Source organism: Ascaphus truei, chromosome 1 (assembly GCF_040206685.1).
Source record: "Ascaphus truei isolate aAscTru1 chromosome 1, aAscTru1.hap1, whole genome shotgun sequence".
NCBI classification, from domain to species: domain Eukaryota; kingdom Metazoa; phylum Chordata; class Amphibia; order Anura; family Ascaphidae; genus Ascaphus; species Ascaphus truei.
Window position 1 is genome coordinate 234,673,897 of NC_134483.1, and position 144,179 is coordinate 234,818,075.

Here is a 144,179-nt window from a genome sequence, read left to right on the forward strand (position 1 = left end):
AGAACTATAGTTATTTTATTATGCTAGTTAATGTATTTAATAATGGGCAAATAATCTATTATCCCTACAGTATCTGGATAATAGTTATTTTACACATTATTGTACTGTATGTGTTGTGGGGTTGGGGGATTGATGTATTTAATGTATAGGTCAGGTTTATTTTTTTACATACAGGGTTGGTTCCTAATGGTCTGCGAGAGACCTCTGAAGACCACCTGCGGTATCCTCGGGCTTCTCACGGGTACCAGGCTGCCGGGTCTACGGGGGAAACCTGCGGGGAAGAACCGGTGGCCCCACATCTGTGGCCCCAAGGGTATGTGGGTAGGCCTCTTGGCTGGGTATTGGGTGAGGGTGGTTAGGCCTCATGGGGTGGGGGGGTAGTGGGGGAGGGTTTGTAGGCCTCCCGAGTGGTGGGTGAGGGTGGGTTAACCCCTTAATGACTGTAGCGGTTAATAACCGCTATGGTGATTAAGGGGTTAGGTGACATTACATTGGCTGTTTTTATTCTTGTTTATGTTTTGCAGCATCGGAGGGGGTATGGCAGCTGGACAAGGGTGAGTGCAATATGTATTTAATGTATTTATTGTTCTTTATGCATTTAAAATGGACAAATGCACTATTATACATATGTGTATAATAGTAATTTTGCCCATTACTGTATTGTATGTTTTAGGGGGGTGTATTTATTGTAAAGTATTTGTGTTGTTGTATTTTTTGGGTGGGGCAGAGAATTGGTAATGCAGGCCTGCGGGGAACACCCGAGGGCCACCGCCGGCCTCTAGTATCATTGCTGTGCATCCCAAAAATGGGATATATGTAATGGGGGTATAGGGGTTGTTGGGGGCACAGGGGGTGTATGTTGTTTATTGCAATGTTTATTGGGGGCAATTGTCCCCAATAAACATGCTATTATGCCTTAACCCCTTCATTGCCTTAGCGGATAGCCGCTATGGTAATGAAGCAGCATTAATATATTTTAATAATATTGTGTGGGAGCAGGGTGTCTTCAGGGATTCCCCTGAGCTGAACCGCATTGATTTGTCCCTCAGTGACCCCCTGCTTCCCGAGTTGCAGGCCCCGGTATGGGGCATCGGAGGCCAATGTCGCCGCCATCTTTATAGCATCCAAGACATGACGTGGCCTCTATAAAGATGGCTGCGACACTGACACCCGATGCCCTATACCGGGGCCTGTAACTCGGGAAGCAGGGGGTCCCTGAGCCACAAATCAATGCGGTTCAGCTCAGGGGAACCCCTGCTCCCGCACACTATTATTAAAAATACATTAATGCTGCTTAATTACCATAGCGGATAACCGCTAAGGTAAGAAATGATTGTTTATTTATACAGTGGCGGCCGCCTTTAACCTCCTGCGGCCTCCACCGTGGGATTTTTAAAACGCGGCTCTTTTTTTTTAGTTTATCCGCGCCGCTTTCAATGATAAGCACCATTAGCGCTTATCTGATGAATGCGGCCGCCACGCGGGAAACTCCGCTAGAAACGGAGATATCGCCTGGATAAATGCGGGCAAGTAGGGGGTTAAAGGCGGGCGCAGCAGTATGTGTGTTTTAATCATAGTGTAGATGTGCAGAGGGTCTCCAGAGCTGAACCGCTTTGGTTTTAGGTCCGGGGACCCCCTGCTTCCCGAGATACAGGTCCCTTTATGGGGTTCCGGTATCCCTCTGCTTTGTTTACATTCTGTGGTCACGTGATCGGGATATTTAAATGCAGGGGGGCCTGTATCTCGGGAAGCAGGGGGTCCCCGGACCTGAAACCAATGCGTTTCAGCTCCGGAGACCCCCTGCACATGTACACTATGAGTAAAAATTGTTTTGATATATTTTTATTTTGCCGATGTTTGCACAGAGAGAGTGGCGGATCTCTCTCTGCTGCAGACACATATCGGCAGAAACGGCGTATCGCCAGGTTATCGGGAGCCAGGCTTTTTTATCACCGGTTCATCGGCGTTTTGCTTTCGCAGTGATTCGCCAGGGATTCGGCCCTTCATGAATACTGTGAGGGCAAATCGCCAAAATCATGCCGATAGGGAACACTTGCCGAGAGCACTTTTTCGGCGCTTACTGCATAGAGCCCTAAGTTCCCAAAGTCCCATAAATAAATTAGCACATGAAGGAGCAAAATAAGTCCCCGTAGCTGTGCCCTTTTTCTGAATAAAATATTGTGAATCAAAAAGAAAATAATTGTGTGTAAGTAAAAACAAAACGCAGACCTGAATAAAAGTTCTCTGTGCAACAGAAAGTGTGTATAAGTGCAAAAAGTGTTCAACGCCATTATGTGAAATAATAGTGTAAAGAGATGTGACGTCCATAGTGACCCAACGATAGTTTGAACTCCAGACTATTCCCTCCATCGCCAGGAGAAGGTCCGTGGTGTCACGAGTATAAGAAGGCAGTAAATGCACTAATAGTTGTAGGAATTTGTCGACGTACCGAGACACACCATCCCCCAAAGATCCAATACTAGATACAATGGGCCTCCCTGGTGGATTATCGAGGCCCTTGTGGATCTTTGGGAGATGGTGAAATATCGGCACGACAGGATGTATACAGTTCAAGAATTGAAATTCCTTGGGGGTGAAATAAAGCACTTACAAACCACGCATTTGTAGACTTTCATTATAGACCCTTCAAGTACTGGACATATGTCTTTATATTACAGCATTTTATTCCAGCGTGACACCACTATTACTGTTTTTAGAGCTCCGGACGTTTTGGTCTTTCTTTAGACCAATTTCTTCTATTATAGTAATAAATGTTTGTAAAGTGAATAATTGCCTGAAAGCAGTGTGAAGTCTCATTCCCTCTGTGTGTCTGCTGCTGACTGGACACTGTGAGGACAGTGCTTGCTCCTGGGGTGTCCGCCGGACTGCTCAGCTGTTCAGCTGTTTTGGGCAGTACTCCGTTTGAAGACCTGTTACCTCCGATGATTGGTGGAGGCTGCTGATCTTTTCCACGGTGCCATCTGTTTGCCGTCCTCCCGTCCTCCTCAGCATGTTGTTTCCCCCAATTCCTTCCTTCTGTGATGTCAGCAGGCTGGGCATCCTCTGTCCTCGTTTGCCTTTCCAGCTGATAATGCAGCTCACGGAGTGAGGCTGCAATCTGTGCAGTTTGTGCTCTGTGCTTAGCTCCTCCTACGTGTTTCTCCGCGTAATGCAGCTTCGTCAGGGATCCCTGGAGTACCGTTTATGCCCCTGAGGAAAAGAGTTAATCTCAAAACGCATAGGGTTGTCCTGGTAATTTGACAAGAGTAGCGAATCTGCATTTAGCTGTGGTTGCAAGCGCTAAGGAAAGAGACACTTCCGTGTTTGCGTGAGCAACTCGCGATATACATGTACTGCACCGACACACTTTATTCGAGCAAATGCCCAGTTTGTACCTGGCAGATACCTGGAATGCGCCACTCCTCACCTCTGACAAGCCCCGTTGTGTTTGCCTTCCCAGCCTGGGTTCATGCCTGGCTGACGGGCGGCTGATCTGTTAAATTGTAATGATTAGGATTTAATAGGCTGCAATGCTTCGTGTGTCTACCAGATGGCATAAATTAATGAATTGTAATGCAGTATATATATATATTCTGTGCAGTATTGCAGCCAGTGGGAATAAAATGCTTCAATCCCTGCCTAGAAAATACCTCAATGCACTCGGGCAGAAAACAGTCACAAACCTCAATACACCCAGGTATACCCGAATTCGTGGGACTAGCCGAGCTCGAATAAAGTGTGTCGCCAGTGTAGCCGATGTTGGGACTTTGTGTGAAGCAGTGACGGTGTGGAGTCTGTTTCTGAACGGTGCATACAACGGAGGCGGCGCCCGAATAATGAGACTTGCGACGGCAGTCTCATTTGGGGGAAGTAGCATCTACAGCCCGTTCCTGCATTCTGGCCTGCTTGGATGAGACATTTACTACCACACCTAATTTATACCTACTTGCTGTAAGTAGGTTTTCAATTTTTCCCCCACCGGAGCAGAGTGTAAGGAATCCGCTCCTGGCTTTGATTATAGCCTTGCAGACCTCTGCAGTTGCAAAAGCTTCTTCTGGCAATCAATGGCACATGTGCTGCCTTTCATTGCAGGTTCCTGCCCTGTGCTCCATCATTGGAGGAATGCTCACACACCCTCCCCCTGTGATTGGATCCCCGCCCTTTATATGTTGGGCTTTGGCTCTGAATCAGAGCCGAGCATAAATCCTTCCCTGGACCTTACTGTCTCTGCCACAAGCCGCCAAGGCTTGTCTCTTTTGTACTAACCTCTCTAGTTCTCATCTCTAGTTCCTGAGTTCCTGAGGCCTGCTACTCATCTTCACGTAGAGGCCTGTGTTTCCTGCTTCCTGAGGCCTGCTGCTAGTTCCACGCAGAGGCCGTTCCTGACTCCTGTGCTGAAGCATTGTTTAGCCAGCACTGGTACCTGCTGCATTCTCCCCTTCGTTACCCTTCGTTCCAGAGGCCTGCTGCTAATCTCCATGCAGAGGCCTGCCTTGGACTTCTGTGCTGAAGCATTGGATTCCCAACGCTGCCTGGCGGTGTACTTTGGCCAGCCTGCTGTCTCCCCCTGCTGAGACCGGCATCATGGGCCGAGCCCACTCCTCATGCAGAGGCCACTCCCGCGCTCACGCTCCTAAGCTGAAGCGGGGAACTTCTGACTACCTGTTGCCGAACTGCTGCTTGAATAACGACGATGCTGCCTTCTCCAATCCTGCCCCTGCTATGTATGACTACGAACTGCGCACTTCGGATCAGTCTGCGCGGACTAAGGTCGGTGATTATATAACCCCACCTCAGCCCCACGGTCCGGTCCCGGTTTGTGGCGAGCATAATCGTAACAGTATGCTCGGCCCCACAAAACCGGACCGCGCTGTGGCGGGGGTTGGTAAATGTGTAACTGAACCTATGTCCCAGGCTGCGGACCAGTCCCTGTTTGGAAAACCATACCTGTTTGAGAGACTGCCTTCACCTGAAACTGCAGGCATGTGTGAAGGTTTAACCCTCCCGGAAAGTCTGATTCGTAATGAACTCCTTACTAAATCTCAGCGCCTTAGAGAAATGAAACAGCTCCTTGTTCCCCAACTGTACCCTTCTACTTCCACTATAGACTGGGAGGCAGTGGAACTTAGGGTACTGGCCCAGACTCGTGATGCGTTTCATACGCTGTGCCTAGATTTCAAACACTCCATTATTCTACGGGACCCCCTCCTCGCTGCCTACGCACATTCTAATTATACCCATTTTCCCTCAAGCCCTTTTGCTGGACCCTTGGGCTATCCTGAGGAGCTGGAAGAACCTCCAACTGTCTTGATACCTCTACAGCCTAAAGAGAAATTTGCCACGGTCCCTGCTGCTGTCTCCTCCCACTTTAACACTGACCCACTACCACTTTCTATTCACAAACTCCTTTTTGCCAGTCCTGTTGCTATACATGTAGGGTTGCCTCCCTCTCCTAAGAATGGCCAAACCATCTCCCCAACGCTGCTCGCTATGGAAGAAGCTGCCACGGTTCCTACTCCCGTGTTAACCCCCTTGTGTTCAGACCCCAAGGTTATTCCTTTTCTTACCCCTGCTAGTCAGGCCTATGAGTCCCCCACTGTAAATCCCTGCATTCCCCAGGTCAGTGTGTGTCTCCTAGCACCAGAGAATGAACCCTGTTTGCCCTCTCTTTCTAACCCAGAATTTCTAAGCTCTGTCCCCGAGGTTATTTCTGTTTTAACCCCTGCTAGTCTGCTCTGTGAGGTCCCCATTGCTAACCCTTGTATTCCGCAGACTAATGTTAGGTCCCTAGGGCAAGAGGCTGAACCCCCTATGACCCCACTTTCGGAGGCTATCTTCTCCTTTTCTGATTCTCAGGCACAGCCTGACTTAACCCTTGAGGTTTTTTCTGTATTAATCCCTGCGGTTCAGTCGTATGAGTTCCCCTTGGTTAATCCCTGTAATCCGCCAGTCAAGGACACCTCCTTAGCTTCAGAGGAGGAACTCCTTGGTTCCCCAATTACAGAGGCAAATCTCCCTCTTTTTGACTCTCGGGTACTATCTGCATTAACCCCTGTAAATCCTTGCTGCTCCCAGGCTTATGCGTCCTTCCTAGCATCAGAGAATGAATCCCCAAGTCTGACAGCAGAGGTTGCACTGAATGACTCCCCGAAGGTTGCGGAGACCTTGGATATTCTTTGCTATAATTCCCCTGCTTCAGCTCAAGTTTCCGCTGCCATGTCCCCTGAAACTTCTGCTAAAGTACTGATTCCAGTAAAATGTATTCAGGAACCGTTTGTTTCCCTAAACCTGTTCGCAGAATCCCCACTCCTAGGTATTTCGCTGACCCAGTCTGTAACTCAGAGAGCTGAAATCCCTGCTTCTGAGCATAGACCCCTTTTCTTGGAATCTATAGTGGTTTCTGATGTCCCAGACACTCCTTCCCAAATACCCACTTCAGAGACCGGTACAGTTGTGGTTGCCCCCCTTGTACTGTCTGTGTTCTCTTCTCTAATCCTAGGGTTAAAGGCGAACAGTGCACATTATGCCCCTTTCCAAGTGACGCCTTCTGAGATCAGCGTATCTGTTGTTCTCCCTTAGTACAATTACAGTCAGGCCCCCCCTTTTTGAAGGATCAGGTTTTCAAATTTAAAACTCCCTTTACCCCTGATTTTGTAAACCTGCAGTCCCTTCTCACTTTAGTTAAAAGTTCTCCAGCAGCCGCTGAGTTAAGCTCTGCCGCTACTAAATCTTCTGTTGTAGATGCAACCTTCCCTAGCTCACTTCCATTTGTCCTATCTGTTATGCCTGTTCCCAATGATTTTCCTCCTCTGTCTCAGAGTGTTGCTATTTCTGTCCTTGACTCGAAGTCTGTCTCCTTGGAACCGGTGACAGCTATTAGCCTCCCTTCGACCCCTCAGGCTATCACTTCAGAGTTCAGCTTATCTGCCCCTGATCCCTTACTATGCTCTGAGTCTCCCCTTATGGCTTCTAGAGTCTCCCCAGCACTTCCTGTGTTAACCCTTGGCTTCTCTCTGACTCCTGAGGTAGAGCCTGACTGCCTGCTCTCCACCTCTGCGGTAGTCTGTGAGATGCCTATCACCTTTACTAAAATTCCTGTTTTGCAAGGTATTTCTCCTATTAAGTCTGTGATACCTGCAATTCCTTTAATTGGTTTCAAGACCCCTGTCACTGAGTCTCCCATGGAGTCTGATGCCTCACTAGGGATTCTCAGGGATCCAATTCTGAAACAAGCACAATGTTCTCTGATTTTATTACAGTAGCTAGCTCAGTTCCTGCTGGTTCTCAATCACCCACTTCAGTGACAAGCAAGATGTCCTTTGTTTCTATTGGAAAGCCTACCCCAGTTTCTTTCACAGATCATGCCACAGCCTCCGGGATGATTAAAATGACTTTAAGTCTGGGATGTCCACTCCTTTAATAAGGGATAGGATAGATGTGATGCATCCAAATTGGTTAGAATTCCTCCACAACATGTGCAAATAATACTGGATGACAATAGATGTGATATGACGTCACACCCAGCAGCGCGGGACAGAGTCTAGGTGAGTATAAATCAAGCAGCATTACATGTATTTGTCACCCTGATAAAGTGGCTTGTGCACGAAACGCGTAGGTGCGTTCGTGTAGTCCTATTTTGCTGCACCACCATGCAATAAACCTGACCTGTTGCTAGATTGGAGCGTTCACCTTTGTCATTTTTTCCGGTCTCATGGAGAGTTGGAACTCGTGGCTGTGCTATACATCAACACTACCCTTCTTGCACTCCTTTAATAATACTGTTTCACGCTGATTCGCCCACAGTATTCGGGGTATCCACTACTGACTGCATGTCTACTACCACGATCTCAGGGTTATCGCATTTGGAACTTTCAGTAATACCCGCTGTGTCCCTTTTTTCGAAAAACCCCGTCTTTAAGATTGACTTATATTTCCCTGTGTCTTCCACAATACCTTGAGTACTTACTATTGACTATCCTGTCGCAAAACTAGGGTTACCTCTCAGGAAGGTGCCTGGAGCTACCGATGTTAAGAACCCTATGTTTAAAACAGTAATATTTCGCATTGCTTCTCCCACAGTATCATGCGAGACCTTGGGTACCTGGGACTTCCACTCCTAAGCCAAGCTCTAGTGCTCTGTTTTCTTTCTCTGTGTTGGAGGTACCCATCTTTAACCCCAAGACTTTAATTCCTAAGGCTGATGCACCGCTTACCCGCCTTCCTGTTGTTTTGGATAAGATCTGTTTTCTCACCTTTCAAACAGACTCCTTACTCGCAGGTCTCTGTGCGGTGCCTAAAGTGCCCTTTCTGGATGGCATTTGGCCTTTCTCTAAAACGAAGACACCCTTACTGGACCTCGTCACTTTACCTGAAGCCTCCGTCCCTGTTCTCTATGGGTCCACAATGGGTATAGACATGCTGTCCCCTACTGTCTCCTTGATGCTTACTATGCCTTTCGCAAAGGCCACAACTTCGGATTTGATTCTCTCTAAAGATCATAGACCAAAGGAGGCGGATCCTTCTTCAATTGCCAGTACCATGACCAAGAATTGCGTATACACTGCTACAGACTCTCGCAAATTGCTTCGGATAGCAACACTGTTTTGTATCACAAGTACTGCGTCAATAGTTTGCAGTGAACCCTCCCGCCCCATTCCCTCGCTAATCACCACCCGGAATTCCTGGGAAGCTAAAGACTCTTGCAATTTCCTTCGTGCTGTTTCCACCAAAGCCTTTGCCTTCTCTGAAGATCCCTCTGCCATTTATGTCCGACAATCAGTGTCCTGTGTCCCGTACTCTTGGACTATTACTATGCAATGGACACCTGGCTGCTGCCCTTCTGATGTCCCTATTCCGGAGTCCCCTGGTCCCATTGCCCTTGTACCAAGAACCGCTGTGCCACTGCTGTCCTTTGCGGCACTCGCCAATGTACACCTGGATTTTGGACCTAATTCTCGCCTGAGATACATCAGGAACAACTCAATGTCTCCCAGACATATGAATGGTCTTGTCCACCCAGGCTTCTCACCCAGTAGTGGTGGTACTGTAAGGAATCCCAACAAACCGTGGGCTTTCAACGCCACCTCTCGCCTAAGGAGGTTTAGGAACAACTCCATGTCCCCCAGATATGTGAATGACATTGTTCGTCCGGAGGTCTCACCTGAAGGGGGGAGGGGGTACTGTAAGGAATCCACTCCTGGCTTTGATTATAGCCTTAATACAAATGTGGGTAGGGGAGGGGAAGGTGACTCTCGCATCAACCTATAATATAATATATGAAATGTACTGAACAACAGTGCAAAAGGGGAAAAGGGAAAATTGGAATCTAGGAGACAAGAACACCCTATCTACAGCACTCGTTGTGATTGCAATGTAATGATGAATTAATTAATACCCAATGTTTTATTATTCTCAAATAAAATAAATGGTGAAATGTTAAAGTAAAAAACAACTAACATGGGTGACGCAACACATAGGACAGACTAAGTGCTTTAATACTAAAACTGAAACATAGGGGGAAGGATGAAACCAAACTGCTTAATAGCAGAAGAAAAGACTCACATATAATGAGAAATCAGCCCCCTAGTACAGCAATGAAATGGTTAAAAAGCCTGTATAATCAAAACAGGTAGCAAAGGACTGACCAAGCATAAATAAACCAATGTATGGCATACAGTATGTGAGTAAACTCAAATAAATGTTACCACAGTATCAGAACCCATATAGGAATATCCAACATACCACAAAATAACTAGCAGCCAAATAAATAAATCACCAGTTAAATGTGAATACAGGGATACTTCAAGTGAATAACATGCATAAGAGCCCACAAAGTGTGTTGAATGACTCTGGGGCACGGATCTAGTCTAGTTAATATTCAATCTTAACACACAGAAATGGATAAATAGCATTAAAGATACTATGGTGAGGATACAAACATATGCTCGCAGAGGGAGGGTTCGCAAAAGTAGCCGACACACCAAATGCAATCAGCTGTTATTTACACTGGCGACACACTTTATTCGAGCACGGCTAGTCCCGCGAATTCGGGTATACTCGGGTGTATTCAGGTTTCTGATATTTTTCAGCCAGAGTGCATTGCGTTATTTTCCGGCAGGAATTTAAGCTTTTTATTCCGGATGGTTACAATACTGCAATGCCGTCAAAATACACATGGTGGCGCTTGCGAGCTATTCTCTGTGAAGCCGTCCCCTATAATGAATTGTAATGCAGTATACAGTATATATATATATATACAGTACTGTATAACAACAACCCCTGTAAGCCCTAACATACAGTACTGTACAGTACTGTACTGTACTGTATATGCACATACATAAATGATACTACTGTATGGGCGGCGGGGGCGAGATGTGTTTGCAGCAGAGAGAGATCCGCTGCTCTCTCTCTGCGCAAACATCCACACATTAAAAATTATTTGAAATACATTTTTATTGATAGTGTAGATGTGCAGGGGGTCTCCGGAGCTGAACCGCGTTGGTTTTAGGTCTGGGGACCCCGTGCCCCCCGAGATACAGGCCCCTTTAGGGGGTGCCGGTATCCAGCTCTGCGTTAAAAGCCCCGATCACGTGACCGCGGCCTGTAAACCAAGCAGAGCAGAGGGATACCGGCACCCCCTAAAGGGGCCTGTATCTCGGGGGGCACGGGGTCCCCAGACCTGAAACCTGTGCGCTTCTGCTCTGGAGACCCTCTGCACATGTACACTATCAATAAAACACATACAATATACAGTATAAATAAACACTCGTTCTTTACCTTAGCGTCTATGCGCTATGGTAAAGAAGCATTATTTTAATAATATTGTAAAGTGAGCAGGGGGTTCCCTGAGCCAGAAATTAATGATTAATGCTCAGGGAACCCCCCCCCCCCCCCCCTGCTCCTGATCAATATTATTAAAAATACGGAAAATGCTGCGTCATTACCATAGCGGATAGCCGCTAAGGCAATGAAGGGGTTAACCCACCGTGCCCGCTTTATTGTGTGTAGTGGGGATGGGTGAGGGGGGTATTTGGCCCTTGGTGTGAGTTTAGGACTTGCGGGAGGGGGGGGGGGTTGCGGGTGCACTTAACCCCTTCACGATCGTAGCAGTTAATACCGCTACGGTCATGAAGGGGTTAAGCCCTCCCGCTACCCCACCCCCCCCCCCCCCGCAAGCCCTCCCCAACCATCGTTGGGGCGAATACCCCATTCACCCACCCTCCCGCTACCCACAATAAAAAAATACACACACACAGCAGCCGCCAAAAAATAAATAAATAAATGACAATAAATACATTTGAAATACATTTTTATTGATAGTGTAGATGTGCAGGGGGTCTCCGGAGCTGAACCGCGTTGGTTTTAGGTCTGGGGACCCCGTGCCCCCCGAGATACAGGCCCCTTTAGGGGGTGCCGGTAGCCCTCTGCTTGGTTTAAAGGTCCGATCACGTGATCGCGGCCTGTAAACCAAGCAGAGCAGAGGGATACCGGCACCCCCTAAAGGGGCCTGTATCTCGGGGGGCACGGGGTCCCCAGACCTGAAACCTGTGCGCTTCTGCTCCGGAGAACATCTACACTGTGAATAAAACACACACATCATTAAAGAATCATTCTTTAGCTTAGCGGCTATGCGCTATGGTAAAGAAGCAGCATTTCTGTCTTTTTAATAATATTGTAGAGTGAGCAGGGGGTTCCCTGAGACAGAAATCTAATCTCAGGGGACCCCCTGCTCCTGCACAATATTATTAAAAGTTCAGAAACGAGGCTTCATTAGCATAGCGTATAGCCGCTAAGGTAATGAAGGGGTTAACGCATAATAACCAATAAATACATTCAATACACTACCCACTACCCATGGCAACCTCCGCTGCTGTACAGTAAAACAGAGGAAAAAAATAACACTTTCAAAGTAATGTCCCCTAACCCCTTAATCACCATAGCGGTTATTAACCGCTACAGTCATGAAGGGGTTAACCCGCCCTCACCCACCACTTGGGACGCCTACTGTACATACCCTCCCACTCTAACCCCCCACCCCGTGAGGCCTAACCACCCTCAACCCTCACCCACTAACTACCCACAAGGGAGGCCTACCCACATACCGTTGGGGAAACACCCCACCCCCACCCCAGTACCCACAATAAAAACAGTACAATCACCCACAATAAACAGCATTCTATTTATTAAATACATTACCCACCCCCTGTGCCCCCCCCCCCCATAAATACAAGATTTATTCTTTTACATTCAGGGTCCATAACGTAGCCCCACGCTAGTCCCCGGTGGGCTGGCAGGGCACCTGGACAGACCTACAGTTTACCAGCAGCATTCCACAGGTTCTGGAGGCCTGCTGGTGGATCCTGCCAGCACCATGGCGCCCAGGTGGTCTCCTTGGGTCACCGTGAGCCTCAATTGGGTCCACACGGTAGGCCCAAGGATGTCTGGGAGCCCCGGGTCAAACCCACAGGTGTCTGCGGGGCCTCGGGTGGTTCCCATGGGGGTCTGGGGAACTCACGGGTGCTCACTACGGGTCCGCGGTGCCCCCACAGAAGTGGGACCACACATCATCATCCCCGCACCTACGGCTCGGAGGTGCCCCCACAGAAGTGGGACCACACATCGTCATGCCCGCAGACTACGGGTCCGCGGTGCCCCCACAGAAGTGGGACCACACATCATCATCCCCGCATGTGTCACCCGTGGAACCACCAGCCTGCTACCCTTTAGGATACCCGAGGATTCCCCGCGGGTGGTCTCCAGAGGTCCCACGCAAAACCACGGAAGTAACCCTGAATGTAAAAAAAATAAACCTGGCCAATACATTCAATACATACACCCTCCCCCCCAACACCTACAGTACAATAATGTGCAAAATAACTATTATCCAGATATGGATAATAGATTAATTGCCCATTATTAAAAACATTAACTAGCATATACAAATAAATAAAGTACTACTGACCTCATCAATACGAAGTGTCCGACGCCAGCGCCTTCCTTCTCTTGCCCACACAAAACATAGCCAAAACCAAGCCAATACATTGCAATTACATTCAGATATCAATTAACCCCTTAAACACCTTATCGGATAATAACCGCAAAGGTAATTAAGGGGTTAAGCCACACAGGCACGATACCCACCCTTCACCCATGAATTTGTACTGTGGCTTCATCATGCAACTGTATATATATACTGTATATATATACATACAGAGAGACAGAGAGAAAGAGAGAGAGAGAGATATATACAGTATATATATATACACACGTTATATACACACCCATGATAAACCAAATATACAGTACAAATAAATGTAGAAGGGTTATCAAAACCATACTGTTCTACAACCAAACACTTCTCCATACAGACACTACATTAAAAATCAATTTCCTTTAAAAATCCTAACTGATCTCACAATCTACTGTACTGTATATGATCACAAACCAATGAAAAAAGTCACATTCCAAAATGCATAAAATCTATGCACCATACTGTATACATTCTGCAAATTAATCAACGTAAACAAAAATCAATTAGCAATCATTATTTAGATCTCTAAACATTTCACACTCAATCATGAACAATGAAACCATTAACAGATTCACGCCTAGAGCAGAACAATTAAGCCTTTGAAAAAATATAAGTACCGACAAAAATACAACCTTTCCAAACCAAGCCTACAGTACCTACAGTATCCCTGACCTTCCTCAAACACACAATACAATACCAAGGAATACATCTACAGTACAGTATCTAATTTTAAAATACTTTAAACTCACAAAATAATTAAAAACACATCTAATCCAGCTTTTAAAACATCATCATTTCTTACCCTGAATGTATACTGTACAGTATATCTCTCTAGACATATATATTGTACATACATACATACAGTGGCAAGAAATGATATACCACAAAAAAAAAAAAATACACAGGTTAAAAAACCTTTTGAAAAAATTAACAAGTTAAATAAAATACATTTCTTTACTGTAGTTCACTTACCATTACTTGCCCCCACCGACTCCCGTTGCCCAGCTTACTCACGAACCAATCCACGATCAGGAACCCATAAAATAATAAACCATTGAAAATAATAAACATTAAACTAAAAATCCAAACCAATCCACAGGTCTTCTACTTGTAATACACCTTCATCTGTATTCTTCTTTCTTCTATCTCCTTCCGGGCGGGGCAGGGCGTGGTCTTCTTTCCATCATCGGCCACGCCCTTGTCTTTTTCCTTCTCCGGAGGTCCTTCCTCCGCGGCGTCTGGCTGCAAAATGAGACGACATAGGCTTTTAAAGGCCTATGACGTCACATTTTGCGTCATGGTTCCCACGGTCCTGATTGGACCGTGAAAACCATGTGTGTTGGCCGATAATAAAAAAATGATGACGTCACTTAAAGGGAATGAAAGCACAGCCAATCAGAATGGCTTTGCTTCAATTGCCTTTAAGTTGACGTCATGAAAAGGCACATGGCCGTGCACACATGGTACTAGAGCCAATCAGAGCGTGGGAACTTTATCCCTACTCTGATTGGCTCTGGTATACCATGTGTCAGGGGCTTGGGGGAGAAAGGATGTGACGTCAATAAGGATAAAGTTCCCACGCTCTGATTGGCTACCGTACCACGTGACAGGTTTTCATTGACGTCACATCCTTTCTCCCCCAAGCCCCTGACACATGGTATACCAGAGCCAATCAGAGTAGGGATAAAGTTCCCACGCTCTGATTGGCTCTAGTACCATGTGTGCACGGCCATGTGCCTTTTCATGACGTCATCTTAAAGGCAATTGAAGCAAAGCCATTCTGATTGGCTGTGCTTTCATTCCCTTTAAGTGACGTCATCATTTTTTTATTATCGGCCAAAACACATGGTTTTCACGGTCCAATCAGGACCGTGGGAACCATGACGCAAAATGTGACGTCATAGGTCTTTAAAAGCCTATGTCGTCTCATTTTGCAGCCAGACGCCGCGGAGGAAGGACCTCCGGAGAAGAAAAAAGACAAGGGCGTGGCCGATGATGGAAAGAAGACCACGCCCTGCCCCGCCCGGAAGGAGATAGAAGAAAGAAGAATACAGATGAAGGTGTATTACAAGTAGAAGACCCGTGGATTGGTTTGGATTTTTAGTTTAATGTTTATTATTTTCAATGGTTTATTATTTTATGGGTTCCTGATCGTGGATTGGTTCGTGAGTAAGCTGGGCAACGGGAGTCGGTGGGGGCAAGTAATGGTAAGTGAACTACAGTAAAGAAATGTATTTTATTTAACTTGTTAATTTTTTCAAAAGGTTTTTTAACCTGTGTATTTTTTTTTTTTTGTGGTATATCATTTCTTGCCACTGTATGTATGTATGTACAATATATATGTCTAGAGAGATATACTGTACAGTATACATTCAGGGTAAGAAATGATGATGTTTTAAAAGCTGGATTAGATGTGTTTTTAATTATTTTGTGAGTTTAAAGTATTTTAAAATTAGATAGATGTATTATTCCTTGGTATTGTATTGTGTGTTTGAGGAAGGTCAGGGATAGATAGCCTTGGTTGTACTGTAAAGGTTGTATTTTTGTCGGTACTTATATTTTTTTCAAAGGCTTAATTGTTCTGCTCTAGGCGTGAATCTGTTAATGGTTTCATTGTTCATGATTGAGTGTGAAATGTTTAGGGATGTAAATAATGATTGCTAATTGATTTTTGTTTACGTTGATTAATTTGCAGAATGTATACAGTATGGTGCATAGATTTTATGCATTTTGGAATGTGACTTTTTTCATTGGTTTGTGATCATATACAGTACAGTAGATTGTGAGATCAGTTAGGATTTTTAAAGGAAATTGATTTTTAATGTAGTGTCTGTATGGAGAAGTGTTTGGTTGTAGAACAGTATGGTTTTGATAACCCTTCTACATTTATTTGTACTGTATATTTGGTTTATCATGGGTGTGTATGTAACGTGTGTATATATATATACTGTATATATCTCTCTCTCTCTCTTTCTCTCTGTCTCTCTGTATGTATATATATACAGTATATATATACAGTTGCATGATGAAGCCACAGTACAAATTCATGGGTGAAGGGTGGGTATCGTGCCTGTGTGGCTTAACCCCTTAATTACCTTTGCGGTTATTATCCGATAAGGTGTTTAAGGGGTTAATTGATATCTGAATGTAATTGCAATGTATTGGCTTGGTTTTGGCTATGTTTTGTGTGGGCAAGAGAAGGAAGGCGCTGGCGTCGGACACTTCGTATTGATGAGGTCAGTAGTACTTTATTTATTTGTATATGCTAGTTAATGTTTTTAATAATGGGCAATTAATCTATTATCCATATCTGGATAATAGTTATTTTGCACATTATTGTACTGTAGGTGTTGGGGGGGAGGGTGTATGTATTGAATGTATTGGCCAGGTTTATTTTTTTTACATTCAGGGTTACTTCCGTGGTTTTGCGTGGGACCTCTGGAGACCACCCGCGGGGAATCCTCGGGTATCCTAAAGGGTAGCAGGCTGGTGGTTCCACGGGTGACACATGCGGGGATGATGATGTGTGGTCCCACTTCTGTGGGGGCACCGCGGACCCGTAGTCTGCGGGCATGACGATGTGTGGTCCCACTTCTGTGGGGGCACCTCCGAGCCGTAGGTGCGGGGATGATGATGTGTGGTCCCACTTCTGTGGGGGCACCGCGGACCCGTAGTGAGCACCCGTGAGTTCCCCAGACCCCCATGGGAACCACCCGAGGCCCCGCAGACACCTGTGGGTTTGACCCGGGGCTCCCAGACATCCTTGGGCCTACCGTGTGGACCCAATTGAGGCTCACGGTGACCCAAGGAGACCACCTGGGCGCCATGGTGCTGGCAGGATCCACCAGCAGGCCTCCAGAACCTGTGGAATGCTGCTGGTAAACTGTAGGTCTGTCCAGGTGCCCTGCCAGCCCACCGGGGACTAGCGTGGGGCTACGTTATGGACCCTGAATGTAAAAGAATAAATCTTGTATTTATGGGGGGGGGGGCACAGGGGGTGGGTAATGTATTTAATAAATAGAATGCTGTTTATTGTGGGTGATTGTACTGTTTTTATTGTGGGTACTGGGGTGGGGGTGGGGTGTTTCCCCAACGGTATGTGGGTAGGCCTCCCTTGTGGGTACTGACTGGGTGGTTAGGCCTCACGGGTGGGGGGGTGGGTTAGTGTGGGAGGGTATGTAGGCATCCCGAGTGGTGGGTGGGTGAGGGTGGGTTAACCCCTTCATGACTGTAGCGGTTAATAACCGCTATGGTGATTAAGGGGTTAGGGGACATTACTTTGTATGTTTTAATTTTTGTGTCTGTTTTGCAGAAGCGGAGGGGCCATGGCCAGGATGGGGGGGGGGGGTTAACGGTATGTGGGTAGGGGGTGAGGGTGGTTAGCAATGCAGGGAGGGAGATTTACTGGTAACAGAAACATCTCTCTCCCTTCAATGTAATCTGTTTAAAGCCCCCTCCCCCCTAATGTGTGTTTCTGTAAAATCTCTCTCCCTTCAATGTACTGTAATCTGTTTAACAGAAACATTAGGGGGGGAAGGGGCTTTAGGCCTTTATATCTCTCTCCCTTCAGTGTAATCTGCTTAACAGAAACATTAGGGGGGAAGGGGCTTTAGGCCTTTATATCTCTCTCCCTTCAGTGTAATCTGCTTAACACAAACATTAGGGGGGAAGGGGTTTTTAAACAATGCTGCTGTGTATAATGTATAAGGTTTTTTACAATTAGATAGATGTAATCCTTGGTATTGTAAGGGTTAGTTTGTTTTTAAATTGTCTTTTCTGGTTGTTACTTACAGTATATATTGATTTTGGTTTACTTGCTTGGATAAAATACTGTAGTTAAGTTGACTTGTTTGGAAGTGTTTGTACAGTATTTACTGGTAGAGTAGCTTGCAATTATATTGTTAACATTCATTTGCAGAATGTACAGTACTGTATATGGTGCATAGATTTAATGCTATGCATCATTTACAGTATACAATGTACTGTAAATGCAATGTACTGTGTGGATTGTAATGTTATGTTTTATACTGTACAGTATGCTATTCATTAACTTCATTGCTCTACACATCTAGGGATTTCATTCCACCTTACCACCTTTCCTACACATGATTTGTGCTTTAGGCATTGGTTATATTACTGTATGCTAATGCAGATGTGTGATGCTTTGAGACTGTCATTTATACTTTGACAAGTCTACCTTTTGGTGTGTAGTGTGCATTATCCTTAGCGTTGTATACTGTAGGTGCCTTTAAACCCAGTAACCTATTGTGATTCACTTTGATTCTCCCTAGTGTTTTTTGAGTCACTATCCTTTTCATGTTTAGGGTTGACAGTGTGTGTCGTTCCCTAGTGCTGTTCATTAGTGTTTAAGGGTCCATGCCTCTTTTTTAAGTGTTTTTAAATCATGTACTGTACTGTTTATTCATCCCTTTTTGCACTGTGTCAAATAAATAAACAAATATATCAATTGCATACCTGAGTGCTCCCATACGGGTTACTTTTTTCTCTTTTCACTCACATACAGTATGTATATATATATATATATATATATATATATATATATATATATATATATATATATATATATATATATATAGCTGTATGATATATATATATACACAGTGTATATATGTATACTGTATATATATATATATATATATATATATATATATATATATATACAGTGTATATATATATACAAAGTATATACTGTACAGTATATATTTATTTCTCTTCATGTCTTTATTTATTTATTTAGATTTATTTATTAATTGTGGGGCTGCTGTGCGTGAATTTTTTTTATTGGGGGTGAGGGGGGTGTTTGGCCCTTGGTGTGAGTTTACGACTTGCAGCAGCAGCACAATGAATAAATAAATATAAATAAATAAATAAATAAATAAATGACAATAAATACATTTGAAATACATTTTTATTGATAGTGTACATGTGCAGGGGGTCTCCGGAGCTGAAGCACACAGGTTTCAGGTCTGGGGACCCCGTGCCCCCCGAGATACAGGCCCCTTTAGGGGGTGCCGGTATCCCTCTGCTCTGCTTGGTTTACAGGCCGCGATCACGTGATCGGGACCTTTAAACGCAGAGCACTCAGCACTCAGAAACACAGGCCAGACAGATTTAAACACACACACAATAGGGGGAGGTTTTTTTACATAGCTTGCAGGGAAGCTTAACGCACACACACAATAGGGGGATAGGGGGAGGGTTTTTTACATAGATTAGAGAGAAGGCAGGGCGTTTTAAAAGCGAGAATAGGGGAGGGGGTTTTACATAGATTTTATTTATTTTTTTAGATTTATTTATTAATTGTGGGGCTGCTGTGCGTGAATTTTTTTTATTGGGGGTGAGGGGGGTGTTTGGCCCTTGGTGTGAGTTTACGACTTGCAGCAGCAGCACAATGAATAAATAAATATAAATACAGTAAATAAATAAATAAATGACAATAAATACATTTGAAATACATTTTTATTGATAGTGTACATGTGCAGAGGGTCTCCAGAGCAGAAGCGCACAGGTTTCAGGTCTGGGGACCCCGTGCCCCCCGAGATACAGGCCCCTTTAGGGGGTGCCGGTATCCCTCTGCTCTGCTTGGTTTACAGGCCGCGATCACGTGATCGGACCTTTAAACCAAGCAGAGGGCTACCGGCACCCCCTAAAGGGGCCTGTATCTCGGGGGGCATGGGGTCCCCAGACCTAAAACCAACGCGGTTCAGCTCCGGAGACCCCCTGCACATCTACACTATCAATAAAAATGTATTTCAAATGTATTTATTGTCATTTATTTATTTATTTTTTGGCGGCTGCTGTGTGTGTGTATTTTTTTATTGTGGGTAGCGGGAGGGTGGGTGAATGGGGTATTCGCCCCAACGATGGTTGGGGAGGGCTTGCGGGGGGGGGGGGTGGGGTAGCGGGAGGGCTTAACCCCTTCATGACTGTAGCGGTATTAACTGCTACGATCGTGAAGGGGTTAAGTGCACCCGCAACCCCCCCCCCCCCTCCCGCAAGTCCTAAACTCACACCAAGGGCCAAATACCCCCCTCACCCATCCCCACTACACACAATAAAGCGGGCACGGTGGGTTAACCCCTTCATTGCCTTAGCGGCTATCCGCTATGGTAATGACGCAGCATTTTCCGTATTTTTAATAATATTGATCAGGAGCAGGGGGGGGGGGTTCCCTGAGCATTAATCATTAATTTCTGGCTCAGGGAACCCCCTGCTCACTTTACAATATTATTAAAATAATGCTTCTTTACCATAGCGCATAGACGCTAAGGTAAAGAACGAGTGTTTATTTATACTGTATATTGTATGTGTTTTATTGATAGTGTACATGTGCAGAGGGTCTCCAGAGCAGAAGCGCACAGGTTTCAGGTCTGGGGACCCCGTGCCCCCCGAGATACAGGCCCCTTTAGGGGGTGCCGGTATCCCTCTGCTCTGCTTGGTTTACAGGCCGCGATCACGTGATCGGACCTTTAAACCAAGCAGAGGGCTACCGGCACCCCCTAAAGGGGCCTGTATCTCGGGGGGCACGGGGTCCCCAGACCTAAAACCAACGCGGTTCAGCTCCGGAGACCCCCTGCACATCTACACTATCAATAAAAATGTATTTCAAATGTATTTATTGTCATTTATTTATTTTTTGGCGGCTGCTGTGTGTGTGTATTTTTTTATTGTGGGTAGCGGGAGGGTGGGTGAATGGGGTATTCGCCCCAACGATGGTTGGGGAGGGCTTGCGGGGGGGGGGGGGGGTGGGGTAGCGGGAGGGCTTAACCCCTTCATGACCGTAGCGGTATTAACTGCTACGATCGTGAAGGGGTTAAGTGCACCCGCAACCCCCCCCCCCCTCCCGCAAGTCCTAAACTCACACCAAGGGCCAAATACCCCCCTCACCCATCCCCACTACACACAATAAAGCGGGCACGATGGGTTAACCCCTTCATTGCCTTAGCGGCTATCCGCTATGGTAATGACGCAGCATTTTCCGTATTTTTAATAATATTGATCAGGAGCAGGGGGGGGGGGGGGTTCCCTGAGCATTAATTTCTGGCTCAGGGAACCCCCTGCTCACTGTACAATATTATTAAATCTCTCTCTGCTGCAAACACATCTCGCCCCCAGTATGTGCAGTAATTTACTGAACATGTACTGTAGAATAAATGCATAGTTTTATTTATTCGGGTTTATTACACAGTATACTGTATGGCCGGAAAACATCAGCATACAATACAATATAATCCATCGAAATCCCCCCATTAGCCGTTTTCTTTTCTGAGGAAAAACAAAATGAAAAGTTTTAATGTACAGTAATGGTCAGCCCCCTAAAGAAGTTCCCAGCCAGCCCCACCAAAATAATACGGCAAAAATACAGTACTCACCATACTGTACAGTATTACTAAATTTCCCATTCAGCTTGCGCTGGCGCCGGCCCACTTCCAGTCCAGCTTTCATCATTTTGCAGAGGGACTAGCCCACCTGTAGTCAGCGGGAAATCGCTTAGGTACATGCAAGCTTCATCAAAACTGGCTGCGAAATCCATCTCAGAGTTGTCACCGACGGCGGGACCATGATGATAAGCTGGTGCTGCTGCTGGTTCTGGTTCTGGTTCTGGCGCATTGCTTGGCAGGGACTGTCGCTTCTTATTTCGTTTTAACACGACCCTTCGCCTTTTGCCGCCTCCATTATCATAGATACGGGAAAAACCCTGTGACACACACCAATACCCTCCAACAAATTGGGGCTCAATACGGTGAAAACAGGGGTCACTACATAACCTTTTCCTTATTGCATGCTTCCACAAATGAGGAGTTGGCGAAAATCTGTAAAAGTCATAATTTTCGATAAAATACTGATAAATTTGAACAACTGTTGCCATCTTATCCTCTGTTGCATTTATAGCGGCCCATATCAAATAAGCATAACTTCTGTCAGGTTTTTGGAACACGGGCTCCACTTGAACACTCATGTCTCTGTAGAATAGTGTAAGTGAAAATGATCTTTGTCTTTATTTAATACATTACTGTATGTAAAGCCTAAATTGATACATTTTTTGCAACTCTTCCTTCAGTCTCAAGGACAAGTTACACAATAGCATACTGTACTGGGATAAAGTAACTTTTTTTTGGAAACGAAACAACTTGCAAAGGCCACACATTACTTAAGTCATGAGTTTATGCCATCTGGTGGACAATCGAAACATCGCAGCCTAGTAAATCATTCTCATTATCATTTAACAGATCAGGCCCCCGTCAGCCAGGCATGAACCGTGGCTGGGAAGGCAAACGCAACGAAGCATGCAAGAGGTGAGCAGCGGCGGATTCCAGGTTTCTGCCAGGTACAAACCAGGCATTTGCTCGAATAAAGTGTGTCGGTGCAGTAGATACAATGTAGTGCTCAAGGAAGAGTGCTCATACATACTCTGTAGCAATAAATCCTTGTAGCAATGATTGCTAAGTTTCTAATGCCATCGTCATGGCTAGAGAAGTAGTCTTAGCTGTGGCTGACTTAATAAAGGTTAAATAGTATAAATTACAGCCACTAGTACACTATATAGCGTTCGGATACACATAATAGCAACTTGCAGACACAACGGCACTCAGCAGTGCCTCTCACCCTCTGCCCGAAATGTGAACGTCATGACGTCATGACGTCAGTCCTGTCGCCGCCTCCCACCTGACGTACGTTTCGCTGAGGAGCTTTTTCAAAGGTGATGTCAGACCTCTGCAGTTGCAAAAGCTTCTTCTGGCAATCAATGGCACATGTGCTGCCTTTCATTGCAGGTTCCTGCCCTGTGCTCCATCATTGGAGGAATGCTCACACACCCTCCCCCTGTGATTGGATCTCCGCCCTTTATATGTTGGGCTTTGGCTCCAAATCAGAGCAGAGCATAAATCCTTCCCTGGACCTTACTGTCTCTGCCACAAGCCGCCCAGGCTTGTCTCCTTTTGTTCTAACCTCTCTAGTTCTCATCTCTAGTTCCTGAGTTCCTGAGGCCTGCTACTCGTCTTCACGTAGAGGCCTGTGTTTCCTGCTTCCTGAGGCCTGCTGCTAGTTCGACGCAGAGGCCCGTTCCTGACTCCTGTGCTGAAGCGTTGTTTAGCCAGCACTGGTACCTGCTGCATTCTCCCCTTTGTTACCCTTCGTTCCAGAGGCCTGCTGCTAATCTCCATGCAGAGACCTGTCTTGGATTTCTGTGCTGAAGCATTGGTTTCCCGACACTGCCCAGCGGTGTACTTCAGCCAGCCTGCTGTCTCCCCCTGCTGAGACCGGCGTCATGGGCCGAGCCCACTCCTCGCGCAGAGGCCACTCCCACGCTCACGCTCCTAAGCGTAAGCGGGGAACTTCTGACTACCTGTTGCCGAACTGCTGCTTGAATAACGACGATGCTGCCTTCTCCAATCCTGACCCTGCTATGTATGACTATGAACTGAGCACTCCGGATCAGTCTGCGCGGACTAAAGTCGGTGATTATATAACCCCACCTCAGCCCCGCGGTCCGGTCCCGGTTTGTGGCGAGCACAATCGTAACACAGAGTCTGCAAGTCATTACCCCTTTTATACGCTATATTTTATTGTGTATGCTTATATATTTTATTTAATTAAATTTGTCATGTCTTGTTCATAAGATGTTATTTTGTATTGTAGTATTTGTTGTTTTTGTTTGTTTGAGTTTGTTAAGTGTTTGTCCTATCAACAGTCGACCTGGTATACGCTATGATTGGTTGTTCTCTTCTCATTCACATATTGTGACCACCTACAAGATACGTCTGAAGGACTTCAGGTTTACAAGATTGGACTGTGTATATGGTCAGATAATTATCTGCACTTTATTTAGATTTGTTTAAGGCGCCAGATTATTTGTTTGTATTTGTCTATTTATGACCTGATTGGTCAGTTATTCCTGGCAGCCTTTCTTATAGATATAAGTCACAAGGTTATTAACCACGAGTGTGTTAGGTACACTTATGTTTTATGAGCATTAGCGCTATCAAACACATCACTTTTTTTCACTTCTCACTCTCAAGCTTTGAGCTACTTTTCACTCTCGTTATTTACCATTTATAGCTTGACCTATTTTTTAATTATTGTTCAGACCTGTTTACAGTGATATATTTTTTAACATTTATTAGTAAATGCTATTTTTTAACTTGTGGGTGTGCAACAAGTGAATTCTTGTCAAGAGCATACCTCATATGCCCTTCCTCTTTTCTGTTGAAATCCAAAATCATGTTATGTTGGCGTCACATTAGAATCATCAATAATGATTGATTACATTGGATAAAAAAAATCTGAATCTCTTTCTCTCTAACTCTCTCTGACCGTATCCGCTCAAATCAGACTGAATCCTACTCCGAGTCCTGTCTGTGCTGTGCAAGTGTCACGTTTTTTTGTTGCGAGCAGTTGCTTGTAATCTCACAAACGCCTGGAGTGAAAAGCTGCGGTCTTGCCCAGAGTACCTAGGAACTCCTACATACAGGAACCCATGTTTACATCTGTGGGTTGCCTGAGGACACCTTACAGTGCGACACCACTAGTGAGGAGGAGAAGGGAGGATACCCCAGAGCGGTGCATATCTGCATATACAGATGCAGCGGCCATTATTTTAAGAAAACACAGTGGAGTTTTCGTGTGCGCTGCTGTACTCCACACGGCATGAACGCGGCCAATCGCCCCAGGCACACGTGTTTATCGTGGTTGCTTTGTTTGATTTCATGGATTGTGCGCAATTAAATGCAATGCAATGAATGAATTGTAATGTGTAGAGTACTGTGCTACTGTGTCAATTTCAGGTGTTTAAAAGCCACAACACTAAAATGCCATTTAATGCACTCGCGTCTTAAGGCGGTACGGTTGGAAGCAATCACGCGCCATGACATGGGTATTCCGAGGTATACACCGCATGATTTGTTAAAATGATGGCCACTGCATCTGTATGATATATCATACAGCTCTACTTCTGGAGCTGTCAATACAGAATTACTTTGGTAGAATACCTTTATTTCATATTGAGCGGATAAAGTTGTTTTTATACATTATTATATTGATATCTATGCAAGAGATTGCTGATTGCTTTTATATTAATTGCTTGTGCAATATGCTTCAGTTGTACTAGAAAATATATTATATAACAATTGTAATATTTATAATAATGGTTTTATCCCTAATATCATTGATATGCTGTGCTTAGGACAGTGAATGTGTCACACACAGTCAGACAGTGTGATGTGCATACCATACATCATAGCTAATATATGGAGCAAGCTGTAATTTTGCACTGTATAGGATCATAACATACTGCAGACTTTTAAAACCATTATAGCATGGTTTTTAATTAACACCTTTAATTACTTACTTTGCACTGCAGCACAGTGCATTGTACTAAAATGGTGTAAGCAGGACTGCAGTAAATGATGCCAGCCTAGGGCCTCATGCAGTAAGCACAGTAAGCGCTGAAAAAAATTATCGGCAGGGATTTGAACTCGCCATGTTTTTGGCAAGTTGCTCTACAGTGAGCACATTTTTTTTCTGTCAAAAATCAAATAAATGCTTTGCATATACCTACAGTACTCTGAGCTTGGAAACATGTGACTATTAATAGTATGTGTGCTAGACAAGGAATGTGTGTTAGTAATGCTGTAGGCTGCCTAGTTTCACTGTTACACCAAGTAAAAACCATTATCCTCTGCCATGTATCCAACTTTTTGTGCCCAGGAACTACAAGGAAGGCTGCGAGATATTGTTGAAACCGCTCACATTATGTAATTTTATCAATAAAACATCAAGAGGTGTATAGGCTTTTTTTTCCTTAAAAACTTTGCATGCATGCATTTTTAATGTATGTCTATGGAACGTGTTGCTGCTGCAGACGCTGGCTGACTTTTTCTTACATACAACATAGTTACATAGTTACATAGTTACATAGTTACATAGTTACATAGTAAATGAGGTTGAAAAAAGACGTACGTCCATCAAGTTCAACCTATGCTAAATTTAGACAACAGATACTTTATTCTATATCTATACTTACTTATTGATCCAGAGGAAGGCAAACAAAAAGCCCCATTAAGGGGAAAAATTAATTCCTTCCTGACTCCAAGAATTGGCAATCGGATTAATCCCTGGATCAACATCCTTCCCATGTATACTTATTTGGTATATCCCTGTATACCTTTCCCATCTAAAAAGATGTCCAACCTTTGTTTGAACAAATCTATTGTATCTGCCATCACAGTCTCCATGGGTAATGAATTCCACATTTTAACTGCGCTTACTGTAAAGAACCCTTTCCTTTGTTGCTGGTGAAATTTCCTTTCCTCCAACCTGAAGGGATGGCCCAGAGTCATTTGTACTGCCCGTCTGATGAATATATGTGGGATAACATGGATGCTATCTAATTGGTAGGTGGCTGCCATGTGCCAATTGGTAATTCTTGCAGAGATGTTAGGGACAAGTGCAGCACTGCCTGCCAGGCACAGCACAGTCTGCACTTACAGTAAGGTTCTGGTTTGTTAGGGACACCACTACTACTAGGTTTTAAACATTCAAATATTTTGCTTTCATACACCTCAATAAAGGGATTAAAGTTGCAACTTGAACTACACACTGTAACATTTCAAATGCCCACTTGTCTCATTTTAAAAGCCGCTGGCATTTGCCATAAAAATAATGCCAATAATTCTAGCAGTGCCTTATTCACAGATTTCTAGGTGATTTATATTTTTCCAGTAAAGTTGACATGTTTTCGGACTTTCTTTGTTGTACAGAAATTGTTTGTGTTGCTAAAACTGGAACTGTACACTGTTACAGTGGATCCGTTAGTTTAATCCTTGCTTTGCAGTGAGTGACACTGGTGGAATTCGTGTTTAAGGATGTTTGTTATTTTATGCCAATGTCATATGTATATATTTGTAAGGTTTGTTTTTGTTTTTAACAGTTTATTAAATATAACAAATCTCGCTATGTCCCTCATTTCATTTAATAAATGATTTCACAGTATTTCTAGGTGTCTGAATATTGTAAATAAATGTGTCAGGGAGAATAACTAGATTATAGATTATAGATGCTGGAAAAATATGATAATACAGATCATTTGTATATAATTTAACATGAATGTGGGAAAGGTTTTTTGCCGTTCCTTTCTTTATTTGAATAGAGGCAATAGCATCAAGCTACAGGCAGTACAGGAAATAATTGGATTAAAAGTGGAGAACAATGCTTTTAGACTAGGTGTTTCTGTTTGGAGGAAATTATTCTCAAACAGATATCATATAGTTCTTAACAATTTAAAAATTAAACTATACATCGCTTTGTTAATAAGCTTTGTTACAATTAGGCAATTGAAGCTGCTTATACAAAAACAGAATAAAAACCAAAACATATTCTCATCCTTGGGAAAAATTATTAGCAGCCTGGGCGTACATCGTAACTAAACCTTGGATGCATGACAATTTTTCTGTACCAAATTTTGTTACATAAACAATTAATTGCCTATGTTAAATGTGTTTCTTTCTCACATCCCACAATCTCTCTTACACTATGAAACAAATATTACAAAATAGAGTCTGGGGAAACAAAAAGGATTATAGCAGACAACACAGCTTTTGAATGGAATAAATCAAATAGTCCATACGGGATTCACAGAAATCAAACTTCAGTCAGTTACCAGGATTTAACTCTGCCACTGAATTATTTTGATGCTAAGATGGACTGTATCTTTATCAACATAATCATTTATTTTTTTAAGTAAATACAGGCCACCACTTAAGGGGCATCGCAATACTTTACAGTCAGTTTGAGAACAACTATAATTAAATACAATTATTTTGTTACACGAGAGACAGACAGGAAAAGCCAGAGTTATAATATTAAATGGTTGCATTAAATGAACAAATATTTTACACATTCAGTTTACAAATATTTCATGGACAGTCAGAGATATGATCATTAGCATTAGTAACATCTACAGACGAGTAAAATTGTGTTAGAAGAGATAAGCTAGCCCTTTAATGTGTTAGAAGAGGCCTTGCCTCAAGGAGATTACAATCTATACGCAGGGTAAATAGACATTAGAGGCACATCGGTTAAAAATATTATATCTGATAGTCTTTTCAATCTTTTCACCTCATGAGTTTTTAAACTGTTGCTGCACTCCCTCCCTGTTGAAGGAATCACCCTCACTGTCAAGAAGTGTTGAAATATGAATCTGACAGTGATTACCTTTATGTGCCACTGGCTATAATCATGACGACCACAGGAAACTAACAGACTTGTTTTTCTAGGGGAGATACTATAGGCAAGGTAGAATGTACAGTAGTAATCTTCCTGGTAGTTTTTCTAGTGTAGAACATGCTCAGGACTGGAGCACAGATCTCTAAAGAAGTAGAATAAAAGGAGCCTGAATCCTCCCATTCCATCATTGGTGCAACACAACAGACATTGAATTCCTTTGTTTGACATTATCGTGTGTTCAATGCCTGTACTGGAAGCTCTGTGGGCACATTGATAGCAGTGGTGAGGATGTGATAGTTTATGAATGATTGGTTGGTGTGGCATAATAAAGCTTCCCAGCAGCAATTTCAGGGGTTATTTTCATCCCAATTTCACCAGACGTCCGATCCCTGCCTGGAGTAACTGTACCCCCTCAGAACTGTGGTAATTCTAATGTTCAGTGTACCCAGGAATAGGGGTTTTAGTGCTGAAGGAGTCCCATCACTGGAGTACCCCCTAACGACGTTCCCTCATGATGACTGTCCCAACTCCCATCCTTTCCTGTAGCAGGCCCGTTTTTCGAGGGGAGATACAATACTTCTGTTCAATCTCTTCTCTACTCCTCACTGTATTATAAAGCTATCTCTGTCTGGTGCTGCTAACATCAGTGAGTACAGCAGAATGGAGATTCAATTACCCACTCCAAACTTGGGGAGGTAGTGACAAAAAAGAACAATACAGGTCTCTTAAGAGGCCCTGTATATTCCAGAAAATGGTGACCCACTCCCTTTATTTTAAATACAATCACCTTCTCTCTTGTACAAAGCCATTTCTTAGGTGCAGTTTACATTGGTGGGTACTGCGAATGGAGGTCCAATTACCCTCTCCAAACTTGGGGAGGTGGTATAAAAAATAACATTAAATAACCCTTAAGAGACCCTGTAATTCCAGAAACTTGTGCTCTACTCCCTTTCTTTGAAATACAATCACCCTCGCTGAGGAGCTAAGCCATCTCTGAGGTGAAATTTACATTGGTGGGTACTGCAATACGTAGAATCGAAGCTGAGATTTCAGTGATTACCCACATTCCACATGAGTCTAATCCCTGAAGTAACTGTACCCCCCATCGGACCTTGTCATGTTAGTGCTCAGTAGACCAAGGAATAGGGATTCCTAGTTTCTCAGATCTTATATTATACATGTGTGGGAGAATAATTTACCCAATTCATATGAATAAAATAAGGACTGTGACGACAACAGGAGTAACTCAGATCAGTAGTCAGGAAATGACTGAGTTACGAAAGGCAGAATGGCAATTTAAATTAGAAAAGGAAAAAATATTTTGAGATAGAAAAGGATAGAAACGTTAGGGAACTGTTTTTTATTTTTATTTATTATTATTTAATTTATTTTATTGGCACTGGTTTAGCTAACTGAGCGTCATGCAGAAAAAATAAGAGAAAAGTTGAAGGAGTACATGGATGAGCAGGGCTGCTGTATCTGCCTGCACCAAACGCCTGTATCTGCCTGAACATTAATACACATTGTGCAATACAGATATGTGAACATATAACTTCTGCCAAAGAAATATGATGCACACTTGAAGCGAGATAAAATGACTGTAAACAATCCCAGTGCACTCAGCGTGGTCGTGCTCATGACTTAGAGCACTGGTGCACAAACTGGGGGTACAGCCCCCTGGGGGTACAGTATTTTTCTTGGGGGTTGACGGTTACAGAGTCCGTTCACTCTTCCCCGAGGCATTTAAATTAAATGTCGGGGGACCACGTGAGACCTCTGCAACCTCAATTTACTGATATTCAGTCGGCTTCTCATCACGTCGCCACAGGGTCATGTGACGTGACGCGTCATCATGGTAACGTGCATCAAATGATGCTGCGAGGTCACGCAACATGACATCACGTGACCCTCTGTGTCATTTGATGCTGGCTCACTGAGGGGATGTGAGCGCTGGGACCGGCACACAGGGGAGGCGCAGCAAAAAAACTTTGCGCACCCCGGACTTAGAGCATGATTTCTATGTCTGTTACCCATTCACTCAAAATTCACTATCTTATTGTAATTATTATTATTTATTACCTGTTCTGTGGTTTTATGTGTAGGGATAACTCATTTTTGTTTCTGTTGCCCTTATAAATTATTGTAAACAGATGTACTGTATTTATTTATTTTTCACACTGCATCAAATTGTGATTTTCCAGTAGATGTCTGCCTTATAAACTTTGAATTGTACTTTTTGTCCAACATGGTGACAAATTCGTTGACAAAAAGGGTTGGGGATGTCATGAGGGTTTGATTATGGTAGCATGAGAAACAGCTACTACATCCAAGGAAGGCAGCAGGCTCCCAAATTTCCAAATTAGTGTTCAAAGCAGGCCGGTTACATAAATACTTGTTATGCACTGCATTGCCTACTTACTTAATATGTTTTCTTCCAGATCACACAATGTTGAACAGCTGACTAAAAATCATCACCTTCTGATCACTCAAACAGTTTTCAAGTGAGTTTGACATGTCATCGGAGCTCTCTCAATAGCTACACATGCAAACTTGCTTGAAAAGTGCTCTTACCAGTCGATAAGTCACTTATTGAAATTCACTGAATAAGCCCCTACTGTACTGTATGTGTGAAAAGTTTATCCAATTTATTTAATTTTACGAGTAGCCGCTCTATGTTTTTCAAGTTACATTTCTTTCTATAGAAATCATTTTTGGTGTAGAGCCAAGTCTGAAATGGATTAGAGTTCCATTTTTTATAATATTCAAATGCTAATCTGCATATTTGTGGGCTGTTGTGTAATATAACGTGACTGACATTAAATATATATATTTCGGACTTCCATTATGGCGCCAGAGGGTGAAGTCACATCCAACCGAGCTCCTGCAGCCCCACTGCTCCTACACAGATCAGCAGCTTAACCAACCAGAACAAATAATTTAAGCCAGTAGATAAAAACTCACTGAATGATCCTGTGAATAGCAAAAAGCAGGCAGACTTTGTATGCTCGTGTGAGGGGGAGAAACATGTGTAGGCAGTCTCTGCACAGACATCAGGCTGAATATAACCATTACAGTTTCAATCCAGCTGAACAGAGGGGGAAAAGCAGTAAAAGCTTCACAGCAGGACAGTAACTTGAATAGTTAGAAGCATTCATATGGAGATATTTCTCTCCAGGCAGACACAGACGCCCCCAAATATCAACAAAAGCAGGTGAGAACTGGAAGAAAGTCAGAGTACACCAAGATGGCGCCCAAGCACATGGTGGAGCTGCATGCAGACCCAGAGTAATCAGAGGTGTCTCAAGAGACAGAAACTCCCAGGGATTATGGCAAGTTAGCCAGGGCTGTAGAAAAAGTATTGATGCCTGCATTAAATGAACATTGTGAAAAATTGCAAAAATCCCTAGATGATCATAAAGGGGAACTAACCCTGCAAAACACCAGGATGGGGGAAGTTGAATCTAGAGTTTGGGGTCCTGGAGGATGTATCCTCATAAATGCAGCAGAACATTCAAATTCTTAAAAAAAGAAATAAAACTTTAGAAGACAAGGTGGAGGACCTGAAAAACAGTTCACTCAGAAATAATATAAGATTAATAGGAGTCCCCGAAGAGGTGAAACCCTCTCAATTGCAGGATTTCTGCATAAAATGGCTGCCTGAATCTCTGGGACTACCACTGTTAGGATTCGGCGTCCCCTGCGTCCCCAACACAGAACATCCTCTACCTTCAGGGAGACCCTGAACGCATGGCACAACCCTGACTTACTGGCCTCCGCTGCTCATCGTCCCTGCCGCCCTCGCAGGATCATCCCCCTCGGCGATTCCGCCGCTATTCCCCCTCCTCGGCGCCGGGCGCGTTTCCTTCTCCCCGCACTCACGCGTGCAGTTTCCTCCGGCGCGGGTCACGCGCACATGCGCCTTACGGAGCACGCACAGTGCACACTCTTCTCACACTCTTCTCCCTGCAGTTTCTCATTACCTGCCCCCGTCCCTGATTGGACCTCCCTGCTTTATCTAGCTTCTCTGTCCTCTCAGTCCTCGCTCGACATAGTCTCTGCATTGATGATACTCTGTCTACTCTTGGTGATTTCACAGGTTCTGACACAGCTCGTATGACTACCCCCTTTTGCTCTCGACCTCGGCACTCCTCGGATTACGCACTCTCTGGCTCCCATCGAACACGGCTTGGACTTCGACCTTCCTCCACTCTCCTCTCCCTGACCTTGGCATGACAATCACAATTCTACTTCTACACCCGGTACCGGCAAGTATTGTCTACCTTACTACATCTGGCCTGCCAACTCTTAATACCACACTCAGGACACGCTCCCTTTTGCTGCGGGTGCGTGTATTACCACTTCCCCCTTCAGCTCAGGGGACGGGTCTGGTCTGCGGGCAGCACCGTCATAACAACCACCTGATCACACTAACATCAAAGTGGTAGGGCTCATAGTTTAGGCAGAAGCAGGAAGGTACTGTAGTGCCCACGGTTATTCAAACACAAACCAGTGGCAATCGCCAAAAAGACCCAGGTACACCCAGGTACATGCTGGATACATGCCTTAAACTTGCCTTAAACTAGACCCAGCATTTCTGCATTGATTAATGGCCCATCAGATTAACACCGGGTGTCCCTGGCAGTCCCATTCAAACTGTATGGGACTGCCAGGGACCCCTGCTTTGTTAATCCTATGGGTCATTAGTCAATGCAGAAATGCCTTAAACTTGCCTTAAACTAGCCAGGTTACACCCAGAACATACCCAGAATGTAACTGGGCTAGTTTAAGGCAAGCTTTAGAATACTCGTGGTCTCGTCTGTAGGCCACAAGCAAAGTTTCTGGACTTTAATGAAAAATCAACAATTTTAAGAGGCTATAAGAATTTGGGTAGCCTTAATTATGAGGGAAAGAAGATCCTAATATTTCAGGACTATTCTTCTGCAGTATCAAATAAAAGACGGGCGTTCAGTAAAGTTTGCTGTATGCTATATAAGCGAAATAAAACATTTTCCCTGGGATATCCTGCCACCTTAAGAGTCTTAATACAAGGAGGGGCCAAAATATTTGCAGAAGCAGCAGAGCACTTTATCCACCAGCATGCTGCAGAACTGGAGGACAGAACCTCTGAAAGGAGACAGAGATACAGCATGGAGGAAAATGATGAGACTGGTTTCATGGAATGTTAAGGGTATTAACTCCCCAATTAAAAGGAACTAAATATTAAACCATTTTAAGTGCTTAAAGCGGATAAAGTAATTATCCAGAAAACACATTTAAACAGGGAGGAGAGTAAAAACTCCAGACTAACTGGGTAGGTGAAGAAAAAATCACCCAGCGCTCTTGTGAAAGTGCTTATGATAATATAATGGTGAAAATACTATTATATTAATAGAATTAAAAAAATAATAATAATGATTATTAAATATATATAAGGAAGTGCATTTTATTCATTCTTAATCATAATAATTTTTTATTTGATGGAGATTTCTTTTTGCAAATATGCGGCATAGCAATGGGGTCCAGGTTCGCACCTAATTATGCTAATTTATTTATGGTTATGTGGGAATCAATCTATATTTGGTCCCACAACCCTTTTGGTGCGAACCTGGTCCTCTGGAAACGATTTATAGATGATGTTCTTTTTATTTGGAAGGGCGATCATGCTTCATTAGAGTTGTTTTTGATTTATCTTAATCAAAATCTTTTTAATCTTACATTTTCTAGTCAATGGAGCCCTTTAGAAGTTGTATTCCTCGATTTGGTGATATATATGGAAAATTATATCATTAATACCAAGACTCATTTTAAAAACGTGTTCGCTAACAATTACATATTAAAAAATAGCTGCCATTATCCAAAATGGATCGCTAATATACCATATGAACAGTTGAAACGAATAAAAAGAAACTGTACAAAGGTGGATATTTACCAGAGTCAAGTAGAGATATTAAGGTGCAAATTTTTGGATAGGAATTACAGACGAGACAACGAGTATTCTAAAGCTTGCCTTAAACTGTCCCGGTTACATGCTGGGTACATGCTGGTTGTAACCAGGCTAGTTTAAGGCTAGTTTAAGGCATTTCTGCATTGACTAAGGACCCATCGGATTAACACAGAAGGGGTCCCTGCCAGTCCCATTCAGTTTGAATGGGACTGCCAGGGACCCCCGCTGTTAATCTGATGGGCCATTAGTCAATGCAGAAATGCCTTAAACTAGACCCAGCATGTACCCAGCATGTACCTGGGTCTTTTTGGCGATTGCCACTGGTTTGTGTTAGAATAACCATTGGCACTACAGTATGACTCTGGGGAGATTAATAAAGCTATAAGAAGAACTGATAACATAGAAAGATGTGACCTATTGGTCCCTAAGATAACAAAAAAAGAAAATAAGAGTTTTAATACTACATTTATAACAAAATATAACAGGAAAGCAGCACATATCAAAAGCATTATTAATAAACATTGGTATATCCTAAAACGAGATCCCATTCTAGGAGCTATATTGGATGATAGACCAAGTGTCATTTTTAAAAAAGCACCCAACTTTAAAAATAATGTGGCTCCCAGTGCCTTTAGAAGTAAACACCAACAAGGTAACTGGTTAACAAGAAAGAGTTGGTTTGGGTGGTTCAAAGCTCACCGTAGGGGTACAATCAAATGTGTCCAAATGCAATCAGAAAAAGGTTGTTTATTCAGTGCATATTGAAGTGAGTCTGCCACAGAGTAACTCTGACGCGTTTCGTCCACCAATAAGACTTTGTCAAAGAGTAACTGGCTTAGCCAATAGTGAAACCTATATAGTGATCCTCAGACCCTGATTGGGAGCGCTAAATGAGCATGTGAAATCAAGTACACCTGCTGAATAATGCACTGATTCCCCCTCACAAGGTATACCAATACTTCTCCCAATACAGGTAATCACACAACAGGGATCACTGGAGACTATATACAATACAAACTAGTGCCAAAATGTTTAAAAAGACATACAAAACATAAAATAATTAAAAACAAATTAACAAAGCATGCTGACATATCTTGTAAATAATAAACAACTAATATACAAAACCAGTAACAAAGTGGCAAAAAAAGCAACAAAACAAGAAACAGAAAAAAAGAAACATATCTATATCCTGCTATACTAAAATATATATATATATATATATATATATATATATATATATATATATATATATATATATATATATATATATATATATATACATACATATATATATATATATATATATATATATATATATCATATACATTTAAATAATTCTATCCAATTAGTTAGAGAAAATATATATCAATCCCAAGAGCTAACAAAATTTATTTAAACTATAAAATTATATTAATATCCAAAATTTATATTTTGGATATTAATTTTTTTTTATATATTAATTTTTAATTAATTTTTTATATATGTTCATGGTATATATCCAATACATTTCTCTCATATTAAGTTTGTGTAATCTATCACCTTCCCTGGGATGTAAACCCACATGTTCCAATCCTGAAAATGTAAAGTTGTAAAAGTTGGTAATATTTCCCTGAGGACATGATGAAAAATGATGTGATACCGGATGTGACACATCTTTTTTGATAATAAGCCTCACATGTTCCTGAATTCTAAGTCTAAGAGGTCTGATTGTACGACCTACTGTCCCGGCAAGCTTTATTCTAAAGCTTGCCGGGATAAATACGGGGCTTTTCTCCGATTTGAATGGAGTTTCCCGCGCGGCGGCCGCTTCAACAGATAAGCGCTAATGGCGCTTATCATTGAAAGCACCCGAGGCGCGGGAAACCGGCCGAGAAGAAGCCGCGCACCACCGCAGTTTTAAAATTCCTGCGGTGGCAGCCGCATTAGGTTAAAGGCGGCCGCCACTGTACTGCACCGACACACTTTATTGGAGCAAATACCCAGTATGTACCTGGCAGATACCTGGAATGCGACGCTCCTCACCTCTGACAAGCCACGTTGCGTTTGCCTTCCCAGCCTGGGTTCATGCCTGGCTGACGGGCGGCTGATCTGTTAAATGATAATGATTAGGATTTAATAGGCTGCAATGCTTCGCGTGTCTACCAGATGGCATAAATTCATGAATTGTAATGCAGTATATATATATATACTGTGCAGTACTGCAGCCAGAGGGAATAAAATGCTTCAATCCCTGCCTGGAAAATAACCCAATGCACTCGGGCAGAAAACAGTCACAAACTTCAATACACCCGGGTATACCCGAATTCGTGGGACTAGCCGAGCTCGAATAAAGTGTGTCGCCAGTGTATATAAGACATTTTGCAACCACATTGTAGGTGATATATAACATGACTGGTATAACAGTTAATAAAACTCCCAATCCGAAGGTTATCAGAACCATTTGAAATATTTTTGATGGATTTGGCATACTTGCAAACAGAACACCTCCCACATGAATATAAACATTTTGGAATATTACGCACCTGAGACCCTCGAGGGACCAAACTAAATATGCTTGGTGAAAGCTGAGACCCCAAAGTTTTCGCTTTTTTATATACTGTATAAACCTAGGACCTCCTTGTATAATGGGTACAATGTCCCTATCCAATGTTAATATTTTCCAATGTTTAAGAAAAATATCTCTAATAGAATGTGACTGTCTACTAAAAGTAGAAATAAATGACGGACATGAAAAGTCATTATCAAATTTATGCAATGGTTTTTTATTAGGATGTTTATACTTGATCATATCCCTTCTATCTAAAGAGTCTGCATTTTCTTTTTTCTTTTTTTTTTCTTTTTCAATCTTTTTTCCTTTATTGGAAGCATATATATAAATTACAAACAGTGATAACAGTCAAGTCAGTACAGAAAGATTAGAAGTCATAGGCACATGACTGCGAGATATATGGGATGCACCAACAAATCATTTTCCTGTTTTTGTGTTAGAAAGAGGGGGGAGATGAGGGACGGGGAGATAGATGGGGGCGAAAAAGGGAGTGAGAGAGAGGGGGGGGGAGGTTGGAACGGGGAAGGGGGGGGGTTTGGCGGGTCAGGGGAGTCTCCGATCACTCCCAGACCAGGGTGGGTCAGTTGTTCACTAGGACCTGTAGAAGCGACGGTGCCCCCGAGCACGGCCATGGTTCCCAAGTTTTGTAGAACTGGGGCATTCTCTATTTCAGCATGGCCGTGAGCCTTTCCATATTCATAACTGTGTTTATCCTTTTCACAATTGTCCTCCTGGAGGGGGCTTTTATTTGTTTCCAGGCCGCCGCAACTGAGCATCTGGCTGCCGTTAGTATAGCGGATATCAGCCTGGATAATGGGACGGGGAGGTCTTCTATTGGTTTCCCCAGAACGTAAGTCCGAGGGTCCAGGGGGACCTCCAGTCCTAGGGTTTCGTATAGGAGTCTTTGGACTCTGGACCAGAACTTCTGGATCTCTGGGCGTGACCACCAGATATGGGCCATGTCACCCTTTTGACCACATCCTCTCTAGCACAAATCATCCGTGCCGGGAAGATATGGCTCAGTCTGCTCGGGTTCAGGTACCAATGAAATAGTATTTTGTAGATGTTCTCTTTTGTGATGGAGTAAATCGATGTTTTGGAAGCTGCTTCCCAAACATCCTCCCAGTCCTCAAGGTCCATTTGTGTGTTTAGATCAGCGCACCATTTTTGCATATAGGTATGGGAAGGTGGAGGGTGGGAGGCCTTGATTATTCTGTAAATTTAAGAGATTAGTCCTCTCTGGTATTCGCCTTTTTGGCAGAGAGACTCGAATCTGGTCTGCGAGGGGAATTTGGAAGTTTGAGACAGAGCTCCAAGGAAATGCCTTACCTGAAGGAATTTGAAAATGGGGAGGTTGGGGGCTAAGAATTTAGTTTTGAGCTCTTGGAAGGACAGAGCTTTGTCATTCTTCAGCAGATCTGCAACCAATCTAATATCTAGGTCCTGGAATTGACCGAATTGGGTACGGGAGCACCCAGGCGGGAATTCTGGGTTTCCGAAAATGGGGGTGAGTTGGGAGGGGGATGAAGCTAGGCCATATTTCCCTATGTTTTTAATCCAGGTGGACCACGTGCATTTCATCGCCCCAAGCTCAAGTTTCTGGGGTCTCTTTTCTTTGTACGCCTGTGACCAGAGCAAAACCGGGAGGGAGGTGGGGGATGCATGGTGGGACTCTATTGCTAGCCAGCAGTTGGAGTTCGGGGGATTATTCCAAACCACCGCTTGTCTCAACTGAGCTGCCTGGTAGTATCTGACCATGTCTGGGGCCCCCAAACCCCCTCTTGTCTTTGAGGACAGGAGTACTGACCTCGGGACCCTGGGTTTGCGCTGTCTCCATATGAAGCGTAGGATATGGGACTGTATGTTCCTTAGTTCCGCTAATGGGACTGGTACTGGGAGTGTTTGGAAGTAATAGAGTAGACGGGGAAGGATATTCATTTTAGCGGACACAATTCTACCAAACAAGGAAATCTGGTGGGTGTTCCAAGCGTCCAAGTCTCTTTTGATTTGGTCAAATAGGGGCGGGTAGTTAGTTCGATATAGAGAACTATATGAGTCATTTATTTTTATTCCTAAGTATTTTATGTGGGAGGTGTTCCATTTATATTTATAATTCGACTAAAGTAGTTTCCAAATGGGGTCTGGGAGGGAGAGGTTAAGCGCTTCGGATTTGTCCATGTTTATCTTGTAATCTGAGACCTGGCTAAATTGGTCTAATAGTTTCTGTAAATTGGGGAGGGAAATATGTGGGTCGGCAAGGGTCAGTATAACATCGTCAGCGAAAAGAGAGATTTTATATTCTATGTCAGCGATTGTTATGCCTTTGATGTTTGGTTCGGCTCTAATTTGGGCCACTAACGGTTCAATTGAGATAGCAAATAATAGGGGGGAAAGGGGGCAACCCTGTCTGGTTCCATTTTTTATTGGGATTGGGTTTGACTGTCCGCCTGGGAGTTTTAGGTATGCGGTGGGAATCTGATATAGGGCACGGACTCCCTCTAGGAAGGGGGGCTGAAAAGCCAAATGTAATCATAGTTTGGTCAAGAAAGGCCCATTTCATCCGGTCAAATGCCTTATCGGCGTCAAGGCTTAGTATCATGGCTTGGAGTTTATTGAGATGCACATGGTCGATAATGTCAATGATTTTGCGGGTGTTGTCAGAGGCCTGTCTTCCTGACACAAAACCCACTTGGTCTATATGAATTAGTCTCGGGAGAATAGGATTTAGCCTGTTTGCAAGGATGTTGCTGAAGAGTTTAAGGTCTGTATTAAGCAGGGAGATCGGTCTGTAATTACCGCATTGTAGTGGGTCCCTTCCTTCCTTGTGGATAATAGCTAGGTTGGCAGCCGAAATTGTGCCTGGGATCGGTTCTCCCTCCAGAAAAGAGTTGAACATATCGATTAGGTAGGGGGAAAGGGATGTTGTGAATTTTTTGTAGTAGGCGTTGGAAAAGCCGTCTGGGCCTGGTGTTTTGGCTATTTTAAGAGAGCTTATGGCTTGGGTCAGTTCCTCTTGCGAGATTTTTTGGTTCAGGGTTTCGAGCTCCTCCTTAGTTAGAGAGGGTAGATTACACCGAGCCAGGTATTGTGAGGCTAATTCGGTACTATCCTTCTCATGGTTAGGGGGGTGAAGATTGTAAAGATCTTCATAGAAGTTCGCAAACTCCTGAGCAATTTCTTTCTCGACATAGGAAATCTGGCCACTTTTTGTGCGAATCTTCGTGATTTGGGCTTTTGCCTTTATACCTCTGAGTTTTGAGGCCAGGAGTTTATCTGTCTTGTTACCCCTGTCGTAGAACTTTTGATTGGTCTATTTTAGTGCTCTCTCTATCTTTTCGAGCTGGGATAGTTTTAGCTCTATTCTTGTTTTGTCAAGTATTCTAAATAATCTTTTGGAGGGGGGCTTTTTATGTTGTTTAGGAGCTAAGATCTTATCCGTTAGTGCTTTTTGCGTTTTAAGCTTCATTTTTTTCTTGTGGGAGGCTAGTGAGATAAGATCTCCTCTAATTGTAGCTTTGTGTGCTTCCCAGAGCGTTGCCACTGCTGAGACAGAATGTCTGTTTATTTCAAAGAATGAGGCTAGTTTTTGTTTGATTGACTCCACTATCTGCGGATCATTGAGGAGGGAGTCATTGAGTTTCCACTTATATGCAGAGTTCTTAACAAAGGGCAGGGAGAGGGTCAGTTCGACTGGAGCGTGATCGGACCATGTGATTGGGCCTATATTGGAGTGGGAGGATGCCTGGAGAACATTAGTGGTGCCTAGAAAATAGTTGATCCGCGAGTAAGACTGATGCAGAGCTGAGAAGAACGTGTAGTCCCTCTTGCCTACGTGCTGGGCCCTCCAGATATCCATAAGAGAGAAGTTTTGTAAGATCTCTCTGAACTTTTTGGCCTTTTTCTGAGTTTGGGCGGTGTGGGTGGTTGTGGGCAGTGGGGATTTGTCGTGGTCTGGAGAGAGGACCATATTAAGGTCTCCAACCACTAGTAATGAGGAAAGAATGGTTTGGTCTAGAGAGTGAAGCAGACTTTGGAGGAATTGGACTTGGTTTTCGTTGGGGGCATATACATTAATGATATAGATCGGAGATCCCGACAGGGTGCCCTGTAGGAGCAAGTATCTTCCCTCCAGGTCTCTTGTTATCTTAGTTTGGGCGAAAGGGACATTGTTTTTTTATCAGTACAGCTACTCCTCTCTTTTTGTTGGGGGAAGATGCGAAGAAAGCTTGGGGGAAGGCGTGCTTGAATGTGTTAGGGGGGTCATTCGAGTTAAAGTGGGTTTCTTGAATGCAGATAATGTCGCCTTTGGTTTTTCTAAGTTCTTGGAGTGCTAATTTACGTTTTCTAACTGAGTTGAGGCCCTTAACATTTAGGGAGATAATTTTAATTGACGACATTATTTGAGCATTCCGTTCCCAGAGTTAAATAGGTAATAGTGGGGGAGGGGGGAGTGGATGGACTGGGCGCTTTCCAAGTGATGACAAATATAAAAAAATAGTGTTATAAGTGGAACACAAAATATACACAAATACACCTTACACCAAAAAAAGTGAATTACAAATATAGAGTGTAAATTGCAGCTCAACTTCCTCTTATGGGACAGTTCCAAGTCCCAGGATATGGAGATTTCTTTGCTTGGAGGTGGGGAGGTGCGCAGGAAAATACCACGGTATATAGAAGAGAAAAAAATATATATATAGTGTAATAACTGCTCAAGTGCTTTATGTGTCAACAAGAGTGAAACTCACAAAAATCGCTGCAATATACACTTCGAAGCAGTTTGCGAAACGCGTAGAGTTGAATGAGAGGACCGACGCTCAGAAGGACTGGCAAACCTACTGCTGTTACTAGTTCCAGTTTGGCTTCACGCCCTTAGCTGTGACGCGAGAGCGGAAGTGACGCGACGGCGGTGACACATGCGGAAGCCCACGGCGAGGAGCGAGTGAAACACTGAGACACAGCTTCAAATTGTCCTTTCTGCCAGCGGTTCTCTCCACCATCCTTTTAATATGTGGAAAATGTGAGTTTCCTTATCATCTGTGATAAGCATGCATTATATTTAGTTGAAATAGTATGCACTATTGTGGTTTCCTTTATTTACATAACGCATCCATCCACTGAGGGATATCCTGACACCAGAGGTTTTAAAGGGCTCCAGCCAGAGAGGGAAGGATCTCTGGCATGTGATATATTGCAGCGATGAGTGCTTTTGGGAACATGGCATTAGGACAGGTACAACACATTTTCATCACTGTACAGTCAACATAGCATTCTTCTCCTTTAGCATCTGTTTGGGAGATCACCCCATGCACCGGGATGCACATATAGGCACGGAGGAGAGCTCAGAGTGCCCCTTTTACACGTATATCTGAGGGGGGGTGATGGTATGGGGGGGGGATGAGGGTAGGGGGAGGAAAAGGGGGGGGGAAGGGGAGAGGGGGTGGGGATGTGGAGATAGGAGCTTTTGGGGGCATAGCATTAGGACAGGTGCCACACATTGCCATCATTGTATAATCAACATAGTATTTTTCACTCTTGGAATCTGTTAGGGGGGCCATCGCAGTTGCCTTCCGACACGGAAGAAAGCTCTGAGCGCTCTTTTTACTCATATAACCATAGTGGGAGGGAGGGGGGAAGGAGGGGAGGAGGGGAGAGGGGGAGAATGCGGGGAAGGTAGGCACTTTTGGGAGCTTCGCCTTAGTACAGGTAACCATGAGGGGTTGCATACAGTTGTGAAGGAGAGCCCAGAGTGCAACTTTTACTTGAAAACATGAGGAGTAGGTGAGGGAACGGGGGGGGAGGGGGGAAGTGGGGGGGGCGGGGGGGACGGGGGGTGGGGGAGAAGGGGACAGGGGGGAGGGGGGGAAAGATGGGGGACAGGGTAGGCACTTATGGAAGCATCACATTCGGAGAGAAACAAAACAGTACTATCACTTTATAATCGACATAGTTTTCTTCCCCCTTGAAGACTGCTAGGGGGGCCATCACATGCCACAAGCGGAGAATACAGTCGCGGAGGAGAGCTCAAAGCGCCCTTTTTTTTACTCATATATCCGAGGGGGGTGAGGGGAGGGGGGAGAAGGGAAGGGGGAGAAGGGGGGAGGGGGAAGAAGGGGGGGGAGAGGGGTGGATAGGTGTTTTTGGAGGCATTGCGCTAGGACCGTTACAAAACAATTCACTCGCTGTGTAGTCAACATAATATTCTGCCCCTTTAGGGGTTGTTTGGGGGGCCCTCGCTTGCCCTTGGATGTGCAGACAATTGTGTGGGGAAGCCCGAGGCGCTCTTTTTTGCACGTGTGTACGGGGTGCAGGTGGGGGGAGGGGGAGGGGACGGAGGGGAGGGGAGAGGGGAAGAACAAGGAGGGGGGTTGATGGAACGGGGGGAGGGGACGGAGGGGAGGGAATGGGAGGGGGGGTTGGAAGGGGGACAGGGGGAGAGGGGATGAGTTAGGGAAATACGTTAAAAACATTGTATTGGACCATACATGTAACTCAGTTAGCCGTGCATATTTGACATAATATTGTACTTCTGTAGTGAGCTTTTGGGGGGTTCAGCCATTGGATGCGGGAGTATGAAAGTGAGCGGGGAGTTGGGTTTGTGGGTTGGGGGGGAGAGGGGGAGATTAGAGATATACGACCTTCCCTCAGGGGCTGTTGGAGAGGGGTATAAGTCCTCTACTCAGGGTTTCCGAGCTTGTGCAGCAACTATTAGTCCTGGGGAGTTTCCCTTCTGCTTTGTCCGAGCTGCTGGGGCTTGATGAACAAAATTATCTGGAGGAAAGCGATCCTGGGGTGTGCTCATCGTCTCTGGTTTGAGATAGTCCCCATTCTCCAGGTCTCCGTAGATCGTTGCACGGTGAAGTGCGCTGGCAGATGGTCTTTCTTGTTTCCGGATCTGTCAGTGTGGAGGGAGGATAGGTCTCGCGGGGAGCTTTCCAATCAGCGGTTCCTCGGGAGGGATCCGACAAGACATGGTGACAGCAGCCGGACGAGGAGTGGTGTGGTAAGTCTGGGTGCGGTGGGGCGAAGTGAAGCGAGGCGAGGGAGAGGAGGAGGGGGGTTGGGTATCGTGGAAAGTTTTGATCAGAAGTATGCCACTGTGGGGGGAGGGGGAAGGGGGGATGGGATGCCAGCCACTAACGGAGCGTCCCTTTAACAGCTAACGGGGTAGAGCAGGGTTGCACTCAAGAAAGTAAGTAGGTTGGTGGGTATGGGGGTGCCCGTGTGTGGGAGCGGAGAGGTGGGCCATCTGGCAAATAGCTGGGTGGTGTTTGGCTCAGTGGGTCCTCTAGTTGGCGAGACGTTCGGAAACTCGTGGGGTCTCTGTAGATTCTGGCCATGCCATAGTGCGAGTGGGACGGTCTTCCTCCCGCGGGGGAGTAATGCCGAGGGCCTTTAGAAAGTCGTTGGAGTCCTCAGGATCCGAGATGGTAAAAAATCTGCCATTCCTGGGCACTATTAATTTGTAGGGGAAGCCTCATCGATATTTAACTCCCCGATATCGTAGGAGAATTGTGAGGGGCTTCATCTCCTTCGCCTTTATGACAGTGGTCCTTGATAAGTCACTGAAGATCTGGATGGTGTAATCGTCCACTTGAACATCTCCTGCCGCTCTTGCGGCCGACATTATCCTTTCCTTTGCGGTATAAGTGTGAAACTTCACTATCACGTCCCTAGGGCGGTTCGGGTCTGGGGATTTTGGTCCCAGGGCTCTGTGTGCCATATCAAGCTGGAGGTCATGCTCAGACAGCTCAGGAACAAGGTTTAGGAATACTTTCTTGAGGTAGGTTTGGATAGAGTCTGGCGGCACTGACTCAGGGATAACTCTGAAGCGCAGATTTTGCCTTCGGTCTTGATTTTCATGGTCCTCGAGCATGCTTTTAAGCTCTGCGATTTCGTGACACATTCTGGCCATATCATCTTCTGTGTTGGAGTGGGCTGTCGAAACGGCGTCCATTTTGGCCTCCAATACCTCGGTTCGCATAGTGAGGGTGCCAGGTCTGATCTGATACCCTGGAGGGCTGTATCTAGGTCTTCAAGAAAGCCCCTTCTCATTCTGAGGAACAGGGACTCGAAAAAGTCTTTATTTAGCTCCTGTTTGGCCGGATTGATTTGGCCGAGCATTGCGGCCTCTGTGGCGTGCGCGAGCTCCTCGTCGCCATCTTGGGAATCAGAGGACGGCTCCATCTGGCGCTGTGCAGGCGAAAAAAATTTGTGACTGGGTTTTCGGTTTTCCTCTGCTGCTTTCCTGCCATGTCCGTGCTTTCAGGAAGGGTACTGGACACTTTTGGTTTTTTTTAGCCGTGTGGGGTGCTTAATTTAATTGCTTTCTTTGGAGGGTGCCGGGAGCTCTTCACCTAGCCAACCATTAACAGTGACGTCACCGGAAGTCTCCAGATTCTGCATTTTCAAATGTTGTTATGATGTCCTTTTCTTTATAACACCTTGCTAGAAATTTCTCTGCCATAATTCGAGACTGCAAAATGAATGTCTCATTGTCAGAGCATAGTCTCTTGAATCTAATGAATTGTGCCCTTGGAATACTCCTAATCAGAGATCGGGGATGACAACTTGTCGCACCATATATGTCAGCATGCTTATATTTGTTTTTAATTATTTTATGTTTTGTATGTCTTTTTAAACATTTTGGCACTAGTTTGTATTGTATATAGGAAAAAGGTTAGGTAGTCCGCGGATCACAGCATCTTCAGCAGCCAACACATGGATATAAAAAACTTTATTGATAGCTAGTAACAAACATCAAAACAACCACTCTGATGCGTTTCGTCCAGGCTTGGACTTTTTCAAAGAGTGCTAACAATGCATAGTAGCCATCTTAATATAGGGGCTGGTGAGTGTAGACCACCAATGAGAACAGGAAAGGACCTGTAACCGCACCTGCAATTAATTGATTAATTAGGTGGAAGCTTACCACACATCACTCCCCATATCAGTGGGCACATACATAGTGACAAATACACATATATATATATAGAAAAACATTAAAACAAAAAGACAACATGACACATGTTGAATAAGGTTTAAAATCACACCAACTGATGGTTCAGATACTAGTATCATTATTATTATGTTTTAACTCTATCATAAAGGTAGAAGGTAGTGGATATATATAAAAATACACAAAATATACACATACTCATAAAGTGCATTAATTGTTTAAAAATATATATTCTATTGCTAAATAATAAGAAATTCTATCGGTCTATACTAAATACAAATATTGTGGATATTATAACAAGAGCATATATTAAAGATAGTGTCATTTTATTTCACCTCCCAGATCTCAGCGTACTTGGGTGAACACTATGAACACATCCCAAATATAAGCCATTACCCCATCAGGAAGTGTTTAAGTTCCCACTCCTGATTGATGCCGGCTGGATGGAGTGTGTTCAGAGTGTACACCCAATACATTTCTTGTTTATTAAGTACCCCTTCTCTATTTCCTCCTCTAGCATTACAGGGAATATGTTCAATTGCAGTATAGGAAAAATTAGCTATTCCTCCTCCAGGACATCTAGAGAAGTGTCTGGGAACTGGGTGAGACGTATCATTCTTTTTAATAAGCCTGACATGTTCTGCAATGCAGGTCTTAACTGACCTAATCGTTCGTCCTACATACATTTTATTGCAACCACATCTCAGTAGGTATATAGTATAGGCTGTATTGCAATTCAGAAACTCTTTTATAAAATACTTTTTTCCGTTAGTGTCAGTTTTGACAAATTTAGTACTGTAAACATATTTACACATGGAACAGTTTCCACATGCGTAAAAACCTTTAGGGATACCTCCAATTTTTTTGAAGTCAGGGTTAGACTGGAAATGACTTGGCGAGAGATGTGACGCTAATGTCTTGGCCTTGCGGAATGTAAATTTTGGACCTGTCTTGGTAAACTCTGCAATATCCTCATCGAGTGACAACATATGCCAATGCTTATGTACAATATCGCATATACGCTTTGATTGGCGACTATAGGTAGTGATATAATGGACTCATATCACTATAATTAGTTCGAAACTGTGTATTACCCTTGTAATGTTTGTCTTTCTTCTTTTTGTCTAGAAGTGCAGGGCGATCCAAAGACATCGCATACTCATATGTTGCCTGGATATCTGTTTGTTTATAGCCCCTGGCTTGAAATCTTTCAAATAATACTTTTGACTGTAAAGAAAAATTCTCATCGTCGGAACATATCCGTCTCAACCTGATAAATTGAGCTTTTGGAATGCTTTTAATTAATGATTGTGGATGGCAGCTTTTTGCTGACAGCAGTGTGTTCCGGGAGTTAGGTTTTCGAAATATATCGGTTTGGATTTGCATGTCATGGTCGATGTACAGGAGCAGGTCTAGGTAGTTGATACAATTAATATTATGTTCATAAGTGAATTTTATATTAACATTATTAGTATTAAGTGTATTTATAAATGAAAATGTGATGATTCATCGCCGTCCCATATCATGATGAGACCGTCGATGAATCTTTTGTAATAAACAATTTGTGAACGATAAATATTATTACTGTGATAAATATGTTGTGCTTCCCATAACCCCATAAATAAGTTTGCATATGATGGTGCAAAACTTGTGCCCATTGCAGTGCCTAATAACTGTAAATAAAAACGTGAATCAAACAATAAATAGTTGTGAGTTAATAAGAACTTAATTAATTCTAAAAGAAAAGTGCATAGTGAAGTGGAAAGTTGTGATAATTGTAAAAAGTGTGTGATAGCTGATAACCCGTGATCGTGATGTATAATGGAATACACTGGCGAAACACTTTATTCGAGCTCGGCTAGTCCCACGAATTCGGGTATACCCGGGTGTATTGAGGTTTGTGACTGTTTTCTGCCCGAGTGCATTGAGGTATTTTTCAGGCAGGGATTGAAGCATTTTATTCCTGCTGGCTGCAATACTGCACAGTATATATATATATATACTGCATTACAATTCATGAATTTATGCCATCTGGTAGACACGCTAAGCATTGCAGCCTATTAAATCCTAATCATTATCATTTAACAGATCAGCCGCCCGTCAGCCAGGCATGAACCCAGGCTGGGAAGGCAAACGCAACGGGGCTTGTCAGAGGTGAGGAGCGGTGCATTCCAGGTATCTGCCAGGTACATACTGGGCATTTGCTCGAATAAAGTGTGTCGGTGCAGTACAGAGGGATCACATCAAGCGTGATCCATCTGTATTCTTTTTTCCAGACCAGGTCCTGTACATCTACCATGAGTTCCGTGGAATCCTTAATGAATGACGGTAATGAAAGTACCAATGGTTTAAGATAAGAGTCCACATACCGCGATAACCCATCTCCCAAAGATCCAATTCCCGCCACTATAGGACGACCCGGAGGATCGACCAATGACTTGTGGATCTTTGGGAGATGGTGGAATACCGGGATCACGGGATGTGGATTTCTCAAAAATTCAATTTCTTGTTTATTTAGTAAAGTAAAGTAAAGAAATTGAATTTTTGAGAAATCCACATCCCGTGATCCCGGTATTCCACCATCTCCCAAAGATCCATCATCACTCCTGTCATCAATCAGGAGTGGGAACGTAAACACTTCCTGATGGGGTAATGGCTTATATTTGGGATGTGTTCATAGTGTTCACCCAAGTATGCTGAGATCTGGGAGGTGAGATAAAATGACACTATCTTTAATATATCCTCTTGTTATAATATCCACAATATTTGTATTTAGTATAGACCGATAGAATTTCTTATTATTTAGCAGTAGAATATATATTTTTATACAATTAATGCACTTTATGAGTATGTGTATATTTTGTGTATTTTTATATATATCCACTACCTTCTACCTTTATGATAGAGTTAAAACATAATAATAATGATACTAGTATCTGAACCATCAGTTGGTGTGATTTTAAACCTTATTCAACATGTGTCATGTTGTCTTTTTGTTTTAATGTTTTTCTATATATATATATGTGTATTTGTCACTATGTATGTGCCCACTGATATGGGGAGTGATGTGTGGTAAGCTTCCACCTAATTAATCAATTAATTGCAGGTGCGGTTACAGGTCCTTTCCTGTTCTCATTGGTGGTCTACACTCACCACCCCCTATATTAAGATGGCTACTATGCATTTGTTTGAAAAAGTCCAAGCCTGGATGAAACGCGTCAGAGTGGTTGTTCTGATGTTTGTTACTAGCTATCAATAAAGTTTTTTATATCCATGCATTGGCTGCTGAAGATGCTGTGATCCGCGGACTACCTAACCTTTTTCCTGTGACGTCAATTCCGGTGGAGAACGCCGACGCCAGCAACAACAGAGGAGCAAGCCGCCTGAGGATTTTCCTAATCAACAGGGACGGCTTTCGTGAGTACCGATGGGCTCTTCACCTCCACGCGGTATTCCAGGGAGATAGGTGAGGCGTTTGGTTACCGGGCGGTGATTTACTAAGGGGCGCCCCCTTGGGAGGTGTCCCTCTGTACCTCTATCCGGCTTTATCATTGCCCAACTCCCTGACGCTAATACCGGAGGCTTGAATAGTTTTATTCTTTTATATACGCTGGTGTCAGTCTTCAATCAAGTGGCCTAGGTGTGCTCTTTACTACCTGGTTGTAGCCTCGGTATTTTGGGTTCACCGTTTTTTGTATTGTATATAGTCTCCAGTGATCCCTGTTGTGTGATTACCTGTATTGGGAGAAGTATTGGTATACCTTGTGAAGGGGAATCAGTGCATTATTCAGCAGGTGTACTTGATTTCACATGCTCATTTAGTGCTCCCAATAAGGGTCTGAGGATCACTATATAGGTTTCTCTGTTGACTAAGCCAGTTACACTTTGACAAAGTCCTATTGGTGGACGAAACGCGTCAGAGTTACTCTGTGGCAGACTCACTTCAATATGCACTGAATAAACAACCTTTTTTCTGATTGCGTTTGGACACATTTGATTGTACCCCTACGGTGAGCTGTGAACCACCCAAACCAACTCTTTCTTCTTACCTGATTTCTCCGCTGGTGCATGCTCTACAGCGCACCTGATCATATTCCAGTTTGCAGTGTTTGAGGACTGAACTTGACGAGTCAAGATCGTGAGTACTCACTCTTTGTGGTGTTGTGTGGCTGTGTATGAGACTCCAGGATGTGTGAGGGTAGTGGCGGAGATTAGCTGTGGTGGGCTGGCATATGGTTCCATGCAGGAAACACGGCTCCACTTTTAACTTGTCTCTCTACCACATTATGGCCCCGTCCTGATGTTTAGTCTCGGGTACACAGTCTTACTCCATGGTTCATGTTTCTAAGATTCAGGACATTGATTAGTAGCGCTTTATTTGTTTATTATCACCTTTATTGTGGACATTGCAGAAACTGTTTGCACTATTTGGAGCATCGGTCTTAGGAGTCTTTTCTCTGTTTGTTATTGGATAACTGGTTAACAAGACCAGTTGGGTTTTTTAAATGCATGGCTTGTGAAGTGTGCAAATATGGTTCTGAAGAAAAAATACATTTTAAATCTAATGTTACTAAGGAGTGTTTTAAAATTAAACAATTTGTAAATTGTAGAATCTGCTACACTACCGACACACTTTATTAAAGTGTGGCCGGTACCGCAAGCCGGGAGATTTCCCGGCTTGCTAGTGGCCGCCCCTCGGCGTGCCGCGCGTCATAGACGCGCGGTCACGCGTCTTCGGGAGCCTGCGCCCCCTGCACGCGCGTCCAGGGCTCCCCGAGGGAGCCCTGGTGTCCCGCGATCGCGGGACGGCGGCAGGGGGTTCCGGGGGACCAGGCGGACCCGGCAGTGGTAGGGAGAGCGCCCCGATCGGAGGGCGCTCTTCCGCTGCTTCGGCGCGCGCCCGTCACCCTCGGGCGCGCGCCAGGCTACTGCTGCGGCCAAGAACGGGCAAATGCTCGAATAAACTTGGCCGCAGCAGTATGTAGTCTACTCTCTAGAGTGCCCCTGCGGCTTACAATACAATGGCAAAGCATGTAGATCTTTGAGGGTTCACATTTTAGAACATTTGGGGAACATTTAAAAGAAGTTACTTGCATATAGTGTCCCCAAACATTTTCTGAAAGCACATAATGCTGACCCCACTGGTCTTAAATTACGTGCTATTGAACATGTTTAAAATAATTGGAGAGGAGGTGATAGAGACAAAAAATTAATTCGTAGAGAGAGCAATTGGATTTTTAAAATGAAAACACTCACCCCACTTGGTCTTTATAGTGATATTGTATCATTTTTATAGTATACATTTTTATTATCACTTTGTTTAAATAATTTTGGAGTTATCATCTCTGGATGTTTCTTTCTATATCTATAATCATGGATGCATTCTGAATATCTGGACTAATATTCTGATTTATTTCTTCAAACAGGTATGTTTCTGAGCTGAATTTCTTCCATCAATTGCTACAGAATTTAAAATGTATTAATTGGTATGTTTCTGAGCTGAATTTCTTCCATCAATTGCTACAGAATTTCAAATTTAATCAGTATGTCTGTGAGTTGATTAGGCAAACCCCCTCCCTTAATTGTTTGTCAAGTGGCTGTGTTTTAGATTACTTAAGACCATCCAGCTAGGCTGTGAAGCCATTTGGCTGTGTAACATCTTAAAGTGTCACATCTAAAGTGTCTGGCAGAGTTAATTTTGGAGTTGAAATTGGAGGTGAAGATTTGAGGAAGATCTGGACTCTGCACAACAACAACATTGCAACTGTGAGAAATTAACTTTCCAAAACCTGTGATTATTTGTACTCTTTCAATCCCCCAGTACCTGGAAAGTCTCTCCTCCTGCATCTCACTATGCCCTCCCTACTGCTTTTGCTGTTTACTGTTTCCTCACTCCTTTGTGAACGTCTCTGTTCTCTCCAACTTCCACAGAGCACCATTATTTATAAACCTCTCTCCCAACAACTTCTTTACCCCTCAATAAAAAACACCCATACAAATCCTCTATTACACCCTCTATCTACTCCTTCCTGCAGCTGGGGATCTCCCCTAAGCCTGAAGCCAGACATACGCACATGATTTCACCCATGCCTCCCTGTCATCTCTTCCCCTGTAAAGTGTTAACCTCTCATTTTAATACTGACTAACCTTAAAACTTGCCCCACAAATCAAGCATCTCAATAGCCTGCACTTATGGTTACCATCGCACACTCAGTAACTCCCACCACCCATTGTGACCAAGCACTGCCATCTACACTGGCGACACACTTTATTCGAGCTTGGCTAGTCCCACGAATTCGGGTATACCCGGGTGTATTGAGGTTTGTGACTGTTTTCTGCCCGAGTGCATTGAGGTATTTTCCAGGCAGGGATTGAAGCATTTTATTCCCGCTGGCTGCAATACTGCACAGTATATATATATATATACTGCATTACAATTCATGAATTTATGCCATCTGGTAGACACGCGAAGCATTGCAGCCTATTAAATCCTAATCATTATCATTTAACAGATCAGCCGCCCGTCAGCCAGGCATGAACCCAGGCTGGGAAGGCAAACACAACGGGGCTTGTCAGAGGTGAGGAGCGGCACATTCCAGGTATCTGCCAGGTACATACTGGGTATTTGCTCGAATAAAGTGTGTCGGTGCAGTACATCACTTATTCCCTCACCTGCTGTCTCTGTAAGTTCCCCATTAAACCTCTTAGATTGTAAGCTCTTTGGGGCAGGGATTTCCTTTCCTATTGTCTGATTTTGTGGCACTTATTTTATTATTATAATTCCCTGTACTGTATTCTTTGTAAAGCGCTGAGTACACTTTTGGCACTATATAAATAAAGACATACAATACAATATTTCAGATCTTATTTAGTGTTTTTAAACATTTTTTAAACACTTTTATACACATTTTGTATATATATTATGTCGTTGATTCATTTTTAATTTGGATGTTCCTTCCTAGATTTATTAGATTACTGACCACCATGATATTCACCCCTTCATTTATTATCTATTGATGGTGTTTTATATGTTTACTTTCCTATCATTGATTGTATGAGCATATCTAGATGTGAGTAGCACTAATTCATATTCCCTTTATGTCTCTCCAGAAATGAATACTCACATCCAGTTCTTATAGTATTTTTATTGTCAATCCTATTGTAATTGCTATTTTTATTTTGTTATTTATATATGTATTCTTAAATAAAATTCGTATTGTAATTGTAATTTGAATTAATTAATCTTAACCAACCAGTAATATCTAATCATTGTAATTAATATACCCAACTGATGTTTAAATGGGGATATGATTGATTGTTAAGTATTATTTATACCGTTGGACACTGGGCACAAATCAACTCCTGACGAAGCGAATGAGTTTGCGAAACGCATAGAGTTTGTTCTCCAATTGAAGCCCAGAAGGAACCGGCCAGTGATGTCATTGCCTGTGACGACTCCTGAAGCGTCCGTGACTGCTGCTGTGGAACGCAGAAGAGAAAAAAACCTGGATGCTGTGAGCATAGCAGCAGCGGATTCTGGAAGCATCCATCCGAAAACCCACACCCGGTCGCCGGTATCCACGAGGGCGGACTTCGTACCATGTACATTTGTATGGCGGCTACATGTGAGTGGTCATTTGCACTTCTATTTTAAGTTACCAATACATTGTTACTCGCTACACTAAAGTCTGTTTCCTTTGTGTGTACCCTTTGTGTGTACCCTGTTATTTTACACGACCATCTGAATCTTGGAGATGACCAGAGGACTGTGCCACCACTGTCTAGTATTTCACCTTACCAACACCAAGGGGTTACCCCAGAGGGGCACTAACGCTGTGTTTTTTTACAAGAGAGTGTGAGTGTACAGTACACCTACTAGGTGTTATATTCAATCATTCAGTTTATATTTCAATACAGTGTTGCACTATATATTTCTTTTTTCTTTTGTATATCTCACGGTTCCTGAGCTCCCCGCATTTCATCAACCAATTAACTGGGTAGGTGAAAGTGTATTCTCCCCAGCAGTGGGAAAGAGGGGGGAACCGATTATGATAAGCAAAACACTACCATGTGAGCTTATTGCAACTTGGAGTGACACAGAGGGAAGGGTGGTACAGTGTGTTCCCAAGATCAACAATATGGGATATGAATATATATTATTTATGGCCAGAATGAACAGAGCCAACCTTTCTTCCAGAGTGTTACTGATAAATTGCTGAAAGAAAGGGGAGGTAACCTAATTGTGATTTTAATGCTGTCATTGATCCATTTTTAGATACATCTTATCTTAATCAGAGAAAAGGAAATCAAGATCTGCACAGCGAAGCATAGGGCTGTTACAAGAAACATTGGGTTTGTTAGACTGCTGGAGGCTATTTAACCCCACTGAGAGAGAATATCCATTTTTCTCTCACCCACATAACTCTTTCTCTAGAAATGTTCTAACAAGCAACCATATGACAAGGTGTCCGCAGTGGTGATTGAAGATATAATCATATCAGACCATGCACCAGTATGGTTAGAGATACATTTAGGATTTAGGGAACACAACAATAGAATCTGGAGATTTCCATCTTATCTTCATAATAATGAGGAGTTTAAAACTTTCCTCCTCAATAGTTAGTACTATTTCAAGGAAACAAACGCTATACACCAAAATGAGGGGGCATTGTATTGGGAAACCGCTAAAGCGGTAATGAGAGGCAAGATTCTAACATATGTGAACAAACGTAGGAAAGAAACAGAAGCAGAAACATTAAATCTAGCGAGGAACTGAACAGGGCGTTCTGTCACTTAAAACAAAATACCACCCTAGAAAACAGGGACAAATACATGGAAGCAAAGAATGTATGCAAAATATTGCTGCACAGAAAGGAACAAAAAAGCTCCAATCTAGAGACCTTAATCTTTATAAGTACGGTAACAAGGCAAGTAAATTATTAGGAGATCTAGTTAGACGAACTACAGAGCCAAAACACATACTTAGGATGTGTAAAGCTTCAGGTGAACTAACATCAGCTCCTGAAGAAATATGTACAGTGTTACGGGACTTTATCAAAAATTGATGTAGCTCAAGAAAAGTTGTTACAGGGATTAAAGTTCTCAAAAATAACGAATGAAGAGCAACAAGAAATTAATGCTTCAATTACCAGGGAAGAAATAGAGGCTGTCATAAAGAAACTTCAAAATGAGAAGGCACCAGGGCCTGATGGCTTTACGACCAAATTATATAAGATCTTGAGGCCAGAAGTAGGACTACCCCTGTAAAACGTCTTCAAAGAGATAGTAGACAGAGGGAAATATTTGAAAACCGGGAAAACAGCATTCATCAGAATTTTACATAAACAAGGTAAAAACCCTATTGTGCCAGGTTCATATCAACCCATATACTTATTCAATCAGGATGTCAAAATTCTCTCAAAAATTCTGGCAGAGAGGCTGGCTGCAGTATTACTAGGTCTGATCCATAAAGATCAGACAGGGTTTGTAAAGGGTAAATCTTCAGTGAAGAACATAAGAAAAGTGTTAGAACCTCTTAATTGGACCAAATCAAATCCACAAGATGATAGGAACAATGTAATTATTTTGGAAGACGTAGAAAAAGCCTTTGATAATGTTAGATGGAAATTTTTATTTGATATACTTCAAGGAATGGGAATATCGGCCATGTTTCTTAACATGATTAGAACAATGTATGAGGGTCCAAAGGATTATATACCCAGTGCAGATGCTGCCTATCCTTGTTCGCCATGCAGACATAAAATTGATTATTAGTGCAATAAATAAGTTTACATGGAACAAAGGCAGAAATAGAATTGCAATGTCAAAACTATTTCTCTCAAAGGAACTTGATAGAGTGAGTTTACCTGACATTAGAAAATACAATTTGGCATGCATAGCCAGGCATATAGGAGACCGGCTAATGGACAAATAAATATATTCCTGTATGAAACTTGAGGAGCAAATGATGTTCCCAGTGACACTGAAAGAGATCCTACACTTGATTTGGGGAAATATACCTTTAGTAATTTGAGGGAATCCACTGATAAAAGATACATGATTCACGTGGAAGACACTGAGAAAAAATTGTGGGAAGTCCTACAAAATATCCAAATTTCTGCCTATATAAGGTACAGTAACATGAAATTTGAACCAGGTCGATCTCAAAATATGTTTAAGACGTGGGAAACCAAGGGAATAAAAAATATAGGGCAGCTGGTAGATACAGAACAGGAATGCTTTATGTCATTTGAACAGCTCAGAGTTAAGAAGAAATTCCCACAATCTCACTATTTCCCCTACGTACAGATCATACATTACTGTAAGAGTCTAGAGAACTATAAGAAAGAGATATTAGAAACAACATGTTTGATAGCTACTTTAGACTGAAAATAATATATATTCTATGTCTGAATTACAGTACATGATTGGATCTGAGATAAAGACCATGGCAAGCAATTGCAAAAAGTGGAAAAAGGACTTCCCAGAAATATCTGAGATTGACTCTTTACTGGTAGGATTGGTTAGAACCAGGAACATGATAATAATATCAGAGACATGTAGGGAATTCATTACACACAAATAATTTGGTTTACCATACCTGTGTACGCAATAGTGCAGCCTCTATATAGCGTCTGATTTTTCCCTAGCTATATGTTTGGAACATATTTTGTTCATATTTGCACCGTGACCAAACACATTTGGGGATTTTATCTATGCACTGTTGTGCATTTTTATAGTGTCTCGTCGTTTTTATTGCATACTATTAAAGTTTTTGTTATTTTCATTTGAGTGTGACCTTTTGGCGGTGTATCCTATGCTAGGATTTGGCTATTATCCAGCCAGTTATCAGTAGACAATATACGATATTTGTCACCTACCTTGAGTGCAACTATAGGGGGCTATTTATAATCCTCTGATTATTTGTGTGTAATGATTTGTGCTTTCTCCCTTGCACCAGGTAGATTATTTCTTGTCATTTTGTATGTGTGTCTGGTGTAGCGACGTGCCCCTTGTGTATATATACATGTAGGGAATTACAATTTAAATTACTACATAGAGCATATTACGCGTTTGATATCCAATATATACAGATAGAAAAGGATCAAAATAAATGCTCGAAATGTCTGCTTATTAAAGCGGATCTAAAACACTGCTTATGGGAATGCCCATGTATATCTGATTTTTGTGACCAGGTTCTAATGTATATACATGACATGACAAAAGAGGTAACTGTGAAGGAACCTCTATCAGTTTTATTTGGGAACATGGAGGGGTTGAAAGAAAGAAGTTTTACTTAATAGATATTTATACATATATATTCAGGCACTGTACCGTGTATGAGTTTCACTGGATGTGCTAAAACTGAGCTCTGTCTGTGTTTTATGTTCTGTCTCTGGTTTTAAATATATATATTGCCATGCTCAGTAGCACTCCTCTGTGACACTCAAATGCTTATATATATGTTGTGGTTATTTTGGGGGTTCAATAGGAGCTTGTTAGGTGTCCAGTATGTTTTAAAATTGTTGTTCAGCTAGTCTTGGCAGATTGGAGGGTGGCAACCTCCTACCTAATTGAAGCTCACCCCCTCCCACATTTAAATGGTTAAGGGCTCACTCCATAGCATCTTCCACTCAGGGGAACTTGCTTGCCTGCAGTACGGTTGTGACAACTCTAATACAGAGTGCTTTTCCTGGTAATGTACAGGTGAATAAAAGCTTCAATCCGACTTAGAACTTTGCAACTAATATTGACAGATTTACTATAAATCATTCTTCCTGTTATTACACAGGTTATTAAGAATTTATATTAGCGTTAGGGACCCCTGAATTTTGGTCTGCCGTGCAGTTGGCTCCGGGGCTTACAACAATTTTGGCCAAAAATGTCAAACTAAAAGACCATTTTACTTAATAGATATTTATACATATATATTTAGGCACTGTACCGTGTATGAGTTTCACTGGATGTGCTAAAACTGAGCTCTGTCTGTGTTTTATGTTCTGTCTCTGGTTTTAAATATATATTGCCATGCTCAGTAGCACTCCTCTGTGACACTCATATGCTTATATATATGTTGTGGTTATTTTGGTGGTTCAATAGGAGCTTGTTAGGTGTCCAGTATGTTTTAAGTTAATGGGGACTCAGGAATCCTAAGGATTGCTGAAATTATACTCCTGGCAGCTAGAAAGTCTATACTGGTGCAATGGGTGAAGTATGACCCTCCAAACTTGGAAACAGTTAAAACATATCTCACTCACTAATGACTTGAGATAAAATAGAAACGGAGACCAATAAAGCACAAAAAAACTGAGAATGACTTTACAAAATAGGAACCCTTTATTGACTCCCTACCACAGAGTGAAAAAGACCAAATATATCAGGCTTTCACTCACACATCCTGGAGTCTCTTGCTGCAAATTCAACAAGGTCATTGATAAGTTAAACAGAGGGAGAAAAGAACAAGGTTAAATGGGTATCAAGACAGGGGAACAGTATATACAAACCTAATGTCTGTTATATGTGTCTAACAGTCTGACTGAATTATTTAATTGTGTATTTTTGAGTTAAGTTTGAGCATCTGATTTATACCTTTTTACTTATATTTTATTTCTGTTAAGTATAATTTAAACATGGAAAATTCTAAAGATGTTTTGAATTCTGTCATGTTTACAGTAATGTTAGAAAAACAATAAAAAGATCAATGAAAAAAATATATATTTCTGAGTAAGATTAATTTAATATTTATTTAGCACCTTATCCTGTGTATTTAAACATGCTGCAGTTTTGATGAAGAGCAAGACAGAGAAGATAGAAAAAAACTATAGGGGTGGGGGCGTGTGGGGGGGAGGAGAAAGGCTAGAACATCTGTTATGCCAGAGAACAAAAAAATAACAAAACAAATAAAACAGAAGGCCTGGTTTAGTTTCTTTCTCCTGGTCTGAGTCCCACAGTGGTAAACAGTAGGGGTCATAATGTAGAACTCCAAGCAGTCTAACAACCTGGCAAGCTCCCACCCTTGATCTCATTGTATTGTATTATAATAATATGGCTGTATAAACCTTCCAGTTATATAACAAGGAGTATTCTAGATATTCATCTTGAGGATTAAGAATATAAAGTAACAGCCAAACCTCTGTAACTTTGTATGATTTAAATTGTCTACAATATCAGTTGCAAAAACTTCCTTTGTATACAAGCAGCACGAACTGTCACCAGAGACCCAGTCCTTGCAGTCTGTGTATCTACCATACTTTATTACTCTGTTCAAAACAGACTAAAAGATTCAAAACTAGACTCAATTACTAACATACACTGGTCTCTATAGGACATTGTTAAAGGTACACATATGAGCTATATATTTGGAAAATAACATAGTTAAACTGCTTAATTACAGAATGTAAAAGAAAAACATCAGTTACACAGAAGGTATGGCTCTAAATTGTTAAGTTGTATCTTGCATGCTTTACTTAAAATTTTACTGTGTTAAGGAGAGAGCGCATTTGTCTGTTCTAGACATCTGCATTACCAAATGATATGTATATATCATTTTATACATGTATATAATATAATAAGGTCACATCAGGCTTATCTTTTGTAAAATAATTACATTCATTGTCGAGTGTATAGTAGGAGAAAAAACAAAAGGATTCTAAACTGCTGTTATAGGAATAATTCTATAAAATGGGTTAAATGTTTGATCAATTTAACCTTAGTTATCTTATTCAGATAAGTTCCTGTCTGTGAAAAAATGGACTAGGATCCATCTTTATTAAGCACATTATTAAGTACTGTAGATCACATATTGATGAGCCACAATTAAATGAACCCTAAATTGGGTACTCCATATTATTAGGAGCTATTAAGATTCTGTCTGTGGATTAGGAATGTCTGCAATATTAAAACTGTTATGTACAGTAGATTGGTAAATGTCCCTTGTTTTCTGGTATGCACTTCTAGAAATATATTTTTTTTCAGATTAGTTTGTAGTCTGCAGGAGAACATTAGGAGAACTTTCTTTCAAACATTCATCATTATGGAGAATACTGTATGTTAAAGATCATCTGTAATCCTGCGCAATATTTCCAGCTGACATTTGTAGGACATTGTGATGGCAAGGGAAACAGTAAAATAGAGGTTAAGCATGGTTCCCGGACCCTACCATTATCATCTGGTGCACCAAACCTCAGGTCTACTCTGTTCTTACCTGCCCAGTAGCCCCTTGCATCCTATGTAAAAAAAATGTACTCTTTATTTATGTGTGTAAGGTAGATGCAAGTATAAAAATGTAAATTGCGTAACAATAAAGCAGAGCCAAAGTTTCTGGACATGCAGGGCTGAGACACCCTTTGTGCAGCGTGCATGTCCAGAGAAAATAGCTGCTCCTGGATCTGGAGGGGAAGGAGAGGTGCGGGATAAAAGGTGATGGTATCCAGGGGCAGAGATCATGCCGGGGGGGCCATTCATGCAAAAAGTGTAGCATGTGGTTGCCTCCCCAGCCAGAGTGGCACCAGCCCAGTGGGAGATATTCTATCGACCGGGATTAGCTGTGCTGTGTCCCTCTGGTAGGCACTGCTCACATTGGCTTATATAAGTATAGCCTAGCCTCCTGGCAGCTACTTCTTTTTCCTGGGCCTTTCTTCTGTCAGTCCTGTTAGTGCAGGCAGTGGAAAGGTTAATTCCTTCTATAGGCCTGTGTGTGTGTTACAGCCTTGGATTATGTAATCAGTATCCAAGGGTGGGCCTAGCAACTTCTGAGGATGTCAATCTGAGGGGTGGATATTGATTGGAACACACCCTGTACTGTATGTGAGGGCCTATCAGTGTCCAGATCTGGCTTTGTATGAGTCAGAGTTACAGACACTCCACAAAGATTATAAATCTTGACATTCTCCCAAATTGAGAGTACAGTTCAGTCCAGTTCTGAGAGAGGATGGAATTATAGAAGAAGAGAGGAGTTTCTTCCTCCCACCCATGAGGGGATGGGAGGGAAGAGGAGTAGGCCTGGGTCAGGGCTCTGACTAGGAGAGGAAGAAGAGGAGAGGAAGGAGGAATACCACAGACCTGAGCTGGGCATAAGGCTTGGTGCAGGGCAATGATCTGTAATTAATAACCTACAGCTATGAATAATGCCAACTCTCTGTAATGATCAGCTGCCTACAATAAACATCAAAAAAGACAATGCTGTCTGTAACTGTCTCTGTTGTATGGAGGAATGTCAGTAGGGGCTTATCCCCTGAACAATCACAGAGGATCACTGCTGGCTGGAGGCGCTGTACCTATTGAGAACAAGGTAACCTGTCCCTCCTATCCTGTTTCTCCCCACACCAACGCGGAACACTCAGCCCTCCTGTTACAAACAGGTATGCACCAACACACAGCTTAGCAGGAAAAGGCATACCGCCCCTATCTCACTTAGGGGCAGGGGTAGATGAGCTACATAAGCTCCCCTCCACAACCCCTTTACTCTGTAAATACACCCCAGCCTTGATTGGCCAATGGAAACAAAAGAAAACAGCGCACAACACCAAATGGTGAAGCAAGTTCAACAATATAATTCAAATTAAAGGGATAATATATCTGCGTACATAATAAAGGTTGGTAAAGTGCATTTAGTGTGTATCACACTGTTTACCACTCGGCAGCTGTTGTCAGGAGAGTCAGGTGCTTGCTTCTCTCAGCTAGTGCCACTCCGTTGGTTCTGGGGCAGGACGTCAATCTTTTGCTCCCAAGGGGGTTTCCCTTCACGCAGCCAGGTTCAGCTGAAGGTATTGGTGCTCGGTGAGATCACTCCGGCTTCCAGGCCGTCTGGAGCAGCTCCTATACCTCAGCAGGTGGATCCTCTGCACGGAGGTTAGACCGCAGCTTGCAGGGGCACACTCGGCGTGCCACGATGCCGCTCCGTCGCGGGGCGCTGTGTGATGACGTCACACCATTTTGTGTTGTGCGCTGTTTTCTTTTGTTTCCATTTTCTTAGTGTGTGTGGGTTGCTGAGCCACCCCCTGTGTTTATAGCAGCAGACGCCTGTATCCTCAACACGGTTATGTGATACAATTTATTTATTTTTTATATATCTCACTGTGGGAGCTGTGGTATAATCCTTTATCACATATTTTATGGTTAAGTCACTGCACTGTGTATATTCATATACTATAAAACCTAGTAGTTAGTTAGGTATTGCGCACAGTATTTTTTCTGTTTTTTGATTGGCCAATGCAGGCAAGCCCATGGCTCCTGATTTGGGCATGAAAAAGCATCCACATTGTGATTGGTCGCAAGCCCCTCTACCATGCTTTCCTATTGCAGCAGGGAAGCTAGATAAGAGGAATCAGTGTAGGTGACCTAAGCGTTGTGCTCCAAAACATTACTAGAGACACCCAAAAATGAGGCTGAGAGCCTTGCCAGTGGGAAATTCAAAAGTGCTCATTGCTTCGGGACTGTAACTGTGCCGGAGAAGCAGAAAGCAGGACTTTTCAGCAGGACTTTTGAAAGTGCTCTGCAACAATTGTACCAGAGAGCTCTTGAAGGTCCCTACCTCACCGGACAGTGAAAACAAGCTCTGGGTAAGCCTTTAATGTTGCATTGAGCACCTAGGAAGCTAGGATTCCCCCTATGCCCTGATTTTGTGAGTATAGCTCTGATTGTGTTTTTTGTTGTTTTTTCAGTTGGTACCCATGGGCATCCTGGAGTCCTCGGGAGGTACCCGTGGGCATCTAGGGGTCCTCGGGTTGTCCCCGTGGGTCCCCGCTGGCCTGCAGTACCAATCCTGTATTTAAAAAAAAAAAACATGGCCTACATTTAAATCAATACAGCTCCCACCCCCCGAAACACATACAGTACAGTAATGGGCAAAATAACTATCCAGATATGGATAATAAATTATTTGCCCATTATTAAACACAACATTAGCTATGCAGCATAAATAAAGTAAATAAAAACAGTTCTACTTACCCATGGCAATGTGAAGGGCCCCTTGCCTTAATCACCTTAGCCGTTAATAACCGTTATAGTATTTAAGGGGTTAACACACCCTGCCCCGCTACCTACCCAGGAGGCCTAACCACCCACCCCGGACCCACCATACCCACCCTGTACCCATTCATTGGTATAGTGGGTATATCATGCTCATATAATATATATAATATATATTCCTTCCTAATTTAAGCTCACCCCCTCCCACATTTAAATGGTTATGGGCTCACTCCATAGCATCTTCCACTCAGGGGAACTTGCCTGCTTGCAGTTTGGCTGTGACATCTCTAATACAGAGTGCTTTTCCTGGTAATGTACAGGTTAATAAAAGCTTCAGTCAGACTCAGAACTTTGCAACTAATATTGACAGATTTTCTATAAATCATTCTTCCTGTTATTACACAGGTTATTAAGAATTTATATTAGCGTTAGGGACCCCTGATATGTGGTCTGCCTTGGCGTTGGCTCAGGGGCTTACAACAATTTTGGCCAAAAATGTCAAACTAAAAGACCATTTTACTTATTAGATATTTATACGTATATATTTAGGCACTGTACCGTGTATGAGTCTCACTGGATGTGCTAAAAACTGAGCTTTGTCTGTGTTTTATGTTCTGTCTCTGGTTTTAAATCATATAATATGGGCATGATTTCCCACTATAGCAAGAAATGGTGAAGGAATTAAAAAACAGGCCCAAATTAAAAACATAATATTGCCAAATAAAACACAGCACATAGCCAACTAAATACATAACAAATGATAATAAAACAATTGAATGGCACAGTGGGTACATCATGTCCATATAATATGAGCATGATTTTACACTATGCCAGTCAATGGTCAACTTTAAAAAAACAATTACAAACAATCTCCAAGGCATTCCAAAAAATCATAAAATAAAAACAAATTAAGATGTAAACACAACTAAATTAACACCAATCAATTAATCAAATGCAAAATAAAGACCAGAATAAACAATTACAATACCAAAACAAAACCATGAATAAATAAAATAAATATCCAAATAAACTGCATTATTCTAAAACAAAAGTCACAAAATAATCCAACATTAAAAAGCAAAAACCAATCAAATCCCAGAAATAAACAATCTAAAACACCATGAATGATGACCATTCATTGCTTCTTTGTGTATCTATGTATGTATCTTTATGGATATGCATACATACAGTGGCGGCCGAACTGAGTCTAAGTCGGCTAGAACCGCCACTCTCAGATTATCCCGGTTAGGTGCGTTTTTTTGTCGTTTTCACCCGGAGTGAACTGCGTTATTTTCGCGCTCGTGATATTAGCATTTTATTCTCGCTGTCTGCAATACTGCAATGCCGTGTAAAAACTCAGGGGTGCGTTTGCGAGCTGTTGTCTTGGAAGTCTAATACCTTTGCGGTTCAACCTACGTCAGTACACAGTCTGTGTGTGCGCGCGCGCGTGCAGTAATTGTAAATTTGCATATTTAAAGTATACATGCATTTGCAGTGCTGTTCTGCAGTACAGTATGTCTCAGTATGTCTCATTTGAAAATTGTTGAAATGCATAGGCGTGTACTGTACTGTAACAGTGTCACATTTCGGCATATACAGCACTCTCCCCTCGCTCAGGATAATTAACTGCACTGCAGGGTATTTCAACTTCTTATCTTCTCTAAAATGCAGTACACTGGCGACACACTTTATTCGAGCTCGGCTAGTCCCACGAATTCGGGTATACCCGGGTGTATTGAGGTTTGTGACTGTTTTCTGCCCGAGTGCATTGAGGTATTTTCCAGGCAGGGATTGAAGCATTTTATTCCCGCTGGCTGCAATACTGCACAGTATATATATATATACTGCATTACAATTCATGAATTTATGCCATCTGGTAGACACGCGAAGCATTGCAGCCTATTAAATCCTAATCATTATCATTTAACAGATCAGCCACCCGTCAGCCAGGCATGAACCCAGGCTGGGAAGGCAAACGCAACGGGGCTTGTCAGAGGTGAGGAGCAGCGCATTCCAGGTATCTGCCAGGTACATACTGGGTATTTGCTCGAATAAAGTGTGTCGGTGCAGTACATCTCTCCACACCATTCCTTTGAACGTGTGTCTGGTTTCAATCACATTCCTGCTTGACAGCAGGAATTTACTGCGCATGCGCCTGTAACTTCGCCCACCACTGCTTGCTTGCCTGAGTGAGTGACCAAAAAAAATAAAAAATAACATTTTTATTGTAATTTTTTTTTCTCCACAAGCCTGCAAAAACCATCCTACTGTATTACAATATTCAATCTGTGCTGTAGCTTTTGACTGCGACCCTGTGTGTTTGACTGCACGTGATTGATATGTGTGCTTTTTACGTACTGTATTTGGGGGTGTATTATTATGATGAACTGCCTTTTGAAATTAAAGTATGTCGTTAGCTTTGAACTTCATGCAGCTGTACCCAGCTGTACCCTGTAGCCCCCTCCCCCACGAACGCTAGCTCAAGGATTTGAAATTCCACGGAGTCGTTAATTTTCTGAATCTTGCCATTGTGTTCTTAATCCGTCCATAGTCGAGCTACAAAGCCTCTCTGTGCCTGCGTGTAATCCTTTTTGAGATGGGAGCTACTTAGCTGCTTACTGCGCATGCGTCACCAACCCCCCCTCTCCACAGAGTCGTTCATTTTCTGAATCTTGCCATTGTGTTCTTAGTCCGTCCATAGCCAAGCAACAGTCTGAGCAACTTAGAAAAAAAACCTCATGCAGCAGAGATCAGAGTTAAAGGGATATACACCACTGAAACCACACTGCACTGAAACTTACAAAACTACAGATGGACTCTTTGCCCCAATCCCAAGAGGAGAGAGACTGCTGAAGTAGCTAAACCTTATTTTGCCTATTACAAAGTGTAATATGGTCATTGAAATAGGGGTTTTGCATTCCAGCCATAGTCAGGGTTGAAGAAGTGAGTCAGCCCTTAAAAAGGGATAGGTTTTTGTTGTTTTCAAAAGTTTCGCTGAAGCAGTGAATACAGATGGTGACCACGAGTGGTACTGATTTTGCAAATAAAGGTTGCCACACCACACAGGGCTATCAGCTGTGAATGGAGTATATGCAGAAAAGTGTGAAAATTGATACAAGACTGTGCTGAAGCAGGGGAATTTTTAGCAAACAAATGCTGAGTGTAAAATTGCCCTATAGGGGAAAAAGGGATTTCTGATCTGTGTAAAAGGTATTTCAAAGCCAATTGCTGAGTGTTGAGTCACCCTGTCGAGAATGAAAGAAATAGTCCACTGCAAGAATGTTTTTTTTTTCTGCAAGTAAAAAAGTCTGCCTATATATATCTTGGGAGAAAAACCCAAATTGTGAAGTGTGAATGGCATAATACCCAAAGATGAGACTGAAAATTACTGAACTCGGGCAGAAAACCAAATTCTGTTGCTGAAGCGGAGGAATTTTACCTAGCAAGTAAATGGTGTAAAGCAAACAGAAGTTTTTATTTTACCTTGCAACCACACATTCAGCATACCTAATGAGAGATTATACCTAGCAAGTAAATGGTTTAAAGCAAATAGTTGTTTTTACCTAGCAACTGCACATCTTGTATACCTGATAAGAGAAAATGCATGCACAGTACTGCTGATATTGAAAAAAAAAAATTACCCAAGAAAGAAAAGTCTACAGAGATGCCTGTGAGAGCTACGACCTCTACAAGCAAAATATGCCCATCTGTAGGACTACCACAATTGGGGGTTCTAGCAAATACAGTGGCAACAGCTGCAATAGTGCCTCCAGAGGTCAGAAAGAAAATTACACCTGATAGCCTAAAAATGGAGGACAAGATGCAGCGTTCCTGTAATGAACCCTACTCCATGAAAGAGTGGCCCTTCAAGTCCAATAAAGAGGAAGACATCTCTTTTGGGGAACCCGAACCGAGTCACACCCACAAAACTCCCCAAGAAAGGTGGGGGTGCCTGAACTCGGCACGAACAGAAAAGACTGCTCCCTTTGATGACGAATATGATCAGCAGGAGACAGAGCGGGAGCAGTGGATCACCGAATATTTCCGTCACCTATTACAGTCGCAAGAAAAGCCGGGTGGTTTCAGTGACGCTGCTAAAATTTCAAATGAAGATGGAGACCCCAATATCCCTGAAGGGACGGTGTCATCCAAATCAAAAAGGCGGAAAAAGAAAAAGAAAAACGGTTCTTCACTTACTGTGGAAGGAACAGACACGTCCGCAGATCCTGTGGAGGAAAAGGGGGACCGAGTTGACCTGCAGCCTAGAGAAAATGGAAAATTCATTCCGCGGATAGCCGAATATCCAGAGGGCCCAAGGCAGAAATCGTGTACCCCAAAGAAGTGTCTGTCCGGTGCCAACAGTGATGAACCCTCAACCAGTCATCCCAGGGAAGCGGAGCCGGAACCAGTGAGTGACGATCCCTTGACCAGCCCTGAAGACGCCATGAAAATTGCCAGGCGTGACTGTGATCTACTTCGAGAACAATTGAAACTTGAGGGAGCAGATAATGCTGAGTTACAGATGACGGTGCTCGCAATGTACTCTGAATCTGGGACAGAATTGGACGATGTCAAGACTGAGCTAGATACTGCAAAGGCTACTATTTCCGCCATGGATGAAAAGCAGAGCCAATCTGATAAAATGTTGGCTACGCTAAAGCGGAAATATGAGGAGGCACTGAAGCAGATGAAAGTCTTCCAGAAAGAGGTTCACACTCTTCGCATAGAGCTGAATGCCTCACGACAGGAGGTCAACAGTGTCCGGATAGAGGTGGACGTATCTCAGAAAGAGGTTCAGAAACTCCGCAGAGCACTGGATGCCTCACATCATGAGACCAACAGCTGCCGCACAGACCTGGAAGTTTCCAGAAAGGAACTACACAGTCTCACTGAGGAGCTGGACATTGCTAAAGAAACTATTGCCAATCTTAATACAAATCTAAAAGTCTCCCAGAAGGAGCTTCAGACCCTCAACCTAGAGAAGGATGTCTCACACCAGGAGACTATCAGTCTCAAAGCAGCTGTGCGTAAATGGAAGGAGGACTGCAAAGAGGCCCTGAATAATACAGAGACTGAATAAGGAGAACATTTAAAATTACAAAGAAAAAACGTAAAACTCAAAGACGAAAATTTTAATTTGACAAATGACGTCAAGAAAAAAAATGAATAGCTGCACGAGCTTAAAGAAATAAATAGACTTTTGGAAGGTGAGAAGTTTGAAGCAGAGCACCGACTGCAGAACCAACTGCAAGGTCTGCGTATGCACCTCGAGAAGGCAGAGGAGAAGCAGCGAACTCTGCAGGACGACAATCTGCAGGCTGTTAAAGAAATTCAAGTGCTGCAGGAACGTCTGATGACCCAGTATGTCCCCGCAAAGCAGCATGAGAAACTGAAGGCTACCCTGAGCATCACCAAAGCAACGCTAAAAGCCAAGCTTAGAACCCAGGTGACGCGGCACAAAAGGGAGCACAAGAAGGTCCAGAAACTGAAACAAGTAACTGGGGCCCAAGCTAAGAAGTTCATAGTGCTTCACAATGCAATAAAAATGTGGAAGCAAGCTAAGAGAAAGCAAAGCATGCAGATAAATTCCCTGAGAAGAGACTTGCAAGACGCACTCAAAAAACAGGGATCTCTCGCGGATGAGATTACAGTCCTACAAGGACAAGTATTGACCCTGACTAAGCGTCAGTATCCCACAGCCTCAAAAACCCATGAAGACAAGGGTACAGTGAGAGCTGGGAATACCACTCATCTGAAAGACAAGGTTGCAAAATTTGAACCACCTAAACAAGCACTAGCAAAACCTTCAGCCACCGAGCAGGCAACAAAAGAAGGTACACGTGCTGAATTAAAACCAGAAGAATCCTTAGCTGATGAAGCGGAAAAGATGTGACATTCTCTGGAAGTGGGTGTGGAATTGTAACTTAATCTAAAAGGGGCTGAACTAGCAAAACATTGAATGGGAAAAGGGCAGAGAGACAGCTTCAAGAGCGGAAAACTCAAAGGGCTGTTTTTAAACGCTCTGCAACTGCTGCCATACAGTATGCCTACAATAAGACGAGCACCCGAATCGAGGGAAATCTCATGACCGCGCACGTAGAAAAAAGACAATACTTGGAAAAAGTCCTCCTCGAGCGACTGAGGGGTGCTGATCTCAAGCACCTTCAGGAGGAGACACGAATAAACTGGAGAAAGGGCTCCAATCCCAGCAGGACTGAGGGTTCTTTTCCTCCATCCACTCTCATTCAAGTCACAAAGATATCTAGAATGAGAGTGGAAGGATGGGCTTTGGCCGTGGCAAGCCCGAGCTTCCCACAAACAGAGGAGGTATGTAACAGGGGAGTAATCCCTGTTCAAGTAATGTGCCTTTAATCTAGCAGTGTGGTGTTAACTGCTGGTAGTCAATTAATAAACACCACCTGCCTGATTTAGATTGCTTACAAAAGCCCGTCTGTTGAGACAGGAAGTGACTCCTTAGCTGTGTGGAGACAGAGCAGGGGTACTTGAGTCTCCCAGGAAAGACTGACCAAGAGAACACATATCTCTGGAGCTGACCATGTCTTGAGCTCTGCCAGAAGACACAGCAGAGCTGATTTCAAGACACAGGGAAAACTACTAAACCTGAAGCTGACACACCCTGAGGGAAGGGAGCTGAACCAGGAACTGAGAAGATTTTCCCTCCAAGAAACAGATAAGACTTTCATTCTTAAGAGACTTCTTATATCTGCTTATTTCATGCTATGTGTTTGGGACTGGGAGAAATGCTTGACTAAGGGAGATGTGAATTAATTGCATAGTGTTTCACTAGAAATACTCCCAAGTGAATAGAAGCTTTGTCCCCCCCCCTGTGTTTGGATGGATTTCCTGATAAAAAGGAAAAGGCACAATAAAGCCTTATTATAATTTCACCTTATAAAATTCTCCAATCGTGTACCTCTGTGAACGTCCGTCTACAAAGATAAAGACGGAAAAAATAATATTACTATATATATATATACTGTTGCGGCAGCTTTTATTTTTACAAATCACCGGCTTTTACCTGGCTTGTTCCTTAAAGCCACGCTGTTCACCTGGAGCATGCCGTGCTCCTTTGTCCATCCCAGCCAGGGTCATGCCCGGCTGACGCGCGGTTGATGGGTTTATTGATAATGGTTCGGATTTAAATAGGCTGCAATGCTTCGCGTGTCCGCCAGATGGCAGAAATTCATGAATTGTAATGCGCCAAATCAGTAATGTGTCAGCTTGCAGGTGTTTCGTTTAAAAAAGATGCTGTACCACAGTGTGCCATTGTAACTTGGCCTTGGCCTTGAGACTGAAGGAAGAGTTGCCAAAATGTATCAATTTAGGCTTTTCATATTAAAGAAAGACAAAGACCAGTTTCAGTTTGTGTTACACTATTCTCCAGAGACCCACCAGCCATGAGTGTTCAAGTGCAGCCTGCTTTCCAAAAACCTGACAGAAGTTATGCGTATTTGATATGGGCCACGATTAATGCAACAGAGGATAAGATGGCAACAGTTGCTCAAATTTATCAGTATTTTATCGAAAACTATGACTTTTACAAATTTTCGCCAACTCCTCATACGTGGAAGCGTGCAGTAAGGAAAAGGTTATGTAGTGACCCCTGTTTTCACCGTATTGAGCCCCAATTTGTTGGAGGGTATTGGTGTGTATCACCGGGTTTTTCCCGTATCTATGATCATGGAGGCGGCAAAAGGCAAAGGGTCGTGTTAAAACCAACTAAGAAGCGACAGTCGCTGCCAAGCAATGCACCAGCACCAGCACCGGCTTCCAATGACGGTCCCACTGCCAGTGACAACCCTGAGCCGGAGCCTGAGGCTGAGCTGGATTTGGCGTGCAGTTTTGATGAAGCTTGCATGTACCTAAGCGATTTCCAGCCTCACCTGCTGACTACAGGTGGACTAGTCCCGCTGCCAACTATCGACGTGGATGATGAAGAAAGCTGGACTGGCAGTGGACCGGCGCCGGCACAAGCTGAATGGGAAATTCAATGGTGAGTACTGTCTTGTTGCCGTATTATTTTGGTGGGGCTGGCTGGGTACTTCTTTAGGGGGCTGACCATTACTGTACATTAAAACTTTTCTTTTTGTTTTTTTCTCAGAAAAGAAAACGGCTAATGGGGGGATTTTGATGGATAATATTGTACTGTATGCTGATGTTTTCCGGCCGTACAGTATACTGTGTAATAAACCCGAATAAATAAAACTATGCATTTATTCTACATATTCAGTATCGTTTCATTATGTGTCTTCCACAGTATACTGTACAGTGGTATACAGTGCCTAACATCTATGGGCAAAAATTATTTTATTCCTAGGTGCCCTAGAACAGAAGTTCCCACGCCAATTGCCCGTGAACTTGACCGCGGCCCTAAGTAGTTCCCACGCCAATTGCGCGAATATAATGTAAAATAACCCGTTCTGTGGGTCTGAGCGGGTTGAAATTTACCTGGTCCTCATGCGGGAGGACCCTTGCCATAGTGGCAAAATATCAGCCTTGCACGACCCCCGGAACCAGAGGTACCAAAAGAAAGTTTAAAAGCACATTACCAAAGTGGCTTTTTTTCTGCCATGCAAGTCAATGGCAGAAACCTGAAATTTAACATCACCCTGACTCCATTTTGTTGCCACGAGAGGGTCGCAATTTGCCATGCAATCCTGCCGCAACTAGGACTACATGGTCACCGAATCTGAGCCCTCTAGGTCGAACAGAACCGGAGTTGTGGGTTCCAGGTTTCTGCTCATTCTGACTAAGCCGGTTCAAAGCTTTCTCCGCCAATTGCGCTCAATGGTAGGACTCTCCTCGCCGGCGTGACCATTTCTCGCTGCCATTACTGCTCGGACACTGTTGGGGTCAAGTGAGGGGGTTCCTAACATCTAGGGGCAAAATAAATTTTATTTCTAGGCGCCCTAGAACAGAAGTTCCCACGCCAATTGACCTAGTTCCCACGCCAATTGCCGTAGTTCCCACGCCAATTGCGCGACCAGGCAGTAAAAAAACAGTGCAGCTACATTTGTTACACTGGCAAAGGAGCAAATGGAAACAATGTGAGGCAATTCAACATGTTCTTTTATTGGTGAAGTCAGTACAAAAACATTTATTTACAAATACTGTACAATGTTGAAACATTTAAAGTGCACAGCAATTCTAACCATCAACACACAATAATACATTCTGCAGCCTTTATTAAATTCTTCTGCCACAAAACATTTTTGGTGCATGGGGCACAGGGAGTTAAAGTGACTTGCTTTTTATGTACTCTACTGTATTTGGGGGTTGTCTTTGGGGGTTTATTCATCAAATTATTATGATGAACTGCCTTTTGAAATTACAGTGCTGTTAACTAGTTCAGCCACACACCTCCAGAGTTTTTAATCCCTCCCTAGCCAAGCATATTGCCATTGTGTTCTTAATTCGCCCATAGCCGAGCTACAGTACAAACACTCAGCAGGCCTGCGTCTAATCACACCATCCCCCTCCCCCAACCCTTAGAGGCCTGTTGTTTGAACGGTAATGCTTTGGAAAATCAACATGTTCTTTTATTGGTGGAGTCAGTACAAAAACATTTATTTACAATGTTGAAACATTTAAAGTGCACAGCAATTCTAACCATCAACACACAATAATACATTCTGCAGCCTTTATTAAATTCTTCTGCCACAAAACATTTTTGGTGCATGGGGCACAGGGAGTTAAAGTGACTTGCTTTTTATGTACTCTACTGTATTTGGGGGTTGTCTTTGGGGGTTTATTCATCAAATTATTATGATGAACTGCCTTTTGAAATTACAGTGCTGTTAACTAGTTCAGCCACACACCTCCAGAGTTTTTAATCCCTCCCTAGCCAAGCATATTGCCATTGTGTTCTTAATTCGCCCATAGCCGAGCTACAGTACAAACACTCAGCAGGCCTGCGTCTAATCACACCATCCCCCTCCCCCAACCCTTAGAGGCCTGTTGTTTGAATGGTAATGCTTTGGAAAATCAACATGTTCTTTTATTGGTGGAGTCAGTACAAAAACATTTATTTACAATGTTGAAACATTTAAAGTGCACAGCAATTCTAACCACCAACACACAATAATACATTCTGCAGCCTTTATTAAATTCTTCTGCCACAAAACATTTTTGGTGCATGGGGCACAGGGAGTTACAGTGACTTGCTTTTTATGTACTGTATTTGGGGGTTGTCTTTGGGGGTTTATTCATCAAATTATTATGACTAACTGCCTTTTGAAATTACAGTGCTGTTAACTATTTCAGCCACACACCTCCAGAGTTTTTAATCCCTCCCTAGCCAAGCATATTGCCATTGTGTTCTTAATCCGCCCATAGCCGAGCTACAGTACAAACACTCAGCACGCCTGCGTCTAATCACACCATCCCCTTCCCCCAACCCTTAGAGGCCTGTTGTTTGAACGGTAATGCTTTCGAAAATCCCCTCTCGAATTTGAAATGTAAATCTGATCTGCACAGCACTGTGAGAATTGAAAGTACACGAATACAGTATTTCATCAGGGTGTGAAAATATTTGTCAGTCACTATGGTTTACAGTCACATGTTTTTAATACAATACAGTACATTCTTTAATATCTTTAAAATAAAAATATATAAATCCTGTATATACAGTAAGTATAATGTAACATAACCCGCTCTGTGGGTCTGAGCGGGTTGAAATTTACCTGGTCCTCATGCGGGAGGACCCTTGCCATAGTGGCAAAATATCAGCCTTGCACGACCCCCGGAACCAGAGGTACCAAAAGAAAGTTTAAAAGCACATTACCAAAGTGGCTTTTTTTCTGCCATGCAAGTCAATGGCAGAAACCTGAAATTTAACATCACCCTGACTCCATTTTGTTGCCACGAGAGGGTCGCAATTTGCCATGCAATCCTGCCGCAACTAGGACTACATGGTCACCGAATCTGAGCCCTCTAGGTCGAACAGAACCGGAGTTGTGGGTTCCAGGTTTCTGCTCATTCTGACTAAGCCGGTTCAAAGCTTTCTCCGCCAATTGCGCTCAATGGTAGGACTCTCCTCGCCGGCGTGACCATTTCTCGCTGCCATTACTGCTCGGACACTGTTGGGGTCAAGTGAGGGGGTTCCTAACATCTAGGGGCAAAATAAATTTTATTTCTAGGCGCCCTAGAACAGAAGTTCCCACGCCAATTGACCTAGTTCCCACGCCAATTGCCGTAGTTCCCACGCCAATTGCGCGACCAGGCAGTAAAAAAACAGTGCAGCTACATTTGTTACACTGGCAAAGGAGCAAATGGAAACAATGTGAGGCAATTCAACATGTTCTTTTATTGGTGAAGTCAGTACAAAAACATTTATTTACAATGTTGAAACATTTAAAGTGCACAGCAATTCTAACCACCAACACACAATAATACATTCTGCAGCCTTTATTAAATTCTTCTGCCACAAAACATTTTTGGTGCATGGGGCACAGGGAGTTACAGTGACTTGCTTTTTATGTACTGTATTTGGGGGTTGTCTTTGGGGGTTTATTCATCAAATTATTATGATGAACTGCCTTTTGAAATTACAGTGCTGTTAACTAGTTCAGCCACACACCTCCAGAGTTTTTAATCCCTCCCTAGCCAAGCATATTGCCATTGTGTTCTTAATTCGCCCATAGCCGAGCTACAGTACAAACACTCAGCAGGCCTGCGTCTAATCACACCATCCCCCTCCCCCAACCCTTAGAGGCCTGTTGTTTGAACGGTAATGCTTTGGAAAATCAACATGTTCTTTTATTGGTGGAGTCAGTACAAAAACATTTATTTACAATGTTGAAACATTTAAAGTGCACAGCAATTCTAACCACCAACACACAATAATACATTCTGCAGCCTTTATTAAATTCTTCTGCCACAAAACATTTTTGGTGCATGGGGCACAGGGAGTTACAGTGACTTGCTTTTTATGTACTGTATTTGGGGGTTGTCTTTGGGGGTTTATTCATCAAATTATTATGATTAACTGCCTTTTGAAATTACAGTGCTGTTAACTATTTCAGCCACACACCTCCAGAGTTTTTAATCCCTCCCTAGCCAAGCATATTGCCATTGTGTTCTTAATCCGCCCATAGCCGAGCTACAGTACAAACACTCAGCACGCCTGCGTCTAATCACACCATCCCCTTCCCCCAACCCTTAGAGGCCTGTTGTTTGAACGGTAATGCTTTCGAAAATCCCCTCTCGAATTTGAAATGTAAATCTGATCTGCACAGCACTGTGAGAATTGAAAGTACACGAATACAGTATTTCATCAGGGTGTGAAAATATTTGTCAGTCACTATGGTTTACAGTCACATGTTTTTAATACAATACAGTACATTCTTTAATATCTTTAAAATAAAAATATATAAATCCTGTATATACAGTAAGTATAATGTAACATAACCCGCTCTGTGGGTCTGAGCGGGTTGAAATTTACCTGGTCCTCATGCGGGAGGACCCTTGCCATAGTGGCAAAATATCAGCCTTGCATGACCCCGGAACCGGTGGTACCAAAAGACAGTTTAAAAGCACATTACCAAAGTGGCTTTTTTTCTGCCATGCAAGTCAATGGCAGAAACCTAAACTTTAACATCACCCTGACTCCGTTCTGTTGCCACGAGAGGGTCGCAATTTGCCATGCAATCCTGCCGCAACTAGGACTACATGGTCACCGAATCTGAGCCCTCTAGGTCGAACAGAACCGGAGTTGTGGGTTCCAGGTTTCTGCTCATTCTGATTTAGCCGGTTCAAACTTTCTCTGCCATTGCGCTCAATGGTAGGACCCTCCTCGCCGGCGTGACCCTTTCTCGCCGCCATTACTGCTCGGACCCTGTTGGGGTCAAGTGAGGGGGTTCCTAACATCTAGGGGCAAAATGAATTTTATTTCTAGGTGCCCTAGAACAGAAGTTCCCACGCCAATTGACCTAGTTCCCATGCCAATTGCGCGACCAGGCAGTAAAAAAACAGTGCAGCAAGCCTCTCCATTTGTTACACTGGCAAAGGAGCAAATGGAAACAATGTGAGGCAATTCAACATGGTCTTTTATTGGTGGGGTCAGTACAAAAACATTTATTTACAAATACTGTACAATGTTGAAGCATTTTAAGTAACATCTCCTTTATTAAAGAAACCCAGTACTGTATACAGTACAGTACAGTGGGATGGTGCGCAACACTGTCAGTCAGACCTGCACCAGTTCAGTCCTAGAGGGCAGCAAACAGGGCAGGTTTTCAGGGCAACATTGAAACCGTGCCTGTTTGCGGCCCTCAGGGACTGGAGTTGTGCATGTCCTGTGAAAAAAACACACAACAACATCTCCTTTGTTTAAGTACAGCAGGTACGGTAGGGCAAAACATGTACAGTACAATACAGTTCAGCACAACAGTATGGTCTCACTGACAGTCCTCCACATTGTCCATCCATGGCCGATTCCTTGCATGGCGCAAAACGCCATTAATGCAGTCTCTTACGCCTTTCATTACAGGATCTGTAACTGTATAAAAGCGCCGCAATTCTTCCACAATGTTTTTCCTTAAATTGGCAGGAAGGGCCTTTTTTACGCGATTCCCATCGTAGTTCACTTTGAACACCCACTCGCAGTACAACGTGTAGGGAACATGGTGCTTAAAAATGATCAAGGCATACTTGTGGGGTAGACCAGCACTCATCACCCTATACTTCTCCCTAAGCACCGCTGTCAGATCGCGCAGGGTGATGTCGGGCACTGTTTCGATGCGAGCGGGTGTAGGTCTTTTGGGAGCGGGTGTGCTTGTGGCGACGGGCGATGGTAGGATGTCTGGGAGGAAGCTTTCCTCCGATCGTGGTCACCGTGTTGTCTCCTGGCGTGGTCTTGACGGGGTTGTCATGTCCTCCTCAACGGCATACATGTACACTACATCTTGTGGTGGAGGGGGTGCGCTTGGTGATGGAAGGGGGTCGAAGGTCCCATTAATCACATCCATGTCACCCTCCTGCTCCGGCGTCGGGGAAACAGGGGCATTAGCACCGAGCAAATAATGTATGCCCGCAATGTCAGCCTCTATCTTCTCCATCTGTTGATCCATCCGTTGCTCCATTTGTAGCATCCGTTGCTACACATTTAACATTGTCTCCAGAAGCAGATCTATCTTTGCCAGCACAATAGAATTCCCGGGGAGATCCACACTTATCCCATTCAGCATCCGATCCAACGAGCTGCTTCTTGTGCATGGCGTCTGGACATCTAGGGGGATGGGTGCAACGGAGAATGAGATGGGGGTTCCATAGAGAGAAGCGGCATCGATGGAGAGTGGAGGAGGTGACCTGTGGATACCCGGTAGAGGAGAAGTGGCAGCGTCGAAGAGGGATGGAGAAGGTAACCTTTGGATTTCCGGGCGAGAAGCAGAGTCGTCTAAGAGCAAAGGAGAAAGTGACCCCTGGATTTCAGAGGCGGCAGCGTCGTCAGATGGAACCGGAGAAGATGGGGGTGGAGAAGACGGGATGAAGATTTCCGGGACAGCTAAAGCAGAGTCGTCGAAGCATATGGGAGGAAGTGGTCTGCGGGTCCGATGGGTTGGCTGCCATTCGTTCTGCGTCGAGAGTATATCACCGTATATCTTCTTCACATAATGAGGCTTACGTCTAAGAAAACCCTTAACCTTTGGGGTCAGCAGATGGTTTTCTTTATTTGCCTTAGCCTGTCGCTTTTGCCTTGGCATGGAAACGGCAACCGCCCTTCGCTTTTTCAGCATGACAGGCACGGCAGAGGTGAGTGGGTTCTTGCATCCATAGAACCGGGGATGCTCCATGGAAGCAGGTGGCACAATGCAGTACAGTATCTGGACAAGGGCAAGTTCATATAAAGATCCTGGAGTGGTGGCCTATGCAAAGTGTGTGGCCTTTTATGCATGGCGGCCTAGTACAGGTGTTGAAAGTGGGCGTGTGAGTCATTACCGTATAAATAGACCATCCATTTTGTGTATTGACTACACATAGAATACACATCGACTAAACATCGAATATACATTCTTGTGTTTGTATTTCTTTCTACTCGCAGCAATGCCTGTTAAAAAGATTTCAAAGGATCTCAGCATGCAAATTAAGGAGATGTACAGGAGCGGACACCAAATTGCTGCTATAAAATGCTGTTAGCTACTTCTGGCCTCGTTGTGCCATTAACCACCGTGAGCTATCATGCACAAGGAAAAAACAGAGACCGGAAAAAGGCACCAAGGGTAACTAACGCGTAAGTATATTTATAAAACTTAACAAAAAAAAATATAGAAAACTGTACTGTACATCTACAGTACAGTTCTGTATCTACTGTAATACTGTTGTTATTTCTGTTGATTTATATTACAACATACTATACAGTAGTTTGTCTATTTATATTTATAGTACAGCAGTATACATTTTTTGTATATTTCAATTCATCTTACAACGGTATATACTGAATAGGATGTACTGTATATTTATATTACAACAGTATATTTATTTTGTCTATTTATATTTATTGTACAACAGTATATATATTTTGTCTATTTATATTTATAGTACAGCAGTATACATTTTTTGTATATTTAAATTAATCTTACAACGGTATAAACTGAATAGGATGTACTGTATATTTATATTTATAGTACAACAGTATATATATTTTGTCTATTTATATTTATAGTACAGCAGTATACATGTTTTGTATATTTCAATTAATCTTACAACGGTATATACTGAATAGGATGTACTGTATATTTATATTTATAGTACAACAGTTTATATATTTTGTCTATTTATATTTATAGTACAGCAGTATACATTTTTTGTATATTTCAATTAATCTTACCACGGTATATACTGAATAGGATGTACTGTATATTTATATTTATATTACAACAGTATATTTATTTTGTATATTTATATTTATTGTACAACAGTATATATATTTTGTCTATTTATATTTAATGTATATTACAACATTACATTTATATACATTTATATTGCTGCATATTAATAAAACAATATAATTTCTTTACATTGGAGGGAGACAACTGTTCTGGTGGACAAAATAAGTGAGTAGAATGATGAGAGGAGTGCATTAAGGGTTAAAAACACTCTGCAGGAAAAGCACAATCTGACTGTATCCGAGAGCAGCATAAAAAAGATGAGACGCAGCATTGGATGGAAATATGGACGTGTGAGGTTAGTACTGGACAGTACAGGAGGTAAAAGTGTTGTTTAGCAAACTGTACTGCACTGTGCCGCAATTTTTTTTTATTCCTTGTCATTACAGAGTGTACCCCATGATACGGGACGCAAACAAAATCAAAAGAGTGCTCCAGGCCCAGGCATGGATCGACAGCGGGGAGACTTTCCAGGATTGCATCTTCACTGATGAGTCTACTGTGTCGCTGGAGAGATTTGCACGATTTGCGTTCCACAAAAAAGGCCGCTTATCTTTGAAGCCGCAGCCAAAACACCCTGTGAAGCTGCATGTGTGGGGTGCCATCTCTAGGCGTGGACCGGGATGCATTGTGATCTTTGAAGGTAAAATTTATCAAATATAATGTCGCCTAATGCACTGTACTTGACTAGTGTTGCCTTACCGTATGCACTGTACTGTACTATTGTGCAGTTTTTTGAGCACTTTTCTTTTCTTGCTATAGGAATCATGAATAAAGCTTTCTTCCAAGACAACATTGTGCCCGAGATGCAATACATCACACGCGACTTCCCCAATGGTCACCACTTCTACCAGGACAACGATCCCAAGCACACTGCGTCAACGGCGCATATCCTTGAGCGCGGCATCAACTGGGTGAAGACGCCAGCGGAGTAAGTCCAGTAGACCGTGTCCCATTTTTGTTCCCCACTGTTTTTAGCTCTTAAACCAATTGTCCTTTCTTTCCAATGACAGGTCGCCAGACTTCAATCCGAACGAAATGGTCTGGCATTAGCTGAAGGACCATATCCGGAAAGTGGTGAAACCCTCCAAAAAGGACGAGTTGTTGAAAGGCATACTCAGTTTTTGGAACGATGTACTCACCGTGGAACGCTGCAATAAATATATAGACCATATTGCCACTGTGTTGCCCATTGTCATCGCGCGTAATTGGCAAGCATCAGGAAAGTAGTACTGTGCTGTAGTATTGTAAGTACAGTATGTTACAGGTAAGTATGGGAAAGATTTTTTCTTTCCAGATAGTAAGAGTACTAGTACTGTATACAGTAGTTAGTTTTTTCTTTACAGAGAGAGCAGCACCAGCCATCAGGTTACAGTACATAGAATTTAACAGTAGTCAGAGTATACAGTAGTTCCAGTACAGTATACAGTACACTAGTTTGACAGTACTACAGTAACTGCCTACTAACTGCCCCATTTTTTTTCTTTCCAGAGAAAGCTGCACCAGCCACCTACAGTAGTTCTGCCATAATACAGTTCAGTAAATGCACTAATTTTTGGTTTTCTTGTCGTTCCAGGAAAAACGGTGGCCTAGGGGGATGGGGGCGTTCTGTCCAGTCAAATCTGCTTGTACAGTCAAATGTACAGTATATAAACAGCAGCAATGATGTACACAAAACCTCTCCTCTCTCAATGAACTACTGTACTGCAGACAGAATGAGCAAAAGATAAAGACTAAAGAAAAAATAATTTTACTATACAGTATATACAGTTTATTATACAGTACATTACAGTACTGTACAGTGTACTGTATACTGTAGTATTAAATAATATTCTTATAAATGTGCATTACTCATGTTTCCCCATGTTTTACAAAGGTTTTCCAAATGGTTATCCAATTTCAAGCTGCCAAAATAACTTAATAAAGACTGCATTACTGTATGTATTATTCCTGATTATTTTTATATTTGTATTTTTTGGTTCCTGATAAAATAAAATAAATATTTATTCACTTTCCTGCAAATCATAATCATTGACAGCCACCCCTACAGTGCACCAATGAATTATTTTATTTATTTATAAAATATTTTACCAGGATTTATACCAGGATTTATATATTTTTATTTTAAAGATATTAAAGAATGTACTGTATTGTATTAAAAACATATGACTGTAAACCATAGTGACTGACAAATATTTTCACACCCTGATGAAATACTGTATCAGTGTACTCTCAATTCTCACAGTGCTGTGCACATCAGATTTACATTTCAAATTCGAAAGGGGATTTTCGAAAGCATTACCGTTCAAACAACAGGCCTCTAAGGGTTGGGGAGGGGGATGGTTTGATTAGACGCAGGCGTGCTGAGTGTTTGTAGCTCGGCTATGGGCGGATTAAGAACACAATGGCAATATGCAGAAGATCAACGACCCGGTGGAGAGAGGGGGATGGTAGGCTAGGGTGACTCAGCCGATTGACGCTTGGCTAGGGAGGGATTAAAAACTCTGGAGGTGTGTGGCTGAAATAGTTAACAGCAGTGTAATTTCAAAAGGCAGTTCAACATAATAATTTGATGAATAGCCCCCCAAAGACAACCCCCAAATACAGTACAGTACATAAAAAGCAAGTCACTTTAACTCCCTGTGCCCCATGCACCAAACATTTTTTGTGGCAGAAGAATTTAGTAAAGGCTGCAGAATGTATTATTGTTTGTTGATGGTTAGAATTGCTGTGCACTTTAAATGTTTCAACATTGTAAATAAATGTTTTTGTACTGACTCCACCAATAAAAGAACATGTTGATTTTCCAAAGCATTACCGTTCAAACAACAGGCCTCTAAGGGTTGGGGGAGGGGGATGGTGTGATTAGACGCAGGCGTACTGAGTGTTTGTACTGTAGCTCGGCTATGGGCGGATTAAGAACACAATGGCAATATGCTTGGCTTGGGAGGGATTAAAAACTCTGGAGGTGTGTGGCTGAAATAGTTAACAGCACTGTAATTTCAAAAGGCAGTTCATCAAAATAATTTGATGAATAAACCCCCAAAGACAACCCCCAAATACAGTACATAAAAAGCAAGTCATTTTAACTCCCTGTGCCCCATGCACCAAAATGTTTTGTGGCAGAAGAATTTAATAAAGGCTGCAGAATGTATTATTGTGTGTTGATGGTTAGAATTGCTGTGCACTTTAAATGTTACAACATTGTACAGTATTTGTAAATTAAATGTTTTTGTACTGACTCCACCAATAAAAGACCATGTTGAATTGCCTCACATTGTTTCCCTTTGCTCCTTTGCCAGTGTAACAAATGTAGAGGCTTGCTGCACTGTTTTTTTACTGCCTGGTTGCGCAATTGGCGTAGGAACTACGGCAATTGGCGTGGGAACTAGGTCAATTGGCGTGGGAACTTCTGTTCTAGGGCACCTAGAAATAAAATTCATTTTGCCCCTAGATGTTAGGAACCCCCTAACTTGACCCCAACAGGGTCTAAGCAGTAATGGCGGCGAGAAAGGGTCACGCCGGCGAGGAGGGTCCTACCATTGAGCGTAATGGCGGAGAAAGCTTTGAACCGGCTAAGTCAGAATGAGCAGAAACCTGGAACCCACAACTCCGGTTCTGTTCGACCTAGAGGGCTCAGATTCGGTGACCATGTAGTCCTAGTTGCGGCAGGATTGCATGGCAAATTGCGACCCTCTCGTGGCAACAGAACGGAGTCAGGGTGATGTTAAAGTTTAGGTTTCTGCCGTTGACTGGCATGGCAGAAAAAAAGCCACTTTGGTAATGTGCTTTTAAACTGTCTTTTGGTACCACCGGTTCCGGGGGTCGTGCAAGGCTGATATTTTGCCACTATGGCAAGGGTCCTCCCGCATGAGGACCAGGTAAATTTCAACCCGCTCAGACCCACAGAACGGGTTATTTTACATTATATTCGCGCAATTGGCGTGGGAACTACTTAGGGCCGCGGTCAAGTTCACGGGCAATTGGCGTGGGAACTTCTGTTCTAGGGCACCTAGGAATAAAATTATTTTTTGCCCATAGATGTTAGGCACTGTATACCACTGTACAGTATACTGTGGAAGACACACAATGAAACGATACTGAATATGTAGAATAAATGCATAGTTTTATTTATTCGGGTTTATTACACAGTATACTGTACGGCCAGAAAACATCAGCATAGAGTACAATATTATCCATCGAAATCTCCCCATTAGCCGTTTTCTTTTCTGAGGAAAAAAAAAGAAAAGTTTTAATGTACAGTAATGGTCAGCCCCCTAAAGAAGTACCCAGCCAGCCCCACCAAAATAATACGGCAACAAGACAGTACTCACCATAGAATTAAAATTCATTTTCCCCCAGATGTTAGGAACCCCCTCACTTCACCCCAACAGGGTCCGAGCATGTACAGTACTGTACTTTAAAATAAATGAATTATGCAATTTTACTATTACTGCGCGCGCACGCACAGACTGTGTACTGCAGGTTGAACCGCGAAGGTATTAGACTTCAGAGACAACAGCTCGCAAACGCCCCCATGCATTTTTACACGGCATTGCAGTATTGCAGCCAGCGGGAATAAAATGCTTAAATCACAGCCGCGAAAATAACGCTATACACCCCGGGAGAAAACGACACAAAACCGCACATCACCGGGATCTTCTGAAATTCGCGGAGCTAGCCAAGTAAGAATAAAGTTGGTCGCCACTGTATATTATACATTACAGTATATATTATTTAATAATATTCTTATAAATGTGCATTATTCATGTTTCTCCATGTCTTACAAATGGTTTCTAAAAACTTCGGTCCTTTTTAACTACAAAGAAACCTCTTGTCCCACCTCGGACACCAAATGTAGACGGACGTTCACAGAGGTACACACTTGGAGTCGTTTATAATAAGGCTTTATTGTGCCTTTTCCTTTTCATCAGGAAATTCATCCAAACACAGGTGGGGGGGGACAAAGCTTCTATTCACTTGGGAATATTTCTAGTGAAACACTATGCAATAATTCACATCTCCCTTAGTCAAGCAGTTCTCGCAGCCCCAAACACATAGCTTGCAATAAGCAGATATATGCAGTCTTTTAAGAATGAAAGTCTTATCTGTTCCTTGTGGTTTGGAGGGAAAATCTTCACTGTTCCTGCTTCAGCTCCCTTGTCTCCAGGGTTGGTCAGCATACAGGTTTAGAAGTTTTCCCTGTGTCTTGTAAGCAGCTCTGCTGTTTCTTCTGGCAGGGCTCAAGACTGTTGTGAGAGTCAAAGACAATATCTGCTCTCTCTCCCAAGTTCAGCTCTCAGTCACAGGTAAGGAGTTCTCACTTCCTGTTTCAAAAGACACGCTTTCTAAGCCATCTAATCAGGCAGGTGGTGTTTTGTTAATTGACTACCAGCAGTTAACCACCACACTGCTGGATTAGAGGCACAATACCTGAACAGGGATAAGTCCCCTGTTACAATCTTGTTCCTCATTCTGTGTACAGTACAGTAGTTCATTGAGAGAGGAGAGGTTTTGTGTACATCATTACTGCTGTTTATATACTGTACATTTGACTGTAGAAACAGATTAGACTGGACACAACACCCCACCTCCCCCCAGGCCACCCTTTTTTCCTGAAATGACAAGAAAACAAAAAATTAGTGCAGTTATGTGCGTACTGTATTATGGCATTGTGTGATGTGTAGTACTACTGTACATGGCTGGTGCTGCTTTCTCTGGAAAGATAAAAATTGAACAGTTAGTAGGCAGTTACTGTAGTACTGTCAAACTAGTCTATACTGGAACTAATATATACTCTAACTACTGTTAAATACTATGTACTGTAACCTGATGGCTGGTGCTGCTCTCTCTGTAAAGAAAAATCTGTAACTGCTGTATACTCTGACTATTGGGAAAGAAAAAATCTGTGCCATACTTACCTGTATCATACTGTACTTACAATACTACAGCACAGTACTACTTTCCTGATGCTTGCCCATTACGCGCGATCACAATGGGCAACACAGTCGCAATATGGTCTATATATTTATTGCAGCGTTCCACGGTGAGTACATCGTTCCAAAAACTCAGTATGCCTTTCAACAACTCGACCTTTTTGGAGGGTTTCACCACTTTCTGGATATGGTCCTTCAGCTGATGCCAGACCATTTCGATCGGATTGAAGTCTGGCGATCTGTCATTGGAAAAGAAGGACATTTTAAGAGATACAGTACACAGTAAAAACAGTGGGAAAAATATGAGACACGGTTACCACACTTACTCCGCTGGCATCTTCACCCAGTTGATACCGAGCTCAAGGATATGCGCTGTTGACGCGGTGTGCTTCGGATCTTTGTCCTGGTAGAAGTGGTGACCATTCGGGAACTTGCGTGTGATGTATTGATCTATCTCAGGGACAAAGTTGTCTTGGAAGAAAGCTTTATTCATGATTCCTATAGTAAGAAAAGAAAAGTGCTCAAAACCTGCACAATAGTACAGTACAGTGCATACAGTAAGGCTACACTAGTAAAGTACAGTGCATAAGGCTACATTATATTTGATATATTTTACCTTCAAAGATGACAACGCATCCTGGTCCACGCTTAGAGATGGCACCCCACACATGCAGCTTCACGGGGTGTTTTGGCCGCGGCTTCACAGATATGCGGCCTTTTTTGTGGAATGCAAAGCTTGCAAATCTCTCCAGCGACACAGTAGACTCGTCAGTGAAGATGCAATCCTGGAAAGTTTCCCCACTGTCGATCCATGCCTGGGCCTGGACCACTCTTGTGATTTTGTTTGCGTCCCTTATCATGGGGTACGCTCTGTAATGACAAGGAATAAATAATTTTAGCGGTACAGTACAGTTTCCTAAACAACACTTTTACCTCCTGTACTGTCCAGTACTAACCTCACACATCCATATTTCCATCCAATGCTGCGTCTCATCTTCTTTATGCTGGTCTCGGAAACAGTGAGATTGTGTTTTTCCTGCAGAGTGTATTTGACCCTTAATGCACTCTTCTCATCATTCTCTTCACTTGTTTTGTCCACCAGAAGAGTTGTCTCCCTACAATGTAAAGAAAAACAATCCGGTAAGTAAAAATATTAGAGACAGAAGATCAACAGGATACAATATATTGTTTTATTAATATGCAGCAATATAAAAAATATATATACTGTTGTTATATAAATATACAAAATATATATACTGTTGTAATATAAATATAAATATACAAAATATATGCACTGTTGTAATATCAATATAAATATACAAAATATATACTTTTGTAATATCAATATAAATATACAAAATATATATACTGTTGTAATATCAATATAAATATACAAAATATATATACTGTTGTAATATCAATATAAATATACAAAATATATATACTGTTGTAATATCAATATAAATATACAAAATATATATACTGTTATAATATAAATATACAAAACATATATACTGTTGTAATATAAATATAAATATACAAAATATATATACTGTTGTAATATCAATATAAATATACAAAATATATATATATATACTGTTGTAATATAAATATAAATATACAAAATATATATACTGTTGTAATACTGTATAAATCAACAGAAATAACAAAAATATCAGATACAGTACTGTAGATGTACAGTACATTTTTTGATATAATTTTTTTTAAAAGTTTTATAAATATACTTACGCGTTAGTTACCCTTGGTGCCCTTTTGCGTTCTCTATTTTTTCCTGGTGCATGATAGCTCACGGTGGTTGCTGGCACAACGAGGCCAGAAGTAGCTAACTGCATTGGATAGCAGCAATTCGGTGTCCGCTCGTGTACATCTCCTTAATTTGCATGCTGTGATCCTTGCAAATCTTTTTTTTTTTTTTATAACTTCAAGTTTATTGGAATATTTTCATGCGTTGCACATGATATCTCTAAAACCAGTTGGGATATTTATGTAGATTAAACTTGGGGGAACAACAAAAAAAAAGTAAATTAAGGCGGGGGAGGGTGGGAAGGAGGGAAGGGGAGGGGGGGGTGCGTGCACGCTGCACTGCCACTTTCCCATAGGTGGCTGGTAGATTTACTATTCACCGTTTGTTTGCCGACTTCTAGGGCCGCCCAAAGTGTTCACATGGTGTGTCCTCATCTAGGTCTCGTAGTCCGTTCCGCTTACTTTGTACGAGAATGCACTTGTAATAATCACTGCCATATCGTGGCTACCTCAACCCCCGGGATGTCTGTCTGTTCCAGCCAAGGCGTCCAGACTTTTAGATATTTTTCGCCAGTGTCATTGACCAGACTCGTCAATTTCTCCATCTGACATATGTACCATAATCGATTCCGAATTTTTGGGATATTTGGGATCTCTGGTTGTTTCCACATAGCTGCGATCTCGCAACTCGTTGCTGTTGCAAAATGTGCAACTAGTTTACACTGGCGACACACTTTATTCGAGCTCGGCTAGTCCCACGAATTCAGGTATACCCGGGTGTATTGAGGTTTGTGACTGTTTTCTGCCCGAGTGCATTGAGGTATTTTCCAGGCAGGGATTGAAGCATTTTATTCCCGCTGGCTGCAATACTGCACAGTATATATATATATACTGCATTACAATTCAGGAATTTATGCCATCTGGTAGACACGCAAAGCATTGCAGCCTATTAAATCCTAATCATTATCATTTAACAGATCAGCCGCCCGTCAGCCAGGCATGAACCCAGGCTGGGAAGGCAAACGCTAATACAGCATTATACATTCGGAGCAGCCATGGGGCTAGGTTCTCTGCGAACGCCTTATAATACTGCCCCGAAAACCCATCTGGCCCCGGGGCCTTTGAGGGTTTAAGATCCGTGATGACCTGGGTAAGTTCTTCTAATGTGAAATCAGCCTCCAACCCTTCCCTGTCCTGCTCGCTCAGCCCTGTTAGGTTGGACCGTGTTAGAAAATCTTCCGTGGCCCTTGCCGTTTTGGAATTATGTGCCACTTTCTCTCCATTATATAAATGTTCGTAGAATGATTTAAATTCCTCGACTATGCTTTTTGGGTTGGATGTGGAGGAGCCGTCCTTCAGACGCACCGCCTGTATGTTATAATTAGGCTGTCTAGTGTTTAGTTTGACCGCTAGCCTTCGCCTTTTCGTAAAATTTCCTCCGTGACCAACTCAGAGACTTATCAGCCTGGGAGACCAATAGTAGGTTTAGTTCGATTTTGATGTTCTTTAACTCCAATAGGACCCTCGGATCTTGCGTCAGTTTGTGTCTTGATGTGAGGGAATTTAATTTGGATTGGAGGGCTGCTATCTTGTTATTACGCTCTCTCTTTCTACAGGCGGCAATACCGATTAAAGTGCCCCTTATGGTTGCCTTATGGGCCTCCCAGAGGGTGAGGTCAGAGCTCACCGAACCATAATTAGTCGTGAAGAATTGATCTATCTCCTCTCCGACTGAGTCGCATATAGCTGGGATCTTAAGGAGTGACTCATTTAATTTCCAATTTGCATCGGGTCTATCAGGGCGAATTTGGTTGCACCTCAGCTCTATAGGCGCATGGTCTGACCATGAAATATCATGGATCAAAGCCTGGGCGACCAAGGGAACCAGTCTACTAGAAATGAAGAAGTAGTCGATTCTGCTATAGACGTCGTGGGGGTGGGAGTAAAAAGTATAGTTTTTTTCTGTGGGGTGAAGTTGCCTCCAGATATCTACTAGCTGGGCTTTCTTGAGACCTGATTTTAGGGTGTCAATCACTTTCTTACGACCGTTTCTAGCGATTCCCGATCTATCTAGCTTGGGGTTCATAGTAAGGTTGAAGTCTCCCGCTAGGATTATCTGACCTTTGGCTACCTGCGTCAGTTTCTGAAAAAAATCCTTGATAAATTCGTGTCCTTGCTCACCCGGGGCATACACCGAGGCTATTGTCAGTGGCTGTTCTTGTATTGAACCCACTACTATTAAGTATCTGCCTTCACTGTCTCTCCTAATCGTGTCCAGTGTGAACGGAACCCTGTTGTGGAAGATAACTCCGACCCCTCTTTTTTTTTCTGCAGCGGACGCCCAGTAGAATTGTGTGAATTGTCTATCTAGGAATTTGGGTACACTGTTACGGCTAAAATGTGTTTCCTGTATTAGGAGGATGTCGGCCTGTTTTGCCTTAAAATCTGTAAAGGCGACTTTTCTTTTCGTAGGGTTGTTAAATCCCTTTACGTTTATAGATATGAAATTCAGCGCCATATAGTTAGGTCGATGTCTGGGATCTGCGTAGAGATGTTATGGTTCTGAGGTGGTCCAAATCTGGGCCTCCTATTATCGTGAGTGTGACCTGTGATAGGTATGTGCCCCTGGGTTGGCCTTGCCCTGCTCTGATGGTAGGCCCGCAGCCCCAAGGATAGGGAAGGGGGGGAGGAGAGGGGGAAGGAGAGGGGGAAGAACTGGGTAAATAAAAAGAAAAAGGGAAGAGCCTTGTCTGGGCTGATCCAGAGTCGACTCTTATGCCCTGTTTGTCGGACCGCCAACTGGCACCCATCAATCGGGAGTGCCAGTCTTTGTGGGCATGTCCTCTGTAGGGCGTGTTGGCTCCCATGGACTACCTCCATGAGATACCTTGTGAGGCGCCGGAGAAGACCAAAGGTGTCTCGCACCGACATTGAACTTTGTGTGTGTATTGCGGCATCACATAACAATCTTTATTACAACTTCAAAAAGTAAAACAATAACTATAGACTTAGCGTAATTCAGCTTTGGCTCCACGGACGCATCCCGGTGCTCGGGGGCCTCCCCGGACCGACGACTCCCCACTCCCGAAGTTAATGCCTCTGTGGGATTCTGCGTTGGGGGCTTACGTATCCTCGCTTGCCCCATTCATAGATCTCATGCGGAGTGGGGGCCTGTGTCTCGGTCACGGAGCGGTCCACCGAGATGGGACCCCATCGAGGGTGCCCCCGAGCCCCCCGATAACCCGCCAGCCGACCGCCTTGAACGATTCCTGACCCTAAAGTAGACAAAGTGCATTAATCAATAGTCATCATGTAGAGTCAAAGTCATTAAGGTTGAACGAACAAACCTGGGTCAAACATGAACCCAACAATAACCTTTCTCTCTTGAGCCTGTAATGTCTCCTATATGCAACATCCCTTTAAGATGTATATGTGTCAATCTGGCCTTGGCAGGAGCACCCCTATGGCGGAACTTCTTTCTCTCCCTTAACTGCTCTCCTCCCAGCCTAGGGCGTATTGCTCATCTCCCCCTGCTTACTGTGAGGGGGAAAGGCGGGGGGGGAGGAGGCCATGGGTAAGATGAGATGACGAGGGAGAGGCGACAAGAGGAGGGGGGGGGGGGGCCGCGATGGGGGGAGCGGCACGGGTGGGCATTCCCCAACCCCCCTGATGCGTCGCTGGTGCAGGGCTGCCCCCTACTCCGAGGCCCGCCCCGGTTTCTCAGGGGAGCTAGCCGCTCATAGCCGACGCTCCCCGCCTCAGCATCAAGTCCCGTTTCCTCCCCTCTCCCCTCAGGCTCAGTGTCTCCCCCTCCGCATCCGATACCCTCTGACCCGGAAGTCTCCTCAATGGGCGGAAGTGCCCGAGCGCCAGGGAGTCTTGATGGTGACGTCGCGGTGTGTGCAGGTCTGGAGCTCCTCCCTCCTCCTGTTCGCGCCTTTATCCTGCCTTCCCGCTCTCATCTTCACTGCCTGTCGGAGAAGAAGGGATCCGGCGTCTCCCAGCTGCAGTACTCGGAGAAGACCACAAGGGGGGACATCGCAGGAGTACACATGGCCGGCCATTTTAACACGAGGGAGACATGAATCAGGTCCCTTTAAGAGCTCTACCAGTCCGGTGGAGCTGTGTAAAACTCGTGGTTTCACGTGGTTTCCTCCAGCGCGGCTCCCACTCTGTTCCGGGACGTCGACGGGGTCGGACCAGCCTCGGATTCCAGGTGAGGTGCATGAGAGGGGCCAGGGCTGGGGGGGGCTTTGCTGTAGTCCCAGCTTCTTAAGGAAGCTGTTGCCGTCCTCGGCCCTCCGTAGGGTATTCGCCACCCCATTCTTCACCACTAGCAGGGCAAAGGGAAACAGACATCTATATCTGACCCTCTTGTCCTGCAGGGTTTTGGTTACCGGTCCCAGGCTGCGTCGTCTTAGGAGGGTAGCCGGGGATAGATCCTGAAAGATCTGAAGCTTGACACCCTCATACTCCATGGACCTGGCCTCCCTGGCCATCCGGCAAACTGCATCTTTTATTTTATAAAAATGAAAGCGTACTATGATATCCCGAGGGGGGGCTCCTGCCTGTGGTCTTGAACGGAGGGCTCTATGGCACCTATCAAGGTGCAAGTCCTGGGCAGATTTATCAGGCAGTCACTGCTGAACAAATTCCTCAGCGTCTGTTACTGTTTCAGGCACCACACGGATACGGACATTATTTCGTCTGTCCCGATTTTCGGTGTCCTCTTGTTTGTCTGAGAGGTCACGGATCTTATCCTGTAACTGGGCTACTGTTTTGTTTGTCTGTTGGATGGCCCTCGTGTTAGCATCCATTTTGGTCTCTAGGGACCCGGTCCTCTCCCCCAGTCCATCGAGGTCCCTCCGCAGATTCCACAGCTCTCTGTTGAAGAACTGTTTCATCTCTGCGCAGAACTCCCTGAGGTCTTTTCTAGTTACTGGTTCCTTGTCATCCGCTCTTGCAGCCGGCCTGGAAACCTCAGCCTCTGCTGCCATCCCTGCTGTAGGGGGATCAGGGCTGTCTCCTGCTGCAGGGTTTTTTTTATTGAAATAAGTCGTGACCGAGGGGTCTTTCTGCTTTGCTTTTCCCCGTGCCGGCATCACCAGGTATTCCCCTACTTGAACTCACTGGACTGATTCGTGGGGGGTCACTTTGATTGCCGCTTCTGGTAGATTATTGTGCCGATGCGAGCAGAGCTAGAAACCTAAGCTTCCATCTACACTACCGACACACTTTATTGAAGTGTGGTCGGTACCGCAAGCCGGGAAATCTCCCGGCTTGCTAGTGGCCGCCCCTCGGCGTGCCGCGCGTCATAGACGCGCGGTCACGCATCATCGGGAGCGTGCGCCCCCTGCACGCGTGTCCAGGGGCTCCCCGAGGGAGCCCTGGTGTCCCGCGATCGCGGGACAGCGGCAGGGGGTTCCGGGGGACCCGGCGGACCCGGCAGCGGTAGGGAGAGCGCCCCGATCGGAGGGCGCTCTTCCGCTGCTTCGGCGCGCGCCCGTCACACTCGGGCGCGCGCCAGGCTACTGCTGCGGCACAGAACGGGCAAATGCTCGAATAAACTGTGCCGCAGCAGTACTCTGGCTTCGCGCATGAGCCTCCCTTGGAAATCTTTTTAACCGCCATTGCTGCGAGTAGAAAGAAATACAAACACAAGAATGTATATTCTATGTTTAGTCGATTTGTATTCAATATGCAGTGAATCCACAAAATGGATGGTGTATTTATACGGTAATGACTCACATTAGAGTACGCCCACTTTCAACACCTGTACCTCGCCGCCATGCATAAAAGGTTACACACTTTGCATAGCCCAGCACTCGATGATCTTTATCTGAACTTTCCCTTGTCCAGATACTGCATTAATGTATGCCATCTTCTTCCATGGAGCAACCCCGATTCTACGGATTCAGGAACCCACTTGCCTCTGCCATGCCTGTCAAGCAGAAAAAGCGAAAGGCGGTTGCCGTTTCCACGCCAAGGCAAAAGCGACAGGCTAAGGCCAAAAAAGAAAACCTTCTGCTGACCCCAAAGGCTAAGGGTTTTCATAGACGTCAGCCTTATTATGTCAAGAAGATATACGGTGATGTACTCTCGACGCAAAACGAATGGCAGCCAACCTTTCGAATTCACAGACCACTTCCTCACATACGCTTCAACGACTCTGTCGCCGCCCTCCCGGAAACCCACAGGCCATCTTCTCCAGTACTATCCGACGACGCTGCCTCTGAAATCCACGGGTCACTTTCTCCTTTGCTCTTAGACATCTCTGCTTCTCGCCCGGAAATCCAAAGGTCACTTTCTCCATCCCTCTTCGACGACGCTGCCGCTTCTCCTCTACCGGATATCCACAGGTCCCCTCCTCCACCCTTCTTCGACGACGCTGCCGCTTCTCTCCATGGAAGCATGAATCCACCCAGATGTCCACACGCCATGCACAAGAAGCAGCTCGTTAGACCGGATGCTGAATGGGATAAGTGTGGATCTCCCCGGGAACTCTATTGTGCTAGCAAAGATAGATTTGCTTCTGGAGACCATACTAAATGTGGAGCAACGGATGCTACATATGGATCAATGGATGATACATATGGATCAACAGATGCTAGATATGGATCAACGGATGCAACATATTGATCAACGGATGGATCGACGGATGGAGAAGATAGAGGCTGACATAGCGGGTATACATCATTTGCTCGGTGTTAATGCCCCTGTTTCCCCGACGCCAGAGCAGGGGGGTGACATGGATGTGATGAATGGGAGCATCGACCCCCTTTCATCACCAAGCGCACCCCCTCCACCAGAAGATGTAGTGTACATGTATGCCGTTGAGGACATGACAACCCCGTCAAGACCACGCCAGGAGACAACACGGCGACCAAGACCGGAGGAATGCTTCCTCCCAGACAACCTACCATCGACCGTCGCCTCAAGCACACCCGCTCGCAGAAGACCTACATTCGCTCGCATAGATACGGTGCCCGACATCACCCTGTGCGATCTGCCACCGGCGCTCAGGGAGAAGTATAGGGTGATGAGTGCTGGTGCACCCCACAAGTATGCCTTGTTACTTTTTAAGCACCATGCTCCCTACTCGTTGTACTGCTGCGACACACTTTATTCGAGCAATGCCCAGTTTGTACCTGGCAGATACCTGGAATGCGCCGCTCCTCACCTCTGACAAGCCCCGTTGCGTTTGCCTTCCCAGCCATGGTTCATGCCTGGCTGACGGGCGGCTGATCTGTTAAATGATAATGATTATGATTTAATAGGCTGCAATGCTTCGCGTGTCTACCAGATGGCATAAATTCACGAATTGTAATGCAGTATATATATATATACTGTGCAGTATTGCAGCCAGCGGGAATAAAATGCTTCAATCCCTGCCTGGAAAATAACGCAATGCACTCGGGCAGAAAACAGTCACAAACCTCAATACACCCGAATATACCCGAATTCGTGGGACTAGCCGAGCTCGAATAAAGTGTGTCGCCAGTGTACAGCGACTGGGCCTTCAGAGTAAACTACGAAGGAAGTCGCGTAAAAAAGGCGCTTCCTGACAATTTAAGAAAGAACATTCTGGATGAAATGCGGCGCTTTTATCCAATTACAGATCCTGTAATGAAAGGCGTTCAAGACTGCATTAATGGCGTTTTGCGCCATGTAAGGAATCGGCCATGGTCGACAATGTGGTGGACTTTCTGGTTTAATCACGGGAACTGTAAGACCATACTGTTGTGCTAAACTGTGCTGTACATGTTTTGACCTGCTGAACTTAAATAAAGGAGATGTTTTGACCTGCTGTACTGTATTAAACTTACTGTTTTAACTTGCTGTACACACACAGGACCTGCACAATTCCAGTCCCTGAGGGCCGCAGAAAGGCACGGTTATCAAGGTTGTCCTGAAAACCAGGCCTGTTTGCTGCCCTCGAGGACTGTAGTGGTGAAGGCCTGACTGACTGTTTTGCACACCATCCCACTGTACCGTATACTGTATGTTTCTTTAATAAAGGAGATGTTGCGTTTTGTATACTGTATTTTATGAATAAAGATTTTTTTTAATCACAGGTAAGACCATACTGTTGTGCTGAACTGTATTGTGCATGTTTTGACCTGCTGTACTTAAATAAAGGAGATGTTTTTGTGTGTTTTTTAACTTGTATTTATACAGAAATGTTTTAACTTGCTGTACACACACACAGGACCTGCACAATTCCAGTCCCTGAGAGCCGCAAACAGGCACGGTTTTCAAAGGTTACCCTGAAAACTGGGCCTGTTTGCTGCCCTCGAGGACTGTACTGGTGCAGACTGTTTTGCACACTATCCCACTGTACTGTATATGTTTTGACTTGCCGTTCATTAATAAAGGAGATGTTGCGTTTTGTATATTTTATGAATAAAGAATTTGTTTTTAAAACATGTGACTGTAAACCATACTGACTGACTGTAAATGTTTTTACTTTCTATACATAAATGTTTTCACTACTGTAGCAGTAAATCATACACCTGTTGATGTTTTGAATTGATGTGCACTTAAAATGTTTCTACATTGTACAGTATTTGTAAATAAATGTTTTTGTACTTACTCCACCAATAAAAGAACATGTTGATTTGTTTTACATTGTTCCATTGGCTCCTTTGCTACTGTAACAAAATACAGTGTTTCTAGAATGTACACTTCTGTCCAGGCATACTGTACTGTATACTGTAGGCATGCTCAGTACAAGAGAATTAAAAAAAAATAGAAGACACATACTGTACCGTACTGTACTGTATGTACTGGCACTGTATAGAAGACACATACTGTATGTACAGTACTGTAATACATGTAATATAAATGCATAATTTTTTATTTTTTCGGGTTTATTACACAGTATACTGTATATAAAAAAGTATTGTATACTGTACGGCTGGAAAACATCAGCACACTCTTTCAGGTACAGTATTCTATCCTAATCAATAACAATGGCCACTAAACTGTAGACTCCGGTACGTGTGTTTTTAAATCCGGTTTCAGCAATGTGCAGGCATTGTTACACAAAGCGATATTATCCATCGAAATCCCTCCATTAGCCGTTTTCTTTTCTGAGGAAAAACAAAAAGAAAAGTTTTACTGTAATGGTCAGCCCCCTAAAGAAGTTCCCAGCCAGTCCCATCAATAATTTTCTCGGGGGGCGTCTCCTGTTCACATGCGCATGCACCTACCGTCGATGTAACGACACGCATAAGCGTTTCAAGAAGGTTCCAATGCGCATGCGCCTAGCGTTCCACCAATTGTTCAGTATCTGCAGCACAGTACTGGAGAAGCCACTCAGCCAATAATATTGCTTACAGGAGAATCGCTTGACTTTTGAATCGCACCGATATTGATACTGTATTGTCAAAATAAAAAAAAAACAGAAAATAATACGGCAACAATACTCACCATAGAATTTCCCATTCAGCTGGCGCTGGCGCCGGTCCACTGCCAGTCCAGTGTTCTTGATCATCCACGTCGATAGTTTGCAGCGGGACTAGTCCACCTGTAGTCAGCTGATGAGGATGGAAATTGCTTAGGTACATGCAAGCTTGATCGAAACTGCACGCGAAATCCGGCTCAGGCTTTCTGGATAGACAGCAAGGCTTGTCACTGACGGTGGGACCGTTATTGGAAGCCGGTGCTGGTGCATTGCTTGGCAGCGACTGTCGTTTCATTGTTGGTTTTAACACGACCCTTTGCCTTTTGCCATCTGCAAGATCATAGATACAGGAAAAAGCCGGTGATCCACACCAATACCCTCCAACAAATTGTGACTCGATAAAAACAGGGATCGCTACATAACCTTTTCCTTATTGCACGCTTCCACGTATGAGGAGCTGGCGAAAATTTGTAAAAGTCATAGTTTTCGATAAAATACTGATAAATTTGAACAACTGTTGCCATCTTATCATCTGTTGCATTAATCGCGGCCCATATCAAATACGGGTAACTTCTGTTGGGTTTTTGGAAAACGGGCTGCACTTGAACACTCATGGCGGGCGGCGGGTCTCTGGAGAATACTGTAACCGAAACTGGTCTTTGTCTTTCTTTAATATGAAAAGCCAAAATTGATACATTTTTGCAACCTCTTCCTTCAGTGTCAAGGCCAAGTTACAATAGCACACTGTGGTATCTTTTTTAAACGAAACACCTGCAAGTTGACACATTACTGAAGCGCAAGCGCATTACAATTCAGGAATATCTGCCATCTTGCGGACACGCGAAGAATTGCAACCTATTAAATCCGAACCATTCTCAATAAACGCATCAACCGCGCGTCAACCGCGCATGACCCGCGCATGACCCGTGGCTGAGAACGCAAAATGAATGCAGCATGCTCCAGGTGAAGTGCGTCGCATTCCAGGAAAAAGCCAGGGAAAAACCGGCAATGTGTTAGAATCAGATGAGCCGCAGCAGTACATATACATACATACATACATACATACATACATACATACATACATACATACATACATACATACATACAGGGACAAGCAATGGTTGTTTTGACAAATGCTTGCTTTTATGTATTTTACATGTATATTGGTAGTTTGTTTTTTAATTATTAAGCTCTTTACTGCTGCGGCCGAGTTTATTCGAGCATTTGCCCGTTCTCGGCCGCAGCTGTAGCCTGGCGCGCGCCGGTGGGTGACGGGCGCGCGCCGAAGCAGCGGAAGGGCGCCCTCCGATCGGGGCGCTCTCCCTCCCGCTTCCGGGTCCGCCGGGTCCGCCGGGTCCCCCGGAACCCCCTGCCGCCGTCCCCCACATCGCGGGACACCAGGGCTCCCTCGGGGAGCCCTGGACGCGCGTGCAGGGGGCGCACGCTCCCGATGACGCGTGACCGCGCGTCGGTGACGCGCGGCACGCCAAGGGGCGGCCACTAGCAAGCCGGGAAATCTCCCGGCTTGCGGATCTGGCCGCAGTGCAATAAACTGTGTCGCCAGTGTATTAAGTGTTTGTATTTAGTATGCTGGCATTTTTGGTGGTGTTTTAAATGTTTATTTCTGGCTTTTGATTGGTGTTTGCTTTTTAATGTCAGATTATTTTGTGGCTTTTGTTTTAGAATAATGAAGCTTATTTGGATATTTATTTTATTTATTCATGGTTTTGTTTTGGTGTTTTAATTGTTTATTCCTGTCTTGCCGCTCATTGCCAGCTTCTCCCCACCTTCTTGCCAACTTTTTGTGGCGGGACGATTTGGAGAAGAAATCTCAATTCTAAAGTGGCGATCAACCGCGATAAGCTGATCTGGGCTTTGTGACGGTTCAGGGGATTCCTTCCCCTTCTTTCTCTCCCTCTGTCCCTTCCCTTGCCAATCTCCCTGCTCTTACCCAGTCCTGTCCCGCTCCGTCTACCTCTCTGACTGCCTCATTGCCTCAGCGCTTGACCCGCAAGTCTCGCACACCCGTGCGGTCTCCGAGCCCCTGCGGCAATGCTCCCCGCTCCCAGACACTCGCTATGCCCGCTGCCAGTCCCTCACCTTCGGTGGCGATCCCGTCCAGTCCTCTGCTTCCCTCTCAGCTTACAGAGGGCGCGCACACACGCTCCTCTTCTAAGGCCCATCACTCTCCTGACTCCTCCTCCCATTCCCTGCAGGCTATCTCTCTCTCTGGTCCCTCTGTCTCCTCCTCTTCTCTCCCACTTCTCTCTCTGCTCCTCCCCTCTCTCCCATGGGTGTGTCTTATAAAATCCCTGTCTGTCCTCTCTATCATCGCTCTGCATAGTTCCTATTTCCCTGTGTGTGCTGACCTATGCTGTGCTCCCTCTGTGTTCCTGCTTGTACCTGCCCCTGTGTTACTTTGGATTTCCATGCCTTTGACCCCTGCTTGTCCTGGACTTCCCTGCTCTCTGTACCCTTGAACCTTGCTACGAATTCTACTTTGCTGACCTCTGGAATCCTTGGACCTGGCTTGAACTACGACTACTCTGCTCTCTGTACCCCTGGACATTGGCACACGGACAAGACCATTCTTACGTTTAACCCTACAAGACGTTGCAAGTATCCTAACCACTTTTCCAACAGGCCCAGCAATGCTATACCACACTCCGGGCTTGCTCTCACTGCTGTGGGTGTGTGGTGTAATACCGTTCCCACCTCAGTATTGGGGTCTTGCCAGGTCTGCGGGCATACAGGCGTGACAGGCTTACAGAATTGAGCGTGTTTGAAAAATTGGTAATCGGTGCCGAAAAAGTGGCTTATCACCACGAGTCTGCCGATTTTTTTTCCGGCATAAAAAAATGGCGATTTTTGCTCTTATTGCCAGCTTATTGTGGCCTACCGAATCGCCGTAGGCTTTTTTGGCGAGAAGCTGGTGATAAGTGGCTTATCGCTGCTTACTGCATGAGGCCCTTAGTGTGCATGTGGTGAAAGGCAGGTCAAAAGGTTTGTGGTATTAAAATGTGTGTATTCTCTAGTCCTTTAAGCTTATGGTGGTGTCCAGTAAATTGGGTGGAAGTGATCTAATATAAATGATATTAATACTTTGAATGTATTCAAGTTTTCCTGAAACTGTGAGGTCTTGTTGAATGACATTACAAATTTCAAGAAAGTATCTATATATTAAATGTAAACTCAGGTGGATTGGGCTTCAATGGGAAATGCTGTCTAAAAATTGTGAAAATGATTTATTTAGCAGCTATAGGATAAGCCCCTACATTTTCTGAAAAATTCTTCCATGTCACTGCAGATTTCTATTGTGGTTAATTTGTTTTGTGGAGCAGAATATAAGTTCCTTACTTACAATGGAAGATTCCTTATTGTTTCATTTGTGGTTGGAGTTGTTCTAACATATCTCATAATATAAACAAATTTAGGATGCCCAGTACATCACAGTAATAAAAATAGTCTAAACTACATGCGTGATTGTAATGTTCAGTGCTGCGTGAAAAAAAGAACTGTTCCCAGTTCAAACGATGATGTGTCCAGGAAAAAATTCAGCGCATGTCATATAAGAAAGAAAAAGAAAAAAAGAACAAAAGGAAAAATACTGAAGCACATTCAAAAAAAGTCTCCAAACAGTGGTAAGATACTGTATGCACTTACATGGGCTCAGGCACTCAAAGATATCTTTGATCCTCCACTCCAACATCAATGGACAGAAAAACAGAGCTTCTTCTTAAAATGTCAACTTTATATAGATCAGGGTATCACTCACATATAGACAGAGTATACACAGTTAAAATGGAACATGCTGATGTGTTTTCCTCCCCTCCGGTGACCACGACTCTCCTCGCCGTTCAAGCTGGCAACTGACATCACTACCTGGTTTCTTGGTGCTGCACTGTAGCTAGTCCCCCGTCACCCTACGTGTTTCGCAGGTAGTTCCTGCTTCCTCAGGGGTATGTGTGTTGGGTCCATGTATCGCCTCCTAATATACCCCTCTCTATACCTGCACTTAATTAAATTTAATCAAAAATATTAAACACAGTGTTGGGGATATATCTAAAAGACATATATATGCAAGAATACATTTTATTCTAAAAAAAGAACATACATAGCATCTAAAAAACAAGTGTAATACTATGACAAATTTAGAACATATCTTAATGAACATAGATCCACTTTTGAGAGACATTTATGGTTTATGTGACTTAAGCCTCAGATACCAAAGAATGAGTAATAGTTCTCCATTTTATCTTAAGCCCTTAAATTTAAGGAGAGCAAGATCTTAGTATTTTTAGATCTGAAAAATGGTATTTAAACAGGGACAGCTTTAACCATTAGTAGAAATCAACAGATTTCATTATAAAGGTTACAATCAAGAGATATTACGTTAAAAAATAGCCCAAGTCTATATTGATATTTAATCTTATGGGAATCAATGTCTTCCATTTAAAAATCCACATAATATCTTTTTGGGATATTTCTGAACTAAATCACCTCCTCTTATTCCTAATTCTACTCTATCAATTCCCATCAAAGTTAGACCATCAAGTTTACTGGAGTGATATCTTTTAAAATGGCTTGACACATTATGTGTTTCCGGCCCTTTTAAAAATATTTTTACAATATTCACCAATATGTTTTTGAGACATCTTTTTGTTCGTGCAACATATTGTCGGTTACAGGGGCAATTTATCAAATAAATTACCCTTTGTCACAATTGATGAACTTATTGATTTTACAAGTTTCTCCAGTATGTTTTGATCTAAATTCCTTTCCATTAGTTTCATATTTACAGTATTTACATTTCCCACATTTAAAAAATCCTGGGGCTAGACCAAAATTAATCAGAATTAATGCCATCAGTTCAAATTTATCACAGTACATTGATTTTTTTTACAGCAGTATGTACCACAATTAAAATCCCATATTAAGGATAGTATGCAAATTATACATTTCTTCAAGATATCAAATGGCAAGATAAGGACATACTTGTAACGTGTTCGGTTTCATCGTTATATACGAACATACAGTAGAACATGACAAATGACATGAAGCAATTAAGTATTATTTAGATCAAGCTATTTCCATGCATCAGTGTAACGCGTTGCTTACCACAAACAAAGCGTGACCGCGGTGCTGAGGTAGGGAATTGGTTAACGCCGACCCACAGCCATGCGGGCGTGCCTAGGATGTAGAGTAGTCATGCAAGCCAGGTCAGGATTATAGATTGGAGAATTGTGTAAGTACTTGCCAGGTCAGGAGTGGAGAGTTGCGGATCGTCAGGGTGCGCAGCCAAGTTCAGGATTGGAGAGTATCAGATCGTTGGAGTACTTAGCCAAGGTCAGGATTGGAGACAGGAGGATGGTCATTCGTAACCGGATCAGGAGAGGTGCGGAGTCCTAGAGATATGCATGGTCAGGCAATAAGAAGTTAACAAGCAAGCCAAGGTCACAGGAACTGGAATGCAGTAAGACACGACGTCAAACTAGACTATGCTCAGCAAAGACTGAATGCAGCATGAAGGTATACTGTATAAAGGAGGAGCCTCCAATAACCAGCCAGGGCGGAACCAGGACGAAGACCTCAATAGGCTGCTGGTGCATGGAGGCGTTCCCTAGGATGCAGCCTAATCAGGGATGGGGGCGGAACTGATTGAGCGCCAACCCGTGCGTGTCACGGTTATCAGAGGGCGGAGCCTGCGGCGTGCGTCACTCCCACGCTGGTCCTGGACATCCTTAGAGCGAATGGAGGCGGGCCCGATTACTCGCCGACCCGTGCACATCACGGAGTGCAGGGGGCGGAGCCTGAGGCACACGTCACTCCCACGCCAGTCCTGTCTATCACCAGAGCGGGGGCGAGGCTTGGAACGCGTGTCAGTGGGGAGGCTGGACGAACTCACCCATCTTGCGTCAGAGCGGGGGACGGAGACAGAATCCGCAGACGGGGAATCAGACCGCACAAGATCTGCGCGCATAGTGGGACCACGAGACCGCGCATCCTGAGTGTCTGTCATGGAAGGGTTGTTGAGGTGAGGAGACGGTCTGCGACCGCCAGGATGCCGAATCCTCACAACTAGATGCTGGGTCGCTGCTGGAATGAGCTTACCCGGGGTGCTTCCATGATCCGTCTATCTCAGCATATTCCAGTAACTCGGGATCACCACCTCTTGCTTCACTGCTCATATTTCCAGTTAGTCTCTGGTCACGATACTAACCACAAACAACTATGGAACTCTGATTGATGGCAACTTACATAGAACCCGGGCCTCCATCTGGAACATGAGAAACCTGGAGCCAACCAATCTGCAAAGAGATTGTCTACTCTGATCCCATCTGAGACTGACGACTCATTGGAGGTGGACCATTCCGGACTGGGGGATGGTACTGTACAGTGCAGTACAATGGAGTTGCAGGGAGAGCAAAATATGAACCAACCAGTAAGGGATGACCCAATGCGGCTAGGCACTGCTCCCTAGTTTCAGCTCATTACCTACCGCAGGGTGATATTCCTCACTGCCTGGAGGAAGACAATGCCCAAATGTTGAAGTTTATACTCTAACAGCAGGTGGGCGTATCCCAACACAGCTCCCCATTGTCCCACAACTATTACACATGGCCTAATACAATGACCAGTCCATTGGCTCATTGTGTGCCTTTCACTTAGCCAAGATTACTTCCCCAGATACACAATGTCACACTGTTATGTGCATTACACATAAAACAAATAAACTGTGGTGTTTTACAAAAATGTCAGGTTAGTATTGCAGAATACTGTAATCCCATACAAAAACACTATGGGGCTATGCACTAAGCTCCGAGCTTTCGCGCCAACCTGAAAAAAATTAGAACGTCCGATAAAAAATGAAGCCGGCGGCGCGATTCACTAAGTCCCTCAGCCCATTTTTTATCGAACGTGCCCAAAACTGGCTTATCGTGCGTGCAATGTATTTCCCTCCTGCTATCGCACTTAAATTTCCCGTACGCTAGCTGATTGAAAAAAAGCCGCTTGTAACATTTGCATGGAGATTTGCCATCTCCATGCAAGGCTGTTACAGGCGATCGTACAATAAATAAATACATTTTAATTATAGTGTACATGAGCAGGGGGTCTCCCGAGCTGAACCACATTGGTTTCAGGTCCGAGTACCCCCTACTTCAGGTGATACAGGCCCCGTTATATGGTGCCGGTATCCCCTGCAGAATTTCAATGTCCCGGTGTCACACTTGCCTCTGATCCGCGCGGAGACCGACTCAGGGAAGCACCACGGGGCAGAATCATGCGCCCACGCACTGCCAGGGCAGTGCAGGCGCAGCGGCGTGATGGCGGAGCTCCGCGAGACGCATCGCGCACGCGCACGCGCACGGGTTGCTCGGCAAACCTCCGCAAACCATACTGGTAGAGGGCCAACAAGAATACGAGGTTCAGACCATTCTCAACTCCAGAATATCCAGAGGAGGATTACAATATCTTGTACACTGGAGAGGCTATGGCCCAGAGGAGAGAGAGTGGATTCCTCATCATCAGGTACATGCCAACCGCCTCATCTCTGCCTTCCACCGTAGGCATCCTGAGAAACCATCTCTGGTTCGCCCGGAGGTCTCCCCTCAAGGGGGGGATACTGTCACACTTGCCTCTGATCCGCGCGGAGACCGACTCAGGGAAGCACCACGGGGCAGAGTCATGCGCCCACGCACTGCCAGGGCAGTGCAGACGCAGCGGCGTGATGGCGGAGCTCCGCGAGACGCATCGCGCACGCGCACGGGTTGCTCGGCAACCAGGAAGCAGGAGAACGTGAGGGAGCTGCTGGAGCCTCCCACAGGCGGAGACTTGCTGAGTAAACCGCATGACGTCATCACGTCGTGACGCGCATCGCGCACGCGCGCGGGTTGCCCGGCAACCAGACCTAGCATCAGGAAAGCCTAATTGCAAGCTGTTTTTGATCAGTGTCTCTCTGACACCATTGGTGGACCAGTACACACCCCTGCAAGGTAATTGGACCCTTCCCACATATATACCTGCTTCTGCCTGTCCTTCATTGCTGAGCATAAACTCCTGTTTATGCATTGTGCTCACCGCTGCTGTCTAGTTTTGTCTTGAACTTTGTCTGACCTGTTTGACCCTGCCTGTTACTTGGATTTCTACACTCTCCAGCACTTTGACCCCGGCTTCGTTACTCGACTACTCTACCTTCTATTACCCAGGACCTTGGCTACGAAACTCTACCTACCCGGACTCTCCAACCCTGGAACACGGCAAGTACCCTGACTACCCTGACCTCTCCAACCCTACGACGCGGTACGACTAGGACTACGCATTCCGGACAGGACTGCGTGGTTGTGGGTCGGTGCCTATCAATCCCCACCTCAGCCCCGCGGTCTTCCGTCCTGTTTGTGGTGAGCGCAGCGTGACAATATGCTCAGCCCAACAAACATGGACGCCGCTGAGGTGGCCCGACGCTTAGACACCCATGAGGAATGCTTCCGGCAACTTACCGGCTCATTTACACTAAAAGAACAACTAGTTTCCCAACTTAAACAAGACGTGGATACCCTGACTGAACAAGTTAGACGTCTAACAGTATCTACCACCAATCCCGTTCCACTCGCAGCCACTCCTGCACTTATCACACCTACCTCCGAACCACGACTACCTGCGCCCAACCGTTATGCAGGGGATCCCAGCGGTTGTCGGGAGTTTCTGAACCAGTGTTTCATACAGTTTGAACTAATGCCCTCTCGCTTTCCGGTTTCTCGTACTAAGGTCGCATACATAATCTCCCTGCTGACTGACGCCGCCCTGGCATGGGCTTCTCCTATCTGGGAGCAACGCCCAGATTTGACCTCTGACCTTACTCTCTTCATCACCGAATTTAGAAAGGTGTTTGACACCCCAGGGCGTAAGGTTACGGCTGCATCCACTCTGCTTAATATTTCTCAGGGAGACCGTACTGTGGCTCGTTATGCTCTGGACTTCCGGACGGTGGCGGTCGAGACCGGCTGGAACGATGTGGCTCTATCTGCAGTCTTCTGGCAGGGCCTGTCCGAACGGTTGAAGGATGAATTAGCAGCTCTGGATCGTCCCGCTGGACTTGAGAACCTGATAGACCTGTGCATCCGGATGGACCAGCACCTCCAAGAGAGAAGGATGGAGAGAAACAAACACCCCCGAGGTATACAATCGTCTTCTTTGTCTACCATAGGGCCTCTACTCTCCACAACTCCTGCCCTAGATGAACCCATGCAGCTGGGAGGGACTAGCCTTTCGCCTATCGAGAGGCAACGAAGAAGACGAGCGGGACTATGCCTCTACTGTGGCAATAACGGCCACCTGGTATTCAACTGTCCACTGAAGCCGGGAAACGCCAAAGCCCAGTGAGTATAAGGAGGATCACGCTGGGTACTGCAACTCTTCCCCCTCCTCAACCCTCTACGAGGTTTTATCTACCTATCTCCATATCCGGTGAGACCTTCACAGTACAGACACAGGCCTTTCTGGACTCGGGGTCAGGAGGAAACTTCGTGGACCAAAAGTTCGCCTTCAAGAATAAAATACCGTTGGTACCCAAAGATCGACCGGTAGGTCTTGAAGCCATTGACGGACGACCCTTGCAGCCCGCGATCATTTCCTTACAAACCATACCCCTTAATATCATGACTAGCGACTTTCACTCCGAGACTATAACCTTTGATGTCATTCACACCCCTTCCTCAAACATCATTCTGGGACTTCCGTGGCTCCGGATCCACAATCCTGTCATTGACTGGACAGAGGCCACACCACTTCGTTGGAGTTCTTTTTGCTTGGAACATTGCATGTCTGCTCCAAAGGCAGTGGCAGGAATGGAGGTCACGGATCCTGACAGGGTACGGCTGCCGGGGATATACGAAGATTTCCGCGATGTCTTTGACAAACGTCAAGCAGAGGTACTTCCGCCACATCGGACGTACGACTGTCCTATCGATCTTCTACCCGGGGCCATACCTCCCAGAGGAGGGTCATACCCACTATCTATTCCTGAGACCCAGGCCATGAGAACATATATTCAGGAGAATCTCCAGAGGGGGTTCATTAAGAAATCTTCATCACCTGCGGGGGCAGGATTTTTTTTCGTCAAAAAAAAGGACGGAACCCTCAGACCCTGCATTGATTACCGGGGCCTCAACAAACTCACCATAAAAAAACGCTACCCCCTTCCGTTGATAGCCGAACTGTTCGACAAACTCCAGGGAGCCAGGATCTTCACCAAACTGGACCTCAGAGGAGCCTATAATCTGGTTAGAATCAGAGAAGGAGACGAATGGAAGACAGCATTCAATACTCGCGACGGGCATTACGAGTACCTGGTCATGCCATTTGGATTGTGTAATGCTCCTGCGGTCTTCCAAGACTTTGTCAACGACATTTTCAGAGACCTTCTGGACCACCATGTTATAGTATACCTGGACGATATATTAATTTTTTACAGATCCATGCCGGAACATATGATGCATGTCAAACAAGTCCTGCAGCGTTTAAGAGAGAACCATTTGTATGCCAAGCTCGAGAAATGCCATTTCCATCAAACATCCACCTCTTTTCTCGGCTACATCATATCGGATACCGGTCTTGCTATGGATCCTACCAAGGTCAAGGCGGTACTCGAATGGCCCTGTCCCCTCTCCCTCAAGGCCATCCAAAGGTTCCTCGGTTTCGCTAACTACTACCGGAGGTTCATTCAGGGATTCTCATCGGTAGTAGCACCCATCACGGCACTCACACAGAAGGGAGCTGATCCTACAAAGTGGACTGAGAAGGCCCTCCAGGCTTTCGAGAGAATAAAGACGGCATTCGCCTCAGCACCCATCTTAACCCATCCAGATCCTTCATTACCTTTTTTTTTGGAGGTCGACGCCTCCGATGTAGGAGCAGGTGCTATACTTTCACAGAGAAAGAATCGTCAAGCTCCACTTCATCCTTGTGCATATTTTTCAAAGAAATTTTCCTCCGCCCAAAGGAATTACGATGTAGGTAACCGGGAGCTCCTCGCTATCAAGCTGGCTTTGGAAGAGTGGAGGCACTTACTGGAAGGCACAGAGTCGCCAGTCACGATACTTACGGACCATAAGAATCTTCTGTACATTGAGGGAGCACGGCGACTAGGATCTCGCCAGGCAAGATGGTCCTTATTCTTTACTCGCTTTAACTTCCTCATTTCCTACATCCCTGGTTCAAAAAACATTAAAGCCGACGCCTTGTCACGACAGTTCCTGGTAGAGGATAACAAGGTGGATCAACAGGAGACCATTCTCCCTTCCACTTGTATTTTGGCTGCAAATACTTTTAGTGCCTTAACGGACATTACTAAGGCTCAGAACAACATCCCGGCAGGACTCAACGTTCCGGAGGACCGGTTGTTCACTCCCCCGTAAATTCCAGAGGAGAGTCATGGAGTGGGGACATTCATCCAAGACTGCAGGCCATCCTGGCACCAAAAGAACTACTGAGTTCATCGAACGCACATTCTGGTGGCCCTACATGCGGAGAGACATACAAGCCTTCGTAGCTACGTGCGCTACTTGTGCTCGAAGCAAGACGCCACACAACAGACCAGCAGGTCTCCTTCAACCACTACCCATCCCAGTACGTCCATGGACACATATATCGATGGACTTCATCGTTGAGTTGCCCAAATCTAGAGGCATGGACACAATACTTGTGGTGGTGGACAGATTTTCCAAACAGGCACACTTCATCCCTATGAAGGGTTTACCCACTGCACCAATGTTATCCGAAGTTTTCATCAGGGAGATCTTCAGGTTACATGGGTCCCCTCAGGTCATAGTGTCCGATAGAGGATCCCAGTTCATCTCCCGGTTCTGGAGGGCGTTTTGTAAAAATCTGGACGTTACCCTACACTTTTCATCAGGATATCACCCCCAGACCAATGGACAGACGGAACGCACCAATCAGTCTCTGGAACAGTTTTTGAGGTGCTTTATCGCTGACACTCAGGACGACTGGGCGGAACTTCTCCCATGGGCAGAATTCTCCCACACTAATCTACAGAACGAATCATCCCGACAGTCACCATTTATGGTCAACTATGGCTTCCATCCGTCGGCACTTCCTTCCCCCAAGTCTGGAGTCCCGGCCGCAGAGGACAGGATTCGCCACTTACAAGACCTATGGCAGAAGATCCATCGGAATCTACAGCACGCTGGTATATTACACAAGAGACAAGCGGATCGTCACCGAAGAGAGGTCCCAGGGTACTCTGTAGGACAAAGGGTTTGGTTATCTACCAAAAACATTTGGCTAAAGGTAGCTTCACCCAAACTGGCACCACGTTTTATCGGCCCTTTCCGCATCACCAAAAGGATCAACCCAGTAGCCTATCGGCTTGAACTGCCAAAAAATATGAGGATTCCTTCTGTATTTCACTCATCCCTTCTCAAACCTTATCATCAAGACTCATCCTCCAAAGGACAATCTAAACCTCCGCAAACCATACTGGTAGAGGGCCAACAAGAATACGAGGTTCAGACCATTCTCAACTCCAGAATATCCAGAGGAGGATTACAATATCTTGTACACTGGAGAGGCTATGGCCCAGAGGAGAGAGAGTGGATTCCTCATCATCAGGTACATGCCAACCGCCTCATCTCTGCCTTCCACCGTAGGCATCCTGAGAAACCATCTCTGGTTCGCCCGGAGTTCTCCCCTCAAGGGGGGGATACTGTCACACTTGCCTCTGATCCGCGCGGAGACCGACTCAGGGAAGCACCACGGGGCAGAGTCATGCGCCCACGCACTGCCAGGGCAGTGCAGACGCAGCGGCGTGATGGCGGAGCTCCGCGAGACGCATCGCGCACGCGCACGGGTTGCTCGGCAACCAGGAAGCAGGAGAACGTGAGGGAGCTGCTGGAGCCTCCCACAGGTGGAGACTTGCTGAGTAAACCGCATGACGTCATCACGTCGCGACGCGCATCGCGCACGCGCGCGGGTTGCCCGGCAACCAGACCTAGCATCAGGAAAGCCTAATTGCAAGCTGTTTTTGATCAGTGTCTCTCTGACACCATTGGTGGACCAGTACACACCCCTGCAAGGTAATTGGACCCTTCCCACATATATACCTGCTTCTGCCTGTCCTTCATTGCTGAGCATAAACTCCTGTTTATGCATTGTGCTCACCGCTGCTGTCTAGTTTTGTCTTGAACTTTGTCTGACCTGTTTGACCCTGCCTGTTACTTGGATTTCTACACTCTCCAGCACTTTGACCCCGGCTTCGTTACTCGACTACTCTACCTTCTATTACCCAGGACCTTGGCTACGAAACTCTACCTACCCGGACTCTCCAACCCTGGAACACGGCAAGTACCCTGACCTCTCCAACCCTACGACGCGGTACGACTAGGACTACGCATTCCGGACAGGACTGCGTGGTTGTGGGTCGGTGCCTATCAATCCCCACCTCAGCCCCGCGGTCTTCCGTCCTGTTTGTGGTGAGCGCAGCATGACACCCGGTCACGTGACGCGGACGCTTGAAAGTGCAGGGGATACCGGCCTGTATCTCCTGAAGTAGGGGGTCTTCGGACCTGAAACCAATGCGGATCAACTCCGGAGACCCCCTGCACATCTACACTATAATTAAAATGTATATTTAAAAAAGAATTAACAAACATCAATACACGACCCCCCTCCCGCCCTCCTCTCTAACACATACAGTACAATAATGTGCAAAATTACTATTTTACGAAGCCGGCGTCACATGGTATTTCAGCCAATCAGATTTTGGGAACCAATTCCACACTCTGATTGGCTGAAATACCATGTGACGCCGGCCATCTTGGATTTCGTGACGTCATTGTTGCAGGGTACATGCAACTACACACGCGGGTTTCTTGACAAGGCTTATTTATTTAGCCTTGAAAAATATACAGCACACAAAACAAAAATAGCTTTTCATCAGCAACAAAAGGAAAATGGCTTTTTCTACAGCAGACAGACAAAAACAGTTTCTCTTTAGCAGACAGTGTATATGGTAGTTGCCCTTTTCTATGCAGGGGATAGACAGTTCACAATTCATCTACTTTTCTAATCAGACCTTGTATCAGGAATTCTCTTCAACAATCTCTTTAGCAGCTTTCTCCTCACTCCTCAACAGACAGCCTCCATGTGTCTACAGCCTGGGTTTTAACACACCTTGATTAGGCAGCTGGGATCCAACTAATTGTCCTGAGGTTCCCAGCTGAAGTTAACCTAGTCAGTGCTGCACTACAGACTAGACATAGGTTTTCCAGGCATATAACTGGTGGCTTTGGTTTACCCTGTCACATTCCTCCCCTGTTAGTGTGTGGCTGGGGCTACGCACGGCTGAAGCCCGACCATCCACCCCTTCTCTAGAAAAGAAGTCAGCATTTGCGTTCTCTTTTCCCAGCCTATGCTGAATCTCAAATGAGAAGGGTTGGATGGCCATATACCACCTATTCATTCTGGCATTGGAATCCTTCATGCTATTTAACCACTTCAGTGGAGCATGATACGTCACCAAAGTAAAATGGACTCCTGCCAGGTAATGCCTCAAAGCCTTGATTGCCCACCTTACTGTGAGGCACTCTTTCTCAATCACTGAGTAGTTTTTTTCCCTTGGGAACAATTTCCTACTCAGGAAAAGGATAGGATGTTAAACTCCCTCAAACTGTTGTGACAACACTGCCCCTAGCCCTATCTCTGATGCAGGTTTTCAAATTTGAGCGGAGCGCTGTGTGACTCGTGAACATGAAAAAGAAAATAAATATAATAGTGCAGATGGTACAACAATGGTGGTCTGAATGTATGTACTCTCTGCAATAGTTGTACTCACAGATGCCAATGTCAAAAATAGGCGTATCAGAGACCCTTCTCTCTCTGATGGGAGCTCTTTAATGGATTCCCCCTCAGAGTGGTGTCTTGATGGAAATTCAGGAAGCTTATGGTGTAGGTAGTCAAATTTTCTCCCAGGGGTGTATAGAAGTAAAAGAGAGAGCGCACAATAGAGTAGTACAGTCTAAAATTGTATTAGCAGCAGTGGATAAATATATGTATAATACACTCCGATAAAATCCGATTCCTGAAGAAGCCACAGCGAAACGCGTAGAATCGATCTGCTGCGGGAGGTGACTGAGCTGGGGAGATCATTGGAGAGAAGTGCTGGCAAACCAACAGGAGACGGACACACCAGGCAGCTTCTTCCGCCCTGACCCAAGACGACACAGAACGTGACGCGGGTACGCGTGACGTATGCGGAAGGGCTCTGCTGCTCCTGGAGATACCGGCATTCTCCAACTACAGCTGTCCTCTCCCTCGAACACAATTGTTATTCCAAACGTGAGTGTATTATACATATATTTATCCACTGCTGCTAATACAATTTTAGACTGTACTACTCTATTGTGCGCTCTCTCTTTTACTTCTATAAACCCCTGGGAGAAAATTTGACTACCTACACCATAAGCTTCCTGAATTTCCATCAAGACACCACTCTGAGGGGGAATCCATTAAAGAGCTCCCATAAGAGGGAGAAGGGTCTCTGATACGCCTATTTTTGACATTGGCATCTGTGAGTACAACTATTGCAGAGAGTACATACATTCAGACCACCATTGTTGTACCATCTGCACTATTATATTTATTTTCTTTTTCATGTTCACGAGTCACACAGCGCTCCGCTCAAATTTGAAAACCTGCACAAGACCCATCTGGACCTGGAAAGTCCGCCTTAAGGGTGTAGAGCTGCTTTTTTATTTTTGTATTACACATTATTATTATTATTATTTATCTTATATTGGTGAAGGTCACTGAACACATTTTGTGATATCCATTGTAAATTGAACATCACTGTCACCTATATTATATAGATTAAGTATTATTCACTATTCACTTAGCTTGAGAAGCGCCCGGTTTTTATTTCTGTTTTTGCCTATCTCTGATGCATCTGTTTGCACTATAAAAGGGCTGTTGAAGTCTGGGCTTCTAAGGATGGGACCCTCTGATAGACACCTTTTTATATCCCCAAAGGCTCTCTGACAATCCCTTGACCACACCACTTGTATAGGGGCACACTTTCTTGTGAGGTCCGTTAAAGGGGCTGCCATTTCCGAATAGTTGGGGATGAACCGCCGGTAGTACCCTGATAAACCCAGCAGAGAGCGTACCTGCGTTTTTGTTTTGGGGGGTCGGAACTTCTTTCAGGGCAGCTACCTTTTCGGCTAGTGGCCTTACTTTTCCACCTCCCACTGCATACCCTAAGTATTTGGTTTCCACTTTACCCAAGGCACATTTCTTAGGGTTGGCTGTCAGCCCTGCCTCTCTTAGAGATTTGAGGACTGCTTTCAGCCTATTTAGATGGGCCCGCCAGTGTTTACTATAAATGACAATGTCATCTAGGTAGGCTGCGGCATAAGTCCTATGGGGCCTAAGTACCTTATCCATGAGTCTCTGAAATGTGGCTGGGGCTCCATGCAGTCCAAATGGCATTGTCACAAACTGGTATAAACCCATGGGAGTGGCAAAGGCTGTTTTGCATTTGGACTTTTCCTCTAAGGGTATTTGCCAGTATCCTTCTGTCAAGTCCAACGTGGATATATATTCCGCGTTACCAAGGGCATCAAGTAATTCGTCCACCCTTGGCATCGGATATGCGTCAAACTTGGATACCGCATTGACCTATCGGAGGTCCACACAAAATCTTACCTTCCCATCGGGTTTAGGGACCATAATTAGTGGACTACACCACTCACTGCATGATTCCTCAATCACTCCTAAGTGTAACATTTCTTGTACCTCCTTCTCTACCAGAGCCCTACGACTTTCAGGCAACCTATAAGGACGGGAACGTACTTTTACCCCAGGTGCTGTCTCGATTGCATGGGAAATTAAGTTAGTTTGTTCTGGTAGGTCTGAAAAAACATCCTGGAATTGTGTAATTATTGCTAACAAGTCCCCTTTTTGTTCAGAGGACAACTGTTTACCCATTGGGATTTTATCGTCACTCATGATGTTCTCCTGTGGAGGCTGAGGACCCAAGTCTGTTTTCTCCTCCACCGGGTGAATGAATAGAGACCGCTGCATCTTCCAGGGTTTCAGCAAGTTCACATGGTAAATTTGTTTACCCTTCCTGGACCCTGGTTGAGCGATCTCGTAATCCACATCACCCGTACGGCGGAGTACTTCGAATGGGCCCTGCCATTTGTCCAGGAGTTTACTCTCGCAATTGGGTAACAATAACATCACCTGGTCTCCTGGGTTAAACACTCTCATGTGAGCATTCTGATTGTAATGTCTCTCCTGACTATCCTGGGCAGATCTAAGATTCTCCCTGGCAAAATGGCCGACCACATCTAGGCGCTTCCTAAGGTCTAGTACATATTGCAGGGTATTCTTAGAAGGGGACTGCTGTTCCTCCCAGGACTCCTTTAGGAGGTCTAGGATACCCCGGGGTTGGCGGCCATAGAGCAATTCAAATGGAGAGAATCCCGTGGAGGCCTGGGGAACTTCCCGCACTGCAAACAGCAGAAAAGGGAGAAGTTCATCCCAGGCTCTCTTCTCTGAATCTACAAATTTCCTCAGCATCCCCTTTAGAGTTCGGTTAAATCTTTCCACCAATCCGTCAGTCTGTGGATGGTAGACCGATGTCCGAACAGACTTGACCTCTAGTAACTTTAAGACATCCTGCATCAGTTTAGCCATGAAATTTGTACCTTGGTCTGTCAACATAACCTGGGGAAGTCCAACCCGTGAGAACAGTTCCAACAACTTGTTGGCTACTTGCTTCGCCGTTGCTGTTCTCAGGGGAACGCCTCAGGATATCTTGTCGCATAATCAACTATTACAAGGATAAACCTGTGTCCTATCGCAGAAGGTTCTAGAGGTCCTACCAAGTCTACCCCAATCCTCTCAAAGGGAACTGACACCAAGGGTAGAGGAACCAAAGGGGCTGGTTTTTGTCCTTTTGGACCAGTTAGCTTGCACTCCGGACATGCTGCATATAGCTTAGCAATATCACTATGTATCCCTGGCCAATAGAATCGGGATGAAATACGGTCCAATGTTTTATCCCTGCCCAGGTGACCACCCCAAGGGACAGTATGGGCTAGAGTGAACACAGATTTAACAAACGCCTTGGGAACCAATATCTGTCTGGTGACCTCCCCTGTTTGTGTCTGCCTATTCACCCTATATAGGATATCCTTTGATAGCTCAAAATGGGGGAATACTATCACCCCCTGTGCATCTAAAATCTGTTCACCAATTTTCACCACCTTGTCATACTGTCTAGCAAGGACTGGTTCTTCCCTTTGCTTCTGGTGAAACTCAGGGAGGTACAGGTCTGGTAAATCTCCAGGGCCCATATCCCCCTCCCTTTGGCAATCCCCAGCCATCACTTGTGACCTCTGACTAGAATGGTCACCTTGAGACCCAGATTTCTGCAACCAGTCCTGTTTGTCCAAGCGTCTTTGCTTCCGAGTCTTTTTAAACCCGGTGTCTACTGGGAAAAAGGTCTGCCGAGAAGGGGAACAGTTTTCCAGGGTTCTCCTGAGCCCTAGAAGGAGGCTCCTCGTGAAGGACTGGGGCCATTAGGTCCGAAAAGAAAGGCCAGTCCCGACCGAGCACAACTTGGGTAGGGAGCCAAGGAGCGACTCCTACTTCAAGGTAAGCCTCCTGACCTTTTACCTGTAGCCGGATTTTGGCCATCGGATAGCGTTTTACATCGCCGTGTATACATTCTATGCTCCATGGGGAGTCAAAAGCACACACGTTGGGCGGTAACAGTTCCTGGAGGACCAGAGTTTTCCCAGAGCCCGAATCTACAAGGGCCTGGACGTTTTTTCCCCCAATCAGTGCTGGAAGTAGCCAGGGCTTGTAATTTTCCCCAGTAAAAGCCGAGGCGACAGTTCTGCTGAATGAACAATCCATCAGTGGACAGGCCACATACCGATGGCCATGTTCTCCGCAGGCGGAACATGGGGAGGGTTCCCTCGCAGGAGGGGGCTGTGGATAGCGCTCCGCTGGACCGGTTACTGGAGACCAGGCATCTGGTGGGTCCTGTGGGCGATGTCCTCGGAAGTTCCTCTCACTTTGCGACGAGCCGACATCCGGAAGGAGATGAGGGTCTCTACGGGGACCAGCATTTGGACTCCGTCCTTGCTGGAATGACTGCTCCTTCCATTGGACTTGGCGGTTCCGTGACGGGCCATACGTTCCCCATCGATCTTACCTCCCTCTTTGGGCATCCGCAAGTACCGGTGGAGTCGGGTCCAGGACACTCGCCTGCTGCTCCGCCCCAAGGAAGTTCTCCACGAGTTGGACCGCCAATGCTAGGGTTTCAGCAGCATGGCATTTTACCCACAAGTGTGCGGAAGGGGGTATTATTTGTAGAAATTGTTCCAAAACCACCTGCTCAAGAATTGCCTCCTTAGTGTCGTCCTCGGGTTGTATCTAGCGCGTACATAAGTCCAATAATCGCTGAGCGAGGACCCGGGGTCTCATCTTAGTGGTGTACTTCATGTTCTGGAGCTGCTGCCGGTAGGTCTCTGGGGTCAGACCTAAGCGATCCAGTATTGCGGCTTTTACTTGTCGGTAGTCCATAGCCTGATCTGCTGGGAGACCCTGATATGAGGCCTGGGCTTCTCCTATGAGGAGCGGGGCCAAATCAGTTGCCCAGCGATCTGTAGCCCAGCCATGAGCTTCGGCAACTCTTTAAAAAGTCAGTAAAAAAGCCTCTGGATCCTCGTCCGGAGCCATTTTCCTCAGGAGTACCGGGTTTTTGCTTGCAAGTTCTGGACTGGCAGACCCCTGGAATTGGGTCAACAGCTTGGCAATCCGCTCATCCTGTGCTGTTTGTAGTCTTTCATCTCTCTCCGCTTGCAGCCGGGCCTGCTCGCACAGAAACGCTTTCAACATTTCTTCCATTCTTGTGTGTGTGTGGCCCTTTAACTGCAGGAGCCTTTTGAAAAAAATCAAATCTCACTTCTTGACACCATATGTTGCAGAGTACATGCAACTACACACGCGGGTTTCTTGACTAGGCTTATTTATTTAGCCTTGAAAAATATACAGCACACAAAACAAAAATAGCTTTTCATCAGCAACAAAAGGAAAATGGCTTTTTCTTCAGCAGACAGTCAAAAACAGTTTCTCTTTAGCAGACAGTGTATACACTGGCGACACACTTTATTCGAGCTCGGCTAGTCCCACGAATTCGGGTATACCCGGGTGTATTGAGGTTTGTGACTGTTTTCTGCCCGAGTGCATTGAGTTATTTTCCGGCAGGGATTGAAGCATTTTATTCCCGCTGGCTGCAATACTGCACAGTACATATATATATACTGCATTACAATTCATGAATTTATGCCATCTGGTAGACACGCGAAGCATTGCAGCCTATTAAATCCTAATCATTATCATTTAACAGATCAGCCGCCCGTCAGCCAGGCATGAACCCAGGCTGGGAAGGCAAATGCAACGGGGCTTGTCAGAGGTGAGGAGCGGCGCATTCCAGGTATCTGCCAGGTACATACCGGGTATTTGCTCGAATAAAGTGTGTCGGTGCAGTATGGCAGTTACCCTTTTCTATGCAGGGGACAGACAGTTCACAATTCATCTACTTTTCTAATCAGACCTTGTATCAGGAATTCTCTTCAGCAATCTCTTTAGCAGCTTACTCCTCACTCCTCAACAGACAGCCTCCATGTGTCTACAGCCTGGGTTTTAACACACCTTGATTAGGCAGCTGGGATCCAACTAATTTTCCTGAGGTTCCCAGCTGAAGTTAACCTAGTCAGTGCTGCACTGCAGACTAGACATAGGTTTTTCCAGGCATATAACTGGTGGCTTTTGTTTACCCTGTCACAGTCATCTTAAAGGCAAATGAAGCACAGCCATTCTGATTGGCTGGCATCATTCCCTTTAAGTGACGTCATGTAAAAAAAAAAAAAATGTAAGTCGGAACATGGTTTGAACAGCCAATCAGGTGGCTTTTAACCATTTTGAGGCTAAATGTGACATCACAAGCCATATTTAAGGCCATGACGCCTCATTTGAGCCCAAGACAGCATCGGCTGGGATTTAAAATGGGGTATTTTGGATTGACAGATGAAGAAAGAAGATAAAGAAGATCAATAAATGGTGACAGATGAAGATAGAAGAAGGTGATTAAAGAAAGAAAAAAGAAGCTTGGATTACCTGATCCGGATCTTCATGGCGGATGGCATCGGATGCTGTTGGAGGCCTTCAAGGTACGTGAGCTTCCTGTTACCCCGGGAGTCAGAGGACCACCGCTTCTAATGGTAAGTAATATATTGAATGTTTGTTAATGTCTTTTTTTACAGGTTTTTTCATTGGATGTGATTGTTGATTTTTTGGGGGAGGCACATTGACTGATAATATGTTAATCTGTACCACTTTAGGGTACAGATTAATACATTATTATTACAATATTTGGGGGGCATTTCTGGCTTGGTATTGCTGTTGGGTTTTTTTAATGTCAGTTTCTTATGTGGATCTAATTGTTTGTTTTTTTCCTGCTTAATGTAATAAAATGTTTGCGATTGTTGTTCGTTTGTAGTTAATATTGTATTATGTTGGATAATGTGTTTTATGGTTCTTTCAATGATTATTTGAATGTATTTATTTGTCTTTTAATGTTTACATTCATTAATGTTGTTGTAATTAATTGGTTTGATTGGTTAGTGTTACTATTCATTTTGAGTTGGTATAGGAATTAATTGGTTTCATTGGTTAATGGTTTCATTAATTCATTGTTGATGTTGTTACTGCTTGTATTCATTGGATTAGCTGGCTGCTGTTTTTATTGACTTTATATAGGTATGCTAATGCAGTGTTTAATAATGGGCAAATAATCTATTATCCATATCTGGATAATAGTTATTTTGCACATTATTGTACTGTATGTGTTAGGGGGGTGTATTTAGTTAGAAAAATTGTTTAGTATTTTTGTTGGCACAACATTGGTACCGCAGGCCCGCGGTTACCCCGGGACTCCCGCGGGGACCCTGGGACGGCCGCGGGGTCAGCCGGGGACACCCACGTGACCCCAGGCCTCCCTCGGGGACCCCTGCTTGGTCAGCCGGGGACACCCGCCGGCCTGTTGTATTGGTTTTGCGCCTGCAAAAAGGTAAACAAAGAATTTTTTCTAAGTCCAGCTTTTTTTTTCACCTGCCTTTAACTGGTGAGCTTTATTCAGCGCAACTTTCACGTACGATCAGTTTGAGTTGCTTAGTGAATCCCGCAGAAGGGCAGAATTCAGCGCAAACAGCTGATCGTACGATCAAAGTTGGACTTTGAAAAAATTTCAAGAAAAAGCCAGTTTTAAAGCGCAAAGTGCCTGTTTGCGCGGCTTAGTGCATAGCGCTCGGTGGAACTTCACGTTCTAAAAGCATTTTGCGCTCTTAAAACGACTTATCACTGCTTAGTGCATAGCCCCTAAGTACTTAGGTATGTTAGGTATAATAGGTATATTGAAATATATTATTTCACAAACAATAACAACAAAAAGTATGTGGTGCCTCTCTGTTCCAAGTCAGTACCACTACTGACATAATAAACAAAAGGGAAGGCGGTACCCTGAGCTATCAAAGGAAAGTAACTAACATTTTCCTAAAATAGTCATAACAAACAGTCATGAAGAGATAGCCAACAGTTTGGTTCTACAAGTGCTTTTCCCAATGCATGTGTGCAATAAGGAACAATACACATTGACAATAAATACCCCACAGGCTACTGTGCCCCTGTTCATAAATACACACTTCTGTGTCAGCTCACAGTTCATCATCCATTTCACTTCCGGTCTATGGGTCACAATGTCACTTTCTGGGTATTTTATTGCTGAGAGTGTTTCCTTACTGTATATCTGTTGGAGCCAGTGAGGAGAAGGATACGGTTTAGGCAACCCAATATCCAGGAGGAAATGGTGGGTCAATGATGCCCAAAGCCTATAGTCACAACAGTGCATTAAAAACAAATATATATAATATAAGACATTATTTTGCACAAGCCTACCTTATGGGCCATCATCAGAAAATCAAATGGTAGAAAATCGCTTATAATTTTTCCCTCTCTAGTTAGGATCACACAAAAAAAAATTGTGTGTGGGAACATCCAAAATAAATATAAAAATATAGATAATAACCAAATTATGCTGGTACTCAGTATCAAAACATAAATATTTAAATATGTAAATATCCAACAGCAAAACAAAATATTTTCTGATGCTTATGTACAATCTGCCAAAAATATATACATATACATAATGCAACAGGTAACAGGTCTCAAAGCAGAAAGAAAATACTACATGAACAACTGCTCACCTATCTGGGAGAAAGCAACTAAGATATAGTACATCTTTTGGTTGTACTTTACAGTATTAAAGGTTGAAAATTCAAAAGCACTCCCATTGTGAAAAGCCTTTATTCCTGTTACCACCCCAGCGAAGGGGGGAAACATGTTCAATACCAATGATCCCGAGTGAACTAATACGGTGCTTCATATGCATATTGAATTTTGTTGCAAAAAAGAGTCAAGCAAAAAGATTTGCTTGTACAGTAGCTACAGTAACAAAAGTTATACCCAGTCCAATGCAAAAAGTGAATAATATTGAAAAGCTACTGTATACTGTATATAATTGTAAATTGTAATTTAAATAAGTCAATATAAAAAGCACATCTAGTGAAAAAAGGGAGAATTATGTTTAGTTAACATCAAAAATAGTGTTGAAAGTATGTATCAAAGCGCAAAGCTCCCAGGGAATGAAATAAAATAAAGAAGAACACAATCTAATTCAATAAATCAAAATACAGAAGGTATCCCACTAAAGTGCTATAGGATAACTGTAAGGATGTAGAGAAAATCTCTTAATCGATTGCAATTTCCAGGTATTGCATAGAAGAATCTCTGGATATGTAAACAAAGAGAAGGCAAAGATGGTGTGATAACGTTTATGTTTAAAAATGTGTAAATAATTAGTAAAATAACCTGTGCTTGTAGACTACAACGCGTGCACCCCCTGTTACGTCACGGTGGTGACGTGGAGAAGTATCTCAAAACATCCAGGGGGAGCATGTGGGGGGATAAGAGAATAAAATATATATAAGTGCAGACGTTATGAAATATGTGGGTATACAGGCAATGTCTTGGCTCGTACAGTATAGCTGATCTACTCACAGGAGCAAAGATAAAATCAAAGCAGTTGGCAAATTGGGTTGCCACCCTTGATGATGTCTGTGAGCTGAACCCCCTAGCGATTCTCCGTCGGCAATGTGTATATATAGAGAGAGGGAAAGAACTACATAGTGCGATCAGTATGAAAACTTTAAGTATAAAAATAAGGTATAAAATGCGCACTTACAATTTGCACATAGAATAAAAGCATGTATCACATATAGTGAATGGAAGATGTCCCGATCAGCTCACCGCCTCCCTCAGGTCAGTCTGCTGGCTTCCGCGGCTCTGTGTCCTGGACCGGAGCTTCCTTCTGAGCGCCCGCCTGCACGATGTGACGTCACGGCTTCAGAGCTGATTCTACGGATCGCCTCCAAGACCAAAATTGATGCACTGGTAAACTCTACGCGTTTCTCCCAACTGCCAGGAACTGTTCTCGGCTTCGTCAGGAGTGTGGTTTGTATTCTAATGGTGGCTATTTATACACCTTTCTATGTTAATATATAGGCATAATTAATCAATAAATCAATCAGCCTAGATTGCACTAGGGAGTAAGGGTTGGAATAAATGAGTGTAAAATCAGCATAGGCAACACTAAACATGGGGAAACATAACTCTAACAGTGTCATAAAATATATTTAGCAGATTCTAACAGATATAAATCGGAATTCAACCCTTAATGGGTGTTATGAAATGTCACTAGGCAAATGTTTTTCATGATTCTAATAGTTGGCAATGGAGTTTTAAGAATGAATGCCAAGCATACTCTATGACTGTAATTCAGACGAGAGAGGAATCGGGAAAAATCACTGCAATAGGGCATAATGGTAACCCAAAAATCAGTTGTTAAGGGTTATTCGAAAATTGATCTCTAAGTTACATTCATTTTGGAGCTTCCTAATTTATAATTCAAAAGGTAATGGTAATCAGTCATTTATAGATAGACTCGGTTATATGTACTGGCCAAAAAGGAGACTATTGAGGTTCATCCAAAAAAATGTTATGGTTCATAAAAAGTAAGGCATAATTCAGGGACACTAATGGCATGATGAAAGATACATAGACATGTGAATATCCTCAATGGGCGATTATATGAGAACGGGACTAGTGATTATGTACTCCCTGATCACACACAGGGAATAGTGTACTATAGTGTTCTAACAGGAATAAGACGTGGGGGTGATTTATTGAACAGAATGCTAAAGTGACATTTCATTGACAGTAAATTATGCATACAAGATAAATAACAATGGACATGACTAATATACACAGGCATATTTATATGTGTAGACATCAGAGACAGGTAGCCATTTCTGGAGGTTGATCTGAAACGAAAAGCAGGTGAAAGAACAAGGGAGCAGGGGCTAGACTAAGCAGCTCTACTGACAGATAAACATGATGATATTAATTCAGAAAAGGTGTAATGTCTATCTCAGCATTTAAACCTCTAGGGGCTAGTGTTTTAAGACGGTGAATCCAAAAGGTTTCCCGTTTTATGAGTTCTAAACCCCTATCCCCTCCCCTCCAATGGGGTAGCACATGTTCAATGGCTTTGAAGGTTAGGCATGTCGGTTCTCCACCATGAAACTCAGTGAAATGGTTGGGAATACTGTGGTTGGTTAGTTTCCTCTTAATGCCACTGAGGTGCTCGATGATTCTTGTCCTTATGGGCCTGATTGTTTTACCAATATATTGTAACTTGCAGGAACATTCTATCATGTAAACTACATGATCTGTCCTGCAAGTCATAGAAGTATTAATATCAAAGACCTCACCCGTGACATTAGAACTGAACTTAGTTTTTTCTGATGATTTGAACCGACATGCCTTACAGGTGGTACAACCGAAGAAGCCTTTCTTATTAAGCCACCCATTATCCTTAGATTTATTGTCCCTGAGTGCACTGGGGGCTAGTTTATTCTTGAGGTTACTTGCTTTGGTGAAGATTACGTTAGGTCTATCTGGGATGTTGGGCCCCAAAATCGGATCATTTTTGAGAATATCCCAGTGTTTTGTAATGATATTTCTCACTTTCCCAGCATCTCTACTATATCCTGTCAGAAAGGCAAAGTCAAATTTGTTGTTCCTAACTGTATCCTTTTGTTTAGGCATTAATAAATCGCCCCTATGCACTCCCTCGGCCTTCCTCCTGGCTGATTCAATTTTCTCCTCAGTGTAATGTTTTTCCAGAAATATGTCTTTTATTTTTTCTGATTGAGTATTAATGTCTGTACAATTCTAATATCTGATTGAGTTCAATGTCTGTACAATTTCTTCTGATTCTGGTGAATTGGCTGGATGGAACATTGTCCATCCATCTTGGTAGATGGCAGCTGTCTCTTCTAATAAAGTTGTTTTTGTCTATCTCCTTAAAATATGTCTTTGTTTTTATTACTCCATTATCAATCTATATATTCAAATCTAGAAAATTAATCTGTTGGTGACTCCATTCACTCGTGAATTTTAAATTATAAGTATTGACATTCATACTGTCAATAAATTTTAATAAAGTGTCTTCACCACCCCTCCAAATGAAAATAATATCATCTATGTAACGGCGATAGAGGACAAGATTCGCACCAAGCTCTCCCTCAACCCAGATATTATGTTTTTCCCAATCTGAAACAAATAGATTGGCATAGCTTGGTGCTAATGGGGACGAGATTCGCACCAAGCTCTGCCAATCTATTTGTTTCAGATTGGGAAAAACATAATATCTGGGTTGAGGGAGAGCTTGGTGCGAATCTTGTCCTCTATCGCCGTTACATAGATGATATTATTTTCATTTGGAGGGGTGGTGAAGACACTTTATTAAAATTTATTGACAGTATGAATGTCAATACTTATAATTTAAAATTCACGAGTGAATGGAGTCACCAACAGATTAATTTTCTAGATTTGAATATATAGATTGATAATGGAGTAATAAAAACAAAGACATATTTTAAGGAGATAGACAAAAACAACTTTATTAGAAGAGACAGCTGCCATCTACCAAGATGGATGGACAATGTTCCATCCAGCCAATTCACCAGAATCAGAAGAAATTGTACAGACATTGAACAATATCATACTCAATCAGAAAAAATAAAAGATAGATTTCTGGAAAAACATTACACTGAGGAGAAAATTGAATCAGCCAGGAGGAAGGCCGAGGGAGTGCATAGGGGCGATTTATTAATGCCTATACAAAAGGATACAGTTAGGAACAACAAATTTGACTTTGCCTTTCTGACAGGATATAGTAGAGATGCTGGGAAAGTGAGAAATATCATTACAAAACACTGGGATATTCTCAAAAATGATCCGATTTTGGGGCCCAACATCCCAGATAGACCTAACGTAATCTTCACCAAAGCAAGTAACCTCAAGAATAAACTAGCCCCCAGTGCACTCAGGGACAATAAATCTAAGGATAATGGGTGGCTTAATAAGAAAGGCTTCTTCGGTTGTACCACCTGTAAGGCATGTCGGTTCAAATCATCAGAAAAAACTAAGTTCAGTTCTAATGTCACGGGTGAGGTCTTTGATATTAATACTTCTATGACTTGCAGGACAGATCATGTAGTTTACATGATAGAATGTTCCTGCAAGTTACAATATATTGGTAAAACAATCAGGCCCATAAGGACAAGAATCATTGAGCACCTCAGTGGCATTAAGAGGAAACTAACCAACCACAGTATTCCCAACCATTTCACTGAGTTTCATGGTGGAGAACCGACATGCCTAACCTTCAAAGCCATTGAACATGTGCTACCCCATTGGAGGGGAGGGGATAGGGGTTTAGAACTCATAAAACGGGAAACCTTTTGGATTCACCGTCTTAAAACACTAGCCCCTAGAGGTTTAAATGCTGAGATAGACATTACACCTTTTCTGAATTAATATCATCATGTTTATCTGTCAGTAGAGCTACTTAGTCTTGCCCCTGCTCCCTTGTTCTTTCACCTGCTTTTCGTTTCAGATCAACCTCCAGAAATGGCTACCTGTCTCTGATGTCTACACATATAAATATGCCTGTGTATATTAGTCATGTCCATTGTTATTTATCTTGTATGCATAATTTACTGTCAATGAAATGTCCCTTTAGCATTCTGTTCAATAAATCACCCCCACGTCTTATTCCTGTTAGAACACTATAGTACACTATTCCCTGTGTGTGATCAGGGAGTACATAATCACTAGTCCCGTTCTTATATAATCGCCCATTGAGGATATTCACATGTCTATGTATCTTTCATCATGCCATTAGTGTCCCTGAATTATGCCTTACTTTTTATGAACCATAACATTTTTTTGGATGAACCTCAATAGTCTCCTTTTTGGCCAGTACATATAACCGAGTCTATCTATAAATGACTGATTACCATTACCTTTTGAATTATAAATTAGGAAGCTCCAAAATGAATGTAACTTAGAAATCAATTTTCGAATAACCCTTAACAACTGATTTTTGGGTTACCATTATGCCCTATTGCAGTGATTTTCCCCGATTCCTCTCTGGTCTGAATTACAGTCATAGAGTATGCTTGGCATTCATTCTTAAAACTCAATTGCCAACTATTAGAATCATGAAAAACATTTGCCTAGTGACATTTCATAACACCCATTAAGGGTTGAATTCCGATTTATATCTGTTAGAATCTGCTAAATATATTTTATGACACTATTAGAGTTATGTTTCCCCATGTTTAGTGTTGCCTATGCTGATTTTACACTCATTTATTCCAACCCTTACTCCCTAGTGCAATCTAGGCTGATTGATTTATTGATTAATTATGCCTATATATTAACATAGAAAGGTGTATAAATAGCCACCATTAGAATACAAACCACACTCCTGACGAAGCCGAGAACAGTTCCTGGCAGCTGGGCGAAACGCGTAGAGTTTACCAGTGCATCAATTTTGGTCTTGGAGGCGATCCGTAGAATCAGCTCTGAAGCCGTGACGTCACATCGTGCAGACGGGCGCTCAGAAGGAAGCTCCGGTCCAGGACACAGAGCCGCGGAAGCCAGCAGACTGACCTGAGGGAGGCGGTGAGCTGATCGGGACATCTTCCATTCACTATATGTGATACATGCTTTTATTCTATGTGCAAATTGTAAGTGCGCATTTTATACCTTATTTTTATACATAAAGTTTTCATACTGATCGCACTATGTAGTTCTTTCCCTCTCTCTATATATACACATTGCCGACGGAGAATCGCTAGGGGGTTCAGCTCACAGACATCATCAAGGGTGGCAACCCAATTTGCCAACTGCTTTGATTTTATCTTTGTTCCTGTGAGTAGATCAGCTATACGAGCCAAGACATTGCCTGTATACCCACATATTTCATAACGTCTGCACTTATATATATATTTTATTCTCTTATCCCCCCACATGCTCCCCCTGGATGTTTTGAGATAATCCTTAATCCTTGGAACCCGTGAAACAGGTCCCACCAGTGAGGTTTGAGCAAGGGATTTCATCAGAATCACCTTATATTATAATTTATTCACTTTATTTCACTAAGTAGCGCCTGTTATTCACCTTTTTTACACAATGGTGATGTGGAGAAGTGCAGGGGCCTAAGAGGCCCAGTGTAAACAAGCAGTATAAGCATAGAGCTAAATAATCAAACATCGTAAATGCACTGTACTGTACTCACACAGATGTCAACACCACGATTTTAACAATACTCTGGCAACAATGTAGAAGATCAACTAATGTAGCAATGTATTTAGATATAATACTAGGCCAACAGTTAACACAAGTAAATAATTAAATCGTTAGTCGTGCAGATCACGGAGAAAACAGATGCACGGGGGAGGAAGGACAGCACACAGTAGAAGCAGAGAAGTAATAATATGCAAAGATTTAAAAGTCAAAACACAAGCATATAAAGTGCCCATATTCAAAACCAAAATAAGCCTCAGTACCTGTGCAGTGTCTAAGCAGTCAGTCACAGTAAGTTCTTTCCTACAGCAGTGCCAGCTGATCGGAACGGTATGAATCTTTCAGAGTGGTAGAAGATAGTGATCGCCCAGCTGTTCCACGATGTTCAGTGTAAACAGCTGACAGGACAGGTTAAAGCACTCACACTGTCTAACACTGTTACACAGGGACAGGGCAACATTCAGATACACTAAGAGTAGTACTTTAAAATGAAGATAACATGGATATACAGGAACTTACCTTCAAATATAATTCTGGGTCCTGGGCTCTTCACACAGGAACCCAGAGTGGATGCTTGGGCTGAGGTTTCTGAGATAAATGTATTTTTTTTTCTAATTGCCATAGTGGCAAATCTTTCAAGGGCGACTGATGTCTCATCCGGAAATGCAATATAACATCATCAAAGCTTTCTCCACTCTAAATCCATGTATGTGTGTGGTCGACTCTGTTTATCCTATTGGCCTCCCTTATTATATAAAACACTCTGCAATTACAAGAAAGAATGGGTTAAATAAATACTTAAATACAGTCTCTTTCTAGTACAGTACTGTACTGTATGTGGTGATTTACAGTAGGATTTGACAAACATACGTAGACAAATACAGTATAGCCTACCTAGAAATTTAATTATACTCTACTGTAGTTGACAGGATCTTGAGGGATTAGACAGTTTATTTCAGCAGTAGTTTTTATGGGCTGCTTAAGGCAGGTTGGGACAATTCTTTGTTTAAAACATACATCGACGATGGTGTGAATAGGATTAATCAACATGGGAAGGCATTCTTCTAGACTTGCAGGACAAGAGTCCAATTTACTGTTAACGGGTCTGATTTTACCAATAATATTGGTAAGGTCTTCTGTGGATGGTGTAATAAAGTGAGAAAATAGATGAGTGGAGTCATGGTGGGTGAAGGGGGGTCCTTAATGTTAATTGTAGTGAGGTTATTGTAGATAGTGTTCATTTTATTAGAAAAGGGTTCTTGAATCACTGTGCATTTGTCGTTAGACATTGGGATAGTATTGTGAAAGCAATTTGGGTTGGTAAATTCGCGTATCATTTTTAAAAGTTCTCTAGGTTTGTTCTTGGCCTGTTCTATTCTTCTGGATAAGAATTCCTTACATGCTGGGGTTGATTTTGGTTTAACACACAAAATCCACGGGGAGCATGGGGAGGAAACAAAAATAAATTTTAGTGCAGCAAAAAAAGGCAACGTGGAAAAAAGCCTTCAAATGACTTGGCTCTAATGAATTAACTACTTACAAGATGTAAGAGTCAAATAGGCAGGGTTGACTCAAACAGTCACAGGTAAGTGGATGATGCAGTTGTCATCAGAGTGGATCGGGTCCCCAGGATCACGTACCCCAATGTTGAGAGAAAAACTGGCATAGCACAGATCACTCGAGATAAAATAGCTTTATAACAATAAAATATTATACTCACATTCTAACAATAAAATACGGGCATATCACACTGCATTAGAGTAGGAAGATTTTAGCCAGCTGGCTCACCGTCCTGCAACGTTCCCCCACTCCTCTGCCTCAGCCCCCGGTCAGCTGTTACACTTCTCCGACTGGCGTCTGACGTCACTTCTGGGTTCGTCGCGCGGTGAGTGCTGGATCTTCCTGCAACTTCTCTGCTGTATGCTCCGGTCTGAATGAAAACTCCCACTCTACGCGTTTCAAAAGCAACTGCTTTCTTCCTCAGGAGTGTGGAGCCTTGTGACACATTGCATGCTTTTATATCTTGGTGATCTGATTAATCAACAGGTGTAAACCATTCCTTAAAGTGCTACTGGTGTGGCTAGTACAGATACAATTGCTCATATACAAACATGGGGTTAAAATCTTGATAAACACATCTTTTGTAAGGGGATACTTGGTAAACGGGATAGGGAATGAATCTTGTTATGAGAATATAAATTTAAATATAAAATATAAGTGGTGGTACATGCTATAAATTCAAACATATTTAACTCACTGATATCACTGGGTATATATACACGATCTGCAATATGCATGATCTACAATGGCAGACAATTTATACAAATTAATTATAAAATTATGACAAACTTGCAAATGCATTTTAACAAATTAATTATAAAATCCTAAAAACCTGCAATTGGATGATGATGAAATATAAATGATCATGGAGGTAATATAACACTTACTACCATACAAAGACACTTACTACCATACAAAGAAACCTAAAGTGCACAGATAATAATGGCTATTGGATAGATACTGAGGAAATTGGATGAAAAAACTCCTAAAATGGGGGAGACAAAATCCACATTAGAAACAGATACAATTATTTCAAAAATGGAAGAATATCTAACTCCATATTTAATCCCCTTGGGGTGAGACTTCCTAAACGATGGATCCAAAAGGATTCTCTCCTCAAAAGTTCATTCTCTCTATCTCCCCCTCTCCAGTGTTGTTTCACTTGTTCTATAACTGTGTAAGTCAAACCTGTGGCATCTCCTTGATGTACTGTGGCGAAATGATCAGAAACACTGTGTGTTTTTATTTGTCGTTTAATGCTGCTAAGGTGTTCTAGGATCCTAGTTCTAATGGGTCTTGCAGTCTTGCCCACGTATTGCAATTTACATGGGCACTCTAATACATATACGACGTGATCTGATCTACAGGTAAGACTTGTTTTTATGTTAAAGCGTTCATTAGTGACATTGGAGCAGAAGTTTGCGGTGTTCGTAGATTTAAACTGGCACGCCCTGCAGGTTTTGCACCCATAGAACCCCATGTTTTGGCTCAACCAATTATTCTTACTTGGGTTTCTCTCTCTTAATGCACTGGGCGCCAACTTGGTCTTCAAATTGTCAGCTTTTCTAAACAATACATTTGGTCTCTCTGGAATCACACTTCCCAATATAGAATCATTTTTCAGAATATCCCAGTGTTTGTTTAGAATCTTTTGAATGTTTTTAGATTCCTTATTATAACCCGTGATGAATGCAAACTCTAAATGTTCTTTTTTCTTTTTGCTTTTAGGTCTCAAAAGCTCGCTCCTAATTCGGCTGTCAGCTTCTACAATTGCTCTATCCAATAACTTCCCATCGTACTCTTTATCCAAAAATCTTTGTTTAATAAAATCAGCCTGTTTTACAAATTGTTCTTGGTCTGTCCAATTTCTTTTAAGTCTGTTGAACTGTCCCAGTGGCACATTGTCCATCCAACGTGGCAAATGTCCACTGGTTCTTAAAATATAATTATTTTTGTCAATTGACTTAAAAAAGGTTTTGGTCTTGATGTTATTGTCCTCTATATATATCTCCAAATCTAGAAAGTGAATCATATTTGAACTAAAGGTACTGGTAAAATTCAAATTTTTTGTGTTTGTGTTAATATAATCAAAGAAAGAGTTTAGCTTTTCTTCTCCTCCCTTCCAAATTAAAAACACATCATCAATGAAACGGCGCCAGAGCACCAGGCCCGACCCCGGTACCTCTCCCATGGGCCAGATGGTCTCCTCCTCCCAAACCGCCATGAAGAGGTTAGCGTAACTGGGGGCAAACCTGGTGCCCATCGCCGTTCCACAATTCTGCAAATAAAAATCACCACCATACCAAAAGTAGTTGTGGGTTAATATGAATAATATACTATCTACAATGAAGTCTGCCTGATCCTTTGGTAATTCTGAATCCTGTTCCAATATATATTTGATGGCTGCGCAACCTTGTTCATGATTTATTGACGTGTACAATGATGATACGTCACAGCTAGCCATAATGAAATGGTCTTCCCATTTTAGTTCAGTGAGTGTGTTTAAAATATCCATAGTGTCTCTCAGATAAGATTTTTGCTTTGATACATATTTTTGTAAAAATTTGTCGATGTACATGGACAAATTTGCTGTGAGGGAGCCAATCCCCGAGACAATAGGTCTGCCTGGGGGATTGGCTACACTCTTGTGTATCTTTGGAAGATGATAGAAAACTGGCATTCTCGCCTTATCTACATATAGGAAATCATATTCTTTATCATTGAGAATGCCAGTTTCCCTTCCCCTATCCAAGAGACATTTCAAATCAGTTGTGTATTCATTAATTGGATCACTTTTTAGTGTGGTATAGGTAGTTTTGTCCTCTAGGAGGCGTAGGGACTCCTTGTTATAATTTGCCTTGTCCATCAATACAACGCCTCCTCCCTTGTCCGCCTGTTTAATGACCAAGTCCTCGTTCTCCACCAGTTCCCTTAAAGCTTTTTTTTCTTCTATCCCCATGCTCCCCGTGGATTTTGTGTGTTTTGCTGTTACTGTGGGGGAAGAGTGAAGACTACCCCTTCCAGTGGGTTCCAGAGCAGGGGGTGAAGCTGTATTCATTTAAATTTTATCACATTATCACCTATTTAAGATTTTGATTAGTCACTTATTATTAGTGTTCACTTTTTATTTGTTTGCGCCTTATTTCACTTTACCACTATACAATTGCACTAGTTTTCAGGTGATTGGGCTGCACGTTTAAAAAGAATACATGGAGATCACAGAAAGTACTACTACTGTTTTTTCAAAACGTTTATTAAGATATGTCAAATTTGATTCTGCACCAATAGAGGAAATTAGAATAGATGAAAATGATGTGGGGAAGATGATAACAGAGGAGTTTCAGAAATTAGAACGATTTATGATCAAAGATACAAAGAAGTGGTTGGATGTAGTTTTTTTAGAGGAATATAAAAATTGTGGTAGAGTCCCTAGGGGATTAAGGATTGGTAAAAAACCTTCCTTTGATCTAGAGGATGCAGATTTTCTGTTACACTGGAATAACATTTTGGATAAGTGTTCAGAGGATTTAATAAACTTGATTATTGAACAGCAAAAATCCCATCTGAAACAACTGGATGAGGATATAAAAGAAATCCAAGAGAAACTAATTATAGTAGAACACACCAGTGAATTTAAAGATAAAGACAGATTACTGCAAATTAAAATAGACTCTATTTCAAAGGAAACTGAAACCAATAAACTTAAAAAATTCAAACGAGATGAAGAAGATTATTTAAAAGGAGAGCAGAGAAACTGGAATAAGGGGAGAAATTTTAAGAGAAATCAGGATAGATACAAAAAGGATAACTACAAATATAGAGAAACGAATGTAGAAAAGGATCACTCCACACATAGGGAGAGATTAGAATCAAATGAATTTAAAGTAGGGGGTACAGCAAATTTCACTCCGATTAACCAACAGAAGAAAGATAAAAGAGAAGAAGAGAGATATCAAAAAAAGAAGGAGAAATCACAGAAAGGGAGAAGGGAGGAAGAAAGGGAGAAAAGAGAGGTTCAGAGAGATAAACAACAGGAAAAAACAGAGGTTTTTTTAGGCGCAGAGGGCCCATCCACTCTGTGGGAGAACAAAAATCGTTACCTCCCACTGATGGAAAAGGAGTCCAAAAATCTAAAAAGAGGAAGACCTTTAGAGGGAGGAGAGGACGAAAAAGAAAGAGAGCGCAAAAAAAGCGCAAAATAAATGATAACATCTTTAATTTAAGCTCTGTAGTCCTCACAGAACCTCAGAGGGAGGTCATTTCAAAGGGTCTTTCTTTTGCACCAGTGAGAGGCCACAACAGCTTTGACCTCTACATTGATGCAAATAAATATCTGCGCAAACTAACCCTGAAAAGATATTTCCTGGGAAGGAATCTTGAACCAAGGAACGATACAACGATTCCTGTGGTGGTACAAGAGGAGAGAAATTTTGTCCATACTGATTTAAGGCCAAAATCCACATTCTATCCACAGTTCGCAAAAGGAAATAATGAAGATGTTTTCTTCAAAATGATCACGAGTGATTTCGATGATCTTATGAAGAATAAAACGAACATCAAGGATAATCTTACAAAAGAAGAAAAAAAAGCTTTAAGGGAACTGGTGGAGAACGAGGACTTGGTCATTAAACAGGCGGACAAGGGAGGAGGCGTTGTATTGATGGACAAGGCAAATTATAACAAGGAGTCCCTACGCCTCCTAGAGGACAAAACTACCTATACCAAACTAAAAAGTGATCCAATTAATGAATACACAACTGATTTGAAATGTCTCTTGGATAGGGGAAGGGAAACTGGCATTCTCAATGATAAAGAATATGATTTCCTATATGTAGATAAGGCGAGAATGCCAGTTTTCTATCATCTTCCAAAGATACACAAGAGTGTAGCCAATCCCCCAGGCAGACCTATTGTCTCGGGGATTGGCTCCCTCACAGCAAATTTGTCCATGTACATCGACAGATTTTTACAAAAATATGTATCAAAGCAAAAATCTTATCTGAGAGACACTATGGATATTTTAAACACACTCACTGAACTAAAATGGGAAGACCATTTCATTATGGCTAGCTGCGACGTATCATCATTGTACACGTCAATAAATCATGAACAAGGTTGCGCAGCCATCAAATATATATTGGAACAGGATTCAGAATTACCAAAGGATCAGGCAGACTTCATTGTAGATAGTATATTATTCATATTAACCCACAACTACTTTTGGTATGGTGGTGATTTTTATTTGCAGAATTGTGGAACGGCGATGGGCACCAGGTTTGCCCCCAGTTACGCTAACCTCTTCATGGCGGTTTGGGAGGAGGAGACCATCTGGCCCATGGGAGAGGTACCGGGGTCGGGCCTGGTGCTCTGGCGCCGTTTCATTGATGATGTGTTTTTAATTTGGAAGGGAGGAGAAGAAAAGCTAAACTCTTTCTTTGATTATATTAACACAAACACAAAAAATTTGAATTTTACCAGTACCTTTAGTTCAAATATGATTCACTTTCTAGATTTGGAGATATATATAGAGGACAATAACATCAAGACCAAAACCTTTTTTAAGTCAATTGACAAAAATAATTATATTTTAAGAACCAGTGGACATTTGCCACGTTGGATGGACAATGTGCTACTGGGACAGTTCAACAGACTTAAAAGAAATTGCACAGACCAAGAACAATTTGTAAAACAGGCTGATTTTATTAAACAAAGATTTTTGGATAAAGAGTACGATGGGAAGTTATTGGATAGAGCAATTGTAGAAGCTGACAGCCGAATTAGGAGCGAGCTTTTGAGACCTAAAAGCAAAAAGAAAAAAGAACATTTAGAGTTTGCATTCATCACGGGTTATAATAAGGAATCTAAAAACATTCAAAAGATTCTAAACAAACACTGGGATATTCTGAAAAATGATTCTATATTGGGAAGTGTGATTCCAGAGAGACCAAATGTATTGTTTAGAAAAGCTGACAATTTGAAGACCAAGTTGGCGCCCAGTGCATTAAGAGAGAGAAACCCAAGTAAGAATAATTGGTTGAGCCAAAACATGGGGTTCTATGGGTGCAAAACCTGCAGGGCGTGCCAGTTTAAATCTACGAACACCGCAAACTTCTGCTCCAATGTCACTAATGAACGCTTTAACATAAAAACAAGTCTTACCTGTAGATCAGATCACGTCGTATATGTATTAGAGTGCCCATGTAAATTGCAATACGTGGGCAAGACTGCAAGACCCATTAGAACTAGGATCCTAGAACACCTTAGCAGCATTAAACGACAAATAAAAACACACAGTGTTTCTGATCATTTCGCCACAGTACATCAAGGAGATGCCACAGGTTTGACTTACACAGTTATAGAACAAGTGAAACAACACTGGAGAGGGGGAGATAGAGAGAATGAACTTTTGAGGAGAGAATCCTTTTGGATCCATCGTTTAGGAAGTCTCACCCCAAGGGGATTAAATATGGAGTTAGATATTCTTCCATTTTTGAAATAATTGTATCTGTTTCTAATGTGGATTTTGTCTCCCCCATTTTAGGAGTTTTTTCATCCAATTTCCTCAGTATCTATCCAATAGCCATTATTATCTGTGCACTTTAGGTTTCTTTGTATGGTAGTAAGTGTCTTTGTATGGTAGTAAGTGTTATATTACCTCCATGATCATTTATATTTCATCATCATCCAATTGTAGGTTTTTAGGATTTTATAATTAATTTGTTAAAATGCATTTGCAAGTTTGTCATAATTTTATAATTAATTTGTATAAATTGTCTGCCATTGTAGATCATGCATATTGCAGATCGTGTATATATACCCAGTGATATCAGTGAGTTAAATATGTTTGAATTTATAGCATGTACCACCACTTATATTTTATATTTAAATTTATATTCTCATAACAAGATTCATTCCCTATCCCGTTTACCAAGTATCCCCTTACAAAAGATGTGTTTATCAAGATTTTAACCCCATGTTTGTATATGAGCAATTGTATCTGTACTAGCCACACCAGTAGCACTTTAAGGAATGGTTTACACCTGTTGATTAATCAGATCACCAAGATATAAAAGCATGCAATGTGTCACAAGGCTCCACACTCCTGAGGAAGAAAGCAGTTGCTTTTGAAACGCGTAGAGTGGGAGTTTTCATTCAGACCGGAGCATACAGCAGAGAAGTTGCAGGAAGATCCAGCACTCACCGCGCGACGAACCCAGAAGTGACGTCAGACGCCAGTCGGAGCAGTGTATCAGCTGACCGGGGGCTGAGGCAGAGGAGTGGGGGAACGTTGCAGGACGGTGAGCCAGCTGGCTAAAATCTTCCTACACTAATGCAGTGTGATATGCCCGTATTTTATTGTTAGAATATGAGTATAATATTTTATTGTTATAAAGCTATTTTATCTCGAGTGATCTGTGCTATGCCAGTTTTTCTCTCAACATTGGGGTACGTGATCCTGGGGACCCGATCCACTCTGATGACAACTGCATCATCCACTTACCTGTGACTGTTTGAGTCAACCCTGCCTATTTGACTCTTACATCTTGTAAGTAGTTAATTCATTAGAGCCAAGTCATTTGAAGGCTTTTTTCCACGTTTCCTTTTTTTGCTGCACTTAAATTTATTTTTGTTTCCTCCCCATGCTCCCCGTGGATTTTGTGTGTTTTGCTGTTACTGTGGGGGAATAGTGAAGACTACCCCTTCCAGTGGATTCCAGAGCAGGGGGTGAAGCTGTATTCATTTAAATTTTATCACATTATCACCTATTTAAGATTTTGATTAGTCACTTATTATTAGTGTTCACTTTTTATTTGTTTGCGCCTTATTTCACTTTACCACTATACAGTTGATTTTGGTTTAAACATTTCTTATGATAGATCTTCATTCAGTTTTAGCTTTTTCTGATATTGATTTAAGTCAACACCTTTCAACTTTCTGGTGCAATATTCCTAGATTTTTATACAGTTGATCATGCTATCATGCTAAACAAACCCCAGTGCTCTGAAATAGGTAAGCATGCTATAAAATGGTTTAATTCCTACTGCACCGACACACTTTATTCGAGCAAATACCCAGTATGTACCTGGCAGATACCTGGAATGCGCCGCTCCTCACCTCTGACAAGCCCCGTTGCGTTTGCCTTCCCAGCCTGGGTTCATGCCTGGCTGACGGGCGGCTGATCTGTTAAATGATAATGATTAGGATTTAATAGGCTGCAATGCTTCGCGTGTCTACCAGATGGCATAAATTCATGAATTGTAATGCAGTATATATATATATACTGTGCAGTATTGCAGCCAGCGGGAATAAAATGCTTCAATCCCTGCCTGGAAAATACCTCAATGCACTCGGGCAGAAAACAGTCACAAACCTCAATACACCCGGGTATACCCGAATTCGTGGGACTAGCCGAGCTCGAATAAAGTGTGTCGCCAGTGTACCTATCAGGTAGACTCCAACATGTGTCTCTCAGGCTCTATCTCCAACCCCTTGGATATCACCTGTGGTGTCCCGCAAGGCTATGTTCTGGGGCCCCTACTCTTCTAAGTGTTCATCAATGATCTTCCTACAGCTTGTAATGGAGCTTCAATACACATGTATGCAGATGGCACAATCTTATATGCACACAACCCTAACCTTTCCGACCTTGGACACATACTTCAATCTGACTTTTGAGACTTGAAAATTGGATTTCCCAAAACAAACTGTTTTTAAACACTGACAAGACTGTAACAATGGTATTTGGGACCAGGGCTATATTTTTAGAGCTTCCATTTAATGAGCTCCAGATCAGAACAAACGATCATACCACCCTAGCCCTTGTGACTAGTTTTACATACTTGGGAATATGGCTTGACATCCATTTAACATTTGGGTGTATATTATAGGAACAAATCCTACCTAAGTCTGCAGGTCAGAAAGTGTGTCGCACAGCAGATGCTAATGCCAATTATAGACTATGGGGACATAGTATATGGCACAGCACCCCAAACCCACCTTAGCAAACTTGATACCCTCTACAATTCAATGTTCCATTTTGTCCTTCAATGTAAGTACAGCACACATCACTGTGAAATACTCAAAGAACTAGATTGGTCATCACTTGAGTCTAGGTGCAAAGTTCATCTTTCCTGCCTTGCCAGCAAATACTTCCTGGGCAAGCTACCCGTCTATCGGAACAAACTTCTCACCCCTACCACATGCAGCACTTATCATCTGAGATCTGACTCCAAAGACTGTTCATGGTCCCAAGGCTCAACATAGTATCTGGCCCCTCCTCCTCTTACCATGCGCCTCACAACTGGAATAATCTACTGGAGACTCTCACAGCCGCCACCAGTCTAAATTCTTTCAAAACTAAATCTGCCTTTCCTTTTAATCTGGTCTGTAATTGTTACATACCGCTATAACATATATTATCTCTTACTCTGCATGCAATGTTTTGTATATAATGTATACCCCTGCTTACTTAATGTGAAAATCAAATGTTATTCTATAGGCGCTTTGACCAAATAAATTCTTATAATAAGAATAATATCCCATGATGTTTCTGATTTTTCAGTGAATAAAATAAAATACTGCAAATAATTTGCAAAAAAACAGGTGGTGTGCAGTCAATAATATAATCGTAATTCGCAACTCAAACCCTCTCAAACCCTTTCTTGATTGTTTTTCTGAATCCCAAGTGTGCAACAGTCTGAATGTTTGAGGAATGCAGGTATATGAAATCAGAAAAAACATACAAAATATAGTGCAATATGTCTGTGAATAAAGTGAATTTTCTTGGTTGCCAAAATCCAACAGGGTGTGCACTCACAAATTCCCAAATCTTTATTTGTTTTTAAGATATCTGTCTGTATTTCTTGGGACCACATGTATGGCAAGCTTTGTGAAATAAGGTGAAGAACCAAATAGTGTGGACTGATAAAAAACTTTTTATCTATAGATAATAAAAGATAAGATGCACTCACATGGTGTCAGATAAAATTGTGCATTTTGTACAAATAATGCAGCGCAACCGGCTGCGATGTGTGGATGTTCTCCCCACTATCCTCCTCAACTGGGCTTGCGTTGATCTTCTTGGCTCCCACACTTCTGGGTGAAGGTTCCCGGATGATCAGCAGGCAGGTAAATAGGCAGCGCGGCGTTCAGTGTCTGACTCATTGATCCTCTGTTTTCTACTCAACGCGTTTCTCTGGGTACACCGGTTTCATCACTTAATGTAACAATGTATTTGTAACCACGTATTTGTCATCATAAGTCTGTGCCCAGGACGTACTTGAAAACGAGAGGTAACTCTCAATGCATTACTTCCTGTTAAAACATGTTATAAATAAATAAACCACTAATTTGATAGATTTGTTTCTGTTTTATTTATCACTGTATTACTCTGATGTATCCATGTATTTTCATTGAATCTATCAGCAGGCTATCCTCATTCAAGAATCTTTCATCTCCTCAAAAGCTAACTCACTTTCTACTTCCATGTGTGGTGTTCCTAGCTGTCTCTTTCCTGATAATGATTGTGTGTATTGTGCCTTAATGTGATAAACTGTTGGCTATGAGTTGTGGTGCATATTTAATGATAGATTCAATTCTGTCTACACATCTAGTTACATCATTGATGAGGTTAAAAAAAAGATGCAGCTTCATCAAGTTGAATCAACTGTATGTCATATTTAGACCACAGATACTTATCCTACAGGCATATTTATATTTACAGTATAATGATCCAGAAGAAACAACAAATCTTCAGTATTCCTACCTGGTTCCAGTAGTGTCAATCAGATGTATCCCTGGATCAACATCCTTCCTATGTTTACTTAAAGATGTCCAATCTTTCCTTAAAGATAGCTATTGTATCTGCCTTTTCTGTCTCCATGAGTAATGAATTCCACATTGTAACTGCCCATACAGTAAAAAAAAAAACATTCCTTTGTTGCTGGTGTAATCTCCTTCCTTCCAATCTGAAGGGATGACCCTGTGTCATTTGAACTGTCCTTGAGATTAATAATTATGTTGAAAGTGCTTCGTTGTGATCCTATTTATGGTATCAAAGAGCTGTAACAGTAAATGTTCCTCCCTCTTCTAAATAAAAATACTATGCCTAATAAATCACCTAATCTATTGGAAAATGCACTTTCATTGATGTTTCTTTTTGTAGTGTGCAATAAAATGATTTGCGTATGATGGAGCCATTGCATTCACATGACAGTATCCTGTGTTTGTACAAAATAAGTATCTTCAAATTTAAAACATAGTTCTAGTAATTCACAAAGTATAGAGAATAGACAGCACTCTAGAAAAGAGCTGAGAGAAACCACTGTGTGGCAAATGGTGCAACGGGAACAAAGGGCAAACCCTAAACCCTCCAGACTAATACATCTAGAAACACCAATGAGTTCCCAGCACTCAAAGAACGCAGAGAAAGAAATGGATATGTAAAAAAAAAATCAGTTTTATATGATAATACAATGGTCACATAGCACAAAATATCCAGCTATGTATTGAAGGAATGACAACCATAAAAATACACAAATATGAAACAATGAGAGGGAGAAAGGGAGATGTGACAAGGGGAAAAAAAGGAGGGAAGAGGACAAAAAGCAAGGGAAATTGAAAGGAGAACAAGGGGGAAACGTTTCTTGGGGCGAACTCCTTCTTCTGGTCCGTTCCCTATAACTAGGTGGGTCTAAGGTACTTTCCTTAACAACCTCCCTCAATAGAGATAGACCTATATACTAATCAAAAAAGAGGTTTAAAAATAAGAATAAAGATAGTCAATCAACATGCTGGTATGACAAATCAAACATCAGCTGCGTATGTGATTTATCATACCAACAGGTTGATGGGTTACATTTATTCTTATTTTTAAACCTCTGTTTTGATAAGTATGTAGGTCTATCTGTCTCAAGGGAGGTTATAGTTACTCTGTAAATCATTCTGACATTCACACACTAGTACTGTTGCTACTGGTAGTGTTTATGCATGTGTGCTTAGTTTGGATGGATGACTACTCGCTATAAGCCACTTCTAATTTTGCCAACAACATGTGCAAATCTTGACTCAGTCGCTGCTTTATTCACACTAAAAAGGGACAATTTTGAATGGTTCTGACCTCATTAGAAAGATTTGCACATTACCACATGACTGGCCCGTTCCAACACTACTCTTGTGTAGGATTCTTCATTGTGGTTTTCATGTGGGTTGCACATTGAGGATACGTTCTTCTGGTGGGACTCAATTGTTCTGGGGGCAGGACCACTTATGTGTCTGCCATACATCCATCTGCTCTGACATCAGACTCTTTGCAGCCATAGTATCAATAACCCTGGGGTTAGCCTTCTTCTCATTCACCTCAATCATTTCCACTGTATGGGAGAAGGACACAAATCCATTTAAGTCATTTTTCCCTGTTTAGCCTTGCACTTTCGTGTTCTGCTGAAGGGACATTAGCCCCAGACTGATCCTCTGTCTGACAGAGGGGGGAGTATTAGGGCCCATAGAAGCACAAGTATCAAGAACCTGCTGGGTCGAGGAGCCATCCTGCCTTCCTACACTCATGAGGAGGATTATAAGCTACTACTGCCTCTCCCTTTAATTACTAAACTTACACACTTACACTTATAGTACCAAACTACTATCATTAAACCCTTACTAGAACAACCAACCTTACATCCAGGGTTTTTTAATATTGTCTTGGTTATCTTTTTAATATTTATGGGTGAACACTTAGACTTACGCAGTTTCAAAGCACTTACTGCCTAATGTATGTATTAGTGAGTATGTGGTGATGAATTTAAACCAAAAGAGGTCTGTTAGGAATACACTCAGACTGGAGTTTTGCTGGACTGCTACCAGTGCTGCTATACTGTACTGTTGTGTCTGCTGAGAATTCTCTGAATGCTGCTGATTATCTAATGCCTAGCACCTGTCCCTTAGCCCCAGCCAGGCCTTTATAATACCTCCACTTCCGGCTTCCTGTGCCTATTGAGATTCCCCAATACTCATGCTCACAGCCACTTTGCTGTTACTGCTTGCTATTTCCATGTTCCAGACCATTTTCGGACTTCACATCACTTGCCAATCTCCAGCCCGGACCTCTGCCTTTTAATGGACCACCACTCTCTACTTTCTGTCAGCCCTGGCCTCTGACGGTAGATTGAAGAAGTTAAAAATAACCCCTAAATCCAGTGCTCAACGAGAAAAAACCCAGTAAGGTCAAAAGAAGGCCAACATTGTTAGTGTAAGTCTCTTGTGTATTCAGCAGAATAATTTTAGCAAGATGACTGCTGCAGCCTGTCCATATGAATATGGTAACCGTGGTAATAATGGTCGTCTTTATGTCGGAATGAATGTAGTTTGCCTGAAGCCGTGCTGCAACGCGACTCTGAGCTCCCACCTCACCAGGCACTTAAGATTCAAACACACACTTTGTTCAACTGGCATAACTTCAAAGCACTATATAGTTCATGGTGTGTTACTCACGGTACTGCTGGATGAAGTTCCTGCTGTGCATGCTCCCATGCACTGTTAACAAAGTAGAGAGATATATCCATGGTGGAGAAAAATGCCGGTGCACAGCCAACACAGAGAAAATACGGGATGACCAAAAAGAAGTGTTTATTTGATCTTAAAAAAACATGGAAAATAGTACCGAAGATGACGCTCTAATGCGTTTCACACACCAAGGGCTCGATGCAGTAAGCCCCGATAAAATCTTTTCGGCAAGTGTGGCGGATAGGTGTCGGATAGGGCTTTTTTTGGCGATTTGCCCTCGCGGTATTCAGTAAGGGCCGAATCCTTCCTATCCCTGCCGAATCACTGCGAAAGCAAAGCTGCCGATGAGCCTGTGCCGATACAGTCTAGCTCCCGATAAGCCTTCCGATAGGCCTTTTGTGCCGATACATGTTTGCAGCAGAGAGACAAGCCGCTCTCTCAGCGCAAACATCGGCAAAAAATAAAGTATTTATAAACAACTTTTACTGATAGTGTACATGTGCAGGGGGGCTCCGGAGCTGAACCGCATTGATTTCAGGTCCGAGGACCCCCTGCTCCCCGAGATACAGGCCCCTTTATGAGGTGCCGGTATCCCTCTGCATTTAAAGGTCCTGATCACGTGACCGCGGCATGTAAACAAAGCAGAGGGATACGGGCACCCCCTAAAGTGGCCTGTATCTCGGGAAGCAGGGGGTCCCCAGACCTAAAACCAAAGCGGTTCAGCTCCGGAAACCCTCTGCACATCTACGCTATGAATAAAACACACATATCAATAAAGACTCGTTCCTTACCTTTGCGGGTATATGCTACGGTAGCGAAGAAGCATGAATATTTATTTAATAATACTGTACAGTGAGCAGGGGGTCCCCCGAGCTGAATCGCATCACTTTGTGGACCAGGGACCCCCTGCTTCCCGAGTTACAGGCCCCGGAATGTGTCATTGGGTGGCAGTGTCGCCGCCATCTTTATAGCATCCCATTCGCGACGTGCCCGCTATAAATATAGCGGTGACACTGTAACCGATGCCCCAAACCGAGGCCTGTAACTCGGGAAGCAGGGGGTCTCTGAGCCACAAATTAATGCGGTTCAGCTCAGGGGGCCCCCTGCTCCCGCACAAAAGTATGAAAAATACATAAATGCTGCTTCATTACCATAGCAGATAGCCGCTAAGGCAATGAAGGGGTTAAGGCAGAATTGTATGTTTATTGGGGACATTTTCCCCCAATAAACATTGCAATAAACAACATACACCCCCTGTGTATTTAAAATACATAAACAACAATAAATACATTAAATACATAAAGTACTCACCACCCATGTCCGGCTGACACGATGAAGGCCATCCTCCTCTTCATCCTGCCTATGGCCCCCTCCGCTGCTGCAAAACAGACACAATAATGAAAACATCCAATGTAATGTCCCCTAACCCCTTAATCACCATAGCGGTTATTAACCGCTACAGTCATTAAGGGGTTAACCCACACTCACCCACCACTTGGGATGCCTACATACCCTCCCACACTAACCTTTCCCCGTGAGACCTAACCACCCTCACCCACTACCCACAAGGGAGGCCAGCCCACATACCCCCCCACCCCCAGTACCCACAATAAAAACAAAACAGTGATACATAATAAACATCATTATATTTATTAAATACATTACCCATCCCCTGTGCCCCCCCATAAATACAAGATTTATCCTTTTACATACAGGGTTCATAACGCAGCCCCATGCGAGTCCCCGGTGGGCTGGCGGGGCACCTGACAGACCTACAGGGTACCAGCAGCCCTTTTCAAACAGGTTCTGGAGGCCTGTTGGTGGGTCCCGCCAGTGCCATGGCCCCAAGATGGTCTCCTTGGGTCACCGTGGGCCACAATTGGGTCTCCACGGTAGGCCCAAGGATGTCTGGGAGACCCAGGTCAGACCCGCAGGTGTCTGCGGGGCCTCGGGTGGTTCCCTCGGGGGTCTGGGGAACTCATGGGTTCAAACTACGGGTCCGCGGTGCCCCCACAGAAGTGGGACCACACATCTTCATCCCCGCACCTACGGGTCGGCGGTGCCCCCACAGAAGTGGGACCACACAGCTTCATCCCCGCAGACTACGGGTCCACGCTGCCCCCACAGATGTGAGGCCACTGCTTCATCCCCGCAGGTGTCACCCGTGGAACCACCAGCCTGATACCCGTGGGATACCCGAGGAGACCTACCGGTGGTCTCCAGAGGTCCAACGCAAAACCACGGAACAAACCCTGAATGTAAAAAAAATAAACCTGGCCTATACATTCAATACATACACCCCCCCCCCCAACACCTATAGTACAATAATGTGCAAAATAACTATTATCCAGATAGGGATAATAGATTATTTGCCCATAATTAAAAACATTAACTAGCATATTCAAATAAATAAAGTACTACTGACCTCATCAATAAGAAGTCTCCATCGCCAGCGACATCCTTGTCTTGCCCACAAAATACATAGCAAATACAAAGCCAATACATTGCAAGTACATTCAGATATCAATTAACCCCTTAAACACCTTATCAGATAATAACCGCAAAGGTAATTAAGGGGTTAAGCCATACTGGCCCGATACCCACCCTTCACCCATGAATTTGTACAGTGGCTTCATCATGCAAATATATATATTTATATATATATATACAGTGTTCGATAATCCTATACATTTACACGCCAGGGGCGGATGGATTTAACCCCCGGGCGAGTAACTATTGGCCCAAGCAGCACACGTGTTTTGTTTTTTTAAATTTTCCCTGCTCGCGCTAAATTTCCCTGCTCGCGCTGGCTGAAAAAAAAAAAACTCCCCCTACCTGACTGCTGATTGGCGCGCGCTCCCAGGTTTTGTGGGCACGCGGCCAGGCTCTATATGAGCCAGCCCCCAACGAGCAGCCATTCTTTTCCCCATGGAGGATGGAGGACACAGTAAGTATTATCTGTGCCTTCCCCCACCTCCCTCCCCTCCCTGGCGCTTCTCCCCCCCCCCGCTTCCCCCCAGTCCCGTATCAGAGAGCGCGGCGGGTGATGGGAGCGGGGGATGCCACCTCATGTCCCAGCTTCCCCCCCCCCGCTTACCCCCCTGGTCCCGTGTCAGAGAGCGCACTGGGTGATGGGAGCGGGGGATGCCCACTCATGTCCCTGCTTCCCCCGCTTCCCCCCGGTCCCGCGTCAGTGAGCGCGCCAGGTGATGGGAGCGGGGGATGCCCCCTCATGTCCCCGCTTCCCCCCCCGCTTCCCCCCGGTCCCGTGTCAGGGAGTGCGCCGGGTGATGGGAGCGGGGGATGCCCCCTCATGTCCCTGCTTCCCCCCCCTGCTTCCCCCCCCCACTTCCCCCCGGTCCCGCGTCAGGGAGCGTGCCGGGTGATGGGAGCGGGGATGCCCCCTCATGTCCCCGCGGAGCAGGAGATGGGTGAGTGGGGGGGAGCATGGTGGTGCTGGTGCTGGTCGCGGCCTTTCCAAAAGGTGTGTAGAGAGTGAGTGTGTGTGGACATGGGAGAATGTGTGTGTGTATATGGGAGTGTGTGTGTGT